The sequence below is a fragment of the Sus scrofa genome, unplaced genomic scaffold (genome assembly GCF_000003025.6).
Source record: "Sus scrofa isolate TJ Tabasco breed Duroc unplaced genomic scaffold, Sscrofa11.1 Contig597, whole genome shotgun sequence".
In the NCBI taxonomy this organism is placed as follows: domain Eukaryota; kingdom Metazoa; phylum Chordata; class Mammalia; order Artiodactyla; family Suidae; genus Sus; species Sus scrofa.
The window spans coordinates 1-125,997 of record NW_018085260.1 but is presented as its reverse complement, the minus strand read 5'-3'; the positions used below and the strand labels follow the sequence as shown (position 1 = coordinate 125,997).

The 125,997-nt window shown below is 37.3% G+C and overlaps 7 protein-coding genes and 2 pseudogenes across 7 annotated transcripts; 3 read left to right on the top strand and 6 right to left on the bottom strand.

Annotated features, from left to right (window-relative positions):
• Nucleotides 1-11,722: 11,722 nt before the first annotated feature.
• On the bottom strand, nt 11,723-18,405 carry LOC110258987 (olfactory receptor 6C2-like). The gene is given in 2 exon segments (XM_021082278.1): nt 11,723-14,599; nt 14,602-18,405. Coding segments are annotated over 2 exon segments (936 nt in total). The 5' UTR covers nt 14,684-18,405; the 3' UTR covers nt 11,723-13,745.
• Nucleotides 18,406-25,981: 7,576 nt separating this feature from the next.
• LOC100738529 (olfactory receptor 6C2-like) lies at nt 25,982-35,112 on the top strand. The gene is made up of 2 exons (XM_003481613.3): nt 25,982-26,093; nt 34,376-35,112. The coding sequence occupies exons 1-2, from the start codon at nt 25,982-25,984 to the stop codon at nt 35,110-35,112; spliced, it is 849 nt and encodes a 282-aa protein (XP_003481661.3).
• A 6,481-nt stretch (nt 35,113-41,593) lies between these two features.
• Nucleotides 41,594-43,285, top strand: LOC100738075 (small integral membrane protein 15-like). Its single transcript, XM_021082280.1, has one exon. The coding sequence runs from the start codon at nt 42,172-42,174 to the stop codon at nt 42,394-42,396; it is 225 nt and encodes a 74-aa protein (XP_020937939.1). The 5' UTR covers nt 41,594-42,171; the 3' UTR covers nt 42,397-43,285.
• Nucleotides 43,286-48,930: 5,645 nt separating this feature from the next.
• Nucleotides 48,931-51,904, top strand: LOC110258988 (olfactory receptor 6C2-like). Its single transcript, XM_021082281.1, has one exon. It carries the CDS (start codon nt 50,074-50,076, stop codon nt 51,019-51,021), a length of 948 nt encoding a protein of 315 aa, XP_020937940.1. The 5' UTR covers nt 48,931-50,073; the 3' UTR covers nt 51,022-51,904.
• Nucleotides 51,905-55,781: 3,877 nt separating this feature from the next.
• LOC110258986 lies at nt 55,782-64,527 on the bottom strand (annotated as a pseudogene).
• A 1,157-nt stretch (nt 64,528-65,684) lies between these two features.
• Nucleotides 65,685-68,753, bottom strand: LOC110258989 (olfactory receptor 6C2-like). The gene is given in 2 exon segments (XM_021082282.1): nt 65,685-68,313; nt 68,316-68,753. Coding segments are annotated over 2 exon segments (942 nt in total). The 5' UTR covers nt 68,695-68,753; the 3' UTR covers nt 65,685-67,750.
• Nucleotides 68,754-87,583: 18,830 nt separating this feature from the next.
• Nucleotides 87,584-89,142, bottom strand: LOC100525397 (annotated as a pseudogene).
• A 5,504-nt stretch (nt 89,143-94,646) lies between these two features.
• Nucleotides 94,647-98,264, bottom strand: LOC100519484 (olfactory receptor 6C2-like). Its single transcript, XM_021082277.1, is given in 3 exon segments — nt 94,647-96,426; nt 96,429-96,494; nt 96,497-98,264. Coding segments are annotated over 3 exon segments (948 nt in total). The 5' UTR covers nt 96,732-98,264; the 3' UTR covers nt 94,647-95,779.
• A 19,780-nt stretch (nt 98,265-118,044) lies between these two features.
• On the bottom strand, nt 118,045-119,645 carry LOC100513710 (olfactory receptor 6C75-like). Its single transcript, XM_005654316.2, has one exon. It carries the CDS (start codon nt 119,014-119,016, stop codon nt 118,117-118,119), a length of 900 nt encoding a protein of 299 aa, XP_005654373.2. The 5' UTR covers nt 119,017-119,645; the 3' UTR covers nt 118,045-118,116.
• Between the last annotated feature and the right edge of the window lie 6,352 nt (nt 119,646-125,997).

Genomic DNA, 125,997 nt, shown 5'->3' with positions numbered 1-125,997 from the left:
TCCATAGAATTTGCACAACAAGAGTCCCAAGTTAATTTCTCCTGTCCAGTCACCACAAAAGATTGCTACCAAAGGTAAGCCCACTGTTCTAAGTTCGCTTATTATATTTTACTCTGGCTTGTTTATGAGCTTCATCTAAAGGAATTAATATTCTGTGCCTCTGTATCCATCTTATTTGTGCAACATTTTTTGGAGTGTTTGTGACATTGAAAAAGTTGTAAGATATAGCATAGCTTGATCTTTTTAACGCTGTAGGTTACCAATGTATAAGCACGCAAAGTTATTTGCATTGCTGGTGATGTCCATTGAAGTTGCCATATCTTGCTTATTTTTAATAGTCAGTAAGAAGTTATTATATATAATTTTTATTTACATATGCATACATTTCTGGTGGTAACATACCTAAGATTTTATTTGCTCGTCATGTGGTATATTTTACAAAGTGCTTGTATCAGTTACACTCCTGTGAGTAGTGTGTTAAGTACACCAATTTCATTAGCACTGTGGATGGTGCCTGTATGTGTGCCTATAATCATATCTGTGGTCCATGTTCTTTTTTTTGTTTTTTGACTTATGTCTCTTTAGGGCCGCACCTGTGGCATATGGAGGTGCCCAGGCTAGGGGTCTAATCGGAGCTGTTGCAGCCAGCCTATGCCAGTGCCACAGCAATGCCAGATCCCCAGCAATGCCAGATCTGAGCTGCATCTGCAACCTACACCATAGCTCATGGCAATGCAGGATCCTTAACCCACTGAGCGAGGCCAGGAATCACACCCACAACCTCATGGTTCCTAGTCAGATTTGTTTCCGCTGCACCACAAGGGGAACGCCCTATGTTTCACGTTCTTAATTGCCTTTTAAGTATTTCTTTATGTGAAGCTCCTCTTGAGGTTATTTTGCTCATTTTCTTTGCTTTTTAATCAACATTATTGAGGTATAATTGATAAAAAGATAGTATATCCATTTAAGAAAGTAACGTTTGAGAAATTTTCAAAAATAAATCCATGTAAGTAATCACCACACCACAAGACACATGAAAGTTCTTTATCATCCCAAAACATCCCCTCATGATGCTTTGGAGACAGTGCACTCCATTCTGATCTCTCAGAAGTTCCTGGGGTAGAGGTTGAATCAGAGCTGCAGCTACAAGGCCTACAGCACAACCACAGCAATGCTGGATCCAAGCAGCAGCTGTGACCTATACCACAGCTTGAGTAATGCCAGTCCCTTGTCCCATTGCATGAGGCCAGGGTTGAAGCCTGCATCCTCATGGCCGCTATGTTGGGTTCTTAATCCACTGAGCCATAAAGGGGAACACGCATTCTGATCTCATTTGATCACTGACCTGCTTCTGTCACTATGGATTTTGTTAATGTTGTTGTTGTTTTAGAATGTTAAAACTATGAAATGCAGCATGTGTGACATCTTTTATTCAGAATAATATTTTTGAAATTTTCTATTTTTTTGTTCTAGCAGTTTATTCCTTTGGGCAATTGAGTGGTTTTCCATGGTAGGAATATACCAAAATAGGTTTCTCTGTTCTGTGATGAACATTTGGGATGTTTACACTTTCGAGCAGAGTGAATCCGGGTGCTACAAAATTCATCTATTTAATTTTGGGGATGTCTGTTTTCATTTTTCTTCAGTAAATAACTAGGAGAGCATTTATAAGACATACAGTAACTAGGTTTAACTTCATATGAACCTGCCGGAATATTTTCCCAACTGGTCGTATCAGTTCATGTGTGTCCACCATCACTGCATGATGGTTCCAGCTGCTCTGTGTCCTTGTTTGACTTACGTTGTCAGCCTGGAGTCTAACTGTAGCTGTTCTAATGAGGGTGTGAGTCATTTTAGTTATAATTTGAATTTTTCTGATTATTGGTTTTATTGAGCTCGTTTCCTGTGCCTATTAACTATTCTTGTAACTTCCTTTATGAAGTGTCTACTGAGTATTCTTGACCATATTTATTTGGTTTTTATTATTGAGCTTTGATAGTATTGTTAAAGATACTTGCATCTATGAGCATGAGGGGTCTACACTTTCATGGTGATTTCTTTGTCTAGTATTAGTATCTGATTTATGCAGATTTCTTAAAATGAGAAAGTATTCTTTCCTCATGTGTTTTGAAAGAATTTTCATAGATTGGATTATTTATCCCTTTGATGCACCAATGAGGCAACATAATTTTGGAGTTTTCTTTGTGAAAAGATTTTTAGGTATTAATTCAGTGTGTAAAATAGAAAGAGATGTATGCAAATGTTCTGTTTATTTTTGTGTGAAGTTTGTAATTTGTATCTTTCAAAGATATTTCCCATTTCATCTAAGATGTCAACTATATTGGTGTCCCAATGCTCAAAATTTTCCCTAATTACTATGTTAACATCTCAACAGATGGATGATAACTAGACTTATTGTGGTGATCATTTCATCATGTATAAAAATAGAGTCATTATGCTGTACACTTGAAAGTAATATTTTATGTCAATTATAATTCGTTATTAAAGAATGTTATCTCTACTCTGATATTGTAAAAACCCTGGGAAAAACATCTAAAAGAAGAAAAATCAATGACTTAATTATGATAGGCTCTGTGTACAGGATTAAAAATGATGTATTTTGTTCCTCACAAAGCAATGATTAATAATTAGTACTTTAGTTTATGAACTGAAGTGAAAATGAATGATTAAATGCCAGTGAGGTCATCCTGATTGGTCTATAAGCTAAGAAAATATAGTATTGGTTGTTAGCCTTATGAAAAAAAATAAGGTAGATGTGCATTTTTGGGTAGGTATATCAAGAGATACATTTTACTTTCCTAAAAGAAATGCAGTTTTTTTGAGTGTGTCATGAAAGGCTTGTTTAACTTGCTTATTCCTCAGAGTATATATAAAAGGATTCAGCATTGGTGAAATGGAAGAAATAAGCAATGCCACACCTTTATTGAGATTTACCTCTTCCTTGGCAGATGGTTTGATGTAGATGAAGATGCAGCTGCCATAGGTGATGGAAACGACAATCATGTGGGAAGAACAGGTGGAAAAGCTTTTTTTCTTTGTTGGGCAGAAGGGAATTTTAGAATCGTCCTGATGATGTTTATGTAGGAGAGAACTACACAACAAGGTGATGATGAAGGTCAGTACAGCACAGGCTATAACCATCTGCTCAATTAACCAGGTGTCTGAGCATGAGATCTTCAGGAGAGGAGATGCATCACAGCCAAAATGATCAATGAATTAGAATACAGAATTCCAGATGAAAACCTAAGCTGAGCAGGGAGGAAATCAGAAGTGCTGCCACCAACAGCAGGCAACCATTGTTTTGCAGAGTTTGTTGCTCATGATTGTCATATAATGCAGAGGTTTACAGATGGCCACATAGCGATCATATGCCATGGTGGCCAAGAGAAAGAATTCAGTTACCCCAAAAAGATCTATAAAAAATAGTTGAATGGCACATGCATTATAGGTAATTGTTCTATCCCCAGTTGATATACTGTATAGGAATCTTGGAATGCAGGCAGTTGTAAATGAGATTTCTAGGAAAGAGAAATTTTGGAGGAAAAAATACATGGGGGTTTTAAGGTGGGGATCCAGCAGGGTTAGGGTGATGATGGTCAGATTTCCGGTTATACACAATATGTAGGTGAGAAATAGAAAAAGGAAAAGCAAGAGCTGCAGCCGAGGATCTTCTGTCAGTCCCAGAAGGATGAATGTTGTTATTGCAGTGTGGTTTCTCATTAATAACTCCTGGATTTTGCCAGCCCTACATGTAAATATCAGAGAGATATGAACTGCAGAAGATATAATGACACAATCAGCCAGTGTGAGCACTCTCTTGCATATTTGACTCATCCAGCACCCATGAGTTTTACTTGTTGATCCGAGGAATGCATTTCTTATTTTATGGTGAGCTGATCTCCCCAGTCTATTTATACATAATGACAAGTGAAATTAATTATAAACTTTAGTTTTTGAATTACAGACTAACTTTTCCTTTAGTAAACTCCTAAAATTAATTTATAATGAATTAAGTATTTTTAGCTCCTACCCTGGGTTTTGCATTTTTTACTATATTAAATTTATTTTTCATTTAATATATTATAGGTAGTTTATAGTACTGCCAAATGTTTTCCTTCAGTTCTTAAGCAAAGTTTTAAAAACATAAATTAACTGCACTTTCATTCATTTGCTTTAAAGTTTGGGAATTATTTAAATCCTAAAATAAAGCTTTATGCTATAATCCAAACAGGACATTTCAATCCTTTCTTAAGAATTTTTTATATTTTAATTTTTATATTTGCTTTCTAATGAGTGATCATTCATTTTCAGGGCAAAACATGTTTTGACTCTAAAACATCCACATTTGTAGTTTTGTGGTTCTAGTCAAAGCTTCAGTTCCTGTATCTTACATTACTTCCTGGATTACATTGTGCAGTACAACCTGGTTACTTTGTTACACTTTCATCACCTTGTAAGGTAATGCTGAGTATAATGTATCAACTTCTGCAGGATATAAAAGCTGTATGTTGATGCTTTATTTAATTACTTGAAATATATTTTGAAACATATTGAAGCATATTTGATTGAAACATATTTACACACCATATTTTGGAGGAGAAGTCAAGACAAAAGTTGCTGAATATCCTCCCCATGAAACTCTCTTTCCTCCTGTTTCATTTCTTTCAAGTCCACATTTTTGCCTCTATTTTTACATTTTGCATTTATTTCTCAGTGGCTTACTCTCTGGCTTTCAACCTCAGAGTTTTGATAAAGCACTCCATTGTGTATTTTCCTATGAATTGATTCAATATGAATATAAATATATTTCCATACAATCATAATAATAACATGCTCACACATCTCTTGCTATGGTCCAGGCACTGGTCTAAGTATATTACAGATGTCATCCATACAAGCATTATGATATCCTGTGAGGTAGGGATTTGTATGTTCTCCACTTTAAAAATGGGAAATCTGGGGCACAAAGAGATAAAGTCTATGTCCACTGTTTCCTAGATGAATAGTAGCCACCCATTAGGGCTCCAGAGTCCTGGCCTGAATCACTGCACTCTGGTTATTGATACACATTTACCTGAATATCTTGGTTTCATGACAACATTATTGTATCAGTAATTTAAACAAAGGTACTATTACTATATAATTCATGGTCAAAACCAAGATACTTGAGATGCAAAGAGGAGAAGGAGTAACAAATAATTATATTTATACATCTGATGTGATTGTGCTCTTGAGGGAAAAAACTAAATATGTTCAGTCACTCAATTCATGTGGCTGATGTGGCTGCACATCACCAAAGTGCAGCTAGCTAATTTTCTATCCTATTCTTTATTCCTTTTTACAAATATTGATTCTTCCATGTTGGTTCAATATTTCTTTCAGTGAAATATTAAGGCTGAAGAGTAGGGACTATATTGTTCTGGCTTAATAAGATCAAGGTCGGTGAGAATCATTTCTCACATATCCTCAATTATACTGATAATCATAGTTTTCTAACCTATAAGTAATGTCCTCAGGACTCCAGTCTTTTGCATTTACTGAATACAAAATGGATCTCCTAGGAATAAGCTATTTTCTCGTGTTTTTAGAATATTTTTATCAGAAAGTACTCATACATGTACTATCAGAGCCTTTTTTTTAAAAAGAAAATTTCCCTTTATTTACTAATTTTTAAAATAATTCATTGTTCCTTTAGCATTGTCCACATATGACTAATGAATTTTTTTTAATTAAGGTATAGCTACATTTTAACATTATATTACTTTCAGGTAAGCAACGTAATAATTCAATGTTTGTACACTTTGTGAAATATCATCACATTAAGTATCGTTAACATCCATCACTTTATATAGTTACCAAACATTTTTTTCCTTGTGATGAGGACTTTGAAGATCTACTTTCTTACTTTCAAATATGCAATTCATTATTAGTAACTGTAGTCACCATGCTGTAAATTCCATCCCCATGACTGACTGACTTTTTAGCTGAAGTTTCTATCCTTTGAGCCCCTTCTACCATTTCTCCTCCTACTCCACACTCCCCACCTCTGAAACCACCAGTCTGTTCTCTGAATCTGTGAGTCTGGTTTGTTTGTTTATTTTTGCTTTATAGAGTCTACATATAAGTGAGATCATACAGTGTTTGTCTTTGTCTGTTTATTTCATGGAGTTTTGAACAATATCTTTCTTTGATCTGAGCAAATAAACCCTACCTACTCTACTATAGGCTCAGCATACAGGACGAAGTCCCCATTCTAGCCAGATGCCATCACAGGGAGGGATATTAATTGAGGCTCAGGATAGATAAAGTTTAATGGAAAGCTAATACCCTCTTGAACAGTGCATTATCATCTGATGGTGACCATAGCTGACATTGAGAAACTCTGTTCTGTTTTTTTTCTTTTTCATGAAATCACTTCACCTCCCAGCAGTTCTCTTGGTATTTGACTCAGTTTTGTTTGGGCCTTGAAACTATTTCATTTTTAATAATCAATATTTTGTTTTTATCTTAATCCAGTCTTACATAAGTATCAAATATTTAACAGTGCCAACCTATTCAAATTGATGAAGTCCTGCTTTAAGTATTTAACTTTAACAGAGTATTTTATTTGTGCAAAAGATGAAAAAAATGAATAAAATTTCAGTATGTGAGTCTGCAGTTGGTGTGTATATATGCACACTTGGATTTTATTTTTTTGTGTGTCCATGCGTGTTTGTGGGATGTTTTATTTCTGAATATTCCTCAACCAGGCCTGCTAATGATTTCTAGGGCTTTCATTCTAGAACAAAAACTATATCTCATAAATGACTGAAGTATAGTCCCTTCAAATGCTACCTATATTGGTTATTAAAGTCTAACCTTTTGCTTAAAGAGAGAAAACTATCATGACATTTCCCATCCACCTCCCACCTTCTGCCAGAATACATGCATATATGCTGTGAAAATAACTGAGGCAGAAACATTTTCATACTTACCCTTTAAGCTGTAAGTTATTTCATGGCATTTCTTGACAGTTTATTTGAACATTCTCGTAATGAGACACAGACTGAACAGGAATATGCTAGTGGAGACCTGAACACCCAAGTTTTCTGAGGAAACCACACTTGACTGGAAATTCCCTGGAAATACCCAGAGCCCTCCTATATCATATATCACACCATGTACTTCCTATTCCATAGAACTTCTATAAGAGAACTGTGCCATTTTACACCAGGAATATATACTCTCCTCTTGCTAGCTAAAATAAAGTAATGGCTGTTCTAAAGGGCTGGGTATATCATAGGCTATAGAGTGATCAGGGTTAGTCAATCTTTTAAACTCATTGATTAGGAGAACATATTTGGCACCAAATAGTGTGTCTTGTTAATTTATGTATTCCACTTATAACAAGAATCATTAAAGTCAAAAAACAAAAGAGTCCATGGAGACCCAGGTTTGAAAGTCACCAAGGAATATTAATATAAAGTTTTGGTCATTAACCTTATGGCAGTGGGGACAGTGCCCTTAAGGACAAGAAAATGAAAGAATAATATTAGATACACCATGATGGTGCTGGCTAATATAAGTCAAACAAGGAAATGTTTAATTTTTTTCCTATATAGTCTAAGGCAGTGAAACTGGCAGATAAAATCTTCTCTACTTTCCTTATGTAGTTCATGGATATTATGAAAAAATGTAAAGGTAAAAAGGAAAAAATGACATGGAGATTACCATTGTAAGTTATTTTATAAAAGTAGTGTCCGAGATTTTCTCACTCAGACCTAAGTGCATAAGTAAACCTACAAAAACTGCGGTAATCTAACATTTCATCCAACCTGTTATGGTCATCCTTAATTATTAACACATGGAGATTTATAGCAGTTTTTAATGACTGAATTTATATAAGTTAATCTCTCTTTTATAATAATTACCACCAGTTTGGAAACTTATGCTGTTCACATTTTTTGTAATAAAAAATACTACTCTAAAGTTTTTATGTAAATATCTTTGCACACATGACTGCTTATACTCCAGACAATTCCTCTACGAGAAATTCTTAGTTGTAGGTAGACAAGTTTTTATATTTTTATGGCTTTTGATATAGATTTCCCATAAGATGTATTAAAAGTGTATGTAGTCCCAGTCCAGAAATAAAAATCATAAGTATGAATGTGATTGGGTGGATAATCTTTTTTTTTTTTTTTTTGGTCTTTTGTCCATTTAGGGCCGCACCCCTGGTATATGGAGGTTCCCAGGATAGGGGTCTAATTGGAACTGTTTGGCTGGCCAGCCTACACCACAGTCACAGCCATGCCAGATTCGAGCCGCATCTATGACCTACACCATAGCTCATGGCAATGCCAGATCCTTAACCCATTGAGCAAGGCCAGGGATTGAACTGGCAACGTCATGGTTCCTAGTTGGATTCGTTTCTGCTGTGTCATGACGGGAACTCCTGGGTGGATAATCTTAATATATTGTCTTAGAAAAAGACTGAGCATCTTTGTACTAGAGAGAGTTATCTGCAGCTCCACAAATATAGAGATCAGTAGGCTGTTCAATATATAATCTTGTCTCCGTAGTATAAAGGGACATCACTAGAGGCTTCTCCAGTAAGGATCAGAGATGTCGGAGAATAATGAATTAAAAAACCACCTTCACTACTTCAGTAAACTCTTGAGAGGCTGAGTGAGACCTAACAAAAAAAGGTAGAAAAGTTCACTCTAGCAAGAGCTCCTAATGTTAATTTTTCACTCCCAGAAACACTAAGCAAGTGAGTATGTCCCAGTGATTATCTGGGTAAAAAAAAAATAAAGAAAGAAAGAAAAGAAAAGAAGAACTGCCCTGTGCTTTTTTTGTGGCCATCTGCAAGTGCACGGATTACATGACAGTGTCTGGAGACGCCTTCACCTGCTGTTTTCTGGCAGCAGGGAGCATCATCCTCATTTCAGTTACTTCAGATTTCTCCTTGGATGTCTGTGAATGTTTTCTTTAATCACTTTTGTTCTCTAATGTATAGTCTATGCTCAAAAATCCCATGATCAGAATCCTGGTTCATAAAGCATGTAGTTGCAGAGGTTGCTGTTGTAATACTCATTATTACTTTATTTATGTATATCTATCCTATCTGTACACCATTAGGACAATTTTAATCTAAAGGATTGTTTTCTCCTGTTTTGCACCCATTATTGTATTTTCTCTGACTGAAGAAATTGAGCTTAAATGTTTATCAACTTTCAAACAATGAAGACATGTATACAAAGAAAGATTTCAATATTAGTGTCATCTAGTAAATTCAGTTGAAGCCATTTTTTATACGCTGAGAAATAAGGCAGAAAAATAAGAACATAACATAATCCAAACATTGTCTTTTAAAGAAAGCAGTAAACATTTCCTAAAGCCTTGTGTTAGTTTTTTATTGCTGTGTAACTTAGGACCACCAACTTAGTGGTTTAAAACTGCATGCTTAATATCTCATAGTTTCTGTGCATCAGAATTCCAGGCACAGCTTTGCTGGGTCTTCTGCTTAGGATCTTTAATCAAGGGGTGAACTGTGTTGTTCATATGGAGGCTTAACTGAGAAAGGATTTGCTTCCAAGTTCATTCAGGTTGTTTTGAGAATTTATTTCATTATACTTGAGGGCCTGAATCTTTGTTCTATAATCATGGTATATCTATCTATCCATTCATTTAGACTGCTAAAATATTTTTTCACCAATGATCAATGGGTTGCATTAGAGAGGTCTTGGATACCTTTTGTTGGGCTTTTTTTTTTTCTTACATATTTAGTATTATTTGATGCTTTGGTGTTTTTGTTTTTTTTGTTTTTGTTTTTGTTTTGTCTTTTCTAGGGCCACACCTGTGGCATATGGAGGTTCCCAGCCTAGGGGTCTAATCGGAGCTGTAGCTGCTGGCCTGCGCCACAGCCACAGCTACGCTGGATCTGAGCCACATCTGCAACCTACACTATAGCTCATGGCAATGCCAGATCCTTAACCCACTGAGTGAGGCCAGGTATCAAACCCACAACCTCAAGGTTCCTAGTCAGATTTGTTAACCACTGATCCATGACGGGAACTCCTGATGCTATATTTTAATTAACTTTCAAATTACTGCATTTTATTGACCTTGTATCTCTTAAACTTACTGAAATAGTTACAGTAGATTTTTGAATATATTTTTAAGAATTTTCTATATAAATAGAAATGCACATATGGGTCTTTCTGATATTTCCCTAGTGTTCCCCTATGCATTGGTGCTCTCTTTGCTCATTATCTTCTGTACCAGCCTGCATCCAGGTCATTTGCCTTGTCTGTCCTTCCAAACAAGACTATGCAGTCATGCACTTCACATTCCTACAGTTCCAGCAGACACAGTTCAAATCCCATCATCTTAAAAACATTCCCATGTGCATATAACCTTTATTATGTAACTCTGAATTCATCCGTTTAGTGATTCACCTCCAAATTAAAATAGTGCAACAGTAGTGTTTTTTATTATTATTATGTGCCAAAGTAATGTGACTCTGGGAAGCAAGTTTAGGGTAATAGTGCAATCATTTTTCATAGATTTTTAAATAAAGAAAGGTTCAGAATTGGTCTAAAACAGCAGTCCAGTAGAAGTATAATGTCAGCTTCATAGGTAGTATAAAAATTTCTAGTAGCCACTTTAAAAATGTTCACAATGGCAAAATTAATATAACAATATATTTATTTAACACTGTATATCTAATGTAGTTCAATTCAGCATGTATTCAATATAAAATTATTGAGCTACATTAAATTCTTTTTTTCACTAAAAAAAAGAAATGCAATGAAATATTAAGGTAGTTTATGTCTTTCTGTTCAATCTGGACTTTTTTTCTTGCCTTATTCCTTTGGTTAGAAACTCTAGCACAGTAATGAATAGAAGTGGTGAAATTAGACCTTCATATCTTGGTACTGTTCTTAGAAGGGAAGAATTCATTAATTCACCATTGAATGTGATGTAAACTATATGTTTTATATGTCAGCTTTAAACCATCATTTTAATTAATTATCTGACTTTGAGTAAATAATGTTCAATCTAATTTTAACTTTTTTTTTTTTTAATGGCTGCCCCTGTAGCGTATGGAAGTTCTCTGACCAGGGATTAAATCTGAGCTAAGGCTGCAACCTACACCACAGCTACTGCAACATCAGATCCCTTAACCTACTGTACTGAGCTGGATATTGAATCCATGCCACCTCAGCAACCCTAGCCACTGCAATCTGATTCTTAACCCACAATGGGAACTCCCTTATTTTAATTTTGAAATGGAAATTGCCAGTATCTACTTTAAATACCTAGGACATAAAAGTTTTTTTTTTTTTTACATAGACAAAATATAGGAATTAATAAATATACTTTTTTAAAAAATAGTTAAAAATTTCAGCAGGATTTAGTAAGAAGTATTCAATAATTTTTATCTTGGATGGTCTCTTCATGTTAAGGTGGCTTTGCCCAAAAATGAAAGGCTGCTTGTATGCAAATGGAGGGCAGGCTGCTCTTGTGATGACGCAGCCAGAGAGCACTAATGAGATATTATGCAAACTAGACAATATTGTACATTTATGGCACAAAAAATAGTTTGGCACAATGGTGGGCAGGCCAAGCAGATGGCCTTACCTAGAATTCAGTTGCCAATACAAATATATTGCTTGATTTTAAATTGTACATGTACAACTTTGAGAGTTGTAAATAAGTCTGTTTTTTTTCAGGGAAGGTGGAGGTGAGATTCTAGATTTATAAAAATTGGTAGGCTGAATAAAATTTCCTGTGAAATGGCCATGCAATTGAATTCTCCATTTGCGATAAAACAGTGTTATGCTTCTAACTTTAGTTGTTAGTATGAGCTTAAGGTGGATAGAACAGGCCGAGTTTTCCAAGATCTCATCCTCTGAAATTCTGTTTTGAAGTACATTCAGGGACGAAAGGGAAGATTGCAGAAGGATGGACAAATTGCATTCTTTCACCAGGCCAAGTGTAAGAGTTATGCCTGGAAACAGCTGGGGAGATGAAAAGATTGTTAGTTGCTTAGCAACCTACCTCTCATTATTTTTTCCCAAATGACACAAGATTATAAAAATGTAGAAGTAAATTCTACACCAGGGGTGGGCAAACTTTTTCAGTCAAAGGCCAGGTAGTAATCATTTAAGGCTTTGGGGACCATGAGGTCTCTATTAAACTACTTCAATCCTCCATTAAAAGCAGTCAGTGATACTATGCAAATGTGTGGGAGTGGACATGTTCCAATAAAACTTCATAAGAACCACTGATGTGTGTATATATAACTGAATCACTTTGTTGTATGGCAGGAAATATCACAACATTGTATATCAAGTACAGTTAAATAAAATGTTAAAAAAGAAAAAAAAGAGGACTGGTGGTGGATAGATCTTACCCTCAGGCCTTAATTGTCTGACTCTTGACGTACAATGTGGTCCTAACTGCTAAGGTACTTCTAAGTCATTTTCCCAGGTGTTTAGCAGGGGGCCTGTGGTGGAAGAGATGTTTACAATGTCTCTTTATATTGGCTGGGCCAAGACCCCTGCCCCTCAGAATGCTTAACCTCCAGTATCTCTGGTGAACATAGACTACACTTGCCCTACATGTCTTCAGCCAATCACTCAGCCAAGGGTATATGGCAAACTTCTGCCCAGATTCTGGTGCAGTGTAGCTGTGACTGGTGGATACTAACTATTTCAGCTGACCTGATGTTTTCCAGCCAAGCTCAGAGACAGTCATGTTGAGCTTCATCTCTAGCTCATAGTGTGGACTGAGCCACTGCTAATTGTAGACTTATAATTACTGCAATGAAATTCCCTTCTCTAGAGGGAAATTTAAGCTGCTTGTCAAAAGTTTCCTCTTATAGTTGATTTAATTTCATGATTTACGGGAGAAAACATGGTCTCACACTGGTTACTCTGACAGAGCTGGAAGCAAAAGCACTTTTCTTTCAAATGTTGTTTATTTTTTGTTTTGTTTTTATGAGTGCTTGCATGCTATTGTCCTTCAAGTGTGGTTTAAAATTCTCTCCTGTTTCTTGATATTAATCTACTAAATATTCTATATCATATTTGTTTCCAGATGCCAGATACTTATTTTCTTATTTGGTTTACAATATCTTTTTAAAATTTATTTTATTATTTGTATTAAAGTATAGTTGATTTAGTGTCGTGTCAGTTACTGCTGTACAGCGTGGTGACCAAGACACACACGCACACACATATATGTATTTATTTATTCTTTTTCTCATACTATCTTCCATCAATATCTTTTAACTTTACTTGACATGCTTAGAGTTCTTTCATTTTAAATGTTGTCATGTTAGTACCTTAAAACAAAGATGAAATATTTCATTCTATATTGAAGAAAAAATATTTACATATGCAAATTGAAGGAGTTCAGCAAAATTCTTTGTTCCAAAAATTTCCCAGGAATCATAGGTATGATATTTAACATGGTATGCAGTTTCTTTTAGCTAATATTGGGAAGGTTTAGTGTGAGATGAAGGAAGATTTTGTTTCATGGAAATAAATTCTCTTCTCCTAATATAAATAATTTTGGTTGAGAGGGAGTGGATTTGTTCCATGTAGGTTCACAAATCAAGATTTGAAGGATTCATAAGAAGTGTCCTCTTACTGAGCTAGTCAGGATTTTCAGAAAAAAAAATGTTAAGTAATAAATCTATCATTTTCATTTGATTACTTAAATTCAGCTTGCTCTTACTTGTGTAATGTAAATGCAATTTTTTTGATCGTATCATTGAAAGCTTGTTTCACTTGCTTGTTCCTCAAAGTATAAATAAAGGGGTTCAACAATGGAGCAATAGATGTAGTGAGCACAGATACTCCTTTGTTAATGTCCACCTCTTCTTTGGCTGAAGGCTTGATATAGATAAAAATACAGCTGCCATAGGTAATGGAAACAACAATCATGTGAGAAGAACACGTGGAGAAAGCCTTCTTTCTTTGTGAAGCAGAAGGAAATCTGAGAATTGTCCTGATGATATATATGTATGAAAGAACAACACCTATCAGTGTAATGATGAATGTCACGACTGCACAGATTATAACCATCTGTTCTATGAACCATGTATCTGAGCATGAGATCTTAAAGAGAGGAGATGCATCACAGCCAAAATGATCAATGGCGTTGGAGTCACAGAATTCCAGCTGGAGGCCCACACTGAGTGGTGTGATGATGATCATCAACCCAGAGGTCCAGCAGCAGAGGATAAGGATGGTGCAGACTCTGCCGTTCATGATGCTCATGTAATGCAGGGGTTTGCAGATGGCCACATAGCGGTCATAGGACATGGCAGCCAGGAGAAAAAACTCGGTGGCTCCAAAGAGTCCAATAAAAAATATTTGACTGGCACAGGCATTATAAGTAATGGTATTGTCCCCACTTGATATACTGTACAGGAATCTGGGGATACAGACTGTTGTGAATGAGATTTCTAAGAAGGAGAAGTTTCGAAGAAAAAAATACATAGGCGTTTTAAGATGAGAATCTGTGAGTGTAAGAATGATAATGGTCAGGTTCCCAGTAACGCTCAGCACGTAGGTAAGAAATAGAAGATAAAAATCAGAACTTGTAGCTCTGGGTCCTCTGTAAGTCCCACCAAGATGAATGTTGTTATGACCGTGTGATTTCTCATTATTACCTTCGGTGTTCTAGGCGATCTGTGTGTAAAAGTCAAACTACACAGAAGAAAGGAAATAATGAGTCAGAAATCGGTGAAATAGAAAACGGAAAAAACAAGAGAGATGATTACTAGAATCCAAAGCTGATTCTTGGAGAGGATGACTAACATGGATAAACTGTGATGGAGACTGATCTGGAAAAAAGAGAAAAGATGAAATTTATCAGGAATGTGAGAGGTGACATCATTACAGATAATACATTACATATTATAATATATATTATATTATAATATTATACATACATCATTACAGATTATTAAAAAGATTAAATACATCAATACAGATACTAAAAAGATTAAAATGGAATATTTTGGAAAGCTCTGCAAAGTAGATTTGGCCATTTAAGTGAATGAACTAAGTCCATGAAAAATATTATCTACTTAAGCTAATTCAAGATGAAACATCTAACCAGTGTAGCCCTATCTCCAGTATTAAAGTCAAAAATGCATACTTAAATCATCCCACAAGGAGAACTGCAGCCTCAGATGGCTGAATCGTAGATTTCTACCAAACATTTAAAATCACATAGAAAAATACCAGCATTTTACCAATCCTCTCATACAGTTTTTGGAAGCAATATTTAACATTATCTGATGGAATTTCCAATGTGCATAGATAAGATATAAATGATAACCCTAATAAAAAAGGGAAGAGTAAAGGCTATACATATATTTACAAATAAATATCAGGATACATTCTTTACTTATATTTCAAGGTTCTACTTGACAGAAGTTATTTACTCCCGATCCTCATAGAAGATACTATGATGATGTTGAAGGTACTTTCCTCCACAGGAGTTTGTATCATGCCTCCCTGACCCTTCAGTGCACCAATTTTTGAGCAGTAGAATGCAGTTGCTCAGGCTGGGCGTTTCATCAGCTCACCTGGTCACAGCTCCATGACTGTTCATTCAAATTTTTGCTAATATAGATCACTTACAAAATGGGAATTATAGACAAGTAACTCTAAGGTAATGAGGCTTTTAAAAAGTTCTGGATATGAGCTAAGGATAATTTTCTATTGTGTTGTATTTACTTGAACTTTTTGCTGTAAAGTCCCTTGATTGTGTGTGGGGGATACTGTTTTTTATTTTACTGATAGTACAGAGGGCAAACTACTTAGATGTTGTCTAGATAGACTAGGATTAGCCTTTTGTCTGGATGTTGTGTTATTGGATGGTTAGTTTCAACCACAGCTGGCTCCTGAATACCTTCTTTGACCAAATTGTCTCCGATGGAACCTATGTAATGAAAGGCAGATTCAGATTCTCTGGACATTATCAGTGAGGACAAACACTGATGTAGGTTCATGGGTGAATAATTTGGTCTAAATGCTGTTCCCTCTCCTGCTTTGTAGATCCACCGTTGAAATTACAGTAGCTCAAATTGAGAAACACAGGATCGGTTTCCCCTAGAGCCCACCTTCCTTCCTTCTTGTGATCATCTGTTCTTCATTTCCCATTGTAACCTGTAGCAAAAGTCTCTACTGCCTTAACCCAAGATGAAAAACCACCTTCTTGTCCTTTTAGTCACATACTTCAGAAACATGTCTCAGAAACATTCTTACAAGTTATATTGCAGGTGTATCTTACTAATTTGTATCAGCAATTTTTTTAATATGCCTAGATGTCAAAAATATCTGTTTTTAAAAAGTCAAGATTTTCTAGATGAAATATCAAGCCAAGTTTTATTGAGTTGGAGAGATATATTTAAGTATTTGAGAATATGTGTATCTGTGCACATGCACATGTGTCACTGTGGGAGCAATAGATGTTACATTATATGCCGTCAATATTGACTGTATTATTGCCCACCCACTTAGCAAATTTATAAAACAAGCTTAGAAATTTCTTAATTGCTGCCATGATGAATATTCTTGAAAATGACATTCAAGAAGTGAAATTAACTCCCCATATCCTTGTGAACTTTTCAAATTAAAAAATACACATGCACATAGTTCATATAAATGTACATTTGTATATGAATGTTTGTCTAATATAGATATACACTTAGGAAAGAGAGTGATTTTGATGATTTTTCTAAATTACAGAATAGAAAAAGAATTAATTTGAGAAATATGCACATACTTACACATTAATCTGTCATTCAGGCTTCAGTTTTGTTTTCTCCCAACAGATTCTCTTAATTAAATAAGAATTATTAGTGGTGACATAGATTTAGCCTAGTGATTCTTTCTCTCTTAACTTTCACTCAAAGATAACATTGGAAATGCATCAATAATCTATATGAATTTCTATGTTCCTGTGTCTAACATTTACCATGAATGACTGCATCAGTCTAAATTTGAAAATGGACATTTCTGCATCATCTGAACTGCTAGATGGAAGGAAAGACTAGTAAACAAACACAAGAAAACCAGAAATTCTCTCTGATTCTCGAAACGTTGATGGTCTGATCCAGCAATTCGAACACAAAATGATTATCTGAAAAGTTTCGCCACGGATGTGGCTGAGGATGCTTTCTTTATATGATCAACCTGGAGCAGGTAAGAGCAACTAAGGTTAAAAAAAGGGTCCTTGAGGACCCTGCATCGAAGTCACTAATGAATGTAAAATATAATAATATAGAAAAACAAAACAAAAAGCTAACTAATGCACCTAGGAATTGGGACTGTGTCCTTGGAGACTGGAAGATGCATTCCTAACACACAAGGTCAGGATGCATCATCAGTCTACTAAATCTTTGCCAAAATAATGATCCAAATAATATTTTATTCATGTTAACTCACAGTTTGTAATTGCTAATATTATAGCATAATTTCAAATATTTATTGGTAATTGGTGCTTTATCAATGAAAAGAACATGACTACCTTTCACTGATTTTGCATTAAAGTTATTTTTTAGTCTTTTCCAAGATCTTTGCACATATTCAGGATATTAAGTCTTTGCACGTCTTAGAGTTTGCAAATCCGATTTTATGATTTGTTATTTAACATCTAATACAATTTATGGTTGGTGGTGATAAATTGGAAATTTGGTTACATTGTAGTAAAATATACTCACCTTTGTTTTATTCTTTCTGAATCTGTTGCCATTATGTGAGAAGCTTTACTGATCCTAATCTTGTCATATACTTCTATTTTATTCCAATTATTTTATTATTTTATGTTATTTGCGTTAACTCTGCATCCAACATGCACCAGTCAACCAGATAAGGAGGTTTCCACAGAAAATACTGTGTAGAAAGCTCACACAGTGAGGTGGGAGGCACACAGCCCAGGTGAGCATGGGATGGGGGAAATCAAGTGGAAAGGGTTTCATGTGTCATGAGGTTTTGAAATGGTGATTTCAAAAATTTTCCATTCCCTCTGTATGAATAATTTGGCATTAGAATGCTTCTGTTGTTTCTCTTTTTCAGTATACATCCATATTCACGTCACTATCCATACCAGTATCTGTACTTATATTTTTTGTCACTAGGAAATCTTTTTAAAAATATCACGATCCTTTGTTTTTATGGTAATTTTCTTTTTAGTACTCACCGTTTTGCAAATTTCGCCTTCAAGAAGGCTTGTGTTTCATTTTGGAATCCCGCCCAGTTGTGGAGCATAGTGATGCTATCAAAATGCTTGGATCTTTCAAAAGACAAAGCAAAAAAAAAAGTATATTAAGAAATCATTAGGGGGAGTTCCCATCATGGCTCAGTGGTTAACGAATCTGACTAGGAACCATGAGGTTGTGGGTTCGATCCCTGGCTTTCCTCAGTGGGTTAAGGATCTGGCGCTGCCATGAGCTGTGGTGTAGGTTGCAGATGTGGCTCAGCTCCCACAGTGCTGTGTGGCTCTGGCATAGGCTGGCAGCAACAGCTCCAATTCGACCCCTAGCCTGGAACCTCCATATGCTGCGGAGCGGCCCCAGAAAAGGCAAAAAAAAAAAAAAAAAAAAAAAAAAAAAAGAAAGAAAGAAATCATTAGGGAGTTCCCTGGTGGCCTAGTGGTTAAGAATCAGGTGTTGTCACTGCTGTGGCTTGGGTAACTACTGTTATGCAGGTTCATTTCCTGGTCTAAGAACTTCCATGTACCACAAGCATGGACAAAAAAAAAAAAAAAAAAGAGAGAGAGAACAGAAACCATTAGTTTACACTGCTGTTTCTAATTTCAATTCAACACCATTGAATTATTTTCCCATTCATGTTTGATTCCCTCCCACTTCTTTTTTTCCAACCTATGGTGACATTGCTGGTTTGCAACATCAGTATATTTCCTAATTTGCCCAATGCTCAAATTCACAAAAAATGAAATTGGAATTATCCAATCAGTACCGCCAATGATAACACACAAATTATATGAAGTTAAAGATGTGTTTGTAATCCTTTTACCCTTTAGGTTCTCCCGCATAGTATAAATCATCTGGCCATTTTATTTTATTTTTTGATTGGTATCATGTTTTTAAAATGTAGGTATAGTTTTTAATACTGTTGTTTTATATGTACATATGTCATGTATATATGATTCTTTTGCCTTAAAGGTTATTACAAAATATGTGCTTACAACATATTGAGGTGTTATACAGTAGATCCGTGTTACATAGTAGGTCCTTGGCGGGTTATCTGTTTTATACATAGTAGTGTGTATATGTTTATCCCAACCTCTCTCCGCCATCCCTTTCCCCCTTAGTAAACCTAAGTTTGTTTTCTATGTCTCTGAGTCTCTTTCGTTTTTGTAAATTAGTTCATTTGTATAAATGTATTTTTTAGATTCTTCCTGTAAGCAATATCATGTGATATTTGTCTTTCCCTGACTTACTTGGTATGATAATCTCTAGGTCTATCCATGTTGTTGCAAATGACATTATTTTTTTCTTTCTATGGCTGAGTAATATTCCATTGTATATACAGAGAGATATATAGATATGGATAGATATATATCATCTTTATCCTTTCATCTGTCAGTGGACAGTCAGGTTGCTCCTATGTCTTGGCTATGGTAAACTGTGTTTCAGTAAACATCAGGGTTCATGTATCTTTTCAAATTAGAGTTTTCTCCAGATATAGGCCCAGTCGTGGGATTGTTGGATCATATGGCAACTCTACTTTTTGGTTTTAAAGGGATCTCTGTACTGTTCTCCATGGTGGCTATTTACATTCCCACCAACAGTTGTAGGAGGGTTCCCTTTTCTCCACATTTATTATTTATAAACTTTTGATGATGACAAATCTGACTAAAGTGACCTGGTACCTCCTTGTACTTTTGATTTGCCTTCCTCCAATACTGAGCAATGTTGAGCATTTTTTTGTTTCATGTTCTTATAGGCCACCTATATGTCTTTCTTGGAGAAATGTTTAGGTCTTCTGCCCCTTTTTTAATTGGGCTGTTTGTTTTTTGGTAATGTGCTGTATGAGCTTTTTGTATATTTTGGAAATTAATCTCTTGTCAGTTGTGTTGTTTGCAAATATTTTCACCCATTCTATAGGGTGTCTTTTTGTTTTGCTTATGGTTTCCTTTTCTGTACAAAAGATTTTAAGTTGAATTAGGTACCAGCTGTTTATTTTTGTTTTTATTTGCATTACTCTAGGGGTGGATCTGAAAAGACATCGATGCGATTTGTATCAGAAACTGTTCTGCCTATGTGTTCCTCTAAGGGTTTTATAGCATCGAGTATTTTATTTAGATCTTTAATCCATTTTGAGTTTATTTTTGTGTATGGTGTTAGTGTTCTAGTTTCATTCTTTTACATGTCACAGTCCCGTTTCCTCAGCACCACTTACTGAAGAGACTGTATCTTCTCCATTGTGTATTCTTGCCTCCTTTGTCATAAATCAACCATAGGTGCATGGCTTTATTTACCAGAGCATGATATTTTAAAAAGTTACATACTAAATTATTTGCTTGTTTCTTTGTTTTCCACACCTTTGGTTTTTTATTCAATGTGAAATACATTTATTTCATTTAATTATATTTATCTTCAATTTCATTTTTTCTTATGATACTTTAAACTTTAATATGTATAAAAAACTTCATGATTTCATTTCTTTCAAATTTTGTCCATATATGATATGTACAAGAAATGTACATTTACATTGAAACGTAAATATTTCAGTTATTTTTTATCATTAAAAATATTCAACATTTCAAATTTGAGGTTTGGTTAGAGGCACTAGATTATCTATCTATCTATCATCTACTTGTAATTTTACTATCCATTTACTTAATTAGAAGTATTGCATAATGGCTAACAAATTATACTTTGGAATCAAAAGATCTGATTGCAATCCTATCTCTGTAATTTCTTAGTTTTATTTTGACTGTGAGCAAGTAAAATGATTTCCCTAAATCTTTTTTCAAAAGCAAAAAAAAAAGTTCATAACTTTGTGTACTTTGCCTATTGAAGATTCAATTAAACAATGTTAAGACAGCAGTTAGCAAGGTACATCGTGCATAATAAGATGGGTGTGATAATAATGGTGGGTGTTATAATAATTAGTAGTTCTTCAAAAAACTTGAACATGGATGGGTGCACATCCTCAAAATAGTCATGCTCAAATCATAGTATTATGCAGAAGTTCTAATTTTTTCCTAATATTAAACAGAGGTCTTTAAAAAAATAAATAGGGGTAATATTTGTGGTAGGTATCCACATGCTCCTCTCCTAGTGATAATTCACGTGTTGAAAAAGGAAAGAACCTCAAAAGAAATTGTCTTAGCACATCTTCCATATGAACCAATATAAACGGCTAGTTTGCAGTGTTTAAATGACTCATTTGTTGGTGGCTTTTTTTGTTTTTTTTTCTTTCTTTCTATTTTTTTAGGGCCACACCTGGGGCATATGGAAGCTGCAGCTGCTAGCCTATGCCACAGCCACAGCCACAGCAACACCAGATCTGAGCCACATCTGCCACATCTATACCACTGTGGCAGCACCAGATCCCCAGCCCACTGAAGAAGGCCAGGGATCAAATGTGCATCCTCATGGATACTAGTTGGGCTCTTAACCCGCTGAGCCACAATGGGAACTCCCTAAATGACTCTTTCAAAATGAATATTTTTTAACGCAATAATCTTGGCCAGGGCCGTACCACCCTGAATGCCTGATCTCATATGACAATGTGGTAATTCTAGTGATATGTTATCATACTTGAAGCAGTAAGTTCGTTTTTAATTAAATGATAAAAGACAAAGGCCAAGTGGTGTTTTTGTACTCTTCCGAGTATTTTTTCATCTTTCCTATTTCTCCTTAGAGACATCATCTCCTTAGGTTTCCTGTGGAAAAGCACTCACTCCTTTTAAATAATTTGAAACTAGCAGGTATTTCCCATGTTTTAAACTAGCTAATCGTCTCATCTATAATAATCTTTATGAATGTTTGTGAAGTGGGATTAGTTGCACACAAATCTTAGGATTTATCTGGTATCAAAAAGAAGAATTTATTATAAATCTTTATTATTCAAGACATAAATCCTGCCATATATGTGGTAGTGAAGAAAATGATTACTAAAATGGTCACACTTTAGCTCTCTAGAATTAACCTGAACAATTAATTTATATTGTTTTTCAGCCTACACAATTAAATATTGTTTTCCAGTAAATATGTTTGTCTTTTATTATGGGGATCCTTGATCATGTAGTCTAGAGGAAAAAAAAAAATACCATCATATTCCACAAATGGTCAGTAAAACAGAGTCTTACTTTTCTTTTGTAAATTTAAGAGTAATTACAGCTATCATTGTAAATTACGTACAAGGAAAAGACGGAGATTTAAAGGTGATGTTTTATTATTTCTCTTTAGTAGAAATAGAATTTATTTCTCCTCATCTGTTTGATGAGTCCGCAAATGCAAGAGCATGAAAGTTGAGCTATGCATTTGCACCCATTTCCGATACTTAGCAGCTTAAGCCAGACTGCCCTGTGGAATCGAGGAGGGAGTGATTATCACCGGACTGCTCTCCAGACAAACAGAACCTCAACAACCCCAAAAGTCCATCACACATAATAAAAATGGAGGGTATTTTTCCTGGACAATTGACTTCACATGTTTTAATACATTTTTTAAAAATAGAAAAAAAAAAGCTCTTTAGGGAGTGCTAATTCTGATCAACATTTTAAGCTAATTGAGCTATGAAAATTTGTCATTTATAATTCATGATTACCAAATTTGTACTGGTTGCTGAACAAATATCTGCCTCTTAATTTTGAAATTACTCTGATGCTAATAGTAAAAGTAGAGGGATGTTCAGTATATTTTTCAGAAAAGTAGAAATTAGGGTAAGGGCAAGGACATAGTAACAAAATGAACAGGGCCCAAGGAAGATGAGATCAAGGAAGGAAATTTAGATTCATCTATGGTTCTCTAAGATCTACCATTTCCCAGCAGCCTGGAGCTAATTCACTGGACAGTTAGTATAAGAGGAGAAGAAATGTGCTAAGAAATATGAAATGAAAAACAATTTGCTAAAGTAATAAAATTGTTAATCTAAATGATTCGTGAATTCCTATAATGAAGTACTGGGCCAACTGATATAGAAGGAAAAATATTATGTAGTCAGTAAAAAACAGAAAGCTTCAGAACAGGCAAAAATACTGATTGCCAAACAGTTTCTGAGAAGAAATGCAATTAAAACCTTTATTTACAAGAAAGAAAGCATTGTATATTGCATGATGTAGTTTATTTTTTCTTTCTATCAGTGTGTATGTTCCAAGTTTGTTTGGAAACAGTCTATTGCAAAGATTAACAAAGATTTCTTCAGGGTAAGAGGAAAATAAAGGGCCTCACTAGATATATTTTAGTTGAAAATATGGCTTTAAAATATACAACCAATCAATAATCTGAAATAACTGAGTTTTTTTTTTTGCCTTTTAAAAGTGACAAGTTAAAGAATTAAAAAAAGTTTTATTGAATGATTTCCTTTGATAGGATATTATTAATAAACATATTTTTGATGAAAAAATATATGTACTCTAATTTAATATATCACTGAAATAGTACTTTTTTCCAGCTACTGTTGTTTTTGTATATATTTGGGGAAGACCTATCTGAATTTACCATATGTATACAGCTGTAAAAATAGGGTGAGTTTTTATAAACCTTTTTGTAATTTTGTATCTAAAATATATTCAGAATATTTTAATGAGAATATATATCCATAAGAGTCCTTACTTCAAAGTGTAATTATCTGAATGCATAAATTATTTAAGGAACTCCTTGTTTTAAAATACTTAGCCTGTTTTTTATTTTTAACCATTCAACTCTGCCATGACCTCTAGCTTATATCTAATTTGGAAGTTGAATTGCTCTTTGAGAAAGGTAGGTTTCCATTATATGTCTTAGACATTTTTTTCTCTTTTAGAAATTTGATTGTTTTCCTTCATATCACTAAACTATTTATATCTTATTGTTGTAATAGTTTTGGTGTATTATCTTAGATGGTCTTTAAAAATTTATTCTTAAACGATAAAAGGCAGGTTCAAGCTTTCATCTTAAGCTTGTCCTTTGTCTCAGTAGCCATAACTGAGTTCTTCTTCCTCAGCTCTTTAGCTGCATTATTTGTGGATGGGCACAGTTGTGGGTTAGTTTGTAACTGCTAATAGGCCCCCAGCATTGCTATACTTCTATTCCATCCTTGGCCATCTGAGATTCTGAAAACCTGCAATTACAAACACAGTTGTCCCATCCAAACTTCCTACACCAGTGCCTCTTTAGATTCATAGTTACTGTTTGGGTGTATGAGTGTTTACTGGGAATGTGACATAGGTAATGTGATAAGACCATGATTTTTCACTCTCACAGACCTGCATCTGGAAAATAGGATTAGACTCTGGGTATCTGTAACTGAGTGGAGACTGTGATGGCACTTTCTGTGTTTTCTCTTTTCTTCTCATGACCTCCATTATGTGTGGCAAAATGTTGACGTTCTAAATATACTATTAATTTTTGGTAAATGTGTTTATATATGTTTCGTCTTCAGTTTCATTTTTTCCTTGATTCAGCTGGCATTTATTTTGTTATGATATTAGACACATAAACTCTCTCTCTCTCTTTTTTTTTTTTTTTTTGTCTTTTTAGGGCCACACCTGCAGCATATGGAAGTTGCCAGGCTAGGGGTCAAATCGGAGCTGTGGTTGCTGGCCTGTGCCACAGCAGCTCCAGATCTCTGCTGTGTCTGAACAGTTCACAGAATTTCCAAGAGGCTATAATTGGGCTCTAATCAAATGTCATTTTAATATGAAATCTAAAGTTTTGGAATTTAACTGTAGGTCTTAATTCTTTATTCTGGCATAATGATATTTTGATGAAGTTAATGATTAAAAATGAATGAACTATTTTTGAATCCTGAACCAAGAATTTATCTAACTTATTTAACAATGGACCGATTTGGAATCAGTTATAATTGACTGGAAGGTTGTATATAAGGCTGAAAAAAATCAACCTTTTCAGGATTTTACAGTCAATTCAGGATTTTGCAGATCAATTCCAAAACTGACTTCTATAGTAATAGTTTTTACAGCGCAGTTCTGGACCGTATCTTTAACCTGATGTAAATGGGTGTGTTAGTACACATGGATCGTTATATATATCATATCTTAGAAATAGGAGTTCCCGTCGTGGCGCAGTGGTTAACGAATCCGACTAGGAACCATGAGGTTGCGGGTTCGATCCCTGCCCTTGCTCAGTGGGTTAATGATCCGGTGTTGGCCTGAGCTGTGGTGTAGGTTGCAGACGCGGCTCGGATCCCGCGTTGCTGTGGCTCCCGCGTAGGCTGGCAGCTACAGCTCCGATTCGACCCCTAGCCTGGGAACCTCCATATGCCGCAGGAGCGGCCCAGGAGCGGCCCAAAGAAATATCAAAAAGACAAAAAAAAAAAAAAAGAAAGAAAGAAAGAAATCTACTTATACGGTTTCTTATTTTTTACCTTTTTATTTCTAGAATTTGTTTGAAATCACAAAAGAGAAATGACGTACCATACAAGGCAGATAGAGTTTGTCCTTCTGGGACTGACGGAAAATCCTCAGTTACAGATTGTAATTTTTTTATTTCTGCTTCTAAACTTCATGTTGAGCATGCTAGGAAACTTAAGCATCATTGCCTTCCCTCTACTGGATTCCCATCTTAAGATCCCTATGTATTTCTTCCTCTGTTAATTTCTCTTTCTCGGAAATTTCCTTTACAAGTGCTTGCATCCCCAGATACCTAAGCACCCTTGTAACCTGGGAAAAGACCATTTCTTATAATAGTTGTATATCTCAGTTGTATTTTTATATATTCTTGGGGGCTACAGAGTTTTTCCTTCTTGCAGCGATGTCCTATGACCGCAGTGTTGCCACCTGCAAACCTTTGCATTATACATCCATCACGAGCAGCAACATTTGTCAATCAGCTTGTACTCAGTTCTTGGGCACCTGGATTCTTGGTCATTCTCCCTCCACTGATTTTAAGTCTTAGCCCGAATTTCTGTGCTTCAAACGTTATTGGTCATTTTGCTTGTGATATTTCTCCCATCCTGAAACTTCCTTGCTCAGACACAGGTTTCCTAGAAATGATTGCATTTTCTTAGCTGTGATGACCCTCACTGTCACATTGTTGTTGGTTCTTCTTTCTTACTCTTACATCATGAAGACAATTCTAAAATTCCCCTCAGCTCCACAAAAGAAAAAAGCCTTTTCTACCTGTTCTTCTCACATGATTGTTGTGTCCATCACTTATGGTAGTTGTATATTCATCTGCATAAAACCATCAGCAGATGAAAGAATCACTTTAAGCAAAGGAGTAGCTGTGCTCAACACTTCAGTCACCCCTTTGCTGAACCCATTCATTTATACTTTCAGGATCTAGCAAGTAGAACAAACCTTTGGAGATGCATTTAGAAAGATATTTTCTGCTTCAGAGAAGCAATACTGTTTACTGAAATAATTAACATGGAAACATAAAACGGTGTCAAACAGAAAGTTATTTTGACACTTTGAATTTAAGAATTCATCTCTGCTATTTACCTGATCTTAGAATCTCATTCCATTCTAAACATTCTGAATTTAATTTTTTGTTCTTCATAGAAGTGAATTCTTTCTATGTTAGAAATATAAAATTGCAAAGTTAATACTCTCTAATAGCATGTTAAAATAAAACAAATGGTTTTGATTGTATTATGGACTATCAGTTCTAGAAGAGCTGTACCTCTTAAGTAATTTAAGTAATTTAAATGAATGTACCATGTTTTGTTTAAAAGCCATTATTGTTTGAGATTCTTAAATTGGATTTTGTCATGGTTAAATATGCTGAAGATGTTCCAAGAGATCTTACTCTTTAAAAGAGTGATGTAGAGAATTAATTTGTCAAGTGATTCTTTGAGGTGCCAATTGTCAACATAGTAAGAAAGCATAACATCCCTTGAAATGAGGCGCACAGTTCATCTGTGTGATTTTATATTAGTATTTATGTTGGTTAGATTTTTCAAATTTCAGGAGATAATAAAACATGGTCTAATATGCAGCTAGTTTATGTCTCATGCAGTCTTTTCCAAGAGCATATAAGAAAGTTAAATTGAACATGGCAATGAACATATTTAATACATAGGAATATATGATGAATTTCATGATGTCATATAATTATTCATTTTTAATTCTGTACAAGTTTCCCACACTAAATCAAATATAAGTTTCTCAAAATTCAAATGACTTCCTTAAGGATAAAATTATGTTTCATTTCCTCCAAAACTGGGGTATGAATTTTTTTTTCACTCCAAGTGTCAGGGCTAAGAACGCATAGATGTCACAACGCATAGATGTAATTGTCCTAATGTATATGTCATACTAGTTGGTTTATACCACAATGGTGATTAAACTCTTTGCACAAGATTCCATATCTTCCATTTGTACTTGTTCTTGTCTATTTCTATAGGTACCACACATTTCTCTAGTCAAATATCTTGAAAATATTTATCTGTTAATTATAATGACAATGGCAAAGAAAACATGAATGGATTAAATAAAATTGTTTTCCAGATTATTGCTAGGTTCTGCTCTTCATAGTAAATTATAAGAAGGTAGACTTTTAGAAAGATACTTGCAAGATTAAAAAGACTGTTTCTTAAACATCAAGATAATGATTGTTGCCATCAATCTGCCTGGAATAACTGGAGAGATAAATGTGTAGAGTAATGTCTGCATAAACTTCTCATAATTATTCATTATCTCTACAGCCTCATTGAAAAAGAGGTAAAGCTTATTTCACTTGGTATGAAAATCTCTAGTTGCCTCCATGTTGCTGTACACAGCATTATTTTGTCCTTTTTTATGGCCGAGTAGCATTCTCTTGTAAATATGTAGCATATTTTCTTAATCCATTCACCTGTTGATGGAAATGTAGACTGTTTCTGTGGCTTGGCTGTTGTGACCAGTGCAGCAATGAACATAGGGGTGCATGTATCTTTTCGAGTGACTGTTTTGTCCAGAAATATGTCCAAGGGTGGGCTTGCTGGGTCATATGGTAGTTCTATAATTAATTTTCTGAGGAACCTCCATACTTTTTTCCATACTGGTTATACCAATTTACATTCCCACCAACAGTGAATGAGGGTTCTCTTTTCTCTACATGCTCTCCAGCATTTATGTGTTCATTTGTTAATGTTGGAAATTCTGACATTGTGTTTTAATTTGCATTTCTCTAACAATGAGTGATGTTGAGCATTTTTTCATGTGCCTACTGACTAACCTTATGTCTTTGGAGAAATGTCTTCTTAGGTCTTTGCCCATATTTCAATTTGGTTTTTTGGTTTTGAGTTGTATGAGTTTTTTGAATATTTTAGAGAGGCAAACTGGGACATTAGGAATCGATAAGCATTGGGGTCCTACTGTACAGCACAGAGAAAAATGTCCAATCTCTTGGGTTGGAAATGAAGGAAGATATTATGAAAAAATATTAAAAGAATGTACATATATGTATGACTGGGTCACTCTGCTGTACAACAGAAATTGAATAAACATTGTAAATCAACTATAATTTAATTTTAAAAGTGTTTCCAAAAAGGAAAAAGAAGTAAAGCCATGTGTTATATACTCCACTTTCAGCTCTGATGCAGGTAGTCTGCCCCTAAATGTCAGTAACACATCTCCCATCCAACATCCTCTTATAATATGACTTTGACACTCCTTCCAAGGAGAAGTAGAATTTAAATGCCTTCCTTTGAATTTGGACAGAAGCTGGTGACTACTCTAACCAGTAGAGTTGGTACTGTGTCATACAAGGTTAGGTCATTAAAAAAATATGGCTCTTGTCAAATCCCTCTATTTGGGGAACTTACATTTGGAGCCCAATCACCATGCTGTGAAGAAGCCCTAAGTGGCTCTGAAGGGAAACCACATGGAGAAGTGTGTGTTTGAAGACCAACCCTGAAACTGAGGCCTCACCCTGACAGCCAGGTTCATTGAGCTGCCAGACATGTGAGTGAAGGTGTCTTAAGAGGATTACTGTTCTCAGTCTTCAGGTTTTTCCTATGAGGCCCCAGTCACCATAGAACAGAAGTAAAACCTGGTGTACACTCAGTATAAATTCCTGACAACAGGATCTGCGAGCATAGGAAATGGTTGCTTTATGCAATAAAGTATTGAAGTGATTTTTTGTGGTGATCTCCTGGCCTGTAAGTGCTTACAATCGATGGAAATCATACCCAAAGTAATCCACAGCTAAAAGAAACCTGCAGTTGATTAAATGATCAATGTTAATAATTAATAGGAATGTAGCTTATATTTGTCAAAACTCACCAAATTGGATACTTAAGATTTTTATATTTCTCCATGTGTAAAGTTGGAAAACCCCTATATATCCTAGCTCCCCGACTTGCCTTCTCAGAGCAGTTTGTTTCTCCGGGCTATTTGAGATGTTCCCTCTGGGGCTATAGGCCTCATTTTGTCCTGAATAAAACTCAGCTCACAACTCTCATGTTGTGCGTTTTTTTTAAGTCAACACTGTGATCCAGCTTATGTATTGTATTGATCAAATCCTCATTTTGTTGTGGGAATTTGGCCTCTGTCTGTTGGTGCTGTGTTGAAATGCAGAAATAGAGTTTTGGTAAAGGAGAAAAAAATAGCTTTATTGCTTTGCCAGGCAAAGGGGGGGGGTTCCCAGCAGACTAATGCCCTGAAGACTGTGCCCCCATGTTAGAAAGAATTGCAAGGAGTTTTTTAGTAAAAAAGAGATAAACAGGTTTTCATATAGGAATCAGGGTTTGGACAAACATGCATTCTTCTTTCTTTGGGGAAATCTTAGTCATCAAAGCTGATGTCAGGAGATCTTGGTATGCTCATGATGGCTGTCTTCTGGGTTGTTGCCTAGAATAACAGTACTTGGGGAAAGGGCATATTGCTCAGAGAAGAGAACAAACTAGGAAAGTCCCTGCAAAACATCACGTGCTATTAATCTTTAACCCACAGGCAACTGTGCTCAGGGTGCCTGATCTTTAGCTTATGGGTGATTGTATTTAGGGTGCAATTAAGTCAGGGAGAAGGACAAGGAAGGAGTCTAAGCTGTTTGGTTTTAAAGTATTCTTTTCTAAAAGAAGCATAAGGAATATAACTTTTCTCTTAGATGTATACGATGTCTATGTTATTTTGTCTATTCCTTGAGAAGGAACCAGGATCCTGCCCCAAGGCTGTACTATTGCTTGATGGTTCCTCCGTTGTGTTTGCATCCTCTTCCTTCCCTGATCAGCAGCTGTCTCAACCTGCCCCTGGGATCTCAGGGAAGGTCGTGGTGGCTGAATGAGGCCCATTTCCTAAGAGCAAGTGATGGAGGACACAGAAAGGCTTTTACGCCCTGGAACCCCTCCAGGCTGTGCTCAGTTTCAATTTCATGTACTCATTTCTTTTTCTGCTTGTTCCGTTAATTACTAAGAGAAATATAGTAAAAGCTTACTACTCTGGGAGTTCCCACCATGGTACATCTTAGGTGGAAAATGAAACAGGGCCTAAAAGAACAAAAACATCAGCATAACCCAGCTGAATCCAGACTTGCAGATTCCTTCTTATTGAACAGGCTCTTGTAATGGCTTGAGTTTCCTAAAACGAAGATAGCCCCAAGGCTGTAGACTACAAGGCTCAACAAAATGACCTCTGTGTATAAAAAAAAAAAAAAAAAAAACAAAAAAAAAACGAGTACTCCCTTGTGGCTGTGGGGGCAGCACTGAGCCTTGCATGCTCAGAGCTCCAGTCCACTCTGTTAGTAAATGAATAAACCCTGTTTGCAATCTTACTCCTCCAGCCTCTGCCTCCTTCTTCCTGGCTGATCTAACAGTGCAGTGGGTTAAATGATCTTGCATTGTCTCTGAGGCAGCTTGGGTTCCTCTCCAGCCTGGCAATTGGGTTAAAGATCCAGTGTTGCTGCCGCTCTGGTGTAGGTTGTAGATCACAGCAATGGCTCAGATTTGATTCCTGGCTTGGGAACTTCCATATACCCTGGGTGCGGCCAAAAAAGAAAAGAAAACAAAACAAAACAAAAGAACTTGTTGCTCTGTTTCTGCCTCTGGCTGTTAAACCTTGAAGATTTTTACACACAAACTTATAAACACACACACCTTGTAAATATATATAAGAATTGTTTTGTCTTTATCTGAATTCCTGGCACAGAGCTCCTAAAACTCTTCAAATTTTCTGATTGATAGGGGTGTATTTTGTTACCCTGAGTTTAAGGCAAAAAGGAGACTTACGGTGGGGACCCTAGGTAGCCTCAGAATGGGGCTGGTCATTAGAAAGACCCAGTGACTAGAGGATTGAAGCTTTCAGCCCTGTCCACTGATCTCTGGGGAGGGTGAGCAAGAGATGGTGATGATACTTAAATACTATAAAAGGGGGGAGTTTCCAGGTTAGTGAACACATTGAGTGCTGGGGGGTTGAGCCAGGAGATGGCATGGATACTATGCCTCTCCATCCCCCACACCTCGCTCTTCCACCTGGCTGTTCCAGAGACTTATCTTTTATGATAAACTAGTCGTAGTAAGTATAGCAGTTACATAGTACTATAGGCAATATTTAGAAGAACAAACACCAAGATAATTTTCTTTCTGGAATTGACAGTTTCTATGTTTTTTCTAGTTTTTAAAATCTGTTTTTGAATTTTTCTGTATTAAATATTTTTATGAATATAATTTTAGATAAGATGGCTATCTTCCTATTGCATTGCATAAACCATGTGTGAACAAATAATTAACAAGATTCTGATTGGTCACTGGAATCATTTTGGTTTTTTTTTTTTTAATTGTTTAGATTGCACTTGTTACTATGATTTCATCTTTTTCTAAGGAAATTATCCTCATCAGTGCTTGGCCTAGGGCTTTTTTTGGAGGGGGGGAGAATAAATTACATTTTAAATTCAATAGAGAGTTTTGAATGAGGTCCTCCAAGGATGTTTTAACTCAGTTTTCTTCTTGCCTGTTACAGTTGAAGGAAATAAACTCTTTGACCAGAGAAAATGAGAATGTCTGCTTTTGCAGAGGCGTAAAGGCTTTTGAATTCCTCCTTGCTCTTTGGACTTTATCTTCTTTCAGTTACCCAGAGTGCACAGAAGTATGTCTTAATTTTAAAGTAGGATCATATTTCTTATAAGTTTAGAGACTATATATATATATAAATATACAGTGACCACTGGTTTCTGGGGGCAGGGGACTAGGAGTGCACTTAGATAATCATACTGGTCCTTTTTTGTTAATCTGTGAAGCTCACTAAGGTCATCTGAGGTAGAGTTTTCTGGTGAAACAATGAAGAATGTCCAAGGTCAATAATGGGATGTGTTCCAGCAGGCACATTCGCATAGGTAATTTATACAGCATGTTTGTGATTATGTTTCCTTCTAGTAAAAAAAAAAAATGAATTACTAATTTCAGTATTTCTTTTTGATATTTTATTAAGAAATCCAGTTATTCCTGAGATTATTCATAGAGTCATGAATCTTCCCTAATTGAAAATATGCACAGGGCTCATTTTATGTATCATGTTGATACAATCCCACGTACAGTGATTGATCCACACACAGGAAACGTTTTCCTAATCTTTCTCTCTCTTTCTTTGTCTGTCTCTGTCTTTCATTTATCTATTATGTGTACATGATACAGGTAAGTATTTGGGGAGTGGTCTTAATACTCCATTGAAAGATAAATTAAATAGAAAAGAATTGCATTCATAATGAGAGGTAAATTATATGCTTGGAAGATAAGATATTTTATTTTTGAGTGTGTAGATTAATATGTTTCCTAAAGTTAAAACTATATAAATGGTTTGTCACTTCCTACTAGTATTTTTATTCTTTCTTTTTAAAATATAGGCCATACCAGAGAATATTTGTATGCTGATGATATGAATCTAGAAAAGTAGAAGAAATTGGTGTGTGTGTGTGTGTGTGTGTCTGTGTGTGTGTGTGTGTGTGTGTCTGAGAGAGAGAGGAGGGGAAGAGAGAGGATTTGGGGGGGTACAGAGAAGAGAGATAATGCTTCTTATACAGGTAAATGCCTTCTTGAGATAATGAAAGATTGGCTTCAGGAGAAAAAAATGTATACTGTTAATTATTTGCGAAGTACAATTATATACATGTTACATGGTTTCTCTCATTTAAAGCTGACCTTAACCCCATAATGCAGTATTCCTGGGGATCTAGTTTACAGCTTGGGAAACAAGGAGTACACAGAGATCAAATAACTTGCCCAAGGTCACGAGGCTCACAGAGAGATAGGACTTGGTCCCAGACAAACTGTTCCAAGGTCCATACGCTTAACCGCTGGGTGTTACTGTGAGACCTCTGTTGTCTAGAAGGAGGGAAAGCAAAGTTGTCTTGATATCCTTCAACTATTTATACCTTTCGACCCTTTAAAAAATTAAACTAAAATAAGCATGCATGTAAGCCGTTTGCTGAGGAGAGTCGTGGAAATAAAGGAATAACAGAGGAACTTAGAGAAATTTAGGAGAAAGGGCCATTGAATGACTTATTTTCTAGGAGAAATCTGACTTGAGGGCTCTGAAGAGATTATGCACCCAGACCATAATCCCATCCTCAGTATATATGCATTTTCTCAGGTAACACAACTTGAAGCAAAGGAATTTTAGGATTTAGCTTTTGAGTGCAAGTGTTGAAAAACAGTCTGTGACCCATACAAGTATAGCTCAGAAGCGGCCAACTCCTGATCCAACAGGAGAAAGCTCAACCAAAATAGGAACTTAAAGTGAGTTGGAAACAGAACTGTGAACTGGGAAATCCTAGAATATGGAAAACAATTTCAATAGCAGTAATCTTCAAGAGAAACTTTCCATCAGCTTAGCCTCCCCATGGTAGATTTCAGTGGACTTGAGGGAATTCCCTCATCAAAACCTGATCACGAAGTTACACAAGGAAGTGTGTGTGTGACTGGATTTGTTTGGTGTTGGTAGATGCTGTCTGATTCGGTCATATTTTGATGTTGCTTCTCAGATTGCGTTTCTGTGACTTTTATGTGAAGATTGGGCATGAAGCCAGTGATGAGAAACCATTCAGCCATAAGAACATTTATCATACTCGGTTTGACAGGTGACCCACAACTGGAGATTCTGGCCTTTATCTTTCTGTTGATCGCATATATGTTCAGTGTGATTGGGAATCTGACCATAATTTCTCTAGTCTTGGTGGATTCTCATTTAAAAACAGCTATGTATTTTTTCCTTCAAAATTTCTCTTTCTTAGAAATCTCATTCACAACTGCCTGTGTGCCCACCTATCTGCACATCATATCAAGTGGGGACAAAACCATCACCATCAGTGCCTGCTTCAGCCAAATCTTTTTTTTTGTCCTCTTTGGAGCTACAGAATTTTTCCTCTTGGCAGTGATGTCCTATGACCGCTACGTGGCCATCTGCAAACCCCTGCGTTACATGAGCATCATGAACAGCAGAGTCTGTAGGAATCTCATCCTCTGTTGTTGGGTATCTGGCTTATTGATTATCCTACCACCCTTTGGCCTGAGCCTCTGTCTGGAATTCTGTGACACTGTTATTGACCAATTTTTCTGTGATGCTTCTCCAATCCTGAAGAATTCCTGTTCAGATACATGGTTCATAGAGCAGCTGATTGTATTCTCTGGCGTGTTGACTTTGATAGTGACCCTTGTGTGTGTCGTTCTGTCCTACATATACATCATCGGGACGGTCCTAAGATTTCCGTCTGCCCATCAAAGGAAGAAAGCCTTTCTCACCTGTTCTTCCCACATGATTGTGGTTTCCATGACCTATGGCAGCTGCATCTTTATGTATATCAAACCTTCAGCCAAGAATGAAGTGGCCATTAATAAGGGAGTATCTCTTCTCCCTACATCTGTTGCCCCTTTGTTGAACCCCTTCATTTATACCCTGAGAAATAAACAAGTAAGGCAGTCTTTCTATGACACCTTTAAAAGACTTGCCAATGTTTCAAAGAAATTTTGATTGAAATATATTTCGATCTTCATATTGGGAATTCAAATTAAAACAATAAGCATCAACGTATGGATGGAAACTGAGGCACTGGGGTTGTGCAATCCCCTAATGTTGAGGAGCAATAGAGAGTTGAGAAGCAAGTCAGAACCTTGATAGTCCTGGCATCATGCAGGTGGACAGTTCTCTACTTTTCTGAAACTTCTGTCACCTCGTTCCACATTTCAATGCATTCTTTTTAGTTTTCTCAAATACACGTCAGTCATTGGTCTTTTGTATTGAATCTATTCTTTCCATGTTGTGCTTTCCTCTCTTTGTAATACAACCTTTTTCTAAATACTTGCCATTTTCAACAGGATAAAAAACATGGATTCTTAGGAACTGTAAGTTGTCTTCATCTTCAGATGAAGATGCCTCCTTAATCCTGCCTCATGATAAATACCTGGTTTTTCAAAAATTATAATAAATAATATTCCTTGCCTCTGCTAATCTGAACTTATTAAACCATATGCCCCCCAACATAACCTAAATACAAACATAGCCAAATAGTCTTTAAAGATAATTGGCAGACTTCCTTTTCTGAGCACAAGCAAAATGATGCTGTGCTTTTCTTTTTCTTTTTCTTTTTTTTTTTTGTCTTTTTGCCATTTCTTGGGCCGCTCCTGTGGCATATGGAAGTTCCCAGAGCCATAGCCGCCAGCCTATGCCAGATCCAACTCGGGAACCAAGCCGCATCTGCAACCTACACCACAGCTCCCGGCAACACCAGATCTTTAACCCACTGAGCAAGGCCAGGGATTGAACCCACAACCTCATGGTTCCTAGTCGGATTTGTTAACTTCTGAGCCACGACGGGAACTGCAATGATGTCCTTTGCTTTAATTGCACTTTGCAGATACGGCATTTTTAACAAATTGAAGTTTTGTAGCAAACCTTTGTTGTCAAATGATGGTTAGCATTTCTTAGCCGTAAAGTATTTTTAAATTAGGATATGTACATTGGTTTTTTTTTAGACACAGTATTATTGGACACTTCACAGGATTCAGTATTGTGTAAGCATAACTTTAATATCCACTAGGAAACCGAAAAAATGTTGTGACTCATCTTATTATGATATTCACTTTTATTGTGGTGGTCTGGAACTGAACCTGCAATCTCTCCAAGACATGCCTGTAATTGTCTCAAAAACAACAAATATGGGTAAAACACAAAAGCTATTGACTTAGAGACATCAGACTGTGTTTGAAACAAAAGGGACCAGAGAGGCTAAGATTCTGGAAAGGGCAGACTGTGGAAGGATGAACTGATTGTAAATAGCTCCTTTTGTCCCTGAGGTCATTTTCAGATTCATGACTGTGGGTGGATTAAGGACATTTTGCAAATTCTTTGTACACTCCTGATCAGAAGAAGTAGTTTCTTTTCTCTTCCTTTTAATTTCGACTGGCCCTATGACTTGACTTTGACCATTAGCATGTTGTAGATATGAAGTCGTGTCACTTCATAGATTAGGTCACTGGAGACATGTGGATTCTGCCTTCTTTTTTGGAACATATGCTCTGTAGGAGTCCAGGAGTTATGTGAGAAGCTTGAATACCCCGAGACTGCCATGCAATGAGGAAGCCCAAGCTAGCCTTGCAGAGAGGTGGTGTAGAGAGAGGTATCTGGTTAGCCACCATCTCATCTAGCCATGTTAGCTGTAGTGACATGTGTCTCAGAAACCTTCTTGGATATCTGCTCAGCTGTGTCTTTACATGCAGTCACCGCTGATTACAACAAAATGAAAGAGTCATTTGAGAACCACTCAGCTGCCCCTATCCACTCTTATAACTACTAGTGATAACATTTTGTCTTATCCACTAAAATATGGGGAGATACATTGCACAGCAACAGATATTCAAAAACAAGGTAGAGGGAACATGCTTTGCCTGGTTAGTGGACTACAGGGAGCCAGCAGAACACTCCATGGTCTCCTAAGGCTAGAGAAACCATATTAGCTACTGGAGAAACAGAAATGAAAAATCTCAAAGTGTAGAGTTTTGGGATTTTTCCTTTCTGTATGTACAGCATATTCAAAAAATGTTAACTAAAATCTTAAAAAAAGACAAGGCTTGGATATAGGAGTAATGGATCAAAAACAATTTGAACCCCAAAGAAAATATATTGCACTTTCAAATAATATAAGAATGATAGTAGTGGACATACATGTAATGATAAGACATGATTGATTAAGAAAGCTAGTTTTCAGTCAGACTGTTAAGTGCCTAACTTTTTATATATTATTGCTGATTCTGAAATCAATATTTCATTTTGAGAAAATGAGACTCCTGGAGGTTAGGTAGTTTTATAAGTGATTGATTCATAATCAAATCCACTTTTATATGACTCCAAAGTTGTGTTAATATCAGTACACACATCTTAAATCGCCTCAGAGAAGTGCATTTTTTAAATGAGATAATTTGAAGGCTGACTTGAGAACAGTCTACATTTACTGAGATCAGCAAAATTTAACTGTTGACAGTACTAAAACTGTCAGAAAAATTTTCTCTGTTTAAAGGTTTAAGAAAAATTACTTGATATTATTACTTGATATTATTTTTTAACTCTTTACCAGTTAAAAAATGGTCAGAAGATCTAAACAGACATTTCTCCAAAGAAAGCAGACAGATGACTCAAAGCACATGAAAATCTGCTCAATATCATTAATCAAAACTACAAAAATACCAGTCAGAATGGCCATTATCAAAAAGTCTACAAACAATAAACCTTGGAGAGGGCGAAGAGAAAAGGAAACCCTCCTACTCTCTTGGTGTGGATGTACATTGATACAACCACTATGGAGAACAGTATGGAAGTTCTCTAAAAAACTAAATATAGAATGACCATATGATCCAGCCATTGAACCCCTGGGCATATATCTGGAGAAAACCATAATTCAAAAATATACATGCACCCCCTGGGCTGCGGGATGGAAATCCTGTGAAATCAGATTGTTATGATCATTATACAACTACAGATGTGATAAATTCATTTGAGTAATAAAAAAAATGGAAAAAAAAACCCAATAGGGCCTAAGAAGAGATGTGAGAGATGTAAGAAGAGATGTGAGACAGAACAGGGATTCTAGATACAGATCCATACATATGACTTCAACTGATCTATTTCACAAAGTTGCCAGGGTAATTCTATGGGAAAAGCATAATCTTTTCAATAAAAAATACTGGAGCAATTGGACATCCATATGCAAAAAATAAATAAACGTCAACCACAAAAAAAATATATATATATGTATACATGCACCCCAATGTTCATTGCAGCACTAAATAGCTAAGACATGGAAGCAACCTAACTGTCCATCAACAGAGGAATGGATAAAGAAAATGTACGTATAAACAATGGAATATTACTCAGTCATTAAAAACATTAAAATCATGCCATTTGCAGCAAACTGGATGGACCAAGAGATTATCATACTAAGAGAAGTAAGTCAGACAGAGAAAGACAATATCACATGAGATTACTAATGTGTAGAATCCAATGCAAAGTGATACAAAAGAATTTACAAACAGAAACGGACTCAAAGAGTTTTAAAACAAACTTATGGTTATCAAAGGAGAAATGTTGGGGAGGAGGGGTGTTGGATAAATTAGGAGGTTGGGATTGACATATACACAATACTATATGTAAAATAATGAGGTAACAGGGACCTAACGTGTGGCACAAGGAAATCTACTTAAAACTATGTAATAGTCTATATGGGAAAAGAATCTGAAGAGGAATGTATATACGTATATTTATAACTGAATTACCTTGCTGTATACCTGAAACTAACACAACTTTGTAATTCAACTATACTCTAATAAAATTTTAAAAATGGATGTTGGATTTTGTCAAATGCATTTTCTGCATCTATTGATATGATCATGTGGTTTTTGTCTTTTTGTTGTTAATGTGGTGTATGACATTGATTGATTTGCATATGTTGAACCATCCTTGTGAACTTGGGATGGATCCCACTTGTTCATGGTGTATGATCTTTTTTTATATGTTGCTAGATTCAGTTGCCTAAAATATTGTTGAGAATTTTTGCATATATATTCATCAAAGATATTGGCCTATACTTTTCTTCTTCAGTAGTATCTTTGGTTTTGTTATTAGGGTGATGGTGGCTTCATAGAGTGTCTTTGGGAGTGTTCTTTTTTCAACCTTTTGGAAAAGTTTAAGAAGGATGGGCATAAGTTCTTCTTTGTGTGGTGTAATTCACCTGTGAAGCCATCTGGTCCTGGACTTTTATTTGTAGGGAGTGTTTTTATTACATACTCAATTTCATTTCTCATGATTAGTCTATTCAATTGATCTATTTCTTCTTAATTCAGTTTTGGCGGGCTGTATGTCTATAGAAAGTTGTCCATTTCTTCTAGGTTGTCAAATTTGATGGCATATAATTGTCCATAGTATTCTCTTATGGTTTTTTTGTATTTCTGCTCTATCCATTGAGTTTTCTCCTTTTTTCGTCTCTCTATACTGAAAATGAAATATTAGAAAAGGCATATAAAAATACAATACCTTTAAAAATTACACCCCAAAAATTAAATACCTGGGAATAAACCTGACCAAGTAGGTGAAAGACTTCTATGCTGAGAATAATAAAACATTAATGAAGGAAATTAGAGAGGATTCAAAGAAATGGCAAGATATTCTATGCTCCTGGATTGGGAGAATTAACATCATAAAAATGGCCATAAGCAATCTACAGATTCATAGTGATCCCTATCAAATTACCCATGACATTTTTCATAAAACTAGAACAAACAATCAAAAAAATTTATATGGAACCATAAAAAACCCTGAATTGCCGAAGCAATCCTGAGGAAAAAAACCAAGCAGGAGGCATAATTCTCCCAGACTTCAGGCAATATTACAAAGCTACAGTAATACAGACAGTGTGGTACTTGTACAAACACAGACATACAGACCAATGGAACAGAATAGAGAACCGAGAAATAAACCCAGACCCCTATGGTCAATTAATCTTTGACAAAAGAGCAAGAACAAAATAATGGGAAGAAGACAGTCTCTTCAGCAAGTGGTGATGTGTAAACTGAACAGCTGTGTGTAATTAGTGAAACTAGAACACAGAACACACCCTCACACCATGAACAAAAATAAACTCAAAATGGCTTAAGGACTTAAACACAAGATAAGACACCATGAAACTCCTAGAGGAGAACATAGGAAAACATTCTCTGACATCAACCATACAAATATTTTCTTAGGTTGTTCTCCCAAAGCAACAGAAATAAAAACAAAAATAAACCAATGGGACCTAATCAAATTTACAAGCTTTTGAACAGCAAAGGAAACCATGAAAAGAAAAAAGACAACCTATAGAATGGGAGAAAATAGTTTCAAATGATGCAACTGACAAGGGCTTGACCTCCAAAGTATACAAACAACACATACAACTCAACAGCAAAAACAACAACAACAGCAACAACAAACAACCCATTTGAAAAATGGGCAGAAAATCTGAATAGACATTTCTCCAAAGAAGACATACAGTTGGCCAACAGGCACATGGAAAAATGCTCAAGATTACTAATTATTAGAGAAATGCAAAACAAAACTACAATGAGGGACCATCTCACACTGGTCAGAATGGCCATCATTAGTAAGTCTACAAATAACAAATGCTGGAGAAGGTGTGGAGAGAAGGGAACCCTCCTACATTGTAGGTGGGAATGTAAATTGGTACAATCACTGTGGAAAACAGTATGGAGGTACTTCAGAAAACTAAATACAGAACCACCGTATGATCCAGCAGTCCCACTCCTGGGCATGTACTCAAAGTATTTATTGAAAAACATACATTCAGGAGTTCCCGTCATGACACAGCAGAAATGAATCTTACTAGGAACCATGAGGTTGTGGGTTCAGTCCCTCGCCTCACTCAGTGGGTTAAGGATGCGATATTGCCATGAGCTGTGATGTAGGCTGCAGATGCAGCTCGGATCTGGCCTTGCTGTGGCTGTGGTGTAGGCCAGCATCTATAGCTGTGATTTGACCCCTAGCCTGGGAACCTCCATATGCTGTGGATGCGACCCTAAAAAGCGAAGCAAAAAAAAAAAAGGGAAAACTATGCACGCACCCCTACATTCATTGCAGCACTATTCACAATAGCCAAGCCATGGAAACAACATAAATGTCCGTCAACAGATGACTGGATTAGGAAGATGTGGTGTCTCATACACAATGGAATACTACTCAGCTATAAGAAAGAACAATATAATGCCATTTGTAGCAACATGGATGGAACCAGACTTTCATACTAAGTGAAGTAAGTCAGAAGGAGAAAGACAAATACAATATGGTATCACATATCTGGAATCTAATATATGGCACAAATGAACCTATCTACAGAAAAGGAACAAATTCACTGACATGGAGAACAGACTTGTGGTTGCCAAGGGGAAGGGGGAGGGAGTGGGATGGACTGGAAATTTGGGGTTAGTATATGCATTTGGAATGGGTGAGCAACTAGATTGCTGTATAACCCAAGGAGCTATATCTGATCACTTGTGATGGAACATGATGGAGGATAATGTGAAAAAAAGAATGCATATATATGTATAACTGGGTTACTCTGCTGCACAGCAGAAATTGACAGAACATTGTAAATAAACTATAACAAAAATAAAAAAATAAAATTTATAGGGTGAGTGGGAGTGGGGGTTGGAGCTCAACGTTCAGGGCGCGACGTAGGGGAGGCTGGTGGTGCCTGCTGCCATGGTCTTGCCCCCATGCCTAGGGGTAGTGGGTACTGAGCCAGCTGCACGAGGTGTGGTGGGGATGACCCTGCATACCCGGGGAAAGCCCACTGTGCCAGTCCTGCTGGCCTGCGCTCCCAGGGGTGGAGGGTCGGTCTTTTCAACTCAACCAGAACATAGAATTTAAGTCTTCGCTCAGAAGCGTATGGTAGAACTAAAGCCTATGATAACTAAGGGTCACCTGACATTGTGATTGGCTAATAATCCCAGGACAAAATTACTACTCAAGCATAAGACTGCTACAAAGATGTTTGATATAAAAGCTTGGGCTGAGTATATTGTAGAATGGCCTGCAGTGGGCCCACATGGCTTCCTTACAACAGTTATTTTGGCTCTTACTCCACTGTTTCCAGCAAGTGCTGTACTGTCATGGAAATTGGCCAGGGTGATCGAGGCCAGGGAAAAGGAGCAAAAGAAGAAGCAAAAACGTCAAGAAAATATTGCAAAAGCTAAACAACTAAAAAAAGATTGAAGGAATGAACAGGCTCTGCAACTAGAGGAAAATCGTTTGGAAAATTATGCAGCTTTGGAAGGCACCAAGGTTTCTTTTCTGGACCTTATGACGGTATTATTTAGTGAAGGAAGTCTGAGCATATGGAAGAATCATGTTAGTTCTCACCTGTACTATAGCAACTTTTAGGCTTTGGTGTGGAAGTCTCTAGACAGTTATTCTAAATTGGCATTTATGGTACAAATTCTTTTTAGTCATTTGCCTTTTTGCAGCCTAAGTACTAAAATGAAAACATCCTGTAGAGAAAAATGACTTTAGAATGTGAACTCTATTCAAGTAATGGCTTAAAATGGGGTCTTGTTCTGGACAAACGAAGTTGAAAATGTAAAAATGAGAATTGTCCTAAGATGACAAGTGTGCTTTAGGTGAAAAGAGATACAGTATATTACTTATATCTTTTATCATAATTGTTCATTTCTTGGAATAGAATCATTTCTGGCTTTCTGAGAGCAAAATAATATTCAATGAGTATTTCTATTTTCTTCATTTTTCTCATTTTGGCTTTTGAGATACTGGTAATTATTAAACTTTCTGCATTTTTTAAAATCTAATTTTGTACAGAATTCTCTTATTATCTTAACTATGTAGAATAACACTTACTGGATATAACAATTTTTGTACTTATGAACACTGCCATTTTCTTAAAAGTGACTTGTCAAGTAACACTGTGATTTAAAGCTTGCAGTAAAAGGCCAAATTTTGTAGTACCTCAGAACCAGCTTATTCTCACTTGTGCTAAGTAGGAATGTGAAGTAGTTAAAATGTCTGATCAGGAGTTCCTGTCCTGGCTCAGCAGTTAATGAACCTGACTAGCATCCATGAGGACGTGGGTTTGATCCCTGACCTCACTCAGTGGGTTAAGGATGCGGCATTGAGGTGAGCTGTGGTATAGGTCGCAGATGTGCTTGGAAGCAGCATTGCTGTGGCTGCAGCTCTGATTGGACCCCTAGCCTGGGAACCTCCATGTGCCGCAGGTGTGGCTCTAAAAAGACAAAGAACAACGCCCCCCCCCCAAATAAAATGTCTGATCAGATAATTTGCTGGTTATATAGATACCATGTTTGTTTTTATTTCCATTCTTTGTTTCAATTCACATGGTAGTGACACCCTATACTTTTTGGTCAAACAGGTTCATGGTGGAAATTAATATTTCAAATTCCTTATAAGGAATTTTTAAAGAATCACAGTTAAGTCATATTTAACAAGTGGTAAAGAAGGACTTATTTAACATTTGGAAAATTTTCAGCATAGTAGTTATTGGGTAGAAAGTGTAAATTATGTCAAAATGAGAAGGAGCTAAAGGCTATTTCCTTTAATTAGGGAGTATAACTGGAACTTTTTAACATGGCTTTTATAAATGCATGGATAATAATTTCATTAGCTGTTGGTAATTAATAGCTCATTAATGTTTTCCTCACCTCTGATAATGAATTTCACATAATAGAAAATTGTCCAATAGCTTTAATTTAAAAATGAAACTAGATATTGAAATGTTTGATACTTTTTTATAAAAAAATAAGATTTATAAAAGACATAGTCTATTTAAGAATTTTTCTTTTTTAACCTTATCGAGGTATCGCTGACAAAGAAAATTTCAAGCCATTTAAAGTGTACATCACGATGATTTGATATACATGTATATTGTGAAAGCACTCCTCCCATCTAGTTAACACATCTATGAACTCACATTTATTTATTTTTTTGTTAAGGACAATTAAGTCCTTTTGTCAGCCATTTTCAGTTATACAGTATTATCAACTAGAGTCACCATGTTATAAATTATATTATCAGAACTTATTCATCTTAGTTGATTGTTATTTATTGTTTTTTCAATAATAGCTATCATAACAGGCTTGGGGTGATATTTCATTGTGGTTTTGATTTCCATTTCTCTGATGATTAGTGATATTGAGCACATTTTCATGTGCCTCTTGGCCATCTGTATTTCTTCTTTGGAAAATGTCTATTCAGATCCTCTGCCTTTTTTTTTTTTTTTTTTTTTTGTCTTTTTGCTATTTCTTGGGCCACTCCCGCGGCATATGGAGGTTCCCAGGCTAGGGGTCCAATCGGAGCTGTAGCCTCTGGCCTACACCAGAGCCACAGCAACACAGGATCTGAGCTGCGTCTGCAACCTACACCACAGCTCACGGCAACGCCGCTGGATCCTTAACCCACTGAGCAAGGCCAGGGATCAAACCTGCAACCTCGTGGTTCCTAGTCAGATTCATTAACCACTGTGCCATGATGGGAACTCCCCTCTGCCCATTTTTACATTGGATTTTTGTTTGTTTGTTTTTGTTTCGTTATGGAGTTGTAGAGTTGTATTCTTTCTTTCCTTTCTTTTGGAGTTCTTTATTAATTTTGGATATTAACCCCTTATCCAATATAGAACTTGCAAATATTTTCTCCCATTCAGCAGGTTGCCTTTTCATTTTGTTGATGGTTTCCTTTTCAGTTAGATGCAGCCCCGTGTTGGTTCACAACCTTAGGAGTTTTTTTTTTTTCCAGTCCAATTGAAATTCAAAACTGGCTCCCATATGGAGGGCAGGGAGATGGTGGTTTTAATAAATAAAAGAACTTCCATACAAGGCTTGTGTTGGCTGGCCATATGCTGAGTAGATTTGGGCACCCGTCCACAAGGATCTTAGCAATTTATAGAGGTATTACTTTGGTTCAGTCATATATTTAGTCCTGATGGTCTCAACAGCACATTCTCTCAAGTTTTCATCCCTGAAACAGCTCCAGCTATGGGAATGGTGTGCAGAACGTTCATTCCAAGGATAACAGAGGGGTAAGGAGCCTCTGATTCCCAGGGTCCAGCTTACAAGTCAAGCAATGGTCACACCCTCTAGGTGATCTCTTGTTTATATTTGCTTTAGTTGCCTTTGATTTTGGTATCAAACCCAAAAATTCATTGCCAAGACTAATGTCCATGAGCTTACTGCATAGGTTTTCTTCTAGGAGTTTTTGATTTTAGAACTTATGTTTACGACTTTAATTCATTCTGAGTTAATTTTTGTGTATGGTAGGAGACAGGGGTCCAATTTTGCTGTCCAGTTTTTCCAATACTCTTTTTTTTTAAGTTTTTACCTTTTTTTTTTTCTACTGTATTGAAGAGACTGTCCATTCCCCATGGTATATTCCTAGTTCCTTTATCATAAGTTAATTGACAATTTTGAGTCAGTTTTTGTCTGGGCTCCCTATTTTGTTCCATTGACTTATGCATCTGTTACTTATAGCAATAACAATAATTTTACTTATTTGATAATTATAGCTGTGTGTGTGCTATATATGCTTAACACTGATTTAAAAATGCAAAAAAATATGTTGTGTTCATTAAGGGAATGAATAAATGGTCAAAAAACTTCTCACAAAACACCCCCAGCCTATTTGACTGAAATAACATGATCTACAAATCATGCAAAGAGAAATCACCTTACAAACTCTTCCAGTAAATAGGATATGTATTCCCAACTCATTGTAGCATCAAACTCAATACTCAAACCTGACAAGTACTGTCAGGAAAGAAAATTACAGAAGAATCTCAGTCAAAAACATAGATGAAGAAATCCTAAAGCAAGTATCACTAAACTGTACTCTGAAAGCTATAAGACATTGATGAAAGAAATCAAAGATGACACAAACAGAGGGAAAGATATACCATGCTCTTGGATTGGAAGAATCAAAATTGTCAAAGTGACTATACTACCCAATGCAATCTACAGATTCAATGAAATCTCTGTCAAATTACCAAGGACATTTTTCATAGACTAGAACAAAATATTTTAACGTTTGTTTGGAAGCACAAAAGACCCAGAATGGCCAAAGCCATCCTTAGAAAGAAAAATGGAGCTGGAGGCGTCAGGGCCCCTGGCTTCAGACTATACTACAAAGCCATAGTCATCAAAACAGTATGGTACTGGCACAAAACAGAAATATAGAAGGGTGGAACAGGATATAAATCTCAGAATTAACCCCTCCCACCCACACACCCATGGTCAACTAATCTGTGACAAAGGAGGCAAGAATATACAATGGAGAAAAGACAACCCCTTCAATAAATGGTGCTGGGAAAACTGGACAGCTACATGTAAAATAATTAAATTAGAATACTTTCTAATACCATACACCGTAACACCAAAAATAAACTCAAAATGGATTGAAGACCTAAATATATGAGATAGTATAAAACTCTTAGTGAAAAACACATAGCCCAAACACTCTCTGACATAAACCACAGCTATATCTCCTCTGATCCACCTTATAGAATAATTACAATAAAAAAGTAAACAAATGGGATCTAATTAAACGGAAACATTTCTGCACAGCAAAGGAAATCCTAAACAAAATGAAAAGACAACCCAGAGAATGGCAGAAAATCTTTGCAAGTGAATCAACTGACAAGGGATTCATCGCCAAAATTTATCAACATCTCCTGTAGCTCAATAACAAAAAAACCAAACAACTCCATCAAAAAATGTGTAGAAGATCTACACAGACAGTTCTCCAAAGAAGACATACAGATGGCCAAAAAACACATGAAAATATATTCAACACCACTCATTATTAGAGACATGCAAATCAAAACTACTGTGAATACCAGCTGACACCAGCCAGAATGGCCATCATCCAAAAGTCTACAAACAAGAAGTGCTGGAGAGGGTGTGGAGAAAATTAACCCTATTACACTGTTGGTGGGAATGTAAATTGGTGCAAACATTATAGAAAACATTATGGAGATTCTTCAGAAAACTAAAAATATAATTACCATTTGATCCAGCAGTCCCACTCCTGGGCATCTATCCAGAGAAAACCATGACTCAAAAAGACACAAGTACTCCAAAGTTCATTGCAGCACTATATACAATAGCCAAGACATGGAAGCAACCTAAATGTCCATCGACAGAGGCTTGCCTGAAGAAGACGTGGTACATCTTCTTTAGACGTGGAGCATTATTCATCCACAAAAAGGAAAGAAATAATGGCATTTTTAGCGACGTGGATAGACATAGAAATTATCATGCTAAGTGAAGTCAGTCAGACAGTGAGACAACAACGTCATATGCTATCACTTATATATAGAATCTAAAAAAAGGATACAACGAACTTTGCAAAACAGAAACTGACTCAGACTTTGAAAAACTTATGGCTACCAAAGGAGACAGGTTGGTGGGTTGGGGGGATGGGCTGGAGATTTGGGATGGAAATGCTATAAAATCAGGTTGTGGTGATCATTGTACAACTATAAATGTAATAAAATTCATTGAGGTAAAAAAAAAACAAAAAACAAAAAAACCATACCTCCCCCGGCCCCCACAAAGAAAGTATCAGTAAACCAAGTCAGTAACTTCTTAAAAGTATAATGTAGTTTGACCCAGTGTATTCATCTCAGAAGTATATGTTTGGTTTGATATCAGAAAATCTATTCATGTGTCACCACTTTAACTGAGTTAATGTAAAAACATAACGATCTCTATAGATGTAGAAAAGGCATGGGTAAAAATCAATATCCATTAATGATTACAAAAATCTTAGCAAACTAGGAACAGGAAGGCACTTCCTTAACGCATTTAAAGAAAATGTATAGTAAACACCATACTGAAATATAAATACTAGCTTATGTCTTTTTTAAATGAAATAGATGTTTACTGTACATTTTTAGGTAAAAAAGTAAATTTAAATTAAAATGCTGTGTGTAATATTATACTTAAAATACATGTGTATATAAATATGGACAACATTTGGAAGGACAAATGCCAAGACAAAAATATTTATTTCTGAGTATTAGAGGTTCTAAATTTTTCAGCTCTTTTTTTCTACTTTTGAATTTTTCTATTTTAAATATATATTATGTGTACAATTTTGTTAAGAAAGCTGTTTTCTAACTCATTGCACCCTTACCATGCGTGAATAAATAATGAAAAATTGTTTCTGATTTGTAATTAGAATCTTATTTTTCTACAGCTGGATTTAGTTTGTTGCTATTATTGCACCTTTTCTCTCTAAGGACATTAACCCCATTGGGGCTTGGGTTGGGACTTTTTTTTCCAAAATAATTTACATTTTAGATTCATTAGAAACTTTTTTTCATTTAGGGCCTCCAAGGACCCTCTTATTCAGTTTTTTTCATGCAAGCAATTGTCAATGAAGGAAATAAAAGGCGTCTTTATTGTGAAAATCTGTTTGCACACAATCAGAACTCCCACTTTTGAAAAGCTAGACAGGTGTCTTCCGTTTATCTTTTGAATGCTGTTATCTTCCCTTTAGTTATACAGAGTGCATAGAAATATTTCCTAATTTAAAAATAAGGTGACGTGGCATTCCCGTTGTGGCCCAGTGGTTAATGAATCCACTGGGAACCATGAGACTGCAGGTTTGAACCCTGGCCTCTCTCGGTGGGTTAAGGATCCAGTGTTGCCTTGAGCTGTGGTGAACTTCGCAGATGCGGCTCAGATCCGGTGTTGCTGTGGCTCTGGCGTAGGCTGGTGGCTACAGCTCTGAATGGACCCCTGGCCTGCGAACCTCCATATGCCATGGGTGTGGCCCTAGAAAGAAAAAAATAAATAAAAATAAGGTGAGTATCTTATAGTTGAGAAACCAAAATGTATTCACGGTGAGGATGGATTCCTAAGGGCCAGAGCTGAGAAATACAATTAGATGCTTCTACTGGTATCTTTTTGTTCAACTGGATGTTCACTTATTGTGAACCATTTGAGGTACAATTACAAGTGAAACAATGAGGAATGTCAAAGGTATGTTTTACTAGGACCTTTCTATTTGCAACTGACAGACAAGATTTTTATGTTTTATTCTGTATAGTATTTTTTCACACCATATGTTCACTCCAGGAAAGAAATAAAGTACTAGTTTCAAACTTTATCTTTGATGTTTCATTAAAATATTTCACTAATTTCTGAGATTACCTATGGAGCAAATGAACGTGTATCACATTGAAATGTGGCCAGGACTCCCTTCATCTATCATTAAATTGGTGGAGTCTCTGGTGCAGTGGTTTGATTGGCATGTGGAAACAACTTCCTAGATGTCTTCGAAACACTCATTTTGTCTTTCTTTATATATGAAGTGTCTATTTATATATCTGTCTATTCCATTTATCTCAATTACCAACAGTAAATATTCAGCTTTTAAAATTCCCTCTCTTTCAGCGGTAGTACCTGCCAACTATCTGTCTCCTAAGACCAGGCTAATGTTTCCCTCATCTCTCCTTCTTTTTAATATATTACAACTTTGGCATTGTACTGGAGAACTCTACTTAGTGGGAGCTGATTCTGCTCACATCACAAGGAGAAAAGTGAATTTCATTTCCTTGATGTAGGGAATGTACGCTTCAGGGATATTTGTTGAGGACAGTAAAAGACAGTGAAATCTCTAGACACCAAGCCAATTTGGTCCTATGGGGATCCTGTTTAATTCTTCAATGGGAAGAACTTGTTCTAGCTTCTCTGTAGTATATTTGGTGAAGTTGAAGGCATCACTTCATGAAAGACCAATTTTTCAAGTTTTAGAAGGAGAAACATGTGACTTGTCAAATTGTTGTTCGTAGTCCCAATTTGATCCTATTGTATTTGACATTGTTCCTCAGATCGAGTTTCTGTGACTTTTACATGAAGATTGGGCATGAAGCCAGTGATGAGAAACCATTCAATGATAACAACGTTCATCATACTGGGTTTGACAGATGACCCACAACTGGAGATTCTGATTTTTGTCTTTTTGTTGATCACATATGTGTTCAGTGTGATTGGGAATCTGACCATAATTTCTCTAGTCTTGGTGGATTCTCATTTAAAAACAGCTATGTATTTTTTCCTTCAAAATTTCTCTTTCTTAGAAATCTCATTCACAACTGCCTGTGTGCCCACCTATCTGCACATCATATCCAGTGGGGACAAAACCATCACCATCAATGCCTGCTTCAGCCAAATCTTTTTTTTTGTCCTCTTTGGAGCTACAGAATTTTTCCTCTTGGCAGTGATGTCCTATGACCGCTACGTGGCCATCTGCAAACCCCTGCATTACATGAGCATCATGAACAGCAGAGTGTGCAGGAATCTCATCCTCTGTTGTTGGGTATCTGGCTTATTGATTATCCTTCCACCCCTTGGCCTGAGCCTCCATTTAGAATTCTGTGACTCAGTTATTGACCATTTTGTTTGTGATGCTTCTCCAATCCTGAAGAATTCCTGTTCAGATACATGGTTCATAGAGCAGCTGGTTATAGCCTGTGCTGTGTTGACCTTCTTGGTGACCCTTGTGTGTGTCATTCTGTCCTACATATACATCATCAGGACGGTCCTAAGATTCCCATCTGCCCAGCAAAGGAAAAAAGCCTTTTCCACCTGTTCTTCCCACATGATTGTGGTTTCCATGACCTATGGCAGCTGCATCTTTATGTATATCAAACCTTCAGCCAAAGATGAAATGGCCATTAATAAGGGAGCGTCTCTGCTCCCTATATCTGTTGCCCCTTTGTTGAACCCCTTTATTTATACTCTGAGAAATAAACAAGTAAAGAAGTCTTTCCATAACACTCTCAAAAGATTTGTGTTTCATTCAAAGAAGTAGCAGAACAGCATACTGGAAACTCAAATAAAATAAAATATTCATTATTGGAATATAGATGGAAATTAGAGCCATAGTAGTGATGTATTTGAAAAAATATTAAAGAAATTTGAGAATGTTTAAGAAAGAATGCTGAGGGAACCCATCCTTATGTCGATGAGATTTTTCTGACTGTGGATTAAAGATTGTTTCAAAATTTCAATGCCTTTTTCCCCCACCATGAGATGTCCTTTACTTCCTCTCCTTTTAAACTTGTTTGGTCTATGAATTCATTTTGATCATGAGAATGTGGCAGGAATGAAGTTGTTTGACTTAAGAGGTAAAATTTTCAATGTCCACCTTCTTTTTTTTTGGAACACATGCTGGTGAGGGCAGAATCCAGGTGCCAAGTGAAAAATCTGAATACCCCGATATTGCCAAGCAGTGAGAAAGCCTATGCTAGACCCATGGAGAGAACATAGCGAGATGCCTGGTCAATCCCATCTCTTGCAGCCATCTGAGCTGTGGTGTCAGACATCATCTTGGACAAACAGCCCACTGCAGGCTTCTTATCATTCCCACTCCAGTTACCATTTGATTACAACTCCATGGCAGACTCAAGATAGAACCACCCTCTTGATCTCAGTCAACCTCTGGAACCATGAGCAATAACAAGTTGATGTTTTAAGACACAACCATTAGGAGTGACCTAAACACAGCAATTGGTAACTGAAACATCAGGGCAGAGAAAGGGCTACTTGGGATATGAGGAACTAGCAGAAATTTTGTTATTTTCCTAAGGCTAGAGAAATCATATTGGACATTTGAGGGGCCTGAACACATGTAATTTCTTTCTTTTTATGGCTGCACCTGCCCCATATGGAAGTCCCTGGGCCAAGGATTGAATCCAAACTGCAGCTGTGACCTATGCCACAGCTGCAGCAATGTTGATCTGTAAACCACTGTCCTGGGCCAGGGATTGAATCTGTGCCTCAGCAATGACCTGAGCCACTGCAGTCAGATTCTTGACACATTGCACCAGAGCAGGAACTCCCCTTTCTTTTTTAGTATTGTTTTGTACCAGTATGTAATTTTCATTGTAAACATTACACTTCTAATTTTGTAGTCCCTATAGCATACTAACCACCAAATATTTAATTTTTTGTATTATAGTTTTTTGATTAGTGGTTACCATGGGGTTCATCTATGTTGACCTATAACTATAGCTACACATTTTAAATATGTAGTCATTTAAGTTCAATCACATTCTAAAAGATCTTCATTTTTAACTCCCATCCCCACATTCTGTGTTTTTGATGACATATCTTACACCTTTATGTTTGTTCCTTTATTGATTTTTTTTAGTTACATTTGATTTTATAATTTTTAAAATATTTTGCTCTTCATATTAGCTTATTTAAGTGGCTGATCCTCAGCCTTTACTATGTATTTGTCTTTACCAGTGGGATTTTTCCTTTCTTATAGATACTTCTTGTTGTAGCCTTTTCTTTTCCACTTAGAGAAGATCCTTTAACATTTCTTTTAAAAAATTGATGAACTCTTGGTTTTTGCTTGTCTAAGAAATTCTTTATTGCTACTTCAATACTAAACAATGACCTAAGTTCCCAGACCAGGGATCTAACCTGCACCACAGCAGTGATCCAGGCTGCTGCAGTGACAACACTGAATCCTTAACCGACTCTTCCACAAGGGAGCTCCCCCTTTAGCACTTTGGCATTGCCATGAGGTGTGGTGTAAGTTGCAGATGCGGCTCATATCCTGAGTTGCTGTGGCTGCGGTGTAGGCTGGTGGCTGTAGTTCTGATTTGACCACTAGCCTGTGACCCTCCATATGCCGCAGGCGCAACCCTAAAAAAAAAAAAAAAAAAAAAGGATCAAGTTCCTTAATCAACAAAACCCAACAAAATAAAAACAAAAACGAAGAAAAAACCCAAATGAGATCTACTTTAACTTTAAAATTGTACACAGCAAAGGAAAACATTGATGAACTGAAAAGACAACTAACTGAATGGGAGAAAACATTTGCAAATGATGTGATCGATGAAGGGGTTAAAATCCAAAATACATAAACAGCTCATACAACTCAACATCAAAAACACCCAAAGAATTAAAAATAGGCCTATGATCTGAATAGCATTTCTCCAAAGAAGTTATACCCACAGGCACAGGAAAAGATGCTCAACATCACTAGTCATCAGGGGAAAGCTAATCCAAACCAGGGTCAGATATCAGCTCCCATCTGTCAGAATGGCTATCATCAAAAAGAACACAATTAACAAATGTTGGTGAGGATGTAGAGAAAAGGGAGCCCTCAGACACTTTGGAGAGAATGTAAACTGGTGCAGCCACTGTGGAAAACATTATGGAGGTTTCTCAGGAGACTAAAAACAGAACTACCTTATGACTGAGCAATTCCGCTCCTGGGAATATATTTAACCCCCCCCCCCCGCAAAAAAAAAAAAAACAGTAATTCAAAAAGATACATGCGTTGCATGTTCGTAGTAGTGTTATTTACAGTTGCTAAGGCATGGAAGCAACCTGTGTCCATCAGCAGATGAATGGATACAGCAGATGTGGTACGTTTATGTAATGGAATACTATTCAGCCATAAAAAGAATGAAATTTTGCCATTTGAAACAACATGGAGAGATATGGAGGGTATTATGTCAAATGAGAGAAATCAGACGAGATGAATACTGCATGTTATCATTATATGTGGAATCCAAAAAATACAACAAACCAGTGAATATAACAACAAAAACAAAAAAGAAACAGACTTACAGATATAGAGAACAAACTAATGGCTCCCAGTGGGAGAGGGAAGGGGAGAGTGACAGTATGTGGGCAGGGGATAAAGAGGTACAAAGTATTATGCATCAAATTAACCACAAGAATATACTGTAACAGGGATTATAGCCAATATTTTATAACTATAAATGGAGTATAACCTTTAAACATTGTGAATCACTATATGTAAACCTGTAACATAATATTTTACATCAATTATATTTCAATTAAAAAATGGAGTTCCCTGGTGGCCTGTGATTCCAGATTTGGTGTTGTTATTGCTGTGTCTCAGGTCCAATCCCTGGCCCTGGAACTTCCACATGCTGTGGGCACAGCCAAATAACAACAAAACAAATACCAAAAAAAAAAAAAAAAACAAAACCTACAGTAAACACCATAGTGAAATATAAAATACTTGTTTCTGTCTCTTTTTATTGAAATAGAAATATGTTTACATACAGATTTATGCAAAAGTGAGTTAAAATGCTGTGTCTAATATTAAAATATATGTAAATATGGAAAAAGTTTGGAAGGAAATAACCAGGAAAATAATGTTTATTTCTTGATGTTAGATGTTTTTCATGATTTGTCTTAGCTTTTTGTATCTCTGTTTGAATTTTCTATATCATAGCTGTAATACGTGTGTAATTTTAGGTAAGAAGGCTATCTTGGTCATTGCATTGCTTAAGCCATGTCTGGGCAAGGTCCTAGGAAATAGGTCCTGGACTTTGGGGAACCCTAACCTCCTTCAATGGCAGCCCTCTGTAACAACTATAGTGGAAAAGAAGCCCCGTTTTTAAGAAATGAATTCCTCCCAACTTGATTTATACATTTAAAGCAACACAGTCAAAATCCTAGCAGGTTTTTTTTTTTTTTTTTTTTTTTTTTGGTGGGTATCAATCGATAATGGATTCTAATGTGTAGATAAAAGGAAAGGCAAAGGAACTTGAAAGCTGTTGTTTGGAAGGTCTAAACAGTTTTGCAAAGAATAACAAAATTGTAGCATTCACACTATCTGATTGCCAGTCTGTAATGCAAAATAGACTCTTTTTAGTCTGTGTTATGTGATCAGTTTGTCCTATATTGTTGTTCAGTGGGCTGTGATCATAAACTGAATTTTCAACAGGAGTCATTTCAATCTCCCAAAGATCTCCCATAGATCTTCTTGTTATTTTTTTCTTCCTTTTGTCTGCATCTATAGCATGTAGAATTTCCTGGGCCAGGGATTGAACTCATGCCACAGCTTTGACCTAAGCTGCTGCAGTGACAACGTTGGATCCTTAACCTACTCTGCCACAAGAGAACTCCTCTTCTTGTTTTTTATATTGGATGATCCAATTGCTGAATCATTTGCCATGGCACATGCTGCTCAACTTTGAAGATACTGGATATTACATTTCATGTATGTTGTCAGACGAACTCTGAGATAAGAGTTATTACTAAAGTTTGCAGGTTATTTAGTTGTTATAATCATAGATTTCCAAATCTGGGCTACGAAAGCATGTTTTTGGTTAATTTATTTGTATCTACCTTAGATAACCATGTGTTTTAAAACATGGACAGGGAGTTCCCCTTGTGGCTCAGCAGAAATGAAGCCGACTAGTTTCTAGGATGATGCACGTTCAATCCCTGGCCTTGCTCAGTGTGTTAATGATCCAGCATTGCTGTGAGCTGTGGTGTAGGTCACAGATGCTGCTAGGATCTGGCATTGCTGTGGCTGTGGCGTAGGCTGGCAGCTCTATCTGTGATTTTTTTTTTTTTTTTTGGTCTTTTTGCCTTTTCTAGGGCTGCTTTCCACAGCATATGGAGGTTCCCAGGCTAGGAGTCTAATCGGAGCCGTATCTGTCCGCCACAGCCACAGCCATAGCCACAGCAATGCGGGATCCGAGCCATGTCTACGAAATACACCACAACTCATGGCAATGCCGGATCCTTAATCCACTGAGGAACGCCAGAGATTGAACCCACACCTCATGGTTCCTAGTCAGATTCGTTAACCACTGCGCCATGACAGGAACCTCTATCTCTGATTTGGCTCCTTGCCCGGGAGCTTCCATATGCTGTAGGTGCAGCCTTAAAAAGAAAAAAAAAATGGATATATTTTGTTTGACCTTGCTAGAATAATTTATCTTTGTACAGCAGGAAATGTTTACAATGCTACATACACTGCCTTGATTGAAGTAAATCTGAGGTTGTTTTCCTTCCATAGCTGAGATAGTTTGTCTTTACCTCTCAGCAAAACACAATGCAGGAACTCCACAAAGCCATCTATTCTTTATTGATTGAACATTCCATAGACATTGGCACCATGATTGGTGGTGAGCCTACTAAGGTTCAGGTTGATCTGTTTAGACTAAACTCTCCAAGTTTTTAAAACACTTTCGGAAAGCAGAAGCCAAAGAAGGTTTAAGCCCATCTCTGGAAGATGTAATGAAAAGAAATCTCATTATGCACCTACCTCCCTTGCAACATTCTTGTTCTCCCAGGTAAACAAAATGCCATTGAAGAAATACTCAGATAAATCCAAAACACAGGATTAACGAACAAAGAAGGGGCAGATTGGGGATTAATTATATGAATGCTGGTCTACTTGTTTTCATCTCCATCTCTAGCTTGTCCAGAAAAATTCCTCGACTATATAGAATGAATGTATTCTTATGTGGATCAGAATGACTGGAAGACTTCATAGCAATCAATAGAACATTCCAAACTTTATATCTATACATTTTATATGAACACTCTAGAGGTCTGCTAGCTTTGAAGGGACTAGACATTCAATTTTTTGTACAATCCAATGTTTGTGAGTTTATGGAAATAATGATAAGGATTTCCCAAATTTTACATGAATCCTGGGTAATAGTCAATTGTTGGTGGGTACCACTCACTATTTCTTGAGGTACTAATCTGGAAAATAATAGCTACTCTGTTTGTAGCATCTAATATAATCTTTATTTGAGACTAGATTATCTTTCTTTATGGGTCTCAAGAATTGTTTCTACATGTTTAGACGTTATTGATTAATTTTATAATAACAAAAATTTATTTTGAGTCATAGGTTTTGATTTATCATCTTTTTGTAATGTTCTCCCATTATTGTAATTCTTATTGAGGGGTTATATCCCATTATCTTCTTTTGAAAAATTACATCTCAATTCACATTTTAATCCATTAACCAGCAGTGAATATAGGATGGCTATTGAACATGCATAGAAGGCCCCTCGTCTAGATGGAGTAGGAAGACGGAAGCTTTAGGAGTGAGGGCTTTAGGATGAAAGAGGACTCAGTAGAATACATAATAGACTTAAACATTTGAAAACAAGGTATGGCAAATAGTGCCAAATAAAAAGGTAATTAGATACTGCTAGAGAATCAAAGGGCTCTTCAAGAAAAGATGTAATTGTATGGCATTGCTTGTCTTCATGGTGAGCAGAGAACTTGATTTATATAAGAACATTGTAAATACTGTTCAAAAATGACCTAATATTAGTATTACTAGGAATACAAGGAAGTAGGAGAGGAGAATTTTATACGAGGGCTGAAACCTCATCTTTTACAACAGGAAATATGTCTAAAATCAAGAAATAGTTCTCCGAATTCATTATTTAAAACATAAATGTGACCAACAGAAGAAAGGGTTGAAGACATTGAAAGAGGTAGATCTGAGATATGCTCTGAGTATAGAGGGGCATTGGTACTACTTGACTTTTTAAATACATGCACTTATGACTTTGAAACAATATATGTGTAACTGATTATGCTCATCGAAGATATAATTATCTGTCAGGTCTAAGAAAGGTCTGAGGAAAGGCGTAAGCAAAGACTGGGGTTAATCTCTCTTGCACTTATGACTTTGAAACAATATATGTGTAACTGATTATGCTCATCGAAGATATAATTATCTGTCAGGTCTAAGAAAGGTCTGAGGAAAGGCGTAAGCAAAGACTGAGGTTAATCTCTTTAAAATGTTCAAAGTCTCCCATCTGTAGGTTTAAAACACAACTGGGGAAACTCTTTGGAAAGAATCAAAAGACACTAATTCTAGGAGGAATATCAAATAGCACAGATGGCAGATTACTATTATGGCAAGTGGCACACTAGATTCTTCTACTTGCTAGGCAAAATGTTGACATTTAATGAATTTACCTAGAGAGTCAAGATTTTTCTTGTTCTCATTAATTCCTTCAGTGTCCACCTTGAATGTCTAAAACTCATTTCTTTTTAAATTAGGTACGGCAGTCTTTTTCTTCTCCCTATGACCAGTAGTATTCTGGCACTGCTAGACTGAAGTGATTCTGACCTTCGATTAGAAAACTTTGAAAGAATATAGGAGCTTTATAGACACGATGCTGCCAATTCTACTGGCTTTGCTTCCAGTTCTGACAATTTTTAGGGGTATGATTCCTGACTTCCGGGGGAGGTTTTACTTCTTTTCTAGAGCATCTATTTCTTCCTTCCCTCTCTTGCTTCTTCTCCCTTCTTCTTCCTCTTCCTCTTCCTCTTCCTCCTCCATCTATCTGATGGCTACTATGGGCAGGCTTTATTTCAGAATATCTTTGGTTAAAAGCTACTTCTAAGGGGGTTTCCTGTTTCTGTGCTCTTAAGTTACTCTGAGACTAAAGCCAGGTCTTTCTGTCCAAACCTCATGTTTTTCCTTGCACTGCTTGCCTGAATTTACTTTCAAGCTAATCGTACATTTCACATGCTCTGAAGTTGAGTCCATGGGTACAGTGATGAATACTTCTCATTTGTTCATTTTTTTCATCTGTGTTTTCTAAACAAACGTGATTAAATATAACTTGTGATTAAACTGACAAATATTTTCCTCTTTAAGCCTTGCTTTTGGTTTATGGCTTTATCCATCATGCAGCCTTCCAAGTTGGAAAACTATCTCACCTCTGTCATCTATCCACTAAATTGTTTGAATTGAGATTATAATTGTGTCCTTTTTCTCTATTCTCATGTAGAGTGATAAGACTTTTAACATCATTTGCTTGAATGCTGTTCTCTTTTTTGCTGTGCCCATGGCATGTGGAAGTTCCCAGGTCAGGGGTAGAACCTGTGCTATGCAGGGACCCACTGTGCTGTCAGTGCCGGATCCTTAACCTGTTGTGCCACAAGGGAACTCCCTTGAATGCTATTCTTGATGAATTGCTTGTCACCCATATTGTTCATAGGAGTTGATCTAATCTCTGCTCTATTATATTCCTCAGAAGACCAAACTGATAATATTACTTTCTAATAGTTTCTCTTGGCTCAATAATGCCTGGCTCACTCCTAAATGTGCGATAAGTATCTTCATTATTTGGTTCCTACAATTCACTCTAAATTAATATCCTCCTACTGTTCCCATTATAAGCTATTTTTGCCTCTCACATGTCATCTCAAAAGTGAAATGTCATGAAATCAAGAGTAAAGTTATTTGCTTCAAACCTTTTTTTATGGCATCCCATTTTTCCCTTTGTAATAGCATTTAATAAGTTTGATTTTAATTTATTAGCTTTTATATCTATGATACTAGACTGGAGGTTCTCAGAAATTGAGAACCATGTTTCTTGTATTTCTATTCCCATTGCCCAGCCTGTCACTTGAAATATAGTAAACACTTAATAGATATGTATTAACTCAAATATTTCATGGTTTACTTTTATTCATTAAAATAATAAATTCTGATTAGTAAGACTTCACAATTTTTTTTACTGTGTTCTTAAAAGCTTGCTTCACCTGCTGATTCCTTAGGGCATAAATAAAGGGATTCAACAAGGGGCTAACTGAAGTCATGAACAGAGATATTTCCTTGTCAGAGTTTCCTCCTTTTTTTGGTGATGGATTAATGTACCAAAAGATGCAGCTTCCGTAAGAGAGAGAGACGACAATCATGTGGGAGGAACAAGTGGCAAAGGCCTTTGTCCTTTGCTGGGCAGAAGGGATCCTCAGAATGGTCCTGATGATAAATGTATAAGAAAGTGTCACCAGCACCAGAGTAACCACCAGAGTCACAACAGCTAATAAGATGACAATTAATTCTAAAAGGCTTGTGTCTGAGCAGGCAACCTCTAGGAGAGGTCTATAGTCACAGCAGTATTGATTCAGAACATTGGAGGCACAGAAATCCATCTGGCTTACCATGATGAAGGGTGGCAAGATACTCAAGGCTCCCCCGAGCCAGGAGCAGAACACAAGCTGGATGCAGACTCTGCTGTTCATGATGGTCAGGTAGTGCAGGGGTTTGCAGATGGCCACATAGCGGTCATAGGACATAGAAGCCAGGAGGTAAAATTCTGTTGCCCCGAGGAGGATGGCAAAAAAATACTGAGTCAGGGAGCCAGCAAAGCTGATGACTTTATTTCCTGTTGTCAAGCTGGTCAGAAATCTGGGAATAAAAATGGATGTGAAGGAAACTTCTAAGAAGGAGAAATTTCAGAGGAAGAAGTACATGGGGGTCTTGAGGTGGGGGTCTACCAGAGTGAGAATGATGATCGTCAGATTTCCCAAGACACTTAGCAGGTAGGCGAGGAACAGAAAGATGAATATCACCACCTGGAGCTCAGGTTGATTTGTGAAGCCCTGCAAGATAAATTCAGTAATTGTGGTTCGGTTTTTCATTGTGGACCTTCGGTAGATCTACAGGAAAAAAGGGAAGGACAGTGGTAAAAACTGAAGAGTTTCTCATGGTAAGAAAAAATGAAGTTAATTGCAATCAACAGAATCAGGTCATATCATCAACCCCTCTTCCAAATGGGCCCAAGCTGTCATCCCATTGTACTAGGCTTAGCTCGTTGGAAGCCCCAGGGCCCCTATGTAAGTGGCTCCATTCATACGGTTTTAATTTTTTTTTGCAAGTTAATATTTTAATGAATTAATATTTTCATGTTAAAACATGAATATTAATTGATTTAAACACAAAGACTAAAACACACACAGAAATGTGCATGGAAAATTCATACAAGAGAATAAAGATATCACAATATAAAATATTGATTTGATTCATAAAGCTTTGCCACTTCTCCTATTCCTGGGTTCTTAGCAAAGATATGTCACATAAGACCGACTCTTGTCTGTACTTGTCCTTTCTTGGGAAATATCCATAAATTTCCTACATTTATGTATTTTTATCTGACTTTAGTTTTCTCTCATTTCTATGTTCTTAGTATCATTGTTTCTTTGTTTGTCTTTTCCTTTGGGTTCCCCTTCATGTACTAACTGACACTTCATCATGTCTGTAACTGACCCTCATCTCCTTCACAGTCTAGCTTCCTGATTTCCTTTTTAAGCAATCTGTGGAAATTCTCCCAATACAGATGATGCTATAGATCCCACATCCAAAGTTGAGTTTTTACTCTCTCTCTGCATTTTTTAGGATGAATGTCTAATTGGCCTTTAAGATTCGGAGACTCTTGTTTCAGGACTCTGTCGTTTTTATACTGTAAGTCTTTCCCCATGTCCAGGATTCTGCCATCACTAAGTTGCATTGATAAACATTGTCGTATGCTTCGTGGTCACATTCAGAGTCTTCTGGGCTCCGATTTGGCACCCCTCTGGGAAGGGATATTGTGGAAGTCCTAGGACACATCTCTCAGAATGGATTTTTCTCTATGCTTTAAAGAGTCCTGAATGGTACCTAGGGGTAGAGGTTGGTTATAATCTCAAACATTGGTATTTCCACTAATTTTAGAACAAAGGGACCTGGAAATTGAGACTAGTATTGTTGATTACAGTTGTCCTTTGTGGATAAATTGGTGGTCCACAGGGAAGGAAATTTTGATAGGTTTTTTTTTTTTGCCATCTTTAGCCTTATCTGATTATGAAGATTCCTGTGACAAAGGATATTTTAAGGGATCCTCTAATCCACATGCAAAGTTATTTAGAAAAATCACTTATTGTCAGGTGTCATTGATATTTTCCCTCATGGCCATACATGAATACTGAAGGGCCAAGCAGGTTTTAAACTTTGATCTGGTTTTCTCAGGGTCTTTCACTCCTGGTTGCACTCCCCTATGAATTTTAACAGTAGATTTGCAATTTCTTCCAGACTTTAGAGTGATATAGTTTCATGGTCTATGTCCCCAAAATGATCACACACATCAGTGTTTTTGGAAACTAGAAACATAAAGTGTCCCTACTCTTCCAATCTGACTGCAGTGGTCTGCTAACTTTATTGATTCTAAAATCTGAACCAAAGATGAGTGGCCACATAAGAGTCTATAAATGGTTAAAAAAATCAGCTTATTTTCTATATTCTCTCTGACCATACCCTGACATGATTTTTCATGGAAGTACCTAACCTTACAAGGGCTACCTAAGTAAGAAAGGAAGTATTCCTTTTTATATTTCTCTAAATAAGTCAAACTGGAATTAAGTCTCAGTTCTTGAGAGATAAAGTTTTATTTAGGAGGACAGCAAACCAGAAAATTTAAGAGTAGCAGTGATAGAATTAAAAAGGAGAATTTATCAGCCTGCAAATCCCCTAGTTTTCTGATCTATAATACATTATGTTGCTGTCCTTAGAAGCCAAGATATGGACTTGTCTGCAGATTCCATGTTAGCCAGGATGACCCGTGACCCAGAATTTATCTGTTCCTTTCAGAGTAGGCACATGGGGATCAATTTCCTGACGAACTAAAGGTGCCCTGTGGACTCAAGTTCAGAAGGTGCTAATGAACATCAGTTGTTGATAACATTGTAAGCGAGTTGTAGATACATATCTGAGAGAATGAGAGCTATCAAATTATGACACTATACATCTTAAATCACACAATGTTATATGTCAATTATTTTCAATAAACCTGGAGAAAAGAGCAAAAAAAAAAAAAAAAAAGAAAGTACAATGAGAGAATCAACTACAGCTTAAATCTGAAAGAGAATCTGAAAGCAATGGGGTGAGAACTTTGAGGATGTTTAGAATAATTATCACTTGGTCATCACCAAAATTGAATTGTTGCCCCAATTGGAGGGTTATCAAAGAGCCCAACATTGTCAAGATAGACTATAAATTATTTTTGTGAAATCCGCAAAATCAGAGATCCAGTCATTTGCAGGGAGCTGAGTGGCCCTGCAAAGTACTTGCAAATTCATCAGAAATCAAGCTGTCTCTCCAATTATGATTAAGTCATTCATCCATTATCTATCCCAAAGTTAAAAAAATATTATCTTACTTTCTTGTCCATTCCTTTCTTCTGGTTCATCATTTGATATTAGAAGAATAAAGTACAAAGATTATACTCAAAAAGGAGAAAACATGTGGCTTAAAAACTTTGTTTTGAATAAAGATTGTGTTTTCAGAAGTTTCAAAAGATAAAAAAAAAATCAGTGGTAATACTAACACCAGGAATATTAACAGCAAGACCAATGAGAACAATGTGAATAACTATACTTATTAAGTACTTTCTTGAACATGCGTCCTCTTGGATATTAGATTTGTTTTTACTGAGCCACCACAGGAACTCTGAGCCTGGTCTTATTTTTATCTATATTTACACATAAAAAAATTTCAGCAAATGAGATTGCTTACATTTACAACTTTATCATCTAAGTACAGATCCTTAAACAATATCGTTTAGCGCTGCCTGTTTTCAAACTTTATAAAAACAGAATTACATTGTATATATTCTTTCCTGTCTTGCTTCTTTCGTTCAGTTTTAGGATTAATATTCATCTCGTAGCTGTGACTCGTTCATTTTCATTATAGTATTCCATTTTTGAACTTGCCACACTTCATTCATTCAGTTGATAGGGATGTAGTTTTCATTTTGGGGGAAATATGAAATAAGCAGCTTTACTGACACATATCTGAAATTTTCTCTTTGAAATATATCCAGGAGTGGAACTGCTGGGTTATTGGCTATACATAATTTCAACTTTCCTAGTAATGCCAAACTGATTTCCACGTGACTGAATCCTTTACGATATCACCACCTCTCGTGTATCCAATTGCTCTCCGCTCTGTGGCCTCCTTACCTGGCACTTGATCGTCACTGTTACCTGGCTGACTGATGTGCAGTGGAACTCACGTGCTCTTTGCTTTTCTGTGGTCATTAGCATAGGCGAGGAATGTTCTATACCCACACTGGCCATTTATATTTTTTTGAAGTTCCTGTTGCAGTCTCTTGTCCACTTTTTCACTGGGTTGTCTGTTTTTTTCCTATTGATATGTTGGAATTCTTTATATAGTCTGAATATAATTGCTTTTGGGGCCATGTGAGTTGCAGATATTTTCTCTTTTTCACTCTCTTAACGGTGGGTTCTGTTTGGTGAACAGAGTCTTAATTTTAAAGCAGTTCAGTTCATCCGTTGTTTGTTTTATCTGATTTCAGAAATTCTTTTCTACCCCAGAGCCATGAAAATATTCTCCTGTTATCATCTTCTTAAATTTTTTGCCTTTCAGGTATATGTCAATAGTTCATTTGGAATTAACTTCTCCTGTAATTGACATCCGATTTCACTTTCCCCCACATAGACATTGAATATTTCTGGTACTGTTTGTTGTTAAGACTGTCCTTTCCCCATTGCAACGATATCTTTACCATAAGTTAAGGCCTCACATATATATGAATCAGTTTCTAGGATCAATTGTATTCCATCAGTTTATTTGTATTCCTGCAACAATAATGTGCTGTCTTTTTTTTTTTAATTTGTTTTTTATTGTAATTTCCCCCAACACTTTTTTTTTATTCCCACTGTATATCATGGGAACCCAGTTACACATACATGTATACATAATTTTTTTTCTCCCATTGTCATGCTGCCTTGTAAGTATCTAGACATAGCTCTCAGTGCTACACAGCAGGACCTCATTGTTAATCCATTCCAAAAGCAATAGTTTGCATCCATTAACCCAAAGCTCCCAATCCCTCCCACTCCCTCCCCCTCCCCCAGGGCAACCACAAGTCTATTCTCCAAGTCCATGATTTTCTTTTCTGTGGAAATGTTCCTTTGTGCTGTATATTAGATACCAGATATGAGTGATAGCATATGGTATTTTTCTTTCTCTTTCTGACTTACTTCACGCAGGAGGAGAATCTCTAGTTGCATCAAATGGCATTATTTTGTTCTTTTTTATGGCTGAGTAGTATTGATCAACAAATTCAGCAAAGTAGCAGGATATAAGATTAACTTTCAGAAATCAGTAGCATTTCTGTATACTAACAATGAAACTTGAGAAAAGGAATACAAAAACACAATACCTTTTAAAATTGCACCTCACAAAATCAAATACCTGGGAATACACCTGACCAAGGAGGCAAGGGACCTATATGCTGAGAACTATAAAACAATTAATCAAGGAAATTAAAGAAGATGTATAGAAGTGGAAAGATACTCCATGTTCCTAGATTGGAAAAATTCATATTGTAAAAATGGCCATACTACCCAAAGCAATCTACAGATTCAATGCAATCTCTATCAAACTACCCATGACATTTTTCATAGAACTAGAACAAACAATCCAAAAATTTATATGGAACCACACACACACACAAAAAAAACAGAATTGCCAAAATAATGTGCTGTCTTAATTGATATAGTTTTAGAATAATTATTGACTTCTGGTAGAATAATTTCCTTCATTTTGTTATCCTTCTTTTAGAGTGTGTCATTCTTTTTTGTCCTTTGTAACTAACCAGAAATTTTTCTTTTTTTATCAGAAATGTTTCTTATCAATTTTACAAAAAAAAGAATTGGAATTTTTATTGAGATTGCACTGAATCTATTGTAAACTTGTGAAAATTGTTATATTTAAGACATTAAAATTTCTAGCTCATAATTGTGGTATGATACATCTCTCCATATATTTAGATCTTCAAAATATCTCCAAATAAGCGTTCCCTGGTGGCCTAAAGGTTAAGAATTCACTGCCATGGTACAGTTCCATCCCTGACCCAGGAACTTCCGCATGTCATGGGCATGGCCAAAAAATCTCCAAATAAAAATTTATATTTTTCTCCAAGAAATCTTGTGTATATTTATTCATAACTAGTTCATTTTTAAATGGTATCTCTTTTGCAGTTTCATATTCTACTGGTTTGTTTTGGTATATAGATATGTCATTGATACAAAATACACTAACTTTAAATTGAAACTATGGTATTAAAACTCTAATACTATTCTATTGTTGGGTGTTTAATATTTATCTTTATTCATTTTTATCCTGAATATACCCATGGAGTTCTCTAGATCAGAGACAGATGACTTATTAATTACCTCTCAATAAATAAAAAATATATTGGATCCCCTCACCTTAGGTCTTATCACTGGGCAACATGATGACAGCCAAGCCAGACATCCTGTGTGAGGAGCCGTACATCCATCGGCAAAGGATGAGGAAAAATGATTCTTTTCTTATAAGGGGAAAGGAGGCAACTGTCCTCTCCCTTCCAGAAAGGGTCTTCTCTTTCCTTCAGGCACTTGGGAGGTAAATAAAATATCTCCAAGAGGTAGACCCATGCAAGTCTTAGATTTTACAATGTAGAGATGTTTCCAAGTTCCTGAGTTTCATTCTTCCTTGGTTTGTGAATAATTAGGGAGACAGTCCTAGTTTTCATGGCACCTTGGGACCAATCTTGGGACCTTGCTTTTGGCTGTAACATCTGACTCTCTAGGGGAGATAATCAAAAAATTATTACCTTTTTGGACCAGAGCAATTAACCAGATAAATGGCTATAAACCCAGTTCTTAAGACAGGTGAAGAGTCTTGGCCTTTTATAGGAAACATAAAAAAAATCTATAGCCTTTTATAGGAAACATAAAAAAAATCTATGGCCTTTTATAGTAAACATAAAAAAACTAGGGAAAATTTATACTCCAGCCTTTATCTTTAGCTCTTCTAGATTCATATATATCTGTTTTTCACTCTACTCTTTCTTTTCCTTCCTTTTCTTTTCTCATTTCTTTTCTCTTCTTTTCTTTTTACAGCAGCTCCTGTGGCATATGGAAATTCCTGGGCCAAGGGTCCAATCAGAGCTGCAGCAGAAGGCCTATGCCACAACCATAGCAACATCAAATCTGAGCTGAATCTGCAATCTGTGCAGCAGCAAGGGCAAATCTGTAATCCACTGAGAGAGGCCAGGGATTGAACCCTCATCCTTACAGAGACAACGTTGGGTCCTTAACCCACTGAACCACAATGGGAACTCTCTAATGTTTCTTGGTGAAAAGAACCTTCCTAATTGTAAAGCAGTTCAATTTCCCAGTCTTTTTTTGATTAATGATTAATGCTTTCTGTTTTTAGTTTAAGAAATATTCTTCATTCCAAGATCATGGAAATACTCTGCTAATTTTCATCTAGAAACTTTATGATTTTTCTCTTCACATTTTTTTAGGTTCAGGTTTGTCTATTAAGGAGAATGCATTGAGGTGTTACGGTTAATCACCACACTATGTTTTCTAGAAATACAGTCATCAATATCAAAGTGGCCAGCAAGCAGGTGAATGACAGAAAGCATCCTAGAAGGAAACACAAAACACATCTAGAATGAAATAAATCTGTGCATTTGACTTCAAAAATAATTTTCCTTAAAAAAGCAGCTTTATTAAAGTATAATTGATATACAAAAATGTATGGATTTAAGGTATACAATTTGATGAGTTTGGACATATACACACACCCATGAAACCATCATCCCTGATGTTCCTGGGAGATTTGGGACTCAAATCAGGACATACCAGCCAGTAAAAGAGGAATAGCTGAGCAGCAATATAATGGTAAATGATGCTGCTTACAATTCCTGGTTCTATAACTAGTAATAGGCATATTGTTTTAAATATTTACAGCAAAGCTTTGGCCATGTATTTCTGGGACTAGATTGAGCAAAAAAGGATTATTAATACATGTACTAATAGTAGGCACTAAATGTAACAGAATGGGGTTGTGATATATAAAACCATGACTAACATACCAAGAGCGAAAAATAAAATAGAGCTAGGGAATTTATTTACAATGTGTCATTCTGAACTCAGTAGTCCTTTAGTTCTTTGCCACAGCTGCAATGCTTTTGATCTTTGAAAGCTTGTACCACTTGCTTGTTCCTCAGAGTATAAATGAAGGGATTCATTACAGGGGCAACTGACGTTGTCAGTACTGACACCATCTTATTCATGGCAACCCCTTCTTTTGCGTGTGGTTTGATATAGATGAAAATGCAGCTTCCATAAGTGATAGAAACCACAATTACATGGGAAGAACAGGTAGAAAAAGCCTTTTTCCTTTGCTGGGCAGAAGGAAATCTGAGAATGGTCCTGATGATGTAGGTGTAGGACAGAATTACACACACCAAGGTGAACAGGAGGGTCAGCACAGCCAGGACCAAGACAAATCGCTCTATGAAGGCTGTGTCTGAGCAAGTAATCTTCAGGATGGGAGCAGCATCACAGCCAAAGTGATCGATGACATTCGAGTCACAAAACTCGAGGTCCAAGCCCATTATATAGGGCGGGAGAACGATGATCAGAGCAATCACGTAGCAGCCAAGAAGGAACCTGATGCAGGCTGTGCTGCACATGATGGTGGTGTAATGCAGGGTTTGCCGATGGCCACGTAGCGGTCATAGGACATGGCACTCAGGAGAAAAAACTCGGTCACACCCAGCACGATAACAAAAAATAATTGAGTGGTGCATGCATTGTAGGTAACAGTATTGTCCCCTGATGCCATTGTGTAGAGGAATCTGGGAATGCAGACTGTTGTGAGGGACACTTCCAAGATGGAGAAATTCTGGAGGAAAAAATACATGGGTGTTTTGAGATGGGAATCTACCAAGGTGAGAGTGATGATGGTCAGGTTCCCAACAACACTCAACAGGTAGGTTAGAAACAAAAAGATGAAAAGCAGAATCTGTAGATTTGGGTCATCTGTAAGTCCCACTAGGATGAATGTTGTTATTGCTGTGAAATTTTTCATCCCTGATTCCTGACTGTGGCTAGGTCTGTGTGGAAAAAAAAAGAGAGAGAGAAATTAGATCAGAGAAAGAGACGATTGCGCTATGTAGTGTATGAAATGAAAATATTAGCTAAACCAAGATTTTATTTTATTTACCTGTTAATCAAGAATGCTATTGGAGTGGCAGTTAATTGATAGTTAATTATTGATTGCTGGTGGATTTCCATTCCTGAGCATTACACTGGATGCCAGCCAGAAGTCTCTTATTAAAGATTCTTATTAGTATATTGATATAGTATTAATTCAATAGTAGAGGGATTATTTGATTAACAACCTCATGGAAATGAAGCCAAATTATACTATGTTAATGAATGGAAAAACACTATCATAAAAATATGCATGGTTTGGAGTTCCCCTGTGGTGCAGTAGATTAAGGATCTGGCGTTGTCACTGCTGTGGCTCAGGTCGCTGCTGCAGCTCGAGTTCTGTCACTGGTCCAGGAACTTCCATATGCCAGAGCATGGCCAAAGCAAAATATGCATGGTTTGTAATTTCATGAAAATAATACCTTAAAGTGTGTTCATCATCTTGGTCCCATGTGAGATGCAGGGGTGATTATAGTTAAGGTTGTGAAGTTAAAATTTATCTCCTCTTAGCCTCTGCTTCCTAGCTTGTGATGGTAATACACACTCTTCTTTAAAGCTCTTCTCATCTCTCTGCACTCATCTCCTTTAAAATACCTCTCACCTCTCTGCACAAAAGCACTCTCATAAGCCTGTTTTAAAAACAGAGCCAGAGTAATTTTTCATAACCTTCCATGAGATCCATTTCTCTGTTTAAAACACTCTCTGGAGTTCCATTTCCCTTGGAATAAAATGCAAACTCCTTACTCTGATTTAAAAGCTCATGATCTCACTGCCATGAAAGTCTCCTAATCTGTCTCTTACTTATCCAGCTGTACTGGTCTCCTTGAAGATGCCTAGTTTTTTCCACCCCAGGTCTTTTGCAATGTTTTCTCCCTCCTAGAAATGCTATTTGCATTCTTGTATGGATGGATCTTATTTTCAGCTGCCAACTTAATTATAACCCCTTGGAGATGTGTTTCTGGAGAAGCCTATCTGTGTTCTTCCTACCTCCAAAGTGATGAGCACATTCTCTGTTTATATCTTTTATAATAATTTGTAATTATGGATTCATTTACTTTTACCTTCATCCACTGCTCGAGAGCAAGCTCCATGAGGACCCATGCTTATCTATTTTGTCCGCCACTGTAAATACAGGACTAAATTTTTACCTGGCATATAGCAGATAATCAATCTGTTTTTCTTGAGTAAATGAGACCAGGCATTTTGTCTTTGATAACTGATTGGCTAATTCCATTTAAACGTGTAATTGAAAAGTTACATCTTTGGTCTATTTACATTTTAGATTTTCAATTAAGGACCTCAGTATATTGAGGAAATTTTTATTTTTTATATTTTTGCTTTCTTAGGGCCACACCTGGGGCATATGGAAATTCCCAGGCCAGGGGTCTAATTGGAGCTACAACTGCTGGCCTACACCACAGTCACAGCAATGCGGGATCCAAGCTGCGTCTGCAACCTACACCACAGCTCATGGCAATGCGGGATCCCTAACCCAGTGAGCAAGCCCAGGGATTGAACCCGTATCCTCATGGATCCTAGTCGGGTTCGTTAACTGCTAGGCCACGAAGGGAACTCCTGAGGCAATTTTAGAAATCAGAAGAATAAATGGTTGCTTTCAGTCACAATTCCCCATAATGACACTGGGCAATTTCATTTCTGCCTAAGAGTAAATGAGAACTAATCTTTTAAAGCTAGTTGGGGACAAGAGCGGTGTCCTGGAGGGAGGACTGTAGATGAAAGAGGCGGCCTCGAAGTAAGGTCTCCATTTTTGTTCATCTCTTAGCCCCATTTTCTCAGAAGGAGCTTGGCCGGGGCCTGTGGAGACCCAGGTCTTAGGTCGCCTCTGAGCCCATCTGGGTTAATTAGAGGAGGTAGGAGTTAAGCATGTGGATTCTGCAATAAGATAGGCACCAGGGCTTGATATTTGGGTCCAAACCTTGGCCATGAAACCTCGGGAAGTTCAGGAATGGGCTCTGTTTCCTAGTCTGTGACATGCAAATAATAGCTGTGTGTTCTTTATGGGTTAGTATAAAGATTACATACAGTAATTCTTTTAGGCTCTTAGCATCCTTCCTGGAATAGGACAGACATTAAATATGTTCTATTTCCTCTTTCTCTTTCTTCCCCCAGCACCTGCTGCCTCTCCTTGTATGAACAGGGTTCGCCTACTGTCTCACACTTTCTCTTACCTTAGATTTGGGCTCCTCTCCTTTCTATGTTCCGTATATGTATTTTAAGTTTTCTGCTATATTTGAACTTAAATTCAAAATTATAAGGTGCTCTTACATTTGGAAAAAACCTAACATTTGTTGAAACATCTGTTCTTCATGGATGTAATTCAACTACATTCAATACAACATGTGACTTCATCCCCTGAACTTCTTTTACATTTCTAATCTACACTGTTCGTACTTTCTAATTTGATTCCCTGCCCAAATCTCTTAGTTTGAACATTGTTCCTTGGGATATTCACTTCATATCCTCTCAGTCACCACAGTCGTAGTCTCTCCTGAGCTTATTATTGTAGGGTCATCTTCTTCTTTCATCCTCTTGCCTTACTTGAGAACTTCCTTGCAATTCTCCCCACTAATTTATATGAAATCTCTTTTATGCCCTGTATGCACCATCTGATGCTTTCTCTTTGAACTATTTTAAAGGAACAAGAAAGAAAAAAAAAAAAAAAGCTAAGTCAAATGGGTGCCAGGTTACTATAAATAAAATGATTCAAGCCTTAAGAGAGCTCTATCAATTGAGAGATGTAATGCACCTTAATAATTATTTTCGCCTAGCCCCTAAGTTGAAAGGTAGAAATCAGAGGATGAGCAGTCACCAGGCTTATTAGGAGCAAGGTCTAGGGAAGAATCAAGGTATCCTCAGTCTGATTTCCATGGTTTTTCCCACTCTTCCAAATTAGGAGAGAGTTTCAGGAATTTTTTCTTGGTTTCCTTGGTTTCTAGGAAGTTTGCCACATCTAATGTGCTTCCTTATCTTCCCGGAGCACCCAGACAATTCTAGTTGTTTCCTTAATCTCTATTTTACTTTGGGGAAAATTGACCATCAGGGCTATAGGAGATCTGGAAAATAAATTCACCTTATGTCTTAGAAGCTGAGAATCATATTTATGTTACTCACATCAGGTATAGTTATGTTTTTAATTGAAGAATAAAACCCTAATGAAGAAACTTCTGGGATAAGAATAGGTTTTTAATGGAGATACTAGGGCCAAGTTTCCTCTTTCATGTGCATTCAATTTAATTCACAAACCTCTCCAAGGAAGGTAATAATAGGTAACATTTCTAAGGCAGATACTAAATGTTACTTATTATGTTTAACCTTTAGATCACCTTATTTAATTCTCAAATCAACTCTCTGAGGCTGGTTGTAAATTAGTCTTCATTTTGGAACTGAGGAAACCAAGATCCAGAAATATTTAGAACTGTGCCCGAAGTCATTGACTTGGGCGTAGTAAAGCAAGAGTCTGGATCCAAGTAGCCTGAGTGCAGAATGCCAACTCATAACTATTACAGAACACTCCCTTCTCAACTATTTATTTGACTGATTTATTTATGCTCTTTTTTATTTTGAGAAAATGACCAACATTGTCTTTCTGAAGCTATATGTCAAGTAACCTTCTGGGAATGAAGTGGATCAGTGTAGGGGTTATGGTAGAGAGATAGATGGTCTTCAACAATAATAATTACATTTGTAGAAACTGGAAAGTTTCCCATTTGCAGTCATTATCTCTAGGGCTTCCAATTTCTCTCATCACTGGCATGGAACAGGATCTTCCCAGGAGACCTCAATTTGTTTGGAACATGAATGGTTTTCTCTTGGATGTTTCAGCATATTTTCTATGATGATCTTGAGGTGAGTTTCCCCTGAGATTGGGGAAAGGTGGCTCTTCTCTTCCCAGCGAGTGTGCAGTATCATTTTCAAAAATGTGCTCAGATCACACTTCAGAGCCTTCTGTCCCTGGATTTATGGACATGAGTCTAACTTGAATGTGTAATAAATGGCTAGTCTGTTAACTGCTTTCTTCTCAGGTACAGCGAAACAACTCAGGGAATGACCACACCAGACAAGATGTTGAAATTGAGTAGCATTCCTATTATCCTTCCTTATCTTCTGATCTGGATTCCCACACATGGTGTCTACCAAGCTCTCCTCCACCTGGGCTAAGCCCCATGCACCCATAACATTCTAACTTTGGTCCTTGCAAAAAATCCATTGGTAGCATAGTCTCATCTGGAACATTTTGGGTAAACTCATGCAGAATAGCATATGAGAGTTCATTGATTTATTGTGGTGGCTTACTAATAACTCATTGCTTTACCCTTCAAGTATGCTTTCTGGTACTGCTTGTTAAATATTGGGGAGTCTCTCTAATGGTAGATATTCAAGTTGTGTAGCAAAAAAGAAACATTAGGGAAGCATTGTTGCTGGATTAGGAGAACAGGAAGACTCTCCCTGGATCCCATGCACGGACGACCATTTTCTTCTCCTAAAAATTTACTGTCTTACTCTTTGAATTTTTCCAGAGAACATCTTTCTGAAGTCTTACTAAAATTCAAATGTCATTAGTTAGAGAATAGAGTAGCATCTGGGTATCACGATTGATTCCTATTGTGAAACAATCTTCCTAATTATTCAGCACCCAAGTTCTGAAACACGTAGGTCAAAGCCTTCTGCCCTGTAACTTTGAACTACTTGGGTTTTGGAGGGTGAGCAACTGGTATGACTAAGTAAATCATACTCACCTTTCAGATTGCTGCTCATGGCTTCTGTGAGCAATTTAACCACAAAGATCCTTAGGATAACTCAGAGGTGAGAAGAGCTTGTTAGCGATGGTGCGTCCTACAATATTTTTCAGGCACCCACACACTTGCACTCACTGGCACGTCTGTGAGTGGGCAGAGGTCTCTTAGGGTTTCATTGCCCACAATTTCCCAGGGGTCTTTCCCAAATGTCCTTTACCTTCTATAGTCTTGAAAAGGATACCAAATAAAGAATATTTTCTGACTCAAATTCTAGGAAAAAATACTCATATGTTCCGTATAGTTGAAAGAATTAAAGACTCTTGGCATGGTGAGAAATTCTCTTTGGTTTTGGCAAAGTTGATATCTTGACCTCTTCAGAGGAAGACTCCCTGAAAATTATATATTAACAAGAATGCATGAGTTATATCTGCTCCTCAATAGGTGTGTAGGGATCATCTGATTAAACAGACAATAGGACCCCTTGGAACCTAGGTTCAAAAGCTGCTAATTAACCTATTGTGCCATGAACTTGGTAAGGAAAAAATAACACTTCTCAATTGGGACTGTGTCCTTGGAGAAAGGAAGATGCAACAATAGAATAGGAAATAAGTGCAAAGCAATAAGTGTTTATTGCTAACCAAGCACAGTATGGTTTCTTAAAAATTTTGTAAATTAAAGTATAGTTAGTTGATTTACAATGTTGCATGATTTTCTGCTGCAGAGCAAAGTGATGCAATCATACATATATATATCCATTATTTTTCTCATATTATCTTCCATCATGTTCTATCACAATAAACTGGATATGGTTCCCTGTGCTGTACACAAGTGTGGTTTCTTTTCATTTTTCTTCTCATTGTTGAAGGGATGCTTCTGCTGAGTTTAGAGAAGAAGCCTGTCAGGGATGCCCTGAGATGCTGGACTAGGGTGAAGCCTTAGGAGAAAGAGCTCTTCCCTGGCCTGGGGCACTCATTCACCTCACGTGTGTTTTGCTCAATTATATGACTCATTGCTGTGAATACTCAGGATATTGTACAGTCACTGTCCCACTGTTTGCAATAACTTTACTGTCAGATTAATAGTAATTAACCTGATGGGAAAGAGCAAAGCTAAATATTCCAGGTCCACCTGAACACTCCAAGATCCACTTCTATTCATAGCTTGATGAGAGTTATCATGAATGTATTGACTTTTATTAATTTTTTCTATAATTAGTAAATCAGTGAGAATAAAATAAATTTAGTGTACCTATGAAAATAAATTTATTTTTCTCCTTTTGTAATTGGAGGTAATGACATGATATTAGTAGATTTACTAATGTTAGACCATGTTTTCATCCCTGGAAGAAACCAAAACTTGGTCATCATTTAAAAAAAACTTTTTATTGAAGTAGAGTTGATTTACATTGTTGTGAAAATTTCTGCTATACAACAGAGTGATTCAGTTATATGTGTACACACATCCATGGTCATTATTTTTTTAAATTAGAAAAGTTCAACTTGCTAATATTTTACTTAGTTTTTTTGGGGGGTTAATTTACTTAGTGTTTTTGTATATGTGTTCTTGAGTGAGTTTGTCTTTCAGATTTCCTTTCTTGCAGTTTTCCTACATATTTTAAGTTGGAGGTTATATTAGTTTCCCAAAATAAATTGAGGAATAATTACATTTTTTCCAGGTCCTAAAAATTTTTTTAAATTATCTGTTTCTTGATAATTAAAGTATTAAGTGTAAAATATTTGGGACTAGTGTTCTCTTTGTTGGAAAATTTGAAACTATTGATTAATTTCTTTAAATTTTAAACCACTATTTAGTTTTTTATTTTATTTTAGAGGTCATTTTAAAAAGAGGAAGTAGTTCATTTACTAAAAGAGGAAGCAGTTCAATTACTAAATTTTAGTAATGTTTTTATGGGATTTTTATCTTTCTTGTCTAAGTTGTATCTGTCAAGTAGCCTTTTCCATTTTTAATATTTTTTGTATCCTCTTTATTATGTCTTATCAATTTTACTAGAAGATGAAAACTATATTAGTTTTTCGGGGGGAGAGGCTCTATTAATTTCCTTCATACTGTATCTTTGTTTTCCATTTCATTAATTTCTCTCCTATCTTTACACCTCATCTTATATATATATATATATTTTTTTTTTTTTTTTTTTTTTTTTTTTTTTTTTTTTTTGCTATTTCTTGGGCCAGTCCCGTGGCATATGGAGGTTCCCAGGCTAGGGGTCGAATTGGAGCTGTAGCCACCGGCCTTTGCCAGAGCCACAGCAATGCAGGATCCAAGCTGCATCTGTGACCTACACCACAGCTCATGGCAATGCCAGATCCTTAACCCACTGAGCATGGCTAGGGATTGAACCCGCAACTTCATGGTTCCTAGTGGGATTTGTTAAACCTGAGACATGACGGGAAATCCAAAAGGAAGAACAATTTGGATAAAAATTCAAAAAGCACAATGCTGATTCTCCATGTTAATTATCTATTTGTGTTAAGATCAGTGTATTTCCAGTCATCCAGACTTAAACCATATGAGAAATTCACACTTTGCTTTCATCTCACATTAATGTCTGTAAATATCATTATTTCTAATTTTCATATTTGCCCTAAACATTTTGCCCAGATAGAGAAGTTACCCCAAAGAGTTTTGAAGGACAGTCTCATACATTTGTTTGATCCAGTTTTCTCATAAGAAAGGCTCTCTGCTTACTTCTCCACCTTTCTAAATCTTTTCTGAGTCTAAGGAGAGTTCAATACCCTCATAGATTCTGCCTGAATAGAAAGCACTTTTGTGTTCTGGTTACATGCCTGGGCTCTAGATTCAGATTATCTGGGTTCAAATCTCAGGCTCTCGATCAGTTTTGTGTCTTAGGCTCTACACCACAGTCTCTCTATTTGCAATACAAGAATGAACTAATAGCATGTTATTATTAATTAATAATACTATGTTGATAATATAATAATGAACATACAGAGTTTTATTTGATTCTATTATTACCATACATATTACTTAGAGCAATGTCTGGCTCATAGTAAATATCATGAATGCTACTATTATTTTACTTGCCGCAGGGTCTTCCTTCTATATTGAAAGCACTTTTGATCTGTGCATTCATATGGCACTTCGACCCCTCTGTGACTGGCATATACACAGTGCAGTATATGGAATGGTTGGCCACCGTGGACCTGCTGCATAGCACAGGGAACTCTGCTCGCCATTCTGTGATAATCTATATGGGGAAAGAATCAGAAAAAGAATGGATATATGTGTATGTGTAACTGATTCACTTTGCTGTACACCTGAAACTGATACAACATTGTCAATTAACTGTGCTTCAACAAAACTTAAAAAAATTACACATGCCCCTTTGTGAAATTTATTGTATTTTTTTTGTTACAGATTTTTTATATTTTAAATGTTTACAAGTACATTTCTGATTCCCATCTTTCATTCTTTCTTTAAACTATGCACCCAATATCAGCCTGTAGCTTTGTATTTCTTCCCAAACTCAAAGGCTACACAGGAAATCCCATGCCGCACTCCAAGGGTTGCCCCTAGAGGTGGGAGATGTATCACACTTGCTTTACCGCAATCTATAAAGAGCATAATGACAATTTTAGAGGAAAAATAACAGAAAAAACTCCCACAATTCCTAACATTTCAGTACTTAATGTAGTTTTTATATGCTCCAACATCATTTTTAAAAAGTGATATAAATTCTCCTTCTACACACTTATTAGTCTTATCCTGGTGAAATTTCCACAATAAGTTAAAAACATTTTTTTTAGAGTGTGCAGGAATGCCATTGTTTTCTTTTTTTTTATACTTTTTTTTTATTTTCCCACTGTACAGCAAGGGGATCAAGTTATCCTTACATGTATACATTACAATTACATTTTTTCCCCACCCTTTCTTCTGTTGCAACATGAGTATCTAGACATAGCTCTCAATGCTATTCAGCAGGATCTCCTTGTAAATCTATTCTAAGTTGTGTCTGATAAGCCCAAGCTCCCATCCCTCCCACTCCCTCCCCCTCCCATCAGGCAGCCACAAGTCTCTTCTCCAAGTCCATGATTTTCTTTTCTGAGGAGATGTTCATTTGTGCTGGATATTAGATTCCAGTTATAAGTGATATCATATGGTATTTGCCTTTGTCTTTCTGGCTCATTTCACTCAGTATGAGATTCTCCAGTTCCATCCATGTTGCTGCAAATGGCATTATGTCATTCTTTTTTTATGTCTGAGTAGTATTCCATTGTGTATATATACCACCTCTTCTGAATCCAATCATCTGTCGATGGACATTTGGGTTGTTTCCATGTCCTGGCTATTGTGAATAGTGCTGCAATGAATATGCGGGTGCACGTGTCTCTTTTAAGTAGAGTTTTGTCCGATAGATGCCCAAGAGTGGGATTGCGGGTCATATGGAAGTTCTATGTATAGATTTCTAAAGTATCTCCAAACTATTCTCCATAGTGGCAGTACCAGTTTACATTCCCACCAACAGTGCAGAAGGGTTCCCTTTTCACCACAGCCCCTCCAGCACTTGTTATTTGTGGATTTATTAATGATGGCCATTCTGACTGGTGTGAGGTGGTATCTCATGGTAGTTTTGATTTGCATTTCTCTTATAATCAGCGATGTTGAGCATTTTTTCATGTGTTTGTTGGCCATCTGTATATCTTCTTTGGAGAAATGTCTATTCAGGTCTTTTGCCCATTTTTCCATTGATTGATTGGTTTTTTGCTGTTGGGTTGTATAAGTTGTTTATATATTCTAGAGATTAAGCCCTTGTCAGTTGCATCATTTGAAACTATTTTCTCCCATTCTGTAAGTTGTCTGTTTTCCTTTGGGTTTCCTTTGCTGTGCAAAAGCTTTTCAGTTTGATGAGGTCCCATGGGTTTATTTTTGCTCTAATTTCTATTGCTTTGGGGGACTGACCTGAGGAAATATTCATGATGTTGATGTCAGAGAGTGTTTTGCCTATGTTTTCTTCTAGGAGTTTGATGGTGTCCTGTCATATATGTAAGTCTTTCAGCCATTTTGAGTTTATTTTTGTGCATGGTGTGAGGGTGTGTTCTAGTTTCATTGCTTTGCATGCAGCTGTCCAGGTTTCCCAGCAATGCTTGCTCAAAAGACTTTCTTTTTCCCATTTTATGTTCTTGCCTCCCTTGTCAAAGATCAATTGACCACAGGTGTCAGGGTTTATCTCCAGATTCTCTATTCTGTTCCATTGGTCTGTCTGTCTGTTTTGATACCAGTACCACACTGTTTTGATGACTGTGGCTTTGTAGTATTTCTTGAAGTCTGGGAGAGTGATGCCTGCTGCTTGGTTTTGTTTCTCAGGATTGCTTTGGCGATTCTGGGTCTTTTGTGGTTCCATATAAATGTTTGGATTGTTTGTTCTAGTTCTGTGAAAAATGTCATGGGTAATTTGATAGGGATTGCATTGAATCTGTAGATTGCTTTGGGTAGTATGGCCATTTTACAATATTGATTTTTCCAATCAGGAACATGGAATATCTTTCCATTTCTTTACATCTTCTTTGATTTCTTTGATTAAGTTTTATAGTCTCGGCGTATAGGTCCTTTACCTCCTTGGTCAGGTGTATTCCGAGGTATTTGATTTTGTGAGGTGATTTTAAAAGGTATCGTGTTTTTGTATTTCTTTTCTAATATTTCATTGCTGGTATACAGAAATGCAACTGACTTCTGAATGTTCATCTTAGATCCTGCTACTTTGCTGCATTTATTAATCAGTTCAAGGAGTTTTGGGGTTGAGTCCTTAGGGTTTTCTAGGTATAGTATCATGTCATCTGCATACAGTGACAGTTTTATCTCTTCTCTTCCTATATGGATGCCTTTTATTTCTTTTGTTTGTCGAATGGCTGTGGCTAGGACTTCCAAAACTATGTTGAAGAGCAGTGGTGAGAGTGGGCATCCCTGTCTTGTTCCAGATTTGAGTGAGAAGGTTTTCAGTTTTTCCCGATTGAGTATTATATTGCTGTGGGTTTATCATAAATGGCTTTGATTATACTCAGGAATGTTCCCTCTATATCCACGTTGGCGAGGGTCTTGATCATGAATGGATGTTGAACTTTGTCAAATGCTTTTTCTGCATCTATTGAGATGATCATATGGTTTTTGACTTTTTTTTTTTGTTAATGTGGTGTATTATGCTGATTGATTTGCATATGTTGAACCATCCTTGTGAACCTGGGATGAACCCAACCTGGTCATGGTGTATAATTTTTTGGTATGTTGTTGGATTCGGTTGGCTAAGATTTTGTTGAGAATTTTTGCATCTATATTCATCAATGATATTGGGCGATAGTTTTCTTTTTTGGTGGTATCTCTGTCTGGTTTTGGAATGAGGGTGATGGTGGCCTCATAGAATGTCTTTGGGAGTATTCCTTCTTCTTCAACCTTTTGAAAGATTTTAAGGAGGATGGGCACCAATTCCTCTTTATATGTTTGATAGAATTCACCTGTGAAGCCATCTGGTCCTGGACTTTATTTGTAGGGAGTGATTTGATGACCTCTTCAATTTCATTTCTAGTGATCGGTCTGTACAGTTGGTCTGTTTCTGCTTGATTCAGTTTTGGAAGGCTGTAAGATTCTAGAAAATTGTCCATTTCTTCCAGATTGTCAAACTTGTTGCCATACAGTTGTTCATAGCATTCTCTTATGGTTTTTTGTATTTCTGCTGTATCCGTTGTGATTTCTCCTTTTTCATTGATAATTTTGGTTATTTGGGTTCTTTCTCTCCTCTTTTTAGTGAGTCTGCCAGGGGTTGTCAATTTTGTTCACCTTTTCAAAGAACCAGCTCTTGGTTTATTAATTTTCTCTATTGTTTTTTGAGTCTCTATTTTATTGATTTCTTCTCTGATCTTTATAATTTCCTTCCTTCTGCTGACTTTAGGACTTTTTTGTTCTATTTTTCTAGTTCGTTTAGGTGGAGGGTTAGGTTGTCTCTTTGGGATCTTTCTTCTTTTTTGAGAAAGGCCTGGATTGCTATAAATTTCCCTCTGAGCACTGCTTTTGCAGCATCCCATAGATATTGAGAGGTTGTGTCTTCATTATCATTTGTTTCAAGGTAGTTTTTAATTTCCTTCTTGATTTCCTCATTGACCCATTGGTTTTTTAGTAGCTGTTGTTTAGTCTCCATGGAGTAGGTTTTTTCTCTTTCCTTTTCCCATGGTTGGTTTCTAATTTCATGGCATTGTGGTCAGAGAAGATACTTGAGATCATTTCTACGCTCCCAAATTTATTGAGATTCGCTTTGTGTCCCAATATGTGGTCGATTCTTGAGAATGTTCCATGAGCATTTGAGAAGAATGTGTATTCTGATTTTTTTGGATGTAGTGTCCTGAAGATATCAATGAAGTCTATCTTTTCTATTGTTTCCTTTAGGATCTCTGTTGGTTTATTGGTTTTCTACCTAGAGGATCTGTCCATTGATGTGAGGGGGGTATTTAGGTCTCCTACTATGATTGTATTCTCATCAATATCTCCCTTTATGTCTGTTAATATTTGTTGTATGTATCTGGGTGCTCCTATATTTGGGGCATATATGTTGATGATAGCAATATCCTCCTCTTGGATGGATCCCTTAATCATTAAGTAGTGCCCTTCTTTGTCTTTCTTTATGTCTTTTGTTTTAAAGTCTATTTTGTCTGATATGAGTGTTGCAACTACTGCTTTCCTGTCATGTCTATTGGCGTGAAATATTTTTCCCCACCCTTTCACTTTCAATCTATATGTATCTTTTGTCCTAAGGTGAGTTTCTTGTAGGCAGCCTATTGAAGGTTTTTGCCTTTTTATCCACTCAGCCACTCTGTGTCTTTTGATTGGGGCATTCAGCCCATTGACATTTAAGGTGATAATTGATAGATGATGATTTATTGCCATTTGAACCTCGTGTTCCAGTTGATTCTGTGGTTCTCCATTCTTCCTTTCTTTTTTTTTTTTTTTTTTTTGGTTGATGGTCTCCTGTTATTATCTGCTTGAGTGTATTTTTTTTTCATTTTTTGCAAATGCAATATTTGGTTTTGGCTTGTGGTTGCCCTGTTTTTTAAGTATGCTAACCCCTTCCCATAATTGTGTGTTTTAGCCTGATGTCCTGTAAGTTCAAACACTTCATTACTATATTAAAATTAAGAAGAGAGACATACATACAAACAAAAAGGGTTATTTACCTCCTAACATCCCTTGCCCACATTTTATGGTTTTGATGACTCCTTTTTATTTTTTCTTTTTAATTTTATTTTGTTTGAAGCATGTTCATGATTAAATCTGTATGCTGGCTTATTTGAGTGACTGCTCTCTGATTGCGGTTTCCTCAGTCCTAGTTCTTCCTCTTCTTCTTCTTCTTCTTTTTTTTTTTTTTCTTTTCTTTTTTCTTCCCTTTCCTTCCTTTCTTTTTGGTTTAGAGAAGCCCTTTCAATATTTCCTTTAACCTGGGTTTTATGTTGCTGTATTCTTTAAGTTTTTGTTTGTTGGGAAAAATTTTCATTTCCCCTTCTATTTTAAATGATATTCTTGCTGGATAGAGTATTCTAGGTTGCATATTTTTTCCTTTGAGCACTTTAAATATCTCTTGCCATTCCCTCCTGGCCTGTAGTGTATCTGTAGAGAAATCAGCTGATATTCTTATGGAGGTTCCCTTGTAGGTAACATTCTTTTTCTCTTGCTGCCTTTAGGATCCTCTCTTTATCACTAACTTTTGCCATTTTTATTATGATGTGTCTTGGTGTGGGTCTGTTTGGGTTCAGTTTGTTTGGGGCCCTCTGTGCTTCTTGTATCTTGAACCCAGTATCCTTTAGATTTGGGAAGTTTCCAGTGATAATTTCTTCAAATATATTTTCCATCCCCTTATCTTTTTCTACTCCTTCTGGAATTCCTATTATGCATAGATTGGCCCGCTTTATATTATCCCATAGGTCTCTTATATTGCTTTCCAGTTTTTTGATTCGGTTTTCTGTCTGCTGACCGGATTGGGTGATTTCCATTATTCTATCTTCCATATCACTGATTCGTTCTTCTGCATTATTCATTCTGGTTTTTACTGCCCTTACTTCAGTTTGCATCTCTGCAAATGAATGTTCTAGTTTTTCTTGGCTCCTCCTTATATTTTCTAGTTCCTTTCTGAGGGTATCTGCATTACTGTTCATACCTTCTCTTAATTCCTTCAGTATTTTCACTATTTCTCTTTTGAACTCCAGGTCTGTCTGACTGCAGAGATCTGTTTCATTGTTGACTGTTTTAGGTGAGTTCTCCTGTTGGTTTGACTGGGGGTGCTTTCTCAGCTTCTTCATCTTGCTTGTTGTTTTCTTTCTCCTGAGGGAGTTGTACTCTCCATCATTGGGCAGTGTTTGCCTTGTCACTGCTGTGGAATATTTCCTGAGGGCTGGCGTTGTTGGTCAATCTTTTTTGAGGCAGTGTGGCTTTTCTGGAGTGTTGATGGGGCTAACAGTGTTTCTTTGAAGCAAAGGAGGACTTCCTGAGGGCAGACAGGACTGGGAGGTCCACACCACGATGGTGGCAGATTTCACTCGGTGATGCAGAGCTTGCTGTGGTGTTTTTAGGCTGTGGGGTTCTTGCAGGGGGTTGGCGGTGTTGGGCAGCTGTTCCTCAGGAGTGCAGCACTCCCTGGGAGCTGGAGCAGCTATCTAGTTCACTGAGAACCTAAGAGGCTCTTCCCTAGGGTAGCCCAACTCAGAAGGACAGCCTGAGAATGTAGGCGGAGCTTTTCACAGTCTGGCCAAGCTTGTTGCAGCTTTTCTGGGCTGCAGGGGCTCTTCCAGGGGGCTGGTGGTGCTGCGCAGCTATTCCGCGGGAGTGGGACACCCCCTGGGGGCTTGGGCGGGTAGCAGGGCCGTTGGAAACCCAAGAGTCTCCTCCCGGGGGCAGCCTGACTCAGAAAGACCGTCTGAGATCTTTTCCCGACTCGGCCAGGCTTGTTGCAGCTTTTCTGGGCTGCAGGGGGTCCTGCCTGGAGCTGGCAGTCCTATGCAGCTCATCCACTAGGTCTCGGTACCCCTGGGGGCTTGGGTGGGTAGCAGGGCCACTGGAAATCCAGGAGGCTCCTCCCCTGGGGCAGCTTGACTCAGAAAAACTGTCTGAGAATTAGGCAGATCTATTCACGGCCTGGCTAGGCTTGTTCTAGCTTTTCTGGGCTGCAGGCCTTTTCTCGGGGGCTGGTGGTGTTTGGTGCTGCTCTGCGGAAGTGTAGCCCCTCCAAAGGGCAAGCAGGCCTCTGCAGGGACAGCCCATGCGGTGGTAGCCTTCAGGCAATTGTTGAGCCAGCCCTCCTGGATGGCAGGCAGCCCCAGGTTCGGGAGAGTGTAGGGGGTGGGGGGTGGGGGGAGGGGATGCACTGGGAAGCACAGCTTTCAGCTAGCTAGCGGGCCTGTAAGCTTGCTGTGGCATGGGAGTATTCTATGGGGACCCACCCCTTCTTCTCTCCCCTCCCCAGCACGGGCTCAGACCAGGCTCTTCTCCTAGGTTCCCTCTGATGCAGCTTTCCACTTCCCCACCCCTAGAGTATTGTTCCCTTCCTCTGCAACAGCTTTGTTTTCTAGTCTCCCAGGCAGTCTCTGCCCCGTCAAATGGTTTCTAGACCTCCCAAGCAGTTTCCGCTCCGCCTCACCCCCCCAGCCCGTTCTCGGGGTCTAACCTCTGGAGCCAAGGTCTCGGTGCCCAGCCCTCACCCAGGATCTCAATTTTTGGTGACTGTGCCTGTAGTTCAGAAGGTCCATTCGGTTCTTGATTGGCTTTTCAGTACTCCAACTTACTGCTACACTCTTCTCTGCATCTGGAGATTTCTCCGGTTTGTTTGATCTTTCCCCCGAGTAGGTGACTTTCCAGAGTATGGGATCCCTTTCTCCTCCTTAGTTCCCTTTGGGAGTGACCGTCCCGCTCAGATTCATCTTCTCTCACTCTCCTCTTTTCTCCCGTTCTGCCCAGTAATGTCACGAACTTCTTGCCGTTATTGGAGTTTAGGTTCCTCTGCCAGCAATTGGTTGCTGTTCTGTGCGAGTCATTTTTCTGTAGATGTGCTTTTTTTGTTGTGTTTGTGGGAGAGGGCGAGCGTGTCCCCCTACTCCTCCACCATCTTGTCCTCTCTCCCTGAAATTTATTGTATTTTTAACTTTTATGGTTGAATATTTTTTGTATGGCATTGTTGCCCTCAGGTAGGTTAACTTTATTGCATTTTTTTTTTTTCTTTTTAGGGCCGCACCTGTGGCATATGGAGGTTCCCAGGCTAGGAGTCCAGTCGCAGCTACAGCTGCCGGCTTACATCACAGCCACAGCAACGCCAGATCGGAGCCATGTCTGCAAACTACACTGCAGGCCACGGCAATGCCGAATTCTTAACCCACTCAGTGAGGCTAGGGATCAAACCTGCAACCTCATGGTTCCTGGTTGCATTCATTTCCACTGTGCCACGCCGGAACTCCCAGGTTTATTGCATTTTTTATACCATACAGCAAAATGCTGGACATATATTTAAATATTTATTAAATTATAAACAAAACATGAGTTAAAGGCCAGAGGATATCTAGGGTTCTTTATATTCCCAAGGGACACATTCACTTTTTGGAGGTTTTTAAATATCCAAAGTAATGTTTTATTTCCCCTCTCTTCAGAGTGGCCACCTTGGGATCAATTGTGCTGAGAAACAATACATTCCCTGGGGACCCTGGTTCTGAGGGAATAATAAAGATCCTTTGTTGCCATCTCCAAGAACAAAAGTTAAATAGAGAAGTCATTCCAGAGAGACGGGTAAGAAAGTTGCAATGAGAGTATCAAACACAGGTCATCAGCAGACTAAGAAGAATGAGAGATGGAACAATGGGGTTGAATGACATCCTTGTTTTGAGCAGCCAGCAAAAGAGATCTTTAAGTATTCTTTCAAATCCATCACTTGAGTGGCCACAGGTTTTTGCTCAGCATGGAGAAAATCGTTGCCATTTAAATCGAGGATTGTGTTTACTTGTTAATAGGTTTTTTTTTTTTTAAAGAACAGTTTTAGATTTACAGAAAAATGGAGAAAATAGTAGGGATGATTCCCATATAGTGTGTGCCCAGTTTCTCCTTTTAAAATCTTATATTATTATGATACATTTGTTACAATTCATGAACTAATGCATTATTATTAAATAAAGTCCATAGCTTACATAGATTTCCTTGGTTTGTACCTAGTCTTTTCTCTATCCATGTTCTCATCTAGGACACGACATTAGTTAGTTGTCATGTCCCCTTAGGCTCCTTCAGACTGTGACAGTTTCTCAGACTTCCTTTTATTTGAAAGCCTTGAGGGGTCCCTTTGTGGCTCAGTGGTTAATGAACACAACTAGGAACCATGAGGATGCCGTTTGATCCCTGGCCTCGCTCAATGAGTTAGGGATCCAGTGGTGCCATGAGCTGTGGTGTAGATCGCAGACATGGCTTGGATCCCGCGTCACTGTGGCTGTGGTAGCTCTGATTCGACCCCTAGCCTGAGAACTTCCATATGCTGCAGGTGAGGACTAAAAAGCAAAAAAAAAAAAAAAAAAAAAAAAAGAAAGAAAAAAAAAGAACTTTGATAGGAGGATTACAGTCAGGTATTTTGTATGATGCCCCACAGTTGGAAATCAACTGATGATATTAGGGATGGAGTATCAATATAAATTTTTAGAATACTTTTTTATCAGAGATTTGTCTCTTCTCTCGCCTTTGGTAATTTATCCAACCATTTATTTATATCAGTATGGGCTTTTTGTGTTTTAGAAATTTTAAATAAAAAAGAAGAAAGGCCTTGGGAGAATAGATTCCTATTTTCCCTAAATATTTTCAAAGTAGAGAAGAAACTTGTACATACTTCGGAATGAACAATTGTAAATATCAAAATTAAAAGTACTTTTGAGAAAGTAGGTGATGTTTAATAAACATAGATAATGCTGTGAAAGCACAAAACTTTATTTTCATAATTACAGAGCTAGGAAATAGTAAAAAGACTATCAGTGAAAAGAGATAATTTTAATTATTTGGTCCAAGATCTCTGCATGACTGTTACCTGTTTGTCCACCTTTCTCCCTCTACTCTTTCATTTTCCCCCCACACAATACCTGGATTTAATCTTCAGTAGTCAGGTTAGGCTAAGCAACCAGACATTCCTTAGAATGTCTTCCCCAGGAGTACCTGTCGTGGCTCAGCAGAAACAAATCTGACTAGCTCCATGAGGACGCAGGTTTAATTCCTGGCCTTGCTCAGTGGGTTAAGGATCCCATGTTGCTGTGAGCTATGGTGTAATTTGCAGACATGGCTCAGATCTGGCATTGCTGTGGCTGTGTTGTAGGCTGGTGGCTGCAGCTCTGATTCGATGTCTAGCCTGGGAATCTCCATATGCTGTGGGTGTGGCCCTAAAAAGACAAAAAAAAAAAAAAAAGAAGAAGAAGAAGAACGTTCTCCCCAAATTATGAACTTTTTTGATGTTTTGATCAATCCTCCTGATCTCCTTAAATCAAGGAATAATGTAAGTCTGGATATTGGAGAACTTATCTAACCAAAACCTACTTACCCTACCCTTAAATTCAGGGCTTGTTCTCCTTGGGTCTGTACCTAAGCAACATCAATGGCAATGCCAGTAGAAGACTCCAGCACTTAGAAGCCTTGTTCTTTCTCTTCTGTAATCATATATTTCAGGATGCAGTACAACCAAATAAGTTTTGGAAAGGCCAGTAGAAATATTTTTGGTAGATAAGTTGGCTTAAAAGAAAGACTATAACGGAGTTCCCCTCGTGGCTCAGTGGTTAATGAATCTGACTAGGAACCATGAGGTTGTGGGTTCGATCCCTGCCCTTGCTCAGTGGGTTAAGGATCTGGTGTTGCCATGAGCTGTGGTGTGGGTTGCAGATGTGGCTCGGATCCTGCGTTGCTGTGGCTCTGACATAGGCTAGCAGCTACAGCTCCAATTTGACCCCTAGCCTGGGAACCTCCATATGCTGTGGGTTCAGCCCTAGAAAAGGCAAAAAAAAAAAAAAAAAGAAAGAAAGAAAGAATATAACTATCTTCATTAATTTTGAATTTTCCCCATTGATATCGTCTACTCATTCCTGAAAAATGAACATTTTGAAATGAGAAAGAGAGCTCTGGAGTGTGCATTTTTCTTTTAGGTCATGTTTTAAGCTTTGGTAAAGAGTATTTAATTACTCCTATACATCTGGACACTAGATACTGAAGTCTTCCCAAGGAGTGAGAAATGCTCTTTGGGCAATTATAGCCCCCATGATGAGAAGGCCATATGACCAGAAATACAACTTCATTTATCTACATTTCCTTTCTATGATATTGAGTATTTCAGAAATCTAGTTGCTGGAACGCATTTATGGAAGATACCATTCCTAATAAAATAACCTTGAAAGAAGGAGAGGTCAATGGCTTGATTTTGGCTTTTGGATTATGAGAGAAGAATGTTCCTGGGGGAGGATTAGCCTGAATAGGAAGAAATTCTTTTTATTTTGCGAGTTCAAGAATGTTGCTCTTGGGTCCTTCAGATTTAAATTTAACTTAGTCTCAAAACTCACCAAGAGTCTCTTACTTCTTTGTGAGAAATACCATCCTTTTTACTGTGCCTTTGAAGGCGTCTTTCACTTGTTTATTTCAAAGTGTATAAATGAACGGATTAAGCAAAGGGGCAACTGAAGTGGTGAGAACAGACACCCCTTTGTTAATGACCACTCCTTCCTTTGCCAAAGGTTTGATGTAGATGAAGATGCAGCTGCCATAGGTGATGGAAACCACAATCATGTGGGAGGAGCAGGTGGAAAAGGCCTTTTTCCTTTGCTGGGCAGCGGGGAATCTTAGAATGGTCTTGATGATGCATGTGTAGGAGAGGACCACACACACTAAGTAATGAGGAGAGTCAGCACAGCGAAACTCAAGACAATTCTCTCTATGAGCACAGTGTCCGAGCAGGTTATCTGTAAAACGGAGATGTGTCACAGCCAAAATGATCAATCTCATTGGATTCACAGAATTCCAGCTGGAGGCCCGCGCCAAGGGGCGGGAGGATGATCAACAGGCCGGCAAACCAGCAGCAGAGAACGAGGGTAGTGCAGACTCGGTTGTTCATGAGGGTTGTGTAGTGCAGGGGCTTACAAATGGCCACATAGCGGTCATAGGACATAGCGGCGAGGAGAAAAAATTCTGTGGCTCCAAAGAGGACAACAAAAAATAATTGGGTGGTGCAAGCATTATAGCTAACGTATTATCTCCAGTTGTCATAGTATACAGGAATCTGGGAATACAGACAGTCGTGAATGAGACTTCTAAGAAAGAGAAATTTCGAGGAAAAAATACATGGGTGTTTTAAGATGAGGATCCGAAAGTGTGAGGGTGATAATGATGAGGTTCCCAGCCACACTCAACATGTAGGTGAGAAGCAAAAATGCACAAAGCAGAACTTGGAGTTTTGGGTCCTCTGTCAATCCCAGCAGGATGAATGTGGTTATTACCGTATGATTTCTCATCACTGCCTCCTGCTAAGTCAAGGGGGATTCCACCTGAAGAAAGAAGCATCGTAAGAATCTGGTATTTGGATCTGAATGAATCACCCCAGCAGGCCAGCTCACATGCGCTTTCTTCCTTTACTTAATAATAAATTTGTTAACATAGCAGTGCTTTTGACATCTTACTAAGAGGCATTTATAGACAGTATCTATTACAGATCTTATGTCTATAAGAGAGATAGATAATTCTAGAATAGAATTAGATAATTCTCTGATTCGAAGCATATGTACAAAGATAGAAACAAGTGTATAATGTGTCTGATATGAAGTTTTCCAACAGTATGCCTTGATGTTGTGTGTCCTTCTGAAGAAAATGATATCACATTTGAAATTTGTTCTCTCCCATCTTCATCTTTCTTTGTTTTCCATACCACACCATACCAAAACGCTCCACTTTCAAAACCAAGAAGGATCTGTTCATTAGTATTTTTGGGGTGTTTTAAATTAGAGCATTTTTTAGAGCAATATCATGTTTGTAGCAAACTGAAGGTAAAGTACAGAAATGTCCCACATTCCTCCTGCTTCCACATACGCATATTTTCCCCATTATCAACATCTCCCACCAGAGTGGCTCATGTTACAACTGATGAACCTACAGGGACACATCACAATCACCCAAGTCCTTTAGTCTACGCTATGGCTCAGTCTTGGTGTTGTATGTCCACGGGTTTGGACAAATGTATGATGAGCATTTTATGTTGATCATCTCATGTGATTACACCAACCTTTAATAGCAGGACACTCACTTTAAAATGTTAGTTCTTCTCTTTGCCCTTCAAAGAATCTCTAAAGAGGGAGAAAAAATGTGCATCTTTGCTCAGTCACCCTATATTTAGGCAAACGAAAGTATTTCTATGCCAGTTTGGGGACAGCTTAAGCAGAGGGTTCCTAAAGTGGAATACAGAAAACATTTCTGGAATGTGACTATCAAGCAGACCGAACCCTTCTGTGGTGCTCTGGGTCACGGGCAGAGCTGAGAGGGGATGGCCTGAGGCAGCTGCTTTCTTTGCCAGCCTGACCAACCTGTGCTTTTTTCAGCCGGCAGCCCTCAGAGTCTGTCTCAGGTCCAGCTTGGTGACCTCCCGATTGAACAATTTCTGCTGCTCACCTTCCCCAAATCACCTCTCCCCCTAAGTTACCAACCTGCTCCCTTGTGTTCTCTGAGTTTAGACATATGTAACTTAACCAAGTGCCAGCTAGAGACAAAGGGACCCATATGAGCCAATCTTTGTAAAAAAAGTACCCTGTCTTTCTCATTGACCTGTATGACGGTCCATTTCAGCCCCTCCCAGGAGTTTTAAGCTGCCTTGTACTCTAATTTATATTATTTCAGGAATCCCATTAGAGGCTCAGGAAATTCCCCTCTCCTTCATGTCAACATTTACCTGCACGGGAGATTCATATTTCAAGCAACTTACTCTCAGGTCTCCATCCTGTAAAAGAAAACGAGTAAATGTGTTCTTACCGGGGATATCAGTTTTTAATAATAATGTAAAATACTGACCTGTAATAGGCACTAGAGTTTTGTTAGGGAGGTTTATTATTATTAAAGGAGCAAATTTAGGAATAATGCAAAAGTCTGCAGGAAAACCCTACACACTTCTACATAAGAGGAAAAACTGATTTCTTATGTGTGATTTCTCCAACTGACCCAATGTGTGCATTCTGAGTAGAGAATAAAAAATACCCGAGGTTCCTCTTATTTCCTATTGTCCAATGAAACAACCTACATTTATTCATTCAAATAATTCATGAAGCTTGTTAAATTAAACAGTGCTTCTGGCATTTCAGTCAAGCCTGTGGTAACAGATCCTTTGACTATATGACTGCCTTTTTTTGGTGTTTACCCCCAGTCATACCAATATTCTACATTGTGTTGGGAAGATTTCCCTGGGAGAATGAGAATACTTCTTTTTAATTTGGATCAAGTTGGTAACTATTTCATTGAATACATGATGAATTTTACTACCTTCCTCCTATAATTAATGTTTTTCAATTAACATTAACATGGAGTGTTTGAAGACAACCTGTGCAAAACTGCCTACTCTCACTGTCACTGTGGGAACTAGAAGAGTGATTGAGATTTGGGTTTTTCCTTCATCAACTCCCTATTTAGTGAATTAAAACAATATATTTGAGACACTTTGAACTTACATTTGGAACAAAGCTCAGTCAGTCTTCATTCGGGACAGAGATTCGAGAAGCGAATCTGTGCCCCCCATCCCCCCAACTTCCACCAAACAGTGGCCAAAAGGACTTAAGTAACAGGTAATAAGATGAAGTAACTTATAACACTGATATTATTTGATTTCTATTATGCTAGAGTGTATTATTGGGTCGTGGTGTCTTTTCCGTCACCTCTTTTTCTTCCGTCTCTTTAGCAGTAACAGCTCCCTAACTGACGGTTTGTCTGTGCCTTCCAAAGGCTAAAGCGACCATGGCAGGAAAATTCTAATTTCATGTCCCTTCAGAATAACAACATATCAGAAATGAGTGTGGTTTACCTTTCTGCATAATTATAATAAACGGAAATTCACATTTTAAGACTGACTGAACTCACTCTCTGCCTATAGTTAGAGAATATGGAAAAAGCCGTCATGACAAATTACACACTTACTTTTCTGATAGCTTTTTATCAGAGGCTTTTGAGGGACGCACAGTCTGAGGAGCACTGTGTTGGAGAGGAGTTCGTGTCCACTTCTGCTTCCACTTTCACAGTCCACCTGCCCAGCTCCCAGTCTCACCCTCCGTACAAGCCCATGTGAACACACACACACACACACCCCCTCTCACAGGAAAGTTTGACAAATGACAGAATTCTCCTGGATTTTCAAGGCCTCTGGTGTAATGAGCCCTGTCTCCGTTTTCTCTTCCTTCACCAAGCCGAAAACTACACCTGACACTACAATTCCTAGTTTTTCTGCTAACTCAAGGGGAAAAAAAAAGATGGTGCAGAGATAAGGAAGCTTTCTCTTGAGTTTTGAGGGCCTAGCTGATCTTCCTGGGCCGGGAGGCAGGCCTCCCTGCAAATTCTGTAATTGCAACATTTCTTTTATAGTTTAGTCTGCTAGGAGTGTGCAGGGAACCTCTGAGTTCACAACAAAATAGTCCTTAGTGATCCGGTTGCAAAAGGTACTAATGAATTGGCAGCAGTCTAATAAACAATGTAAAACACAGGTAGCAATGGGAACAGTGTCCTCAGAGGCGCTGTGGGTGGTCTGATATCTGAATGCCATTTTGATTTCTTTGTGGAATCTTTATGTGTTTCCTAGAATCAGACAGTTTGGGCATTTTCTATATGTTATTACTTTTGACGTAAATATCAGATAAAATGAAAAATAAAAACCCCTCCCTCGTTTCACAGATGAGGAAACTAAGGATCAGAGAAGTGAATGGTCAAGATGCCCCATGGGGTGTGGCAGGTTTTGTTCAAAAGTTTATCTGAATTCAAAGATCCTGCTTCTTCCTCCATACTACCCTAGACAGCTGTTGCAACATTTAAGAGCCTCCATAGCATTTAAATTTCAAACTTGATGTTCTAGTGCTAACCCACCTCTGTTTTCACCCTTTCTCCTTCTACTTATGACTTTCCAGGTAGGCAAAGAAACTACTCCTGGTATTTGAATTAATGCAAAGTTTGTCCTCCCACGTACTGGATAAAACCTGCCTGGTTCCAGGATCTGTTTCTCGTTTTGCTGTGCCTTATTCCCGACCCATGAATATGAATAAAGCTTTTCCTTTGACTATCTCTGCTGTCATTTCTGAACGTCCTTGCTCTTGCTGCTCATGTTGATCCTGGTGTCAAATGATGGAGCAGAGGTAGGAATGGCCTCTAGTGGAGCAGGTGTCTCTGCTGTCCCCCTCCTCAGGCTGCTCATTACTTTACAGGGGTTTCTCACACGGAATAGACACGTCCCATCACACCTCTCTGTGATCCTTCTATTGGCCCTACTTGGCCCGCATGTGCCCTACACTGAATGAAGTAGAAATTCCAGAACTTTCTCCATATGCTGTTGAGGAAAGCATCCAAGTCTCTACTGGAGAAGATTTATTATGCAAGACTTGCTTGTCTACTCTTTAACAAAAGTCCAGGAAATTCCAAGGGATAATCCATTCAACAGCCTTTGAGAAATACATTGTTAACCAGGAGACTTGGCTTCCTGAGGTGCTCTGTAGTGACTATTCTTAAAGTCCAGGAATGACAATGGGAAACAGGGTTTTGAAAAGAGCTCCTTAAATTCAGTGGATGAGGGGACTCTGGAGAGTAGGGGCCAGGTGGTGGCAGCACTTAAACTCGAGAGATAAGTGTGGTTGCCATGGTGTCCAATAGGGCTGAAGATTTGATCTGTAGTGATGTCTGGTATTGGCTAAATTATCATGCTGCCCCTAGGACTAAAATAGATGGGCAGTCACAATGGGGAAAGAATAGTCTCTTCAATAAATGGTGGGATAAATTGGATATCTACATGCAAAAGAATGAAACTGGACCCTTATTTTACACCATATATAAAAATCAACTCAAAATTAATTTAAGACTTAAATCTTAAGACCTGAATATATAAAACTCCCAGAATAAAATGTAGTGAAAAACTCCTTGACATTGGCTTTGGAAATAATTATGTTTGGATATGACACCAAAAGCTCAAGCAACAAAAGCAAAGTTAAACAAGTGAGACTAAACAAACTAAAAAGATTCTTCACAGCTAAGGAAACAATCAATAAAATGACAACACAGTCTATGGAATGGGAGAAAATAATTGCAAACTATATATCAGATATCCAATATATATAAAGATTTCTTAAAATTCAATAACAAACCCCTCCACAACCTGATTTAAATGAAGGCTAAAGGATCTGAATAGACATTTTCCCAGAGAAAACATTAAAAAGGCCATCAGGGAGTTTCCATTGTGTTGCAGCAGAAATGAATCTGACTAGGAACCATAAGGTTATGGGTTTGATTCCTGGCCTCGCTCAGTGGGTTAAGGATCTGGCATTGCCATGAGCTATGGTGTAGGTTGCAGATGTGGCTCGGATCTGGTGTTGCTGTGGCTGTGGTGTAGGCTGGAGGCTACAGCTCCGCTTCGACCCCTAGCCTGGGAACCTCCATATGCCACAGGTGCAGCCATAAAAAGACAAAAAGCCCCTCCCCCAAAAAGGCCATCGGTACATAAAAAGATGTGGAATATCAATAATATTCACAGAAATGCATATGGAAACCCCAATGAGATACAGCCACACACCTGCTGCAATAAAAATTTTGCAGTTGTTGATAACAAGTGTTCATAAGTATGTGGAGAAAAGGGAACCCTGGGGTCTCTGTTGGTGGAGTTTCCTCTAAAAACTAAAAATTGTACTCTCATATGATATAGCAGTATTTCTTCTGGGTATATACTCTAAGGCAACAAAAATCACTATTTCAAAGAGATATCTGCCCTCCCATGTTTATTGCAGCCTTAGTAAATAAACCAAGCATGAGTAAACAGCCAAGATTACCAGTTGAGTCATAGATGGATAAATGGGTAAAGAAGAGGAAGTATATACAAAGGAATATCATTCAGCCAAAAAAATGAGAAAATTCTACCATTTTTGACAACACAACTAGATTTTAAGGACAGTATAAGTAAAATAAGCCAGACAGAGAAAGACAGAATCTAAAAAAATGCATAGGAACAGAGACCAGATTTGAAGTTGCCAGTGGCTGGGGGAAATGGGTGAAGCTGGTCAAAGACACAAATTTCTGGTTATAAGATAAATAAGTCCTGAGGTTGAAATGTAAAGCATGATGATTATAGTTAATGATACTCTATTGTACTTAATGAAAGTTACCAAGAGATAGATCTTAAAAAACTCTCACACAGGAGAAAAATTGTACAGCCATTACAGAAAACAGAGGTAACTGGTGTTAACTAAACTTATGATAATCACTTTGTAATATATACACATGTAAAATCTTTATGGAGTACACCTTAAGCTTATACAATGTTATTTGTCAATTATATCTAATAAGATTGGAAAAAATAAAGGTCTATAATGCCAAAAATAAAAAAACAAACAAAAAATGTTTCCATTTAATAATAAATTAGTTCCATCTTAGTCTGTAGCAAGATGGTTTGTATTAAAAAAAAGAGAAACAAATTACATCTACCCATTATCCTGTTTTTGAAACAGTGGATGCTAGGAAAGAATCCCAAGATAAATAATTTTTGACCTGGAAGAACTTAAAGAAATGAATGGAAAAGGACAGCTCTTTTTTTTGTTACTGCATTTTTGTGTTTCAGATGTAAGGAAGATGAGGTACTATTTGGACCTTCTGGAAATTTATATTCATGCTCACTTATAGACGTGAACAACAATGGAAGTTCTATTTTTTAAGTTTTATTGAAGTAAAGTTGATTTACAATGTTGTGATAATTTCTGCTGAAAAAGAAGTGACTCAATTATACATGTACCCACCGCCATTATTTTTCAGAAAGGTCTATTTGAATTAAGGCTACCGTGCTTTCTTCAGTCCATGGTTCTCAGAGTAATAGAAAAGAAACTTTGGTGGCAAGTTAGGCTCTAAATTCAGGACTGTACCCTTGATTTGAATTAGAACACAGTAAAAGATGAAATGTTTATATGTGTAAATTTAAATTTATACAATCATTGCCTAATTCTTTGAAAGAAAAGCCGTCTTTTTTATTGAGTCCCTGAAGGCTTGTTTGACTTGCTTATTCCGTAGTGTATAAATGAAAGGGTTCATCAGAGGAATAACCGAAGTGTTGAGCAGGGACACCGCCTTATTAATGGCCACTCCTTCCTTTGCCGGCTTGATATAGATAAAGATGCAACTTCCATAGGTGATGGAGACCACAATGATGTGGGAAGAACAGGTGGAGAAAGCCTTTTTTCTCTGCTGGGCTGAAGGGAGCCTTAAAATGGACTTGATGATGTAGGTGTAGGACACAATCACACAGACGAGTGTGACCATGAGGGTCAGCACAGCCATGATTAAAACAAGTTGTTCTACAAACTGAGTGTCTGAGCACACGATCTTTAGAAGAGGAGATGCATCACAGCCAAAATGGTCAAGGAGATTGGAGTCACAGAAATCTAGCTGAACTCCTAGGCTGAGAGGTGGGAGTATAACAATTAACCCAATCAGCCAACAGCCAAGGACAAGAACGGTGCATATCCTTCCATTCATGATGGCGGTGTAGTGCAGGGGCTTGCAGATGGCCACGTAGCGGTCATAGGACATGGCGGTTAGGAGAAAAAATTCTGTTGCCCCAATGAGGATGACAAAAAATAACTGGATGCACAGGCATTATAGGTCACGTTTTTGTCCCCAGTTGTCATGCTATACAGGAATCGAGGAACACAGACGTTGTAAGTATTATCTCTAGGATGGAGAAATTCCGAAGGAAAAAGTACATGGGTGTTTTAAGGTGAGAGTCCACCAGAGTGAGGAGGATGATGACCAGATTTCCAACAACAGTGAAAATGTAGGTCAGAAACAGGAATACCGAAAGAAACACCTGGAGTCGTGGGTCATCTGTTAATCCTAGTAGGATGAAGGAAGTGATAGCAGAATGATTTTTCATCACTGTCTTCAGATACATAAGAAGTCTGTATTAATAAATCATAAACGTTGAATCTGAGGAATAAAATATAAAAATAATATCTCAATAAGCTATGTATAGAAAAGTAGCGAAAGAAGCCTGTAGAAGCAGATTTTAGAGCTTTTACTTGATCATCAATGATCACGGTGTAAGTGAGCACATCGTGCTTCATTTCCCTGGACTCTGTTTTCTCTTCCTTGCTCTTCAGACTGTAGTTTATGAAAAATACTCATCTGAAATTTCATGTCTGCTACCACAAATTTAAATGTAGATCTCACAGTCCCCGGAGATTTGGCAGCCATCCTGGTGTCTCCGGTCCTCAGTGTAGAGTAGGAGATCCACAAATGACCATTAATAGAAAAAAATGGATAAAAATTTGTTTTATCCATTTGCCATTAAAGCCTGTCAATGTATCATTCTCATACCTTAGGGTCATAAAATACCACCAATGTCTTATTCACACTATTTTCTGTGCTTTGCAACACGTGTCCCCTTCAAATAATTTCTTAATCCCTCAACATCCTAGAGAAGCTTTTATTGTTTGGGTGACTTGGGAGCAGTATCACGAGTTATCATGAAATTTCCTGAGTCCCATCCTCCTCCAGGACTTCTTCTTTGCACTCCTTTCATGATAGATAACATGCTGAAATAATAGCATATTCGTGTTTTTCTTGTGACGTTTGTGTTTCTCTTGCGAATCAGTTTGACCAGCCTCTCTTTTTTGTCCTTTCTTGAATTCCTGTTTCAACGTTCATCCATTGTCTAAGGTCCCACCCATCCTAAGCTTTCCCAGAACCCTAACAAATTGAATGTTTTGATCGTTTTCCCCAGGGAACAGAGTCCTGCCCTTAGGCTTTGCACAATCCTTACAGAACCTCCTACTTCAGCTCCCAAATGCCTTCTGAGGCTGCTTTCCAGCTCCCTAATAACATAAAATCTATATCCTCCAAGATGTAGATGAGGGAGGATATTTCTTGGGGAAAGCGCTGCTTTCTTTGCCATGATTTCTTTCACTGAAGACACACCTTACCTTTGGGAATGGCTTTAATCACTGCTACCCTATCAATGCTTGAGGACATCTCTGTTCTCAGCAGCCTGGCCCAAGAAGAGACTTACATTCTGTGCTTATTCCCCCAAAGAACGGGTGTTGTCAGGCATTAACATTAACAAGGGCTAAATATGACACAGAGAATAAATAAAACTTGCTATTAAGTGTGACTATTTTTAAAAGCTGAAAACCCACAATCCATCCTTAGGCACTTCCCTACAAGGTTGCCTCCCTGTGTTGCTTCCTTTGAGGATCACGGCACACAGCCATCATTTCATCACTTTCCAGGAAGCCCTTGAGCAGTTTTTCATTTCTCACATTTCTCCTCTATTCACTCACTCTCTCAGGGATGAGGGTATATTGAACTTCTAAGAAATATCAGTGCTGGAATTTAAGCCAGTTCAAATTGGATCCAAAGATTCCATGTTTCCAGGAAAGTTGTCATTTTAGGATGTGGGGCAACTGCTCATTCTGTGTCAATTCTCATAGTCACAAATTAATTAAAATGTTAGCTTTTCAAATATTTCCTAGCTGTGAATGGTACCTCCAGGGCATCTGGGTTACTTCAGTAAGTGACTAGAATGGTATTTCCTTAGGAGATAAATTCCTTTGCAATGTGAACGTTTTTTATGAGATGTTTAAAATATTCCCCATGAAGTACCTTGTGTGCTGTTTCCCTCCTGGCCCGGGAAAGATATCCTGTCTTGTCTGTTAGGCTGGTTGCCAGAATGTGATAGGACACCTTCCTAGGAAAAGTCTGCTGACCTTCGCTTATAGCATAAAGGGTTTGCCTACGTGTTGACGACATTTAAATAAGGTGTGCCTGTGCCAGGATTGCTCTCTGAGGCTGATGTGATGGTTTCCTGAGAGCCACACATCTTCCCACTTAGTGCCTCCAAAGTTGTCCTCAGCTCCTTCTACCCATGGACCCCAATGCTCATGCTGCCCAATACACTGACTCCCACTTAACATTGCGGGGTGGTACACCGCTGCATACCATAAAAATATATAACCTTGTGCCTCAGTTCAGAGGACATGGTGGAATGAGATTCACAATTGAACTTCACATTACTGTTTGAATGACTGCTTTAAGAGGAAAATCATAATAGAAAGAAATTATATTTAATTTCTGTAGTTTTAGGCTATGACTGTTTCACTTCCTGCTCTCAAGGAATCATTTTAAATTATGAAGAATTGTTATTTATTATTTTTGTCTTTTGAGATAATAACATTACCTTAATCCCTCACTATAAAATAAAAATATGTATTTATTCTCTACATTCACCTAGAACTGAGACAAATATAAGAAAGAAAGCAAGATTTCCTAAAATCACCTTGTACGGAGTTCATCATTTTTCATATCTTGTTGAATTTATTTACAATCTGTTTGTACATATATTAGTTATGTACAAAGGCAGTTATATATAGTTTGTGAAATTAATTTCATATGTAAATAACATTTGATATTTTCCTCACTTAACCTCACCTTTATTCATGCAATTGTTTTTATAGTACTTAGAGTGTATTTCCTCATGTCATTAAATATTCTTTAAAAACACAACTTTGCTTATTATATCCAAACATATAAAGGAGAAAACGATAAAGTTAGTAGTTTTAATATTGATCATCAAAATTTCTTCCATTTGCTATAAAATAATCTTTTAGTGGGCATTCTTATATATAAAACTTTTTTTTTTTAACTCATCAGATTTCACATTTAAGAACTGGTCAAAAAGAAACATTGAATAAAGGGCTCCCCATATTTACTGCTAAGCCAGTCCTTTAGGAAATTTGTCCTCATGTATAGTTCCGCTATTTGTAAGTGAGAATCTCTATTTTCTGAAGCCTTAGGGATTTGAGCATTACTGCTTTGGATTTTTTTTTTCCTTGTCTTTTGCCTTTTCTAGGGCCACTCCCGCGGCATATGGAGATTCCCAGGCTAGGGGTCCAAACGGAGCTGTAGCCGCCCGCCTACACCAGAGCCACGGAAACGCGGGATCCCAGCCGCGTCTGCAACCTACACCACAGCTCATGGCAATGCCGGAACCTTAACCCACTGAGCAAGGCCATGGACCGAACCTGAAACCTCATGGTTCCTAGTCGGATTCGTTAACCACTAAGCCACGATGGGAACTCCTGGATATTATTTTCAATACTTTTACTAACAAGATAATCCTGATTTTTTAAAATTGGTATTCTTCTTGTGAAGTTTGCCACTTTATTCTAATTCATAGTCATTTCACTTCAAAATCATCACCATTATGTTTATCTGACCTTATGATGTTTTCAATTAATAACAAACATGCTTATTTTACATTCCTTTTTTTTTTTTTTTTTTTTTTTTGGCGGCACTTGCTTCATTTGGAAGTTCCCGGGCCACAGCAATAACCAGAGCTACAGCAGTGACAATGCTGGATCCTTAACCCACTGAGCCACCAGAGAACTCCTTTACTTTACTTTTTTTGTTTGTTTTTATATATTTACCTATGTGAGTTATTTGAGTGCACTAGTAAAAGAACAATTAACATCAGAGGCTCTAAAATCCTAAAATGTAGTCTGACCTAATTAATGTGACTTTAATTATGGATTTGGACAGAACTGAGGCAGCCCAAGGGATGCACTGGAAATGTTTAAGGATAAGTTAAATAATCATTTAGCAGAGTGATGGAAAGGGGTGGTTGCCCCTTTGAGGCTGTTTCTAACCCTCATGTTGTAAGGGTCTATGAAAACATGAGGAATGTTTTTTGAGCTTCATTTTTGGCCCCTCTCATTATGCCATGGCAGTGCCAACACTGCTGTGTACGTATCTGGTCTTACCCTTAAGTCTAATCTCTTCCAAGATCACAACCCAAGAGTCATGTTCAGATTGATTATCATGTTACATAGAACAAAATGGCAGCTCAAAGATTACTTTTCAAATCCTCTCTGAACACAAAGGTACTTCTTATACTCACATTTTCCAGCAGAAAGTTTTAAACTCAGTGCCTTTCCCCAAGGGCTGCTTTTACACAATTTCCCTGGTTCCAGTTTTCGAACTTTTAGGCACAAAAATGACAAACATTTCATACTTACTTTCTGATGGTTCCCATGACTTTTCAGGACATTTAACCCAAAGTTCCTTCATGAGTCTGAGAAATACTGGGTGCTAGTGACTATAATTTTGAGCTAAGTTTGCCCTGCATACTCTTCCAGGTAAGAGTGTCTGCAAATGCAAGGTAATGTGCAGTGAGCTACCAAACATCACCACATCGCAAATGGAATCTGATGAGAGTGCCTGTCTCTCATGTGACTATTATAAATACTTCTCTAAATTCTGTGATTGAAAGAATGGAAAACAATAGTAAATAAATGCTAGCAACTCTCCCTGGCTGTGAAGTGAAGATGCGCTGAGCTTTTTTTGCAAAGATATGGATTACTCTATACATTTTCATTAGTAGAAATGGCAGGTGTTTTCTTGGTTTTATCTGCTTAAGTGCATGGGGATCAATTGAGGGAACAAACAAAAATGTTCTTGGTGACCCTATTCAAAACCACCAATGAACCTATAGTAAAATTAACTTTGGCAGAAAAAAAATTAACACCTGTATGGCAGTGTCCACAGAGATGAGAAATGCAATCATAATAGCATCAGTTGCAGGGCAAAAAGAAAGTCAAATGATAAAATGACAATCAGATTCTCATAGTGTTCTTTTTACGTGATCTAAATGCTGGGGGTCAGCCGATGAATTTTGTTATAAGACACCCTTAAGTGATCTACTCAAGTCACTTTTAAAATATAAAATTAAAAATTAAAAAAATCCCTAAATACTTCTTAAGAATAATTATCTCTCAATGTATTGTATTTCATTGCATTAATGGATCAATATATGCCATAGGTTCATCATTGGAATTCCTAGTAAAGAAGATGAAATTGCTCCAGGAAGATTATTTCTCATAGAAAATTATACAGTTGAGAAAGGAACCATTCAAGTTTGAGACCAAATTAATTCAACTTAAGAAATAAAAACAATCAAAATGTTTTACTTTTATTGTAACCAATAGAATTAGGTAATGGTATATTCCAGCAAGAAAGAAAAAAATGCATTCACCCAAGAGAGGAAAATATCTTTAGGGTAACAGGAGTAGGGTAGTTACAGATATGAATAACACTTATTCTTAAAACTAAAATAATATTAGTAATAAAAGGAAAATATTACCATCTCTCTCATAAGACATCAGTTAATAGTCTCTAATAAAATAGTCCAAAACAAGTGGAAGAAGAAAAAAAAATAAGGCTAAGTGATTTGCCTTATTAGCAATGGGGGCCTAGATATCAACTCTTCCTAGATATTACAAGAAAAATCAAAATTAAATATGTGTGTTAAAGTATTAAGGGTAGGAGTTCCCATTGTGGCGCAGTGGTTAACAAATCCGACTGGGAACCATGAGGTTGTGGTTCGATCCCTGGCCTTGCTCAGTGGGTTAAGGATCCGGCGTTGCTGTGAGCTGTGATGTAGGTTGCAGACGCGGCTCAGATCCCGTGTTGCTGTGGCTCTGGCATAGGCTGGTGGCTACAGCTCCAATTCGACCCCTAGTCTGGGAACCTCCATATGCTGCAGGTGTGGGCCTAGAAAAGTCAAAAAAAAAAAAAAAAAAGAAATATTGCTTAGTTTCCCAAATGATGATGCGAATTTATAATTATTGAGATAAAAAAGTTTATTCAAATTTTTAATTATTAATTAGTTTGATGAACAACTTAAAATTTTCACATTTGTGAATATACCAATTAATATGAGTAATCTTACACAGGAAATTTCTAGAAAGGTATAATCTGAGATATTATGGGTGGTTATTATATTGGGTTTACCTTTTCTATTTTTGTTATTTAATTTTATTTATTTCGTATTTTATTATTTTTTAATTTTTTGGCCACAACTGAGGCACATGGAAGTTCCCAGGCCAGGGATTAAATACGAACCAGAGTGGTGACCTGTGCCACATCTATAGCAATGCTGGATCCTTAACCCATGGCCCCACAATGGGAACTCCATAAATAGCAATTTTAAACAATAAATAGAAATTACTTTACTCTTTATAATAAAAAGCAATTACTAGATATTGCAAGAAAAAATATGTGTGTTAAATATGAAGGGTAATACACAATAATAGGAATGCGCTTAATACTACTGAACTGTACCTTTAAATTGATAGAGATAGTAAATTTTATGTTATGTATAAATTACCACAATTATAAAAAATAGAACAAGAAAGTATAAACAAAAACCAAAAAATATATATTGAGGGTAACCCCAAATAAAATAAAATTTTGTATCTACTTTATAATAAATAGCAATTACTTAAGGTAAAAATAATTAAATGAAGGAAGGGAAAATTATTCCGTTAGCAGCTATTAGTAACTATAGATGTTTTTGAACAAGAGGAAGAGAATGTAGACTTATTCTTTGTCGTTTTAGTTTTATTTTATGTAAAAGTCCTGTGTCGAATTCATCGTGGAATATTCAGCTCTCTGAGGACACTGTCCCCATGGCTGCATGTTTCAGGATTTTTGCCAAATGATTGCTCAGAAGATTCATAAGTGATTTTAACACCCAGTTTACCCAGGATTCATGTTTATTCACTTGGTTTCATGTTTGGCACATGAAACAATCATCAATCTTCTCACTGTCAGAAATTCTCATTTTTGTCTAGGAAGGTTCAGTTATTGTGTTTCTCCAAACTGGAGAGAGTTCTCGATATTCCTCCAGACCTTGCATCCGCAATAACCTTTCAAAATAACACAAATACTTTGGTAGGAAAGTCTTGGCCACAAGGTGGAAATGAAAGAATCTGATAAATCAGTGCCATCCCAGAGTTGCCTGTGAGGTGAATATGGGTGGATGAGTAAGAGTGACCCCTAGAAGTCCACATACAAGCCTATGCATAGTTTTCATCCTTCTAAACCTCAGGAATAAATAACCAAGTGAAACCATTATGTCTGTGGTCTTGGAGAGACTTAGAAAATTATTTTTTCTTTTCTTCTTTCTTTCTTTTTTAATGGATGCACCTGTAGCATATGGAATTTCCCAGGCCAGGGACTAAATCCAAGCCACAGCGACCTCTGCTGTAGCTGTGGCAATGTCAGATCCTTTAACCCACTGTGCTGGGCTGGGGATGGAACCTGCACTTCTGTAGCAACTCTAGCTGCTGCAGTCTGATTCTTAACTCATTGCACCTCGGCAGGAACTCTGAAAATGATTATTTCTTAAAAACGGTTTGATGTTTATGACCAAAATTAGAAAGATGTGGATAGTTAATCAAATTTTGATTATAAGAAACAATAATTCATAATGTTGAATTGATTGAGGCGACTAAGGCTGAGTTGATGCATTAATAAATAGCAGACAACCTAAAAGCAAGTGCAGCGAGGGACTTCTAGAAGCAGCCTTGAACTGGAAATTATCTGCCGATATGATTAAGAACCTTGCCTCTTTAAAATGTTCAGTAGTCTAAAAGGCAAGGGAAGTAAAACATACCAAACAATTGTGTCAACTTAATTTTCAATATATTTAGGAGCAGGGACAGGGCCTGAAGTTTTCAGAGCTGTGTAAATCTAGAAGTCTCAAGACTGAAGCAAAGAGAGATAGGTGGGCTGTATATACAATCTTCTTCTACATTTGTGTCCATTACAGCTCACGACAACACCATTTCCTTGACCCACTGAGCGAGGCCAGGAATTGAACCCGCAACCTCATGGTTCCTAGTCGATTTGTTAACCACTGAGCCATGATAGGAACTTCAAATAATAATTTTTTTTTTTTACATCCTCTCTAGAGCATAAGGTGTGACAAAACACATAGAAAGGTCTTAATGTGGTTTGGGAGATTTGGAGACTCCTCTGAAGTCTAAATAGAAAACAGAGGAACAAGTCCCTGGATGCTGGGTATAGATCAGAATCAGCAGGGGGAGTGAGAGACACAAATGGTTAGATGACAATACTTTCCAGACAGGTAGTCCATGTAAGATGACTACAATCCCTGACTTTCCCCATAGTGTGCTTTTAGAGCTACTCTCCATAACTTCAAGACCGACTGAACAACCAACCAACAGACAAAACCTCCCCCTGTTTGAGTCAGGGAAACAGCAAAATTAAGTGAAATACCTGCATTGTCAATAGAATTGCAAGATACTGTTACACGAAGAGAATGATAGCTTGTTCTCAGTTGTTAATGTGGGGCAATCAGTGTTGACTTTGGTTTTAGTGTAGTGAGCAAGGAGTATGGCAGGAGTTATGGCAGGAGGAGCAGTTGATGAGGCATTCCATTGTGAACATGTTCACTTAGAGAGAGGGTGAAATCAGCAGGTGAAGATGTTTAACATTTGAAGAGATGACATCTAAGATGCAACGGTTAGGAGTTCCCACTGTAGTGCAGGGGGTTAAGAATCTGACTGCCGTGGTTCAGGTTGCTGTGGAGACGCGGGTTTAATCCCTCACCCAGGAAGTTCCATATGCTGCAAGTGTGGCCATAAAAAAAAAAAAAAAGATGTATGACACTGTGACTTAATATTTTTATAGATCATATGGAAAATGTCAGAAAGCAGAACGTCTAATTTTATTGACATTTTCATTTCAGACATATGTAAGTATACATTGGTGTGTGTGTGCATGTACACTGGACTGTCACATAAAATGTCTATCTTACTATATGTTGTGGTCAAAACTGTTTGAAAGCCAATTTTCTAACCTATCAAATGACATATCAACAGAGCTGAAAGCATGAATTATTTTAAACCATCAAGTAAAACAAAAATGCATGTAAAATACATTGCCTGGCTTTTCTAAACAAAAGTCATTGTATATGTTTTTCTCACCCTCTTCTCAGATCTTACCTTCCTCAGTTTTACATGCAGATTGGGCAGAACTCGGGACCCAGCAATGAGAAACCACACGTCACTAACCCGTTTCATTCTCCTAGGATTGACAGATGACCCACACATGCAGATTTTGATTTTTCTATTTCTCCTTCTCACCTACATGTTGAGTCTAACTGGCAACCTGATCCTCCTCCTCCTCATATTAGTGGATTCTCATCTCAAAACTGCCATGTACTTTTTTCTCCAAAATTTTTCCTTCTTAGAAATCTCCTTCACTTCTGCCTGCATTCCTAGATTCTTATACAGTATATCAACAGGTGACAGGGCCATTACCTATAATGCTTGTGCATGCCAACTATTTTTTACATACATGTTTGCAGTAACGGAATTTTTTCTCTTGGCCGCCATGTCTTTTGATCGCTACGTGGCCATCTGCAAACCCCTGCATTACGTGACCATCATGGACCACAGGGTCTGCCGAAGGATTGTCTTCTGCTGTTGGATGGCCACCTTGTTGATCATCTCCCCACCGTTTAGCTTCGGACTGGCCCTGGAATTCTGTGACTCTAATGTCATTGACCACTTTGTCTGTGATGTTAATCCACTCCTGAAGATTGCCTGCTCAGAGACAAGGTTCATTGAACAGATGACTCTTGCTGGCTCTGTGCTGATCTTTATCCTGACTCTCGTGTGTGTAGTTTTGTCCTATGTGTATATCATCAGAACAATTCTAGGATTCCCCTCTGCCCAGCAAAGGACAAAAGCCTTTTCTACCTGTTCTTCCCACATTATTGTGGTTTCCATCACCTATGGCAGCTGCATCTTTGTCTACATCAAACCTTCAGCAAAAGATGAAATGACCATTAATAAGGGAGTGACGATACTCACTACTTCCATTTCCCCCATGTTAAACCCATTTATTTATACTCTGAGGAACAAACAAGTGAAGCAAGCCTTTAACGACTTAGTCCAAAGAATTATATCACTCTCAAAGAACTAGGGGAATGTTGAAGTCAGGATCCCTAAGACGTTTTCTTGTGTGTCTGTCCTATCCTGTCTCTTTCTGAAATATAGTTAGACTTCCATTCTATACTGATCTTGATCAAGTCACTCCTATTGTCCTCTTATAACCCAACCTCTTTGAGAATGATAACCTTTATAAAAAAATGAAAACAGTTGTTTCAGGAAATCTAAGGATGACCTCACTCTTAACCTTTCCTTGTGAGTGCTGAAAGGATTACACATCATTTCTCAAAAAAAAAAAAAAAAAAAAAAAACAACCAAAAAACATAAAACAAAAAAACTTACGGAATTATTTTTCCTTATGGAGAGAAATAATGTTAAAAAGAAAGAATAATTTTTTTTTTTTGTTTCTATCAAAATTTTCTAGGGCCATACCTGTGGCATATGGAGCTTCCCAGGCTAAGGGTCTAATTGGAACTGTAGCTGCCGCCTACGCCAGAGCCACGGCAATGCCAGATGCGAGCCCTGTCTGTGACCTACACCACAGCTCGTGGACGATGGATCCTTAACCAACTGAGCGAGGCCGGAGATTGAACCCACAACCTCATGGTTCCTATTCGGATTCATTAACCACTGAGCCATGACAGGAACTCCAAGAAAGAATAATATTAAAGCAGGCGCTTCGCGCAGGCGGCGAGAGTCTGTGTCCGGCCGAAGGCGACGAGGTGGGGACGACATGGAAGTGAAGGACGCCAATTCTGCGCTGCTCAGTAACTACGAGGTGTTCCAGTTACTGACTGATCTGAAAGAGCAGCGCAAAGAAAGCAGCAAGAATAAACACAGTTCTGGGCAGCAGAACTTGAATACTATCACATAGGAAACATTAAAATACATATCAAAAACACCATGTAGGCACCAGAGTCCTGAGATTGTAAGAGAATTTCCCACAGCAATGAAGAACCACAAGTTGACCAAAGTTGAAAAGCTTCAGCTGCTGAATCACAGACCTATGACTGCTGTTGAGATCCAGCTGCTGGTGGAGGAGAGCGAAGAGCCGAAGACAAATACCAGTGATGACGTGACAATGGACGAAGAGGACCCGGCCTAGAAGAGCACAGTTGGCTCCAGGGTCTTGTGAAGTTGAAAGGCCCAGCAGCCATTTCCCAGACATTCAAAGGATTGTTTATTTGGTTTTACCTTCTGTCCCAACAGGCCTGATTTTGTGGCTGCTTTGGTAAACCACAAAAATAAGCCTTCCTCAAAAAGAAGCTAAAAAGAAATTCTTGTGCTTTGGAGAAGAAACCTGGTAAAGACAGGCTGAGGTAGTGGTCAGGGCAGAGAGCTAAAGAAAGGAGGACAGGGTCGAGGAGGACGAGGACGGGGAACCCCCTGTGGTAAAAATCCTTCCATGGTCTTTGGCGTGCTCGGGGCAAGGTCCTTGTGCGTAGCTGGTAGAATACTTCCTTGTTGCCTCTGATGGGCTCTCGCCTAATTAATTCCATCTGCTTCCCTGGGCGCTTCCCTAAAGGCCGTGGAGCACTGCTGGGATGAAAGCTGAGTTAGGAGAATCCCAGTAGGTGGCTAAAAACGCGTAAAGCAGCAGATAGTTGCTCTAAGTTAAAATAAGCTACTGACCTTGGTTTACCTCTGAGGACTCTTTTCCTTGAGAGAAACAGAGATAAAAGAACAGCCTGGCCAGCCCTTCCTCAGGTCCAAAGGCCCCTTTCCTCTGCTAGCGTGAGCCCTATGAGCCGGCTCTCTAGTTAGTCCTAAGTGTTAGAGCACCGGCTCCCTCCAGTTGAAAAGAGGCATCCAGGCCAAATGACTGTGTCGCCTGCCTTTCTGCCCACCTTCGGTTTCCTGCCCCGTGACAGGCGCTGCTTGTTGAGGCCAGCAGGTGAGCTTCATGTGCACCTTTTTAAAGGGCACAGTTATGTCTCTCTTTTTGTGGACAGAATATGCAGAACTAGAGGTTGATTAATAAGACTTTAAATTTGTTGGCTCTTGCAAGGTTGCATCAGTTTTTGAAAATTTAAAATATGAGAATAATTACCGTGTGAAGAACTTCTTAATGTTCACACTTTGGAGAGTGTAGTAGCCCCAGACATGTCGTTGCCCTTAGGTCCTAGGAATATTGTTAAAAATTAATTCCCCCGTTCACTCTGCTCCCTATTTGGGGAAGAAAATGCCCATAGACATTACTTTTTCAAATTGGCACTCGTTTTGTTGTACGATTACATATTTTCAGTGCTTCTGTTCATTGGATTACTTCCCGCCTCTTGCTATTCCCAGGTTATTTCAGCCTCCCCACCACCCCTGCCAGCGGGCAGTTACATTCATCTTAACCTTATCTTCTAAGGATCAGTTGAGATCTGCTCCCAGGCAATGTTGAAATGAACAGGGCATTTATTTTTAAATCTCCTTCAAGTATCAGGATTTTTGCCAGGAGCTATTGATTTGTCAAGACAGGTATTTAGGTGCTCATATCATTGTTGTTGCATTTTTGAGGTGCTTTTTTTCTTCATGGATTTAAGGCTTGATTAGTTGATGATAAATTGTTTCCAGGTGACTGCCAACTTGTGCTATTTTTATCTCTCAAGAGTTTATTTTGCCTTGATTAGGAAAAAAAAGAAATCTGACTTAGAAAACATATATAAAATATATACATATTGGTATTTTTCTTAAATTGAATCTATTTAGATCCGAATTTAGCCTCAGCTTCTAAGTCAAACTTACTCTTTATAAGAAATATGGTCTGTGTAATATCCCCATCACATTAATAATCAATATTTCAGAAATAAAAAGTTGTAATTTACACAGGATCACATCTGGGAAGGAGAGCTGGGAGACTGGGAGACTTGCTTTTTATTTTATATCCTTCTGTATGGTTTTAATGTTTGACCAGGTGATTGTTTTATTCTTTAAAAAAAGTTTGTTTGCATGTTAAAAAAAAAAAGAATATTAAAAAGAATTTAAGTGTAACAAGGAAAAAAAATTCTCAAAATCCCAAAATATATTTTAAAACTAGGGATGAGTATAAAGATTTAGGATTTCAAAAAAGCATTTAGTAATGAGGTAACTTTAGAATCACAATTTACATATTTGTCAAATGGATCCAATTCAATACAAAAGTTACTCAAAAATCGTTAGCAGGATATGTATTAAATTAAAATAATCAATAAGTCAAATATACAGGAGATGGAGAAAAAAGATTATAATATGAATACTAATATCAATGGAATGATTTGCTTTTTTGAAAAAAATTGAAGGGTAGTTGATTTATGATATTTCAGGTGTATATAAAAGTGATTCAGTTATATATACATCTATTCTTTTTCAGATTATTTTCCATTATATGTTATTACAACATACTGAATATAGTTTCCTGTGCTATACAGTAGGTACTTATTTTTTTAATCTATTTTATACATAGTAGTGTGTATCAGTTAATCCTGACTTGCTAATTTATCCCTCCCTTCCCCCTTTCCTAACCATAAGTTTGTTTTCTATGTCTGTGAGTCTATTTCTGTTTTGTAAATAAGTTCCTTTGTATCACTATTTTTAGATTTCACATATGTGATATCATGATAGTTGTCTTTGACTTAACTTCACTCAGTATGATAATCTCTAGATCCATCAATCTTGCTGCAAATGACATTATTTCATTATTTTTTGTGGCTGAATAATATTCCATTGCATATATGTCCCACATTTTCTTTATCCATACATCTGTCAATGGACATTTAGATTGTTTCCATGTCTTGGCTATTGTGAATAGTGCTGCAATGAATTTCGGGGTGCATGTATCTTTTCGAATTAGAGTTTTCCTGTTTTTGATATATATGTCCAGAAATGCGATTGCTAGATCATATGGTAGCTATATATTTAGTCTTTTTAAGGAATGTCCATATTACTTTCCATGGTGGTTACACCAATTTACATTCCCACCAAGTGTGTATGAAGGTTCCCTTTTTTCCACACCTCTGCAACATTTATTGTTTATAGACTTTTTTTGATGATGGCCATTTTGACCAGTGTGAGGTAACACCTCATTCCAGTTTCAATTTGTATTTCTCTAGTAATTAACCATGTTAGGCATCTTTTCATGTGCTTGTTGATCATCTGTCTGTCTTTGGAGAAATGTCTATTTAGATCTTCTGCCTCTTTTTTTGATTTTTTTTTTTTTATTGAGCTGTATAGGCTATTTGTACCTTTTGGAAATTAATCCCTTGTTGGTCTTATTGTTTACAAATATGAAATGATATCTTTCTTGAAAATGAAAACTTCAGTCATTTCAAGAGTTCAAATTTGCACCCAGAGACAGCCCTCAAAGAAAAATCAGCACTTAATTACTCGTTAAATTCTTCACCAACTTGAACTTTTATAGGCCAGCATATTTAAACTTCCTTTGATCATTTCTCTCTTACTTGAGGCTCCTGATCATACCATGGCCCTGGTAGGCAGGAATTTTCCACTTATTTCAAACACCCAATCTCAGGGTCCTCTGGTTTAAATGGCATTGCCACAGGGGCTCTTCGGTGTCCTTGTGTTACTAATCCTCTACCAACACTACCAGAAAGCCTGGATTAGTCCTACTCATCCACATTTACGTTATCGCTTATCTGATGCTCTCATATCTCTTACAAAACTACAATTTCATGTTTGTTTATCCTTATTCTAATTTAATATAGTAAATACCTTGGAGAAGTCTATCTAGTATACCAGGTTCTAGGATGCTTTATGCCTGACATTCAGACAAATATTAGTTATGCAATAGATAGTTTTTCAACATGATGTTTGATACTTTAAAAATTTTTTATTAAAGTATAGCTGATTTACAATGTTCTGTCAATTTCTGCTGTACAGCAAAGTGACCCAGTCATACATAGATATGATGTTTGATACTTCCGATAATGCAAAATGAGAATTTTTATGTGAAAATAAAAAATACGAAAGTTAACATTTGGCATTAATCTGTGAACAAAAGATGAAAGAAAGGCATGGTAATGGTATGTATCATTAAATTATTTAAAAAATTTCTTTAAATTTAAATTGAAATAGAAAAAAAGCCAAAATGTATTAAAAACTCATAATAATAATTAAGCTGAAAATTATCCTAAAAGTGATGTATAGTCACAATTTACACTGGAAAAATGTGGAGAAATAAAAGTTTAAAAAAGTGAACTATTGCTAGCAAGTGGCATAACCAGGATTTATGACTCGTTTTATTGATTTTGAAAGGAACTATTTGTTCAACTAAATGTATCTGCTTCTCCAGAGGCATCGGGATGATTTCAAGGAACAGCTCAAGAAATACCTACTAGTATGAGTTCCTGTTGTGGGTCATCAGGTTAAGAATCCAGCTGGTATCCATGAGGATGCAGGTTCTATCCTTGGTCTCGCTCAGTAGGTTAAGTGGCAAGCTGTGGTGTGGGCTGCAGATGCGGCTTGGATCCTGCATTTCCGTGGCTGTGTGTAGGCTGGCAGCTGCATCTCTGATTTGACCCCTAGCCCTTAACTTCCATATGCCATAAGTGCGACCCTAAAAAGAAAAACAAACAACCCCTACTTGTACTAAAATTAAGCAAGATGCATATCATAAAGTGCAAAGATAAAATTAAAATGTAATGCATTTATACACATATTAGTACTATAGTAATAACCAGTGGTATTAATCATTATAATTGAATAATATACTGTAAAACTATGATTCTATTATAAATAAGATTACCAATATTCAAATTAAAGAGCAACTGAAAATGAAAAATAAAGTAAAAGCAAGAGTAGAGGGAAAAATATAAGCTGGCCTTATAATTTGGATCTTCAACCTCATTGAGGATAGTCTGGCTTCAGGCAATTTTTTTGGTGCTAATCTCTTCTCTATGACACAGACTTCTAATGTGAGTCCATGAAGACACTAGAAAGTCCTCCAGGACTTTCTCAAAATCTTAAGAGTGCTCAAGAAAGCCATTCCAAGTTCAGGCCCCTTCTGACCAAAAATATTCAGTGGCCTTCCAGATTTCAACCAGAAAAAAAGCATGTGGGCAGGTATTCTAACCTTGTGCTTATGGCTGTAGTTTAATTTCATATTTCTAAAATGTTTAGCTTCTCTGATTCTTTTATTTATTTATTGTTTTTGTTTAGGGCTGCACATGTGGCATATGGAAGTTCCCAGGCTAGGGGTCAAATTAGAGTCACAGCAGCCTGCTTATACCACAGCTATAGCAACGCAGGATATGAGCTGCACCTGTGAGGTACACACCCCACCGCAATGCAGGATCCTTAACCCACTGAGCAAGGCCAGGGATTTCATCTGCATCCTCACAGACAATAGTCGGATTTGTTACTGCTGAGCCACAAGGGGAACTCCTGAGCTTCTGTGATTCTGCTCTAATTTATGCTACTAATCCAGTTTAAATCTAGGATTATCTATCTATCTAGCTAGCTAGCTATCATCTATCATCTCTCTACCTATTTACACACACACTTTAGTTAAGATGTAATCTTTGCTTTTTTTCTCCAGGAGAGAGTTCCTTGGCTTACCTACACCACTAAGATGAAAGGTATAGAATTTACCTTCTGAATATCAAGTCCTCAGTGGTATCAGCTTATGTAACTATGGTCACACCGCTGCTTTCTGACTTTTTCTTCTTCCTTTTTTTTTTCTTTTTCGTGCCGCATCTGCAGCATATGGAACCTCTCAGGCTAGGGGTCGAATCAGAGCTGCAGCTGCTGGCCTACGCCACAGCCACAGCAATGCCAGATCCATGTCTGCGGCCTACACCACAGCTCGTGGCAACACTGGATCCTCTAACCCACTGAGCGAGAACAGAGATTGAACCCATGGATAAGTATCATAATTTTTTAATTTCCTTTTCTTCTGACATGTAAAGATGTTTCAGACTCAGTTTGTGTGCCTCCTACTCCTAACCTGGAAAATTCTTCTCCAAGAAGCCCTGCTCCCTCTCAACAGGAAATAGCTTTTAGAAACTATAACCTGCTGTCGGAATTGCTTACAATCTAACATGAATGATGGGCCCCAATTAGTGCCAAAGAATCTGCGTGTTTAGTTTCTTCCCTTAGAATGAAAATGGACTCAGAAAATGGGTTATCTTCATGCTTCTACCTATTAACAAGCAGCTCAATATGTGAGATACATATGCCAAACTTTATAGCTGCTACATTTTCAATAATTTCTGAAAATGTCTCCATTATTTATTAACTAGTATAAGGCACGGGCTGTTTTAGTTGTAAATTTTCTGCCTCTGTATATGGTCCAACTCAAGTTTGTGTGCCTAATGTGCAATCAGGCCAAACAAACAAAAAGTCAGGGGTCGGCCTGAAGAAAGTTTTATTGGAGGGCCAAGCAAGGGGAACTTGGCAGCTTGAACATCAGTGGGGTTCAGGGAAGCATTTTTTTCTTTTTAGGGCTACAGATGTGGAACATGGAGGTTCCCAGGCTAGGGGTCAAATCAGAGCTGCAGCCACCAGCCTACGCCACAGCCATGCCAGATGCAAGACTCGTCTGCCACCTACACTGCAGCTCATGGCAATGCAGGATCCTTAACCCACTGAGTGGAGTCAGGGATCAAACCTGCATCCTCTTGGATACTAGTCAGGTTCATTACTATTGAGCCACAACGGGAACTATAGGGAAGCATTTTTAAAAGGCAAAGTGAAAGGTAGGTAAGTAATAAGGTGTGTGATGTGTTTGTGCACCTCTCTGATTGGTTGATGGTGAAATAACAGGGTAGTATCGCAGGGGTTAATAGTTTCAATCCTCAGGCGCCAGTAGGTTTGGGGGCTGTGTGCTTCTGGCCATCAAGTAGTTAACTTCTTCCATTTGGTGGGGGTTTTATCACCTGTAAAGCAGCTTTGGAAATGTACATCAGATACTGTTATCTAAGTACTTCAGGGAGGAACCAAAGATTGTGTGACTGCCCTATGGCTGATTTACTGTTTAAATTCTTACCACTTCTCCTGGTACAACTGCTGTTGTTATCACTATATGTTCACATCCTTCCAATCATTAATTCTTGAGTCAGGCTTCTGGGACTCAGGGGATACCTGGAAGGTTACAGCTTTTCTACAAATAAGTGGCAGGCAGATGACCTGGAGGGAGGGATCTGTCCTGGGACGTCCCCATAAACTCCTGCTCAGTTATATATGTAGTGTCTATATCACATTTTAATTTGCAGGATCAACAAACTGCAAATACAGAGTGATTTTGGAATCAATACTAGATTATAAGCATTTCTTTGTATCTTGTATAATAATGCTCACTCTTACTGTTTGTGAAAGTGTTCAGTTGACAGTCAAACATTCAAATTTATTTGCTACAAAATATGTATTTGTCCTAACCTTCCTAGTTTTACACAATCTTGGACAGCTATTATTTTTAATCAAATTGTGTCTTAATCTCTAAGAAAAACATGATTATAAGCATCTTTCTCTACTCTCATGATTTTAGTAATCAATCTTGGAATAATTTTAGGAAGTAGATAAGTATGTTGGCTATTTTTTTCTCAGAATAACCATGCATAAAACACTGTAGGGAGTTCCTATCATGGCTCAATGGTCATGAACCCAACTAGTGTCCATGAGGCCTCGCTCAGTGGATTAAGGTTCTGGCATTGTGGTGGCTGTGGTGCAGGCCAGCAGTTACAGCTCTGATTTGACCCCTAGTCTGGGAACTTCCATATCCTGCAGGTGCAGTCCTGAAAAGACAAAAACAAAAACAAAAAAAAAATCCACAAACAAACAAACAAAAAAAACCCACTGTCGACTGAAAAAAAGCACACCTAAAAGTTGAGAATTATACTTTATTTTGTACCTTACTAAGGACTCTAAAGCCAGGATACAGACTCTTAGATAACTCTAAGGAACTATTCCAAAGAGGTAAGGAGGAGCCAGTATGTATTAGTTTTTGCTGGGGGAAAAAAGAAAAAAAAGAAAAAAGACACGGAGTTTGTTCAGTAATCAAATATTACTGCTAGTTGCAAAAAAAGCCCAGATATTTTGAGTTAATGATTTTAGTGCTTTTCTGTATATGGGAAGACATATACAAGCGTATATGCAAAAGTCTGGGCTCATTTACATTATCTTTTGATGTGTATTTTAACCATAGAGTGTCAGTGGAGGGGGAGCTGCAATGGCTAATGGCTTGATGGCTGCAACATCTTTTGTTTAGTGAAATGGCAGGTGACATTCTTTGTCCATAACAGTCAAGGTTAGGGCTTTAATTTTGAGAGGAATTTTATATGTCAAATCTGTAGATTTTTGAGAAATATCTTTCATCTTAGCTTTATTAGTGACTAAGATACACAGTTATAGTGTGAAATACATTTTCAAACTCAGTATCATCTGTACTTTCTTTTTTGTTCTAGTAATAGAGCCAAATTGGTCAATTTCACATAATAACGTTTCCAAGGGATTGAACTAAATAAGTCTGGGAAATATTTTTTCCCACTCTCAGATATACTCCTATAAACCAATTCAAATATCCAAAGAAATATAAAGATTATATTGTAAAAACAAATAATAGAGGTCAAAAAGTAAGTACTGCTTATTTTACATAAGCCCATTTTCTACTAGATTTTAGACAAAATTCATTACCTTATTTTTTTCTGAGACTTGGAATTTGACTTCTGGCATTCATTTGATTTTTCCTTCAATAAGTTGCAAGCCTCATTATTTATCTTATGGAATTTTTATTCATGTATTCACACTTTCTTTCCCACATCTCTTTTGTTCAAGGTATAGCAATAGTTTACGTTAAAATCAACTTGGTAAATAGAAAGAAAAAAATTCTACTGACTCCACTGACCTTGCTGAGATTTATAGCCTGTATCGCTATCACTACAAGTAACATCACCAAAGGCCCCAAACTGGAATATTAAAGTACAACTTAGTATTATATGGGAAAATAATTATTACATTCAAATAAGGAAAGGTTTAGATAGAGAAAATAGCTTTATTCAACTGGGAAGATTCCGTGGCTTTGAAGTAAGGCAATGAAGTAAATTCTCACCTTATAATTCAACTCACAGGCATAGACAGACAATATCTATTTCAGAAATGCAAAAATTTAGAATTTTAATTAAAATATTTTCATTTGGGGTCAGATAGAATTTGATTACTATTTTTTCTATCTTTTCTTTTCTTTTTTTTTTTTTTTGTCTTTTCTAGGGCTACACCTGCAGCATATGGAAGTTCCCAGGCTAGGGGTCTAATCAGAGCTCTAGCTGCCGGCCTATGCCAGTCTGTGACCTACACCAGAGCTCATGGCAATGCAGGATCCTTAACCCATTGAGCAAAGCCAGGGATCGAACCCACAACCTCATGCTTCCTTGTCGGGTTCGTTCACCACTGCCCCATGACAGAAACTCCCCATGATTACTATTTTTTCTTATTCATCACATAAACAAGGATTGAAAATTATTATCTCACTGAATAAAGTATTTTGTAAAATAAATTATTATAAAGTATATCTTCAACTTACTTTATAATTTGTACAATCTGCTCACACATTAAAAAATATGAACCGTGAAATTCTTAGAGCATAATATTATATCTAATATGATTGAACTATTAATTTTACTAAATAATTGATTTCATGGTTTCTTCCAAATAGTCATTTTTTGTTCTAAAAATATGATTCCAGATACAAACATTCTATTTACGTGACAAGTTCTTTTTTTTTTTCCTTGCTTTTTAGGGCTGCACTCATGACATATGGACTTTCCCAGGCTAGGGTTCAAATTGGAGCTGCAGCTGCTGGCCTCCACTGCAACCACAGCAACATGGCAATGGTGGATCCTTAACCCACTGAGTGGGGCCAGGGATCGAACCCGTGTCCTCATGGATGCTAGTCACGCTAACTACTGCTGTGCCATGACAGGAGCTCCTACATGCCAAGTTCTAAAAGATATCTAACTATTTGTTTAGCGAAGCCTCATAAAATTTGTTTGATTTTTGCTCTTGTTGTGGTCTATAAGTTGGTTGGAAGAAAACTAGAAAAATTTTCTTTTTTGTCCTGTTTCTGTCTGTACATAACATGAAAGCTATTGCAAAACAAATGCTGTTCCAAAAGATTTTTCAAAAACAGGTCATCATTTCAGGTGCTATGCATTTAGTTCTGAGTACATCTTCCTGCTTGGACTACAGGTATGGAACTGAGGCTGATTCTGTCCAGTAGAAACGTTTGGAAAATTGCGTTCAGAGTCTAGATTTGGCAATCTACTTATTAAAGCACTTTAAAAAAGTATCTAACACACGAGCTTATGCAGAACCTTATCAAAAACATTGGTTTCATACAAATTTTTGGTTATGTAAAATTAATATAGATTTATTTATTGTATAATTTTATGCAGGATTATATTATGCTAATATAATCTAAAAATATGTACAGAATAAGACAAACTAAACCAAGAGCAAAAGGACATTTAATTCATTTTTTTTCCTTCATATTTTTTAGAATTTTCTCATTTGTTTGAACCAAACAAAAATTTTTGGACCATGTCCTTAAAGGCCTGTTTCACTTGCTGGTTCCTTAGGGTATAAATGAAGGGATTCAATAAAGGGGGCAACTGAGGTATGGAGCACAGCTACTCCTTTGCTTAGAGTCACTCTGCCATTTGCTGATGGTTTTATGTACATGAAGATGCAGCTTCCATAAGAAATGGAAACTACAATCATGTGGGAAGAACAGGTAGAAAAGGCTTTGGTCCTCTGCTGAGCAGAAGGGGATTTGAGAATTGTCTTGATGATAGAGCCATAGGAGAGAATCACTAATGTCAATGTGACCATCAGTGTCACCACAGCCAGGAGAAAAGACATGAGCTCTAGGAAATGTGTATCTGAACAAGAGATCTGTAGGATGGGAGGAGAGTCACAAATAAAATGATCAATGACATTTGAATCACAGAATTCCAACTTGAGGGCCAAGATCATTGGAGGAAAGATGAGCAGGAATCCAGTTGCCCAGGAGCTGAGTACAAGTTGGTAGCAAACTTTGTTGCTCATAATAGTGGTATAATGTAGAGGTTTACATATAGCTGCATAACGGTCATAGGACATGGCGGCCAGAAGGTAAAATTCAGTTACTCCCAAAAAGAAATAGAAAAATAACTGAGCCATACAACTCATGTAGGAAATAGTCCGATCCTTTGTCACAAGGCTCATCAGGAACCTTGGAATACAAGAGGTTGTGAATGAGATTTCTAAAAAGGAGAAATTGCATAGGAAGAAGTACATTGGTGTCTTAAGGTGGGAATCCAGCAGAGTGAGAATAATGATGGTTAAGTTTCCAGTCACACTCAACATGTAGGTAACAGACAGAGAGAGAAAAATTACAATCTGCCACACAGGGTCATCAGTTAGACCCAAAAGGACGAACTCTGTCTGCACTGAATGATTCCTCATTTCTCACTTATGGTCAAAGTTAGACAAAAAGAGTTAAAAAAAAATAATGGTCAGTATTAGTGATTAGAATCAATCAGAAAGAATGAAAAAGACAAGAGAGAAGCTAACATTCATTGATCACTGACAATGTGCTAGAAACTGTTTGGAGATGCACACAATTTTCTTATTAATATTTCCAACAACTCTTTGAAAGGAGTATTACCATCCCCACCTTTTGGAGAAGAAAATTGAGGTTCAGATGAAAGAATTTGGGGTATATATCTAAACGCCAGAATTCTGTCAGAAAGTTGGTGAATCTTTAAAGATAAATACCCATGACACAACCAATCTAATCCATTCGAATACCTTGGGTGAGATGTAGGAAATTTCTATTTCTACAAACTTTACAAATTCATAGCAAAGTGGAGAAGTGCTGCATTAGTAATTTAGCAAGAAATTGAATGCAAAGCCTTTTTTGTTCTACACCTTTGCTCTTTTTAAACTTTATTCTACAAATACCCACTACAAGGTCTTATCCTTGAGTACATGGATAGATTTCAGAATGTTTGGGAACTCCCTTAAATTCTATGGAAATTATATATGAGGAGAACACATATAAGTTTTTTTTTTTCTTTTTAAGCAGGCAGATGATACACAATATGTTTAAGACTCACTACAAGATATATTACTGCTTCAGGAATGGCAACAATAAGAACATAATTCAAAATCCATCTCAATTGGGTGCCAAATCAGGAAATTGCAAACTGGAACTAAAATTCGTAAAACAGAGCCACAGCATCTGAGAGAATTCATAGATAATTTTTCTAATCTTGACATGAAGCTAAAATTCTCTGCAAAATTAAGGAAGGTATCTCTTTAGCAAGGTCTTACTTTCAGGAATACAATTGTGATAATTGACAGCTTTTAGAAACAAAAACTTTAGAGCATAAATATAAATAAAAAGGAGAAATCCTGCTATCCATTTGGAAACATACGAACTCTTGCAACTACATTTTCAATAGCAGTTTTCAATTCCCAAACATGTTTTAGAAATCAATTGCATTTTTTATAAGACGTGTATCAAGACATTTCCTTCTTTTTCTTTCTTTCTTTTATTTTTTTTCCTTTTCTAGGGCTGCTCCCGAGGCATATGGAGGTTCCCAGGCTAGGGGTCTAATCAGAGCTGCAGCTGCTGGCCTATGCCACAGCCACAGCAATGAGGGATCCAAGCCGAGTCTGCGACCTACACCACAGCTCACAGCAACACCAGATCCTTAACCCACTGAGCAAGGCCAGGGATCAAACCTGCAGCCCCATGGTTCCTAGTCAGATTTGTTAGCCTCTGAGCCACGACGAGAGCTCCTCCTTCTTTTTCAAGATGTTTTGTTAGTCAGATTGTGTTTGAGTTTGACTTTTTCCACATGGAATCTACCATTAATGTAATTCCTATGACAGGAAAAAAACCAAACCACAAATAAGTTAAAAAAATGCATCTTTGTTTTTTAGAACTATTTTTATCTATGAAATTGTGAATTGCTGGTGAGGACCCTTTTTCCCAATTTCTTCAGTTGTCCTTTGAAATCTTTCACGTACCTAAAATGTTTTTACCATTTTGGTTTATTTCCTTTTCTCAGGTCCCATGTCAAAATTTATGCCTACTTGGAACATTTATACATTAATACTTTAATAGTTTTCTCCTAGTTTGATTAAAAAAAATTTGACTTAGTCCAGAGGGTTTATCTGAATATCCCTGTGATTTCCAGAATCAAGTCAGAAATGATTTAGAATAATTAATGGTATCATATGTGTCTAAAGCTGCTTTGTGTTAATTGGCTACTAAAAGAAAATAGTGAATTCTTTCTCACATCTATTCTTGTGTAATCAGCATCTTGATAATTTCTATTTATTAATGAATGGAAAATATCTCTTTAGCTATAATCAGGCAAAAAGAAATTGAAAACTAAAATGTGACAAAATTATGGCCATAGAGTGAAGTTTTCTCTTTTGAGAGATTTTATTAGTCTTCTTTTTTTCAACTTATCCATTCTCTATTAAATTTAAACAATCAATCAGAAAAAGCAATGAAGAGATTTAGATGTATTTCATGCATAGGTACCCTTTATGCATTTTATATTTTTATACAAAAAGATGTAAAACAATAAACCAGAAAGAAAAAAATCAAGCTACTTATAAATATCTGCCTTTGATTTCCACAAAATTACCTTAATTTACAATTAAAAATAAAAGATCCAAACTCCAAAGCACTTACCTTAGTTCCTGTATTTTCTTCTAGGATGTGAAAGGGAGAAAAAAAAATGCTAGCAATGAATTTCAAGTGCACTCAATCTAGACAATATGTCATCAAGAAATTGAAAGAAAATGACTTTCAAATTGCAACTCAAGGCAAAAATGTGGAGTGTACTCTGTGCTTCTGTAAAACTTTCACCTCCCACTCACTCTTGTATGTACATTTGAACTTAGGCCGACATCCTAGACTTGGGCAGTAGAAACTACTTTATTTGGTTCTATCCCACATAAGATAAATTATCTAGTGTTAACTGTGACTATGTCCAAATGGTGTCATAGGTATTGTTGGTACAATATATTCTTATATTCTTTACATTTGGAAATGAAGTAGAAAAAAATTCTGGGCTACCTGACAGAGTCTTATCATATCCTCCAAGTAGGTAGATATTTCATAGTTAATTTCACATTCTAGAAGGGGAGCTTTCTTTTATTGCTTATTTAGTTACATACTCAAGGATTCATTGAGAAGGGAAAAGAAGCAAAACAACACTGAAGAAAACTTTCCTTTGAGGTTTGTGAACAGAAGGCAAGAATTATATGCATAAACTGACTTGTTGTATAGCATCTTGTAATAGAATGTGAAGGGTCAGTATACTACAGAGAATTGCGGCTGTTAAAATCTGCAAGACAGTGAACAAGAGCAAGTGTGGGTCAGGATCTCATTCATTGGGAGTTCCGTCGTGGGCGGTGGTTGACGAATCTGACTAGGAACCATGGGGTTGGGGTTCGTTCCCTGGCCTTGCTCAGTGGGTTAAGGATCCGGCATTGCTGTGAGCTGTGGTGTGGGTTGCAGACGTGGCTTGGATCCCTTAGCTGTGGCTCTGGCATAAGCCGGTGGCTACAGCTCCGATTGGACCCCTTGCCTGGGAACCTCCATGTGCTGCCGGAGCAGCCCTAGAAAAGGCAAAAAGACGAAAAACAAACAAAACAAAACTCATTCATTGTATTCTTCAGTGATTAATATTTCAGATTAAGGAATAAAATTCCATTAAATTTGCCACATTGGACAGAACTTTTCCTTCAGAAAAATCCTTGTTGAGATTTTTGAAAAGTTAGTAATTTTATCATGAGTTGTGGCCTTCTCTGAGCTAATTAATTTGGGATCAGTTACCTCAGTATATAAGACCCAACCCAGGGAGACTGGTACTTAAGACCCAAAAGAAACATTACTGAAAGAAAATAAAGGCTAAGTGATGATATGAGAATTATATCAAGGAGTATAAAGGAGTATAGGGCACTTCCAATGGCTTAAGAAAGGACAGTCAGTCATTAATAACTTTGGATTTCTCCCGAGAATGTTAAAACTATTATGTTCCAACCATGGACTTGCCATATTTGAAAGAATAGAAACCCCCTGAAGTGGAAAAGAAATGCAGCATAATCCCACTAATGTACCTTAAGGCAGGATGGCAAGGGCTGCCTATCCTATCCTGCCTCTCCCCCTTCCCTCTCACCACTGATATCCACTTGTTTGCTTTCTATATCTGTAAGTCTGTTTCTCTTTTGTTATATTCACAGGTGTCATAGGTATTGTTGATACATCTGTTCCATTTTATAGATTTCACATAGAAGTGATAATATACAGTACTGTCTTTCTCTGACTTATTTCACTAAGGATAATACCATATCATCCAGATCTTTCCACAATGAGATATCACCTCACACCTATAGGAAGAGCTGTTATCCAAAAGACCACAAGTAAATCTTGGTGAGGATATGGAGAACAGGGAACCCTAGTACCCTGTTGCTGGGTTGCTGGGAATGTGAATTGGTGTATCCATTATGGAAAACAGCATGGAGGTTCCTCAAAAAACTAAAAATGGAACTCTTATATGATCTAGCAATTCCACTTTTGGGTATTTATTTGAAGAAAATGAAAACATTAATTTGAAAAGATACGTGTACCCCAATGTTCATAGCAGCATTATTTACAATAGCCAAGACCTAGAAGCCACCAAAGCGTCTCTCAACAGATGAATAAAGAATATGTGGTATACATGTACAATGTAATATCACTCAGCCATAAAAAAGAGTGAGAAGGAGTTCCCATCTTGGCTCAGTGGTTAATGAATCCGAATAGGAACTGTGAGGTTGCAGGTTCGATCCCTGGCCCTGCTCAGTGGTTAAAGATCCAGCGTTGCCGTGAGCTGTGGTGTAGGTGGCAGACATGGCTCGGATCCCCAGTTGCTGTGGCTCTGGTGTAGGCCGGAGGCTACAGCTCCATCCGATTAGACCCTTAGCCTGGGAACCTCCATATGCTGCTGGTGTGGCCCTAGAAAAAGCAAAAAGACAAACAAACAAAACCCCCAAATCAGTGAGAAGTTGTCTTTGAAACATAACATTAGAAATTAAAATGAAGAATTCTCTAATCTGTCTTTTTCTGAACAAATTTGATGTCCAAGGGAGGGGAGAGGTGGCAGGAGGTGGTAGTGAGTTGCTTTGCTCTTTTTCAGGTTTTATTTTTCCAGCTTTATTGAGATATAATTAGCATATAAAATTGTGTAAGTCTAAGTTAGTCACATGTTGATTTGATAGGTTTATACATTGCAAAATGATTACAACCTTAGCATTAGCTAACACATCCGTCATGCACCTAATTCCTATTTCTATTTTTGCCTTTGACAAATTCAATCTACTTCATGATTAAAATTAGTCAACAAACTGGCTGCAGAAAAAGGTACTTTACATAATAAAGGCAATATATGTGAAACCCGAAGCTAACATCATCCTCAGTGGTGAAAAATGGAAAGTTTTTCTCTAAGATCAGAACAAGACAAAGATATTTATTTTTGTCACTTCTATTCAAAATAATATGGTATGTCCTAGTCAAAGCAATTAGACAAGAGAAAGAAAGAAAAGACATTTAATAGGAAAGAACAAGTAAATCATCTCTGCATGTTACTTGATTTTATTTGCAGCAAATGCAAAATACTCCCCTAGAAACCTGTTAGAACTAATAAGCAAATTCAATTGCTGGATAAAAAATTAATATATGCTAATATATAAAATCAGTTATAATACTAGCAAACCAAATTCAACAATATATTAAAATATCATATATCATGACCAAGTGAGATTTATCCTATAGATGCAAGAAAAGTTTCAATATCTGGAAATCAATCAATGTGATACAACTCTGAAGTCAGTCTCTTGTGAGTTGTGAATATATGTGTTGTTTTTCATCCATTCAAACACTCTGTGTCTTCTGATCGAAGTATTTATTCCATTTTCATTTAAAGTAATTGTTAATATGTACTTAATGCATTTTTGTTGTTTTGCGGTTATTTTCTAGTTCTCTGATCTTTTTCTTCTTTTGTTCTCTTCTCTTGTAACTTGACAACTTTTCTTAGTGTTATGTTTATATTAGTTTCTCTTTATTTTTTCTGTTTGAGTTGATTATATGTATATTTATGTTTGATAGGTTTAACATTGGCACAATCAAAAACCACCAATATGATAACGATACTTATTTAATTATACGCTAGTCTAATTTGAAGAATTAACTGGATGCCTTTTGAGTTCTTGAGAACAAATGTTTATGAGCTAACCAATGTAACTTTACTAGGTTTATCTTGGGCCTGTAAGTTTTTTCCCTTCAGTACTTTTGAAATATATGTGCCAGTCCCCTAGCCCCTGCAGTTTCTGTTGCAGAATCAGCTTGTAGTCTTATATGGGTTTCTATTGTAAATGATATTTCTTTCCTTGCTGCCTTTTAAGATTATCCATCTTTCACTTTTGATCTTTTAGTTACCATGTTGTAATTAATTCAATTGTAATGGACCCAGTGTGGGTGTCTTTGTGGTTCTCTGTGGCTTCCTAGACTTGGATGTCGTTTCCTTTGGCAAGCGTTTAGGGAAATTTTCGCGTTATTTCTTCAGATAGTTTCTGTTCCTTTCTCTCTTATCCGTCTATTTCCCTGACAACGAGGAATGTTTAGTAAGTTTGATGTCCTAGACATCCTTAAATCTATCCCTATTTAAAATGTTTTTTTTTTCCTTTTGTTGTTCTACTACCCGGTCTTTCAAGATCACTAATCTGTTCTTCTGTAATCTTCTATCTGCTATTGATTCCCTCTAGATTGTTATTTTTCAATATTTCTTTTATTTACTATATTCTTTAGTTCTTGGTCAGTCCTTTTTTTATTTCCATTTGGTTGAGATTGCTCATTGGATAAGTGACAGTTTTGGAGTTTTTTTTTCTCTTCAAGTCCATGTACCCATCTTTTCATGGCCTATTACTTGAATGCCTATTACTTTGAAACTCTTTATTTGGCAAATTTTTCATGTTTCTTTGTTATATTTCAATCTGTATCCTGAGGAGTTTTGTCTTGTTCCTTATTTTGCAGACACCCTTGTTTTACAGGGCTGATCCTCCAAAGCCAGAACCTCTTTAAAGGGGCACTGGCACTGGTCAGGGTGGCGACCTGGATAGCACAGAGTTGGAACCCCTTTCCAGGGGAGACTGGGGGAGGCAGTACTTCAGATATTGCCAGGGAAGGGCACTGGGTGATAGATTGATGGAGAATAATAGAAACGACCCTCGCCAGTGTTGGTCCAGCAAGGTGGAGAATAAAATGATGGTGCCTGTCTGCACTTCCATCCTGGAGATATTTCCACCAGATCCCTGCCCTCTTCCAGGTGCCCCAAATTTTGTCAATGAATCTCCTCATATGATTCAGGTTCTTTCAAGCTGCTA

Excerpts from the sequence above, each read along its gene's own strand:
- LOC100738529 (XM_003481613.3), top strand. The coding sequence starts at position 25,982 with ATGTCCTATGACCGCAGTGTTGCCACCTGCAAACCTTTGCATTATACA. Across the intron at positions 26,094-34,375 it reads CTTGGGCACCTGGATTCTTG|AAATCTCATTCACAACTGCC; the intron begins GTCATTCTCCCT and ends TCTCTTTCTTAG.
- LOC100738075 (XM_021082280.1), top strand. The coding sequence starts at position 42,172 with ATGTTTGATATAAAAGCTTGGGCTGAGTATATTGTAGAATGGCCTGCA.
- LOC110258988 (XM_021082281.1), top strand. The coding sequence starts at position 50,074 with ATGAAGCCAGTGATGAGAAACCATTCAATGATAACAACGTTCATCATA.
- LOC100513710 (XM_005654316.2), bottom strand. The coding sequence starts at position 119,016 with ATGAGGAATCATTCAGTGCAGACAGAGTTCGTCCTTTTGGGTCTAACT.